We start from the raw sequence: 114,633 nt of genomic DNA on the forward strand, positions 1-114,633 counted from the left end.
TGAGAGAGAGACAGAGAGAAAGGTCTTCCTTTACCATTGGTTCACCCTCCAATGGCTGCTGCGGCTGGCGTGCTGCAGCTGGCGCATCGCGCTGATCTGAAGCCAGGAGCCAGGGGCTTCTCCTGGTCTCCCATGCAGGTGCAGGGCCCAAGGACCTGAGCCATCCTCCACTGCACATCTGGGCCACAGCAGAGAGCTGGCCTGGAAGAGGGGCAACCGGGACAGAATCCAGCGCCCCGACCGGGACTAGAACCTGGTGTGCCGGCGCCGCTTGGCAGAGGATTAGCTTATTGAGCCGCGGCGCCGGTCACCCACAGGTTTTAGAAATAAAATTTTTCAGAAAGGGTGGAAAGAAAAAAAATGTATATATGAAATACTCATATTACTTTGTGTAATATGCGGTTTAAAATGTGAGTAAATTAACAAGTCAGTGCCATGGTTCAATGTAGTTTGTTGTCCACACTCCCCAAAACTTATTGAATAATAATCTCTATTGTGAGGTATTAAAACAATGCTAATTTTGGGGCTGGGGCTGTGGCACAGTGGGCTAAGCCTCCGCCTGCAGTGCTGGCATCCCACATGGGTGCCAGTTCTACTCCCAGCAGCTCCTCTTCCAATCCAGCTCTCTGCTATGGCCTGGGAAAGCAGTAGATGACCCAAGTACTTGGGCCCCTGCACCCACGTGGGAGACCTGGAGGAAGCTCCCAGCTCCTGGCTTCTGATCGGCTCAGCTCTGGTTGTTGTGGCCATTTGGGGAGTGAACCAGCAGATGGAAGACCTCTCTCTCTGTCTCTCTCTCTGACTGTGTCTATGTATCAAGTAAATAAATACAATATTAAAAAAAAACCCCTAAGTTAATTTATGTGCATGCATAAATGGAAGGGAATTGAAAAGGCATACAGAATGTGCAAGGCCATTATTTAAAAGGCACAGTTACAGAGAGGCAGAGGAAATTGTGCAACCGGCTCTCCTTCCAAAGGCCAATGTGGGTGGCATAGAACCATACCAATAACTGTGAAATTGGCAATATAACCATCCTCACAATCTCTCTTCCTTCCTTTTGGATGAGGTTATCCTGCGGTTAACCTGTCTCCGTCCCACCACTGTGTGTTGGAGCTGTAATTTTTCTGTTTAGGTCATAGGTCTCTAGCTCAAGAGGAGTTTGCATCCAGTCCTTGCTCTCCAAATATTCTGGTTCTCTCTTCTTCCAGGCATGGCGAGGAACTCATAGCTAACCCTCCATAGGGCTGAGCTTTCTGAGTGAGGAACAGATTTTTCCTGTGGTAAGCCATTAAGGTGGGGTAGTTTTTGGTGACTGGAGCATAGCTAATCTGTCTTGATATATAAGTTAAACATTAATCATCCACCTTGTTTGTAGGGACGTGATCGATGAACTTTATCCAGATAATCTCTGGGGTCAGAAATTTCTGATTACCGATTGCCCCACTGTTATTGCTGTCTTTTACATTTTTTTTCAAAGATTTATTTTACTTATTTGAAAGACAGAGTTAGAGAGAGAAGTAGAGATAGAGAGGTCTCCTATCCGCTAGTTCACTCCCCAGATGGCCGCAACAGCCGGAGCTGCGCCCATCTGAAGCCAGGAGCTTCTTCCTGGTCTCACATATGTGTGCAGGGGCCCAAGCACTTAGGCCATCTTCCACTGCTATCCCAGGCCATAGCAGAGAGCTGGATTGGAAGTGGAGCAGCTGAGACTAGAACCGGTGCCCACAAAGGATGCCAGAGCTTCAGGCCAGGGCTTTAACCCATTGCACCACAGCGCTGGCCTCCTTTTACATTTTTAAAATAAGTAAATATTTTTTGTTTGCTTGTTTGAAAGGCAGAGTAGCAGAGAGAGAAAGAGGGGGAGGAAAAGAGAAAGACCAATCTTCTACCTACTGGCTCATTCCCTTAAGTGGCCTCAATGGTTGGAACTGGGCCAGGACAAAGCCAGGAGCCAGGAACTCCATGGGGGTCTCACACATGGGTGGCAGGAACCCAAGTGCTTGGGTCATCTTCCACTGCTTCCCTAAGCACCTTAGCAGGGAGCTGGATCCGAAGTGGAGCAGCTGGGACTTGAACTGGTGCTCCTATAGGGAATGTTGGCTTCACAGGCAGTGGCTTAACCTGCTGCACTGCAGCACTGGCCCCTGTCTTTTCCGTTTTGTGCCTGGTGATCATGTGCCCACTGCCTGGCCTCTGCCACCTTCAGATCAGCAGCACGTTGCATTGCATCATCTCCCCCGACACCCCCAGCCAGACAGCGCAGGCCACAGAGCGCAGGCAGAGCTCCGGGGCGTCCCCTCCAAGACCCCGATAGGAGGATGTTCATCCAGGTTTTCACACTGTGGCACCTGCAGCGAAGGGCCGATGCATGGCAAGGCCCTGGCAGCTCTGTTCTGGGGTCCTGAGTCCTGAACACTTTGGTTTCCTTCCTCCACCTTATGCCAGGGGACTTTTTTCTTCTAAATGAACACACGGTTTTATTACATGAGCTAAGACAGGAAGGAGGAGGATTTCTTTGCCTCTCTCTGGGCCTTGAGTTTCTTCGGCTAGGACTCCCGCTCCTTCTCACACACAGCCGCCTGCTCATCTGCACCAGCTCCGTCTTGATGCAGTCAGTGCACACAGGAAATTGTGCCACCGGGTCTCCTCCCAAAGGCTGTGGGTTTGGACGTTCTAGTTCTTTTAATCATGCATGTTCTGAATTTCCCTTGATGATTTTTTTAAAGATTGTATTTATTTATTTGAGAGGTAGAGTTACAGAGAGAGGGAGAGACACCCAGAGAGATCTTCCATCCATTGGTTCTCTCCCCAGCTGGCAGCAATGGCCAGAGCTGGGCCAATCTGAAGCCAGGAGCCAGGAGCTTCCTCTAGGTCTCCTATGCTGGTGCAGGGGCCCAAGCACTTGGGCCATCTTCTGCTGCTTTCCCAGGCCATAGCAGAGAGCTAGATTGGAAGTGGAGCAGCCGGGACACGAACAGGTGCCCATATGGGATGCCAGCACCGTAGGTGGAGGCTTAGCCCCCTATGCTACAGCATCAGCCCCAGTACTCACACATTTTTTAAAGATTAAAATCACACAGTGTATCTTTTCCGATAACAATAGAATGAAATCAATAGTAGAAGGATAACTGAAAAATCCACAACTACGTGAAAGCTAAACAACCTACTCTTTGATTTTTTTTTTTTTTTTGACAGGCAGAGTGGACAGTGAGAGAGAGACAGAGAGAAAGGTCTTCCTTTTTCTGTTGGTTCACCTCCCAATGGCCGCTGCAGCTGGCGCACTGCGCCAATCTGAAGCCAGGAGCCAGGTGCTTCTCCTGGTCTCCCATGAAGTTGCAGGGCCCAAGGACTTGGGCTACAGCAGAGAGCTGGACAGGAAGAGGAGCGACCGAGACAGAATCCGATGCCCCAACTGGGACTAGAACCTGGGGTGCCAGCGCCGCAGGCAGAGGATTAGCCTATTGAGCTGCAGCGCTGGCCACCTACTCTTAAATAACCAATAGTTCAAAGAAGACATCAAAAGGGAAGTTAGACAATACCTTGAGACGAATGAAATAAAAAGGCAGACATCACTCTAGGGGATATAGCAAAAGTACTCCCAAGAGAGAAATTTACTCCTGAAAGTGCTTATATTGAAAAGAAGAAAGATCTCAAGCCAACAACCTAACTTTACAGCTTCAGGAACCAGAAGGAAAGAACAAATTAACCCAAAGCTAGTAGAAGGGAGCAAGCAAGAAAGGTTAGGACAAAGATGAATAAACGGGAGGATGGACACCCTACAGAAAATCAACAAAACCCGAAAGACAAACATTATGTGACTTCACTGATATGGAAAAGATAGAATAGGCAAATTCATAGAAGTAGAAAGTAGCATGGGAGGCCCTGGGGACTGCAGGGAGAGGGAATAAGAAGTTGTTATTTAAAGGACACAAGGTTTCAGTTTTTAGAAGTCCTGGAGATGGATGGGGATGATGGGTGCCTACCACTGGGAATGTACTTAATGCCGCTGATGGTACGCTTACAGTTGGTTATGAAGATGGGAGACTACCAGGCTGTCAAGGAGACCGTCTCTGCTGTTGATGAACTGAGCACAGGGAGTGTCATTGGTGGTGGCACCTGTACAACCCAGCAAGCCAGCAGACCATCAACACAGAACAAAGCTGCAGCCAATTCACCACACCGGGAAACCCGTCTTGACACACTGTGACTGGTGGAAACACGCAGAGGATGGAGCTGGGCTCCACACAGCGAGTTTCTGCTTCTGGGGCAGCCCTAGAGATGGGAGCTGCACCATCTGATAGGAGAACCAAGACGGAAGGCTGTTCACAGGAGGTCATCAGCCTGCCGGGGCCTTTCTCCTCTTGCCTCACAGCTTCTGTCCTGTCTTCTTATCGCTGACCGTGCATTCAGTGAACACCTTTTTGGGTCTCTCTGTGTATTTTGTTGGGACTGGTACTGTGGCATAGTTGCCGCCGTCTGGGATGCCGGCATCCCATATGGGCGCCGTTTCGAGTCCCGACTGCTCCACTTCTGATCCAGCTCTCTGCTGTGGCCTGGGAAAGCAGCAGAAGATGACTGAAGTCCTTGGGCCCTGCACCCACATGGGAGACCCAGAAGAAGCTCCTGGCTCCTGGCTTCGGATCTGCCCAGCTCCGGCCACTGCAGCCATTTGGGGAGTGAACCAGAGGACGAAAGACTTCTCTCTCTCTTTTTTTGTCTGTAACTTTGTTTCTCAAATAAATACATATTTTTTTAAAAAAGTGATATTTTGTGAAATTCTCAAAATGTAGAGAAGTAAAGCAAATGGCTGCTCTGTTACATGAACTGCACCTCGTGAGTCACACGAGGACATCACCCAGGAGCCCAGACAAAAGCCTGCACCGCCACTTGTCTTAACCCTGGACATTTTTTCCAAAGGTGTGAAAAACTAAAATCTGCCGGTCTGAAGCTTTCTCTCCTCTCTGAAATGATTCAAATATACTAATTTTCATCCTTTGTACTTTTGTTAGAATAAATTATCCAAACGTAAAAAAAAAAAAAATTTCTATGAGGCTTTGCTCTTGTTGAAATGCTTCAGAAAGTTCTAGGAGATACTGAAAATTGTCCTCCCACCATTTGGCTGGTTTTGTTCATGTTGTTTTTGCTGTTCTGTTTTGGCCAACTTTAGGAAAAAAGCTATCAGAGGCTGGTGGTGTGGCGCCCTGGGCTAAGCCATCTGTGACACCAGCATCCCAAGTTGGAGCACCGTTTGAGTCCTTGCTGCTCTGCCTCCCATGCAGCTCCCTGCCAACGCGCCTGGGAAAGCAGAGAAAGATGGCCCCAGTGCTTGGGCCCCTGCCATCCACATGGGAGACGTGGGTGCAGTTCTTAGCTCCTGGTTTCTGGTGGCCATTTGGGGAGTGAATCAGTGGATGGAAGATCCCTTTGTCTGTCTCTCCATTTCTTTCTGTCACTCTGACTTTCAAATAAATAAAATAAATCTTTAAAAAAAAACTATTAAATATTTGCTCCAAATTAATATCTGAGATTTTTGGTCAAAGTGAGATCTCTTTCTAAAACGTATCCAAACCGGCCGGCACCGCGGTTCAATAGGCTAATCCTCCGCCTTGCGGCGCCAGCACACCGGGTTCTAGTCCCGGTTGGGGCGCTGGATTCTGTCCTGGTTGCCCCTCTTCCAGGCCAGCTCTCTGCTGTGGCCAGGGAGTGCAGTGGAGGATGGCCCAAGTGCTTGGGCCCTGCACCCCATGGGAGACCAGGAGAAACACCTGGCTCCTGCCTTCAGATCAGCGCGGTGCACCGGCCACAGCGCGCCGGCCGCAGCGGCCATTGGAGGGTGAACCAACGGCAAAGGAAGCCCTTTCTCTCTGTCTCTCTCTCTCACTGTCCCTCTGCCTGTCTAAAAAATAAAATAAAAAATAAATAAATTTAAAATGTATCCAAACCAACTATTTGGATTTTTAAGGACATCACTTACGGACTAATCAATCCTTTCTCCACCATTTAGAAGTGTGTTGCGAGTGCATATTTTACTGCTGTTTGACAAGACATGGGCCTCTCCTTGTTTTTCCTTCACTGTTTCCTTTATTCAATCCCGCGGGTGGCATTCTACAGTCCTTTTCTTGGGTTATGCAAACCTTGCTCTCGCTATGTTCACGCTGCGGTAGGTGTAAGCTGCGGCATGTTTGGATGCTATGGCTAGGGTGCAGGCCCAGGCTCAAGGGAGGTGGAGGAGACAGGACACGGTGCGGGTAGGGAAGGCTTCCCCGCTGCGGCTCAGGAGGCACAGTCATTGCGCCATCCTGCACGGCTCCGGGGCACCTGCCCATGGGTAGCCGGGGACCATCAGACGCCAGGTTGGGGCTCCAGCCAGGGAGGGGCATCTGTCTCACCTTGCAACTGCCAGCAGGCCCCAGGGCTGTCCTTAGCTTGCTGGAGGGTAGGGCTGGGAGGATCCCTGGGACACCGAGCCTAGGTCCACGCGGGGCCATCCTGGCTTACCCGACGCCCCGAAGCCCAGGCACAAGCCCAGTGCCGCCTCTGAGCAGTGGACAGCTGCAGGGCTGCGGGTTGCAGGACGGAGCACCCATCCCACACTGATTTGGAAGGGGCTGGCGGCCTGAGGGGCGCAGGTCTTTGCGTGGGGTAGGGCTTGGGGGACGCGGTCAGTGCCCTGCACGGGGCCTGCAGCTCCAGGATGCAATGGACGCCACTACCCAGACCCTGCGCCCTGGCTCGCCTCCCCACGACACACAACTTTACATCGCCTGTTTCGTAAGAGGCAAGATTTCAACTGAAAGATTTCAGGATCTGGTTTCAGACTGTGTAGTGGGTTAGTTTTAGAACAAGACTTTTTCTTAGACTAACATCACCAGCAAATGTCTCCATCGAAGGCAAGAAAAGAGAACCATGTCAATCAAAGCCAGGAAGCAGACGCAGACACCAAGTGTCACCTTTGGTCCTTAATGCTGCTTTGGGGATTCCAGCTGATGAAATGAGGATGGGCGGGCACTGGGAAGGACCTCCCATAACACGAAGCTAAAGGGAGTTTATCTCTTCATAGCTGGAAAGCCAGAGACACTAGCAAAAGAGGGAAAAAAAAAAAAAACAACCAGGAGGAAGTGAGTTTGGGGACTTTGCTCCTCCAAACTAAACATGCCCAAAGCTCTAGCTCTGGCTTACTCTAGCAATGGAACCTGTATAAATAAACCTCGCAAGAAAGCCACACAACTAACATAGTTCAGACAAACTCTCAGGTCATAATGAAACCTATAAGGAAGCTCTGGGCAAATGGAAAAGCATTAACGGTAACGGGAACCTGTCCAACAGTTCAATTCACTTAAGAGTGGTATTTTCCATTTAAAGCAATTTTGATTAGTAGGCTTTTTTTTTTTTCCTTTTGCTTTGTGGGGAGAGATTGCATGAAACAATTTTAGTTTATCTGGAAGAAAAAAAGGCCCAAGAGCAGCCAGGAGATAAACAAAAAAAAAGAGTCATGAGGCAAAGCAAGATTCAGCTTCCCAGATGCTAGAACATACCGCACAGTCCCTAAAATCAAATCAGTATGGCACTGGCTTAGGGGTAGGTAAAGGGTTCGAGGGGGTGATTCATCACAGAACCCAGAAGTACAGCACAGCATGTGTGAGATTAGCTAACCCGGGTGGCGCTGGCACCAGGGCTTGCGATCTGGAAGAAGACAAATGTGTGTTGTCCACCTCTGCTCGTGGGACCCTCATCTGGTTCCGGTAGGAATGTCTAAGCCAGTGCATGCTGCTGGCCAGGAGGGCTTGCACAATGACTGGTCTCTGCTGGGCCACTGACACGGCGGCCCCACCTTGCATGGGACGTGGGGCAGCATAAGGAGGTTTGTGGAAAATGGAATTCAAAGACTAGTTTGGTGCAAAAAAAAACAAAAACAAAAACACAACACCTTTAAATCTGGGATGGGCATTTGGCCTCGTGGTTAAGACACTGGTTAAGATATTCATACCTGGTACTGTTGGGGGCCTGCATTGTGAGATAGTAGGTTAAGCTTCCACCTGTGGCACCAGCATTCCACCCAGGCACCAGTTCATGTTCCAGCTGCTCCACTACAATCCAGCTCTCTGCTATGGCTTGGGAAAATAGTGGAAGATGACCCAGCTGCTTGGGCCCCTGCACCCATGTGGGAGACCTAGAAGAAGCTCCTGGCTCCTGGCTTCAGATTGGCCTAGCTCCAGCTGTTGAAGCCATCTGGGGAGTGAATCAGTGAATGGAAGACTTCTCTTCTCTGTCTCTCCCTCTCTCTGTCTGCAACTCTACCTCTCAAATAAATAAATAATAAAATCTAAAAAAAAAAAAAAAAAAAAGATGTTCATGTCTGGTATCAGAGTACCTGACCCTGCGCCTGACCCCGGTTTTCTGCTAATGCAAACCCTGGGAGACAGTTTGTGATGGCCCAAGTAACGAGACTCCCGTCACCTGTGTGGGAGACCTGATAATGTTCCTCACTCCCAGCTTCAGCCTTGGTCCTGCACTGGCTGGCCATCCTGGACATTTGGGGAGTGAACAGTGGATGGGAGCCCCTCTGTCTTTCTATCTGTCTATATGTCTCTCACCCTCTCTCAAATAAATTAACTAAAATAAAAAATTTAAAAAATTGAATTCCACACATAGTTTTTTCATAGCATGCATTTGCCATGAACTTTCTGAAGACCCTTCGTATGAAATATACAGAGAGAGTGTGACAGAGTCACCTGGGAAGAGACATGTGATCTGGTTTGGTCTTCACTGCTGTGTCTGTTTTAGGGTGAGTCCATCAGAGCTTCTTGTGGTTGCTCCCAAGGGGCCTTCTCATGTGTGCCCAGTCCAAGGGGCTGTCAGAAGTACCTAGGAGGAGTCTCTGGGAGCCAGCTGGTTATCCAGGGGCTGGCCGGGCAGGACAGGGGACAGAACTGACTACCCATGTCACCCGCAGTCCCCTCCTCGTCGGGAGTCAGAAGGACCTGGTGGCCCTCCAGCCAGGTCTGCTGTCCCCTGGGGCCTGGCTTAGTCTGTGCAGTTGCTGTGTGGGTACTGGAAACTGCCCAGGGTGTGATCTATGCCCCAGGAGGGACCCCCAGCCCTGTAGCCCTGTGGCTAGTGTGGAGTGTTTGGAGTATGTGGCTCTTTCCTCCTCAACTCCGCTTCTGCTGTCAGTCCTGACTTCCAATAGGAAGAATTGAGGCTTGGCGGGGAGTGGGCGTGTGTTAAGGGGTTGGATGGACTCTTCTCCCTTCTTTCTCTTCTCCCTTCTTCCTCCAAGGCAGCCATCTTGGGGTTATGACCCAGCAGTGGTGCACCTGCCCCGCTGCAGACATCCCTGGGCCTGAGCCATCTGCTGCGCTGACTGCAAAGTGGCCATCAGCTCAGTCGGGCCCTCCCTGGTGCTTCCCTCTCTCTGCCTGCCTCACTCTAGCTTCCCTGGGATTCACTCCCCTAAAAAGCGTTAGCAGCCAAGCCCTCGCCTCAGCCTGGTTCCCAGGGCGTCCATTCTTCACACTTTGTGGTCTTACTTAAAAATCTCCCTGTGACATCATTTGGTTCACCAGTTGCTTAGCACCTCTACCTGTTTCTGGGCCTATGGGGTCCTGGCCTCCAGAGTCCTCCAAAGTCAGGGGGAGGCACCCAGGGAGGTGGGCAAATACCCAGGCACCATCCAGGTGGGCAACTATCCTGTTCTCTAAAAAGCAAGGGCAGAGGGCGGCACTGTGGCACAGTGGTAAAGCCTCTGCCTGAGGAGCCAGTATCCCACGTAGGCACCAGTTCATGTCCCAGCTGCTCCACTTCCAATCCAGCTCTCTGCTATGGCCTGGAAAAGCAGTGGAAGATGGCCCAAGTCCTTGGGCCCCTGCACCCGCATGGGAGACCCATAAGAAACTCCTGGCTCCTGGCTTCAGATTGGCTCAGCTGCAGCTGTTGCAACCATCTGGGGAGTGAACTAGCTGATGGAAGACCTCTCTCTCTCTGTCTCTCCCTCTCTTTCTCTGTAACTGTGCCTCTCAAATTAATTAATTAATTAATTAATCTTAAAAAAGATGAAGAAAATGCACAAAGTGAGAACAAGAGTTATTTAAAAGCTGAGAATGCAAACTCATATTCATGTGTGAATGCAGGCTGCCCCGCATGGGGAAACACCCGTCCTGAGCGGACTCAAGGTCACCCAAAGAGAAGGGGAGAGAGAACTCAGAGTGGCACCCCCTACAGTGGTCTGTGGCTAAAAGAGGGCTCTCCCCTGTTCTGCATTTTATGAGGTAGGGGGCGGTGCTGTAGCATATGTCAGGCCATCTGGGGAGGTTATGACACCTCCATAAACCTCACATGGAGCTTAATATCCATATATCCTCATGGCAACCCCGGAGGAGGCACAGGAGCATCTTGGGAGGATTGGCATCTTTGATTGACAGATAAAGAGATAAGAGGCAGGGATGCACGAGGTCCAGCTCACTCAGACCTTGCTGTGTGCTTGCCTATCCACTCCAAAGTGTGCTGACCTCTGACCTTCCTCCCCAGCTTCTCTGGGAGCTCCAGTTGTCTTTTGGGGGAATTGCATGCCAGTTTCGTGCTCCAGGACGCAGGCGCTGTGAGTGCTCAGCTGGGGTTTCGAGCACCCACTGCCTCCGGGTGCCTTCTTCTGAGAGCTGGCAGCAGGGAGCCTGCTAACTCCCTGGTCTCTGGAGGGAGCTGGAGGGGACTGCTTTGTGCACCTGCGATGTGGCCTGTAACCACGATCTGCCTGTGTGGGAGAGCTCAGCTCCCGTGTCTCGAGGCTGAGTCGGCCCCCAGGGGAATCCGCACCCTGGAATTCCCAGCAGCATCAGGCTGGGGCTGGGCCTCTGCCTGGAATAACGCCTTTGGCTGCTTGTCCCTCTCCCTGCTGTCCTTCCCCCCACTCCAAGGTCTGGCTGAGCTCTTTCCGCCCTGACATTTCAGGGCTCTTGAATCTGAACTTCCAGGAATTCTGAATCACAAGCCACAAGAGTGGTGGCTCTCTACTGGCTCGCCAACTGCGCTCAGGCTGACGGGACTCTGAGTCGGTGAGCGGGGCAGGAGGGAGCGGCTGGCAGGGCAGAGGGAGGGTGCGCGGCAGCTCAGCCCCAGCAGGAGCGCCCGCGGGAGCTTTGCCTGGGCCTCTCCCAGGATGGGCAGAGGGTCTGGTCAGCAATAGCTCTGAGTGTGGGACAGCGGCAGCCAGGACTGCGTTTGGTGTAGTGGGTCGACCCGCTGCCTTGATGCCGGCATCCCATATGGGTGTTGGTTCCCAGAAAAGTCCAGCAGTTTCCTGTCCCTTGGGTGCTGCCCAAGTGAAGCCCACGTACTCAGACTCCCCTTGGGGACGGTCACATGCTGGGGTTCCTGGTTTCCCAGAAAGTCCCCGCCCTCACGGAGTGTCAGCCAGCTCCGTGGGCTGCGCGAATGTGTAGTTTATATTAGAAAATGGGAGTGAGTCTCAGGGAGGCATGATGCCTGCTCACTTCCCAGATCCAGGTAGCAGATAGTAGAATGAAAATCAAATGCGGGTGCATGTTGTGGAGCAGGGTACAAAGCTGTTGCCCGGGATACCTGCATCCCATGTGGAGTGCCTGGGTTCAAATCTCACCTCCACCTCTGATCCAGCTCCCTGCTAATGTGTCTGGGAGGCAGCAGACAATGGCCCAAGTGCTTGGGTCCTTGCCACCCATGTGAGAGATCCAGATGCAGTTCCTGACTCCTGGCTTTGTCCTGGCCCTGCCCTGGCTGTTGCCAGTAGTTGAGGAGTGAACCAACAAGTGAAAGATCTCCCTGAATATATTTCTATCCCTGTCTCTCTGTCACGCTGCCTTTCAAATAAATAAAGCTTTTTAATTTTTAAAAGATGTATATATTTATTTGAAAGGCAGAATTACAGAGAGTCAGAGGCAGAGGCAGACAGAGAGAGGTCTTCCATCTGCTGATTCACTCCCCAAATGGCAACAATGTCCGGAGCTGGGCCAGTCCAAAGCCAGGAGCCAGAAGCTTCTTCCAGGTCACCTATGTGGGCACTTGGGCCATCTTTCAGTGCTTTCCCAGGCCATAGCAGAGGACTGGTTCGGAAGTGGAGCAGCCAAGTCTCGAACCGGTGCCCATATGGGATGCTGGCACTTGCAGGCGGCAGCTTTACCGGCTATGCCATGGTACCACAGTACTGGCCCTTGTTTTTTTTTTTTTTTGGACAGGCAGAGAGGACAGTGAGAGAGAGACAGAGAGAAAGGTCTTCCTTTTTGCCGTTGGTTCACCCTCCAATGGCCGCTGCGGCCGGCGTGCTGCGGCCTGCGCACTGCGCTGATCCGATGGCAGGAGCCAGGTACTTATCCTGGTCTCCCATGGGGTGCAGGGCCCAAGCACTGGGCCATCCTCCACTGCACTCCCTGGCCACAGCAGAGAGCTGGCCTGGAAGAGGGGCAACCGGGACAGAATCTGGCGCCCCGACCAGGACTAGAACCCGGTGTGCCGGCGCCGCAAGGCAGAGGATTAGCCTAGTGAGCCGTGGCACCGGCTATTACTGGCCCTTTTTTATAGAAAAGAAATTATTGGCCGGCGCTGTGGCTCACTAGGCTAATCCTCCACCTGTGGTGCCGGTATCCCAGGTTCCAGTCCCGGTTGCTCCTCTTCCAGTCCAGCTCTCTGCTGTGGCCCGGGAAGGCAAGTCCCTGCACCCGCATAGGAGACCAGGGGGAAGCACCTGGCTCCTGGCTTTGGATCGGCGCAGCGCGCCGGCTGTACTAGCCATTTGGGGGGTGAACCAATGGAAGGAAGACCTTTCTCTCTTTCTCTCTGTCTCACTGTCTAACTCTGCCTGTAAAAAAAAAAAAAAAAAAAGGAAAAGAAAGGAAGTTATTGGTCATGGTCATTACTAGCATTTTTTAAAAACAAAGATAAGAAGGAAATCATAGTGAAAACTTTGATGCGGCTTTGCCAGAGCCTTTCCCAGTGACTCGGAGGTCAATAGGAGGCAGAGCTTATCAACCATCCAGCTGCTGCGTGCAACTTGAACTTGGGTCACTTCCACCCTTTGACCACAGGCATCCGGAATGACCTAAGTGACTCAGACAGGTACCCTGTGTGCAGAGGCTCAACACCCACAGCAAGGTTATCAGACTTTTTTTTTTTTTTCTTAATGGACACTCACCTCCTGTTTATTCACCCTTTTCTTGATCCTCTATCAGTCTCACAGCCCTGGTGGCTTCTCAGCGCACAGGATCCCACTTTCCGTACCTTCCGGGGGGCCTTGATTCAGAGCCATCTGAGTCTGTGTCTCCCAAATGGTGATTTCTAAGACCTCAGATGAAGTCCTGACTTTAGGTGGATCAGCAGAGGCAAAGCTGGACCACCAGCCAAGGTGGACCAGACCAGCCTGAGGGGGCGTGGTGTTTACCCTGTTCACAGCTGTGGGTTTTGCCTGCAGAGCTGCCTCGGCTACAGTCACACCCGAAGGTAAACCAAAATAAAACTGGAAGGCAGGGTTTTCCTGCCGAGCCCTTCCAGTGCTACCCAGGCACGGCTCAGAGAAACAAGGGCTGCGGGTGGTCACAGAACAGACTGGAAACACTGTTGTATGTGGGAATGGGTCTTTACCGGGAACATCGCTGGTGTTTGCTGTGGATTTCCTCCCGCCTCTCCGAGCTGTCAGAAATCGAAGTGGGTGGCCTGCTGGCTTCCTCTCTTGCTCAGACAGATCCACTTTGCAGGGACGCCTGGGACACTTGGTTACCGCCACCTAAACACACTGAGGACTAAAACTGCTTCTCCTGCCGTCCCAGCTTGTCACCAAAAGGTCAAAAAAGTACATAGTTGGGACCGGTGCTATGGCGTAGCAGGTAAAGCTGCTGCCTGCATCCCATATGGGCGCCAGTTTGAGACCCGACTGCTTTGCTTTCGATCCAGCTCTCTGCTATGGCCTGGAAAAGCAATAGAAGATGGCCCAAGTCCTTGGGCCCCTGCACCTGCGTGGAAGACCCGGAAGAAGCTCCTGGCTACTGGCTTCCAATCAGCACAGCTGGGGCCATTTTGGCCATTTGGGGAGTGAACCAGTGGGTAGAAGACCTCTCCCTGTCTCTTCCTCTCTGTCATTCTGCCTTTTAAATAAATAATAAATCTAAAAAAAAAAAAGTACACAGTCCCTGGGTATGTGTACTCCAGTCGTAACGATCTGGATGCAAACAAGGAAATGGCACAGGCCCCAAGTAGCCAGCTCCTGCTTTGGACCAGCCGCTGGGTGTGCCAGAGTGAGGTACGGGAAATACAGGACCGCCCCCTGGGTGGGTGTTTTTTATACCCACATGCTTCCGTTGGGTGTGTAGTCAATTTTCAGATCAAAGTTTGTTCTTTGGGCCTTTCTCATGTTCCCCTCTACCCTCTTGTTTCCTAATTCCTTTGTCTTGCCCCTCCCATCTGACCCTGTTAACTAAGCTCAGGAAGGAACAGGCCACCTTCTGGGGCAAGGCTGGGACAGTGTCACCCTCCCGATTATTTACAGCGAGCTTGCTCAGGGCAGCCACGGGGTGGGATGCCAGCCTGGGATGTGGCACTCTGCGGCAGGGGTTTAACAAATGTGTGACACTCAGAGGGAACAATGTTGGAGCTCCCCAGACTGGACTCCCTGGGAGTCCACACGCAGGTCGGCAGCACCAGCACTGGGGACGGCCCTGAGCACCCAGGGTCAGCCCCTAGGTCAGGGATATCAGTGCCACCAGTGAAAAACCAGGAGGTGGAACAGGTGCTCTGGGGGGTGGGGCAGGAAGCAGTCTCACTCTGTGCCACCTTCCACCCCTCCTGGGAGCTGGCACGGACTGCACAGCAGGGAACTCAATGGGAGCATCTTGGAGTGGGAGGTCAGGGTGGCCGGGCACTAGGATCGGAAGGATCTCAGATGCCCTCGGCCATCAGCAGGACCCCTGGGTCACTTGGCTGACTCCCAGTGGGCAGGCTAACACAGGGTGAGGGTAGGGGTGAGGGCGTGTCTCTAGACCTAGGGCTGGGGAAGGGGCAGGGCTGTTTGTTCTACAGCATAGGCAGCAGAAAAAGAAGGATTTGTTGAGTTTCTGTACTTCTAGCTCCTCCTCCCAGCCATGGGGAGGAGGGTCCCAGTGGGACAGAGTTTGCCAGATCCCAGGTGAGCAGCTGGCCAGGTGCCTATAGGACTAAGGTGGTTGAGTCATACAATCCTCTCCCAGCAACAGCTCACAGGAGTTTCCCAGGAGTCTCTGGGTAACCAGATAGCCTGTGCCAGGCTCAGGATGGGGAAGCTGATCCCAGGCTAGCACTGAAGGGCCTGGCACAGGGCAGGCATTCCAGGGCGGCTGGCTAGGCTGGCCAGGGAGACCTGACTCCTGGGTGCTGGGCCAGAAATGAAGAAACACAGGAGCCAAGAGCCTCCTGCCTGCCTGCCTCTGCCATCAGCGTTTCTGGAGAAGGCTCTCAGCAGGACAGGAATCCAGGGGCTCCACAGGCCCATAAGTGAAGTTGGCGTGGGGCTCTGTGGACGCTGAGGTGCCAGCCCCCTAAAGGGAGGACCCCACATCTGCCCCGACCCGGCCCTAAGGGCTCTCAGCTCTCACACTCCCTGTTCTGCTCACCACCAGGCCTCAGGGAGCTGCAAAGCTTTTCCCACCTCCTGCCTCACCAGCAAGGTGTGAAGAGCAGAGCTTCGGGCAGGGGCCCTGGGTCCCCAGTGCTCACTCAGCCCCTCCCTCCACCTCTGTGTGTGTGGGGTGGCTGGGGCAGGGGCAGGGCAGGAAGAATGTGATGGACAGGAGCCTCCCAGGCCAGACTGAGCTCACCTGTGCCCTGGCACCTCAGACGTGGACTAGGCAGAGCCACACCCCTGGGCGCAGGGGACCTCCGTGAGCAGCCAAGGTTGCGGTGGGGGTATCAAGGAGCAAGTGAACTGCAGAAGGGTGGGGGTGGGGGGCGCCATCACCCACTGGCTGCCGAGGGATGGGGAGATGTCACACCGGGGCAGAGCTGCCCCTTTCCCGACTCTGCTTTGTTACTGGGAACGATGTCCAACCAGTTGTCTTAGCTTCCAGGTAGACTTGGCCATGGCAAGGCACCTGCAGAAGACAAGAGCGAGGGAGGACCCATGGCCCTGCTTCAGTCACCGCGGGGTCGGTCCAGCAGCCACAGCCTGGCTCTAGAGAGCCCCCCATCCTCCCCCACCCAGGGACCTGCCTGACAATCTCAACCCTGGATTCATGGCCTCAGCCTTGGGAGTGGCACTGTGTCCTGCTGTCACTCATCTCAGTGTCCAGAAGGTCAGCTGTCTACCACCTGTCACCCACCCTAAAGTCCTTGGAAGAATCCAGATGGATCATCTGTGTGGGCAGGTCTGGGCACCCTGCATGTCAAACAGGCTCCAGGTGACACTGATGGCACCAATCCTTGGGTCACACTTTTGAGAAGCTGGGGGCAGGGAAGGTTTGCATTTCCTGGTATGATGTGCCAGGCGATCTGCTGGATGGTGGGCTGCAGAGGTGAGAGTAACAGCCCTGTCTGTCATTCTGGGCGGGAGACACAGAGAATCAGGCGATGCTCACTGTAAGTGACACCCCATATGTGCTGCAGAGGGTGCCCAGGAGGGTGTGGACATCCCCTTGATGGCTGCGACAAGGTGATATTTGAAATGAAGCCCAGAACACGGGACAGGGAGCCGTGTAGGAGCAGACTGGGTGACCAGAGGGACTGAGTGTCTGTAGTGGTCCCAGGGCAGGCCAGCCTGGTCGCCAAGTCCCAAGCTGGGTAGGTTCCATGGTTGCTGTCCCCTCCTCTAGGCAAGAAGCTACCCCTGAACTTGACCCTACTGTGCGAATCCAGCTTGCAGTCAAGTCCCCAGGTGCTGTCAGCTGGCGCCCTCCCCACCCCCCCGCTGCTGGCAGCCGCACCCAGACTGCCTGGCGCCTGAGCTTAGTGCTCAGCCTGAAAACAAGGCCATGGAGCCGCGTGGGTGCCAGCAGCTACCCCTGCATCCTCCCTAACTAGTGGGTGGGACAGGGGGTGCAGGTGCTTCATGGAGCTGCGCACTGGCCCAGGGTTGCTCCCAGCGCAGAGGCTCCCAAAGTTGAAAGCCATTGTGGGTGTGTCCACTTTCCCATTAAGGACAGCACTGCCAGTCGGGCAGTGTCACCCATGCCAGGGTGAGCCTGCATGAGCCGGAGACCTGCAGGGGAAGGTCCTAGGGTTGGTCAGCACCTGCTGGGAAGGGGAAAACAAATTTTAAAATGTTGAAAGGATGCTATGGGCTCACAAGGACCAGAGAGGGAGGCGAGGCCACTGTGGGAATGGCGGGGCCAAGCTCCACATGTTCACCTGCCCACAAATAGCCCTGGAGGTGCCTGGGACGGCAGAGGCTGATCTTGGTGAGGGAAAGAAGAGGAGTTGTTGGAGAGGAGAGTAAAGTTTTCTGCCCAGTGCCCAGGAGCCAAGCGCAGCAGTGTCCCCTGACATGCGTGTGTGGACACACACACACACACACACGCATACATTCACACCACCATCATCAGACCTCCCTGGACAGACACCCAGGGGTCTGGGTCTGTGGGAGCCTGGGGCTGGGAGCGACTGAGCTTGTGCAGCCCCCAGCACACTACTTAAAGGAGCTGTGAGTCTCTGTGACTGTGACACTGGCTCCTTTGCGCTTCGCTGGCATCGCACGGTCATCAGGCTGGGTCTGCACCAGACACAGGCACAGGCAGACCCAGCAGGGGTGCTGAGGATGGAGGAAGTTGTGAGGCTGGCACAGCGTGTGTCCTGAGCTCCCCATGCCCGTGACTTCTCTGTGGCCTCGAGCAAGGACCACCACACCTAAGGATGAACTCTCCTTGGGGATCCAGAGTCCCTCCCGGACCAGCCCAGGAGCCTAGGAGCACAGCTGCCCCACCCAGCAGGTGGGACGGCTCTGAGAGCAGCATCTCCAGCCCTGGCCAGCTTACGCCCAGCAGCCCCACGGTAAGCCCCGGGGAGCGCGTGCATGCACAGTGCCTTCCTCCCTGCTTCCTGCTGCCCTCCTGCTTTGACAGGGAGAAGGAGGGATCTGGGCTTGGCTGCAGCTCCTCAGGCCTGCTACTGGCCCTCTCTGGACCTGCCCCAGGTGAACCGGCTGAGAGAAGAGGGTGTAGGTGGAGAGAAAGCATTCTCAGGCCAACCCTGAGGACAAGGGCCCTGCCCTGGGCTGCTATCAGAGTCTGGTCTGATGCCCTGTAGAGAAAGGCAGGGCCCTCAGACCCTGAGCCGCTGGATCTGTGCAGCCCAGAGCAGGGCACCAGCCGCTGCTGCCCCAGCCCTGATCAGAGCCCCAAGGCCACACCCCATCAACTCCACCATTACCGGGGCGGGGGGGGGGACCGAGGGCGCCCTTTGAACGCTGGGATGTTGGTCCAGGTCCTGCACAGAATGGGAAGGCCCTGGGGGCTACAGGAACCCCTGGGACATGAAGAAGCCTGGTCCACCTCCCTTCCTTGGCAAGGGGCTGCAATGGCTTCAAAGCCCTTCGTATTGACCTCACGGGGAAAACGCCATGCTCCCCTCTCTGCAGTGATCCCGGGAGGCCTCGGCTCCCTTTCTAAAAGGGATTCTCCTACCCCTGCCCCCTATGCCGGGCATCAAGGTCAGCACCAGCCAGGTGTGCCGGTCGCAGAAGGCAATTTCTCCTTTGAGGCACGGAAGGCGTGGAACTGCCTAGGAGAGGGACTCCGCCCAATGCCACCACCCCGCAGTCTACAGAGACCTTGACTGCCCTTAACCGTCTTAGGCACTTGGGACGGAGTCCACACAGCAGGGAGGGAGACACCTAGGGGTTGGCCCTGCCTTCTCCCTGGAGAAAGCTGGGGTCACCCCAGCCACATCTTTGCTTGCCAGGCACGTGACTGTCCGACCGGCCTCCAGCAGCTGCTCTGAGCCCAGTCCTGGACGCCGTCTGCCTCTGAGCTCTAGCAGAGGAGCTGGACCTGACTGTAGGAAGACCCTTAGTTCAATTCCAGCTCAGCCACTTGCTAGCTGTGTGGACAAGTGCCTTGGCCACTCAGCACCTCACTTTCCCCACCTGCCTGCTGGGGACCCTAGCTCTGCTTTGGGCTACATTTGAAAGTGACAGGAGCTAATGTGATGCTCGTCGCTCTGTCTCTCCACAGGCCCCTGGGGCTCAGGAGGCTGCCTGGGTCCCCTTCCCCACTGTCGATGTTCCAGACCACGCCCACTACACCTTGGGCACCGTGATCCTACTGGTGGGGCTCACGGGGATGCTGGGCAATCTGACAGTCATCTATACCTTCTGCAGGTGCCTGGTTGGTGGGGGCGGGCCCAGGGCACTGAGGCTGGCACAGGGCAGAACATGAGGGTGGGAATGACGGCACCAGCTATGTTCAGGATGATGCTGGGACTTCCAGGGGAGGTCAGATGCAAGCCCTCTGTAGTCTCAGGCCTGGGCTTTGATTCTCAAGCTCGGGGAGGGGGAGAAAAAAAGAAAAAAGAAACAAAAGTTGGCCCAGGGCAGTTTGAATGGCACATGGTACATCCTCTCTGTGGAAGGCAGGTGCCTCCAAGAACCCTTGGATTTTCTATTCTGCCCTGCACTCAGCTCACCTGTCACCTGCCCCAGGGGTGTCTTCCATCTGCCTTGAACAGCAGCCCTGGGGGCGGGGCTCAAACCCATCTGCAGCCACCCCTGGCAATCTGCTGCTTCCCACCCATCTGACCCCTGGCAGGCTGAATGGCTGAGATGGACGGGTAGAGAAGTGGGTACAGATTTAGGATTGCACAGCCCCTGGCTCCACCACCTATGAGCGGAAAGAGTGGGCCAGTCACTTGACTTTTCTGAACTCCCTCTTCTGGTCTGTCAATTGGAGCTGTGATTTACTTTGAGGACTCAAAGGATGACTGTGTAACTCCACACATGTGCACTGCCCTGTAAGGCAGCATTTAAATTCTGACTGTGCCACTAACAGCCTTGTGATCTGGAGCTGGTCACCTTGTGAATGGGGGACTCAGTGTTCTTATCTGGAAATGGGGACAATCATGCCTCTCTCAGGAGTCGTTGCAAAGGCTTGTGAAGGTGCTTAGCCCTTGGTCACAGTCACCAGCTACGCTGAGGGTGAGGGTGGCAGAGACAGCTGTGCCGGCAGGACCAGGCCTGATGGGACGTGGGAAGGAGAATGAGGACGGGCACATGGAGGCAGGTGCCTGGGGAGAAGTCCCTAGGGAGACCTTGGCCTGGAGAGATTTATCCAAGGAGAGAGTGAGTCCTGCAGAGGGAATGCAGGGGGCGAGAGGAGGGTCTGTTGCCCCCGAGCACCACTTCCCCTGGGTGCCTCAGCAGTGGTTGAGAGGCTTTGCTCTGCCACCTGGGTCTGAGGGAGCCGTCCTGGGGGTGCCCGCTCAGCCCCTACTGCCTGGCTCCCAAGGACTTGCTCAGCTGGCCCCTGATGGACTGTGGGATACGTCTGTGGCCCAGCAGCTCGTGCCTGTTTGCACACACACATGTGTGTGTGTGCACGTGTGACTCTGGGACACGTGCATGCCTGCTTGTGCATGCATGTGCACTCCACGTGTAGGTCTGAGACACACATGTGTGTGGATTCCACATGTGTGTGTGCAGGTCTGAGACACACACATGTGTGCATTCCACATGTGCATGTGTGGGTCCGAGACAGGCGTGTGCACTCCGCATGTGTGTGTAGGTCTGAGACACACATGTGTGGGATTCCATATGTGCGTGTGTGGGTCTGAGACATACATGTGTGTGGATTCCACATGTGCATGTGTGGATCTGAGGTACACACGTGTGTGGATTCCACATGTGCGTGTGTGCATGTGGCTCTGGGACACACGCATGGGCATGTGTGCACACGCATAGTGGCGGGGTGAGGGAGGCTCACTTGCACAGGAAGCCCCTCCTGATGGCGCCCGACCCTCACAGGAGCAGAGGCCTGCGCACTCCTGCCAACATGTTCATTATCAACCTCGCGGTCAGCGACTTCCTCATGTCCTTTACCCAGGCTCCCGTCTTCTTCGCCAGCAGCCTCTATAAGCGGTGGCTCTTCGGGGAGACAGGTGGACACTGGGGGCTCCTTTCTGCTGGAGGGGGAGGGAGGTCTTGACAGGGGGGATGCCCACGCTGGGGGGTGGCCCAGAGGAAGAGGGGAGACTTCCTCTTTGCAGGCAGAGAACGGGTCCCATGAATGAACCGGAGGGGCAGATCAGTCCTGAGGCCCCCGCCCTCCTGGCCAAGACGCTTGTCCTGGGGGAGGGAGGAGCTGAGGGCACTCCGGCCCCAGACGCTCCCTCCTGGGCACTCAGGGCAGCGGCTGTGCCCACAGGCTGCGAGTTCTATGCCTTCTGTGGGGCCCTCTTTGGCATCAGCTCCATGATCACACTGACGGCCATCGCCCTGGACCGCTACCTGGTCATCACACGCCCGCTGGCCGCCGTTGGCATGGTGTCCAAGAAGCGGGCAGGGCTGGTCCTGCTCGGGGTCTGGCTCTATGCCCTGGCCTGGAGTCTGCCGCCCCTCTTCGGCTGGAGTAAGTGGGGGCTTGTGGCGTTGGGGAAGGAGCAGATGGGCTGGGAGGGGCAGCTGAAGGGGAGGGAGGTGGAACTGGTCCAGGTGGGGGGGCAGGGAGGTGGGTACAACCCAGGGACCACTTGAACCTGGGGTCAGATGGACATTCGGGGGGCTTGACTAGCAGCAGGGGAAACTGAGGCTGCCCTATCAGGAGCCCGAGGGTCACCAGGACAGCCCATTTCCAAATATGGGGTGGGGTGAAGTGACAGGTGCATCTGCTGCTCAGCGTGCAGTGACAAGTCAGACAAGGCAGGGGCCGGCGAGCGAGGTCTGTGTGGACAGGACAGAGGGGAGAAAGGCCAGACCAGGCCACCAGCTGAAGCTTTGGGGGGCATGCTTTGGGGGCCACAGTGAGGCCTCTTCTCCAACCACAAGCATGCGCTACGGGGGCTTTGCCTGCTGCGTCCCGAACCTGCACCCCCTGCAGAACTGGCTCAGAAAGCTCCCTCTGTGCTCCCCAACTGGCCTGGGCTTCCTCACTGTGCCAGGCGGGGCTGGTGCAGGGGGCCAGGTGTGTGTTCAGGGACCCTGAACCCCACATACAAAACTGCTGCTGGACAGGGAGCTCTGGTGGCACCGCCCAAGGGTCTGAGCTCCTGCCTCGGGCTCCCAGGTGCCTACGTGCCCGAGGGGCTGCTGACGTCCTGCTCCTGGGACTACGTCACCTTCACGCCGTCCGTGCGCTCCTACACCATGCTTCTCTTCTGCTTCGTCTTCTTCCTGCCCCTGCTTGTCATCGTCTACTGCTACATCTTCATCTTCAGGGCCATCCGGGAGACAGGCCGGTGAGTGCTGGGCCTCTTCAGCCAGGGTGGCCCTTGCCCCAGGACTCATTGGCACCCACCCACGGGAGTGCCCCAGCTCCAGGCAGGCCGAGACAAGCTAAGCAGCATGTGCTTATAGGGCTGGAGGGTGCCTCGGGAAGTGGCACCCCTACTTCTGAGCCACCTGCTGTTAGGTACGGGTGAAATGGTGGAGAAGACAGCCCCGGTGCCATCACAGGCGAGGAGCTGAGGCTGGATGTAGTGGGGAACTTCCTGGAAGTCAGGGCTGCTTGCGCTGGGTGATCCCTTCTGAATCTCCCCGAGTCCAGGGGTGGGGGTTCCTCAATGTGAGCAGTGACCCTGGCACTCAGTCTGCCTGACCAGGGTCAGAGCACACTGTGCACCCTTCCTAGGGCCTGCCAGGGCAGCCACGAGTCCCCGCAGCGGCGGCAGTGGCGGCGGCTGCAGAGCGAGTGGAAGATGGCCAAGGTCGCCCTGCTGGTCATCCTTCTCTTCCTGCTCTCCTGGGCTCCGTACTCCACTGTGGCACTGGTGGCCTTTGCTGGGTGGGTAGGGGCTTCAAGGCCAGGGTGGGGGAAAGGTTGCGTGGTGGGTGCAGGGAACCCTGGGCCGCCCCTCCCTCATGGCCTGATGGAGCCAGCAACCCTCAAGCCCAGGTTCTGACCTCACAACCTTCTTCTCTCCTTGTGTGGGACAGTTTATCCAGGGGGTACTGGCCCTGGGGACCCCTGGGCACAGGCCAGGGAGCTCTGGGCTGCACCAGATCTGGTCCGAGGGCTGCCAGCACCTCTGGGAACACGCAGTTCTCCCTGAAGCTTTGGTACCCTCTGCCTGGGGCGGGTAGCAGCCAGGGGTGCTGTCACATCCAGGCATGGCCTCGGTGCTCCATGGCTAGAGTCTGGGGACGTTGGCACCTGCAGCTGAGTGGGTGTAGACAGTGAAAGCTGTTGAAGCTTGCCCCTGTCTGGCTACAGGATCTTCCTGTGTAGGCCCTGCTGGGAGCTTTTTCTGAGAGAGGCAGAGGAGCAGTGGGCAGCAGGGTGGAGTGGGGTGTGGGAAAAGCTGGTCACAGGGCCAGGGTCAAGGTCAAGGGGGGCAGCCCAGGCTGGACTCTGGGACAGGGAACCCCCACGAGCGGGCATGTCTTCCTCCCCGAGCCTCAGTTTCAACTACCTCCAGCTTCCCCCCACTCTCCTGGGTGCAGAATCCTCCCTGGCCCTGCTGGCCCCTCCCTAGGGGCTGACTTGGCTGTGTTGTTTTGGGCCACACTGGGTCTGGGCCAGAGGAAGAAGGCTCATTGGGGGGACGGCTGCGCCTTCTCTGTCCTAGGTACGCACACAGCCTGTCGCCCTACATGAACTCCGTACCGGCTGTCATCGCCAAGGCCTCTGCCATCCACAACCCCATCATCTACGCCATCACGCATCCCAAGTACAGGTGGGCCCTCCTTCCAGCCCCCAGGACCCACCCACAGGCATGGAGGGCCTGGGGCTGCAGGTGGGAGCAAGGGCCGTGGCCTGTCCCGTCTCATATGTGAATTGGGAAGGGGCCGGTGTCATGTTGGTGACCCTGGGTGGGGTCTGGAGTTGGTGTGACCCCTCCCCTGCCCCAGCTTCCTTGGGAGCTTGACTTGGAGTGCAGTCAGGGCTCCCAGGGCAGTGCCCAGTGCTAACTCTGGGGTCTTCAGAGCTGGGTGTCTGGCGGCCAGGATGGCAGTTCTCCCATAGGCCCCTGTTCTTCTGCTGGCCTGGTGGTGTCAGTTGCTCAGTACCCTCTGCAGCTGGCTGCAGGGCCTCAGCCTGTGTAGCCCCAGCTGCTCCTTGAGATGTGGCTGGCACCAAGCCTGCCAGGGCTGGATCCGATGTCCAACAGCTGACCCTGCTACCCTAAGCTTCTCCTCCAGGTCCCCGGCCCCAGTGTGTCTGTCTGTCCATCCCCACCAGCTTGAGAGCCAGTTGGTATCTGCTTTGCGTCTGTCTGTCCATCCTCATCACCTCCCATGACCTGGGTGGCTGTCTTCATGGACCCCACGTCTAAGCCTCCCCTCTTCCCCAGTGGCTCTCTGTCCAACCATCCTAGGCCTGTGTCCATCTGCCCGCCCCACCCCTCCCCTCCCACCCTGTGTCTGTCCACCAATCCCTTCATCCTAACCAGACGTGCGGCCCCTCAGGGCGGCCATCGCCCAGCACCTGCCCTGCCTGGGGGTGCTGCTGGGCGTGTCAGGCCGGCACAGCCGCCCCTCCCTCAGCTACCGTTCCACCCACCGCTCCACCCTGAGCAGCCAGGCCTCCGACCTCAGCTGGATCTCAGGCCGAAGGCGCCAGGAGTCCCTGGGCTCCGAGAGCGAGGTGGTAAGGCTGCTGGGTCCTCGCCATCCCATGCTCAGCCAGGCCCGGGGCTCTGGGAGGGGGACTCAGGACCCTCAGGACCCTGGGGAGCCCCCTACCATGACGTCATCCTCCCTGACCATCAGGAGCCCTGGGACCAGAGAGGGCACCCAGGGGTAGGGCCGGGAGTGAACCTGTCTTCCAAAGTGCAGGCTGTCTCTTGCAGAAGATCAGTGTCCTGGCCCAGATGGGCCCCCAGGAGACGTGGCAGCCGCCAGATCAGGGACCCCGATTCCTCAGTGCTGAGCCCCCGGGCCTGGGAGCCGAGAAGGCTGCAGGGCAAGCAGCACTGGCTGCAGGGCTTGGGCAGGCCATCCACCTCTCTAGATCACACCGGCCAAGGGGTAGGGGCGTGACCATGGTGGATACTGACCCCACAGAGGGTGTTGGCCTGGGAACCGGCCTGTCAAACCTCCTGGGGCCCATAGCTCTGGCACCCGCTGTGTCCCCCTGCACTGTGGGCTCCTGTCCCTGGTGCTTTTGCTTTCCTTTTTTCTGCCATTTATTTATTTTTTAAAAAGATTTATTTTTATTTATTTGAAAGGCAAAGTTACAAAGAGAGAGAGAGGATGAGACAGAAAGAACTCTTCCATCTACTGGTTCACTCCCCAAATGACTGCAACAGCCAGGGCTGGGCCAGGCAGAAGACAGGAGCCAGGAGCTTCATCTGGGTCTCCCACCATGGGTGCAGGGGCCAGAGGAACTTGGGCCATCCTCCGCTGCTTTTCCAGGCACATTAGCAGGGAGCTGGATAGGAAGTGAAGCAGCCGGAATTTGAACCAGTGCCCAGATGGGATGCTGGCATTGCAGGAGGCAGCTTAACATGTTATGCCACAGTGTCAGCCCCTTTTCTTCTGCTTATAGGGCCCTTTGTGGCCTCACCTAGAGCCAGGGCTGCCAGATTGACTGGCCATCTCCTCCCAAGGGCTCCAGGAAGAATGGGCTGGGCTCCCCTCCCTGAACCATTGCAGTGAACAACGGAGAGTGAATCAAATATAGACCCTCATGAAGACCTCTCATCCACCTCATAATAGAAACACCCCCAGGTGCAGGAAGGCAGGCATGCAGGTGCAGACACACACACACACATACTCTGGCACAGGTGCACACAGTTGACAGGGATTTGGGACAAGCAATGCCACGGGTCCCTGTCGGGGAGGGGACAGGAGCAAGGCTGAGGACTGTCCTTCCCCCCTCACAGTCACTCTTCCACCTCCCCAGGGCTGGACAGACACCGAGGCAGCAGCTGCATGGGGGGCTGCCCTGCAACTGAGTGGACGGTACCTCTGTGGTCAGGGCCTGGAGGACGGGGAAATCAAAGCCACTCCCAGGCGCCAGGGACCAGAAGCTGAGACGCCCAGGAAGGTGATTGACTTAGCACCTGCCAATCTGTAAAAGGGGTGGGGGTGAGGGGTAGAGCAGAGGCCAGTTACCAAGACAGTGGCCAGGAAAAAGGGGGTTTGTTCTTAGGGGCAGGCTCCCACTGCTGTCTGGGAGTCACCCCCACCCCCCGCCCCGCCTTTTCTTTGCCCACCCGGGGTCTCTGTGAGTCCGAGCCACTCTGAGCATGGCTTGCGATCTGTGGCCATTCTCGGGTGTGTCTGCGTGTAAATGCACACACAGGTGGCAGGTGCTGCAGTTGAAGGCTGTGTGAGAGAGTGTGCATTCATGAAGGTGTGTAACTTAGGGGTGTGTGTGTGTGACCACGTGCCCAACACACACTCTGGCCCTGTGACATCCCAGGACACGTGACAGAGCAGGCTCTGGCGCGTCTGCTCTGTACCATGTGTGTGACTGAGTGAGGTTGGACTGGCTGGGGTGGGGGCTGCGAGCTGTGTATATGCTCACCACGAATGCCCCGGGATCCGTGTCACCCAGAATGCTTGTGGCTATTAAAAGAAAGCCAGCTGTCAGCCCAAGTGCCTATGGAACGGAATGTCGATGGGGATGAGAGAAGGCCGCATTCCGGAACGCTGGAAATGTGTGTGCACAGGCACCCCGGGCAGCCCCTCCCCTCAGCTGACAGCGCCCCACCCTGCCCTCCTCTCACCCTGCAACACAGGCCCCTGGGTGCTCCCTGGCTCCCACCTTCTTTCCCTAATGCCGAGCCTCTGTGTGTCCATGAGCGGGGAGCCCTGGGCCGCTCTGCACTTGGGTGGTCCCTGCTGCTCCCTGCATTCCCTTTCTGAGAGCCCTAGGCTTGAGGTGCATAGGACACAGGCCTGGCCGTGGCCCCCAGGCTGGCCAGGCAGCAATGACACACGCAGTGCCTGGGGGAGACTGGGCTAGGCTGGGGCACTGGGCAAGCGTGGGCCATCAGCAGTCAGCAAACACGTGATAAGCACCGGTCTGAGCACACAGGGTGCCGGGAACAGTGGCAAGTCCCCAAGGTCCCCAGGGAAGGTGGTTGTGAAGCAGAGATGGTGGGGCCGCCTTGGGGGAGGGGAGGACACTGAGCCATCCAGGTTGAAGAAACAGCCTGTGCAAGGCTGGAGCCCAGAGGCAGCTCAGCTTGTTCTGTGACAGGCACTGGATGCCTCTCAGTGACCCAGGGAACAGCCACAGTGTCCCCGGGGGTGGCAGGGATGGGGGCCATCGATGAAGGGTGGAGGCGCAGGAGGCACAGTGGACAGGCCTGAGCAGCTGCTGGCCTGCGGGGTTTCCAGATCTGCCCCTGTGGGACTGAGAGCCCGGGAGGGCCTGGGTCAGCTGTGCAGGGTGGCCAGGCCCCTCTGCAGTGGCCTGGGCAGGCCCTGGGTGAAAGCAGTCAGCCTGTAGTGTGAGCCTAAAGGAGGCAGTGCTGCAGGGCAGGCAAGGGTGAGTAGCTCGGGGTCTCCCTGGGGGAGGGGCGAGGAGGAGGGGAGAGAGCAGAGGCACTGGAGAGTGGGTGATAAGGAGCCCCGTCCCCAGCCGGGCGCCCCAGAGCTTACACTCTGCCGACCCCTGTACCCAGTTTTGGTCTCCCAGGGGCCCAGCCCCACCCTGGGATGCAACCAAGCCCTTCCGGCAACCTCCCTTGACTCAAACCGCACTCCTGGTGCTAACGGATGTGTGCTGTTTGTTTCAGACCAAGAGGCTGCGCCCCTGCCTGGACCCCAGGACCTAGGACGTCCTTTGGTTCTTCTGGAGCACGTCTAGCGCCCTCCTCACAGCCCCCTGCCGTCCGCCCCCCACCACACACACACACACACACACACACACACACACCCAGGATGACTGCGAGCCTCAAGCTCCGAGAGTGACTCCACGCTGCACCCAGCTGCACTCACAGCCCCTCCCTGCACCCTGCAGCCTGGCCAGCAGCACCCACTCTGGGCCCAGCTGAACAGCCGTCCTGTCCCCCACCTCCCCACCTCCCCTCAAACCACTGTGTGCTGTGATTGTCCCCGCGATGACAATGGTGACAGCTCCAGGAGACATGCCAGCTATTTATGCAGGAGGCATCTCCACCAGTCTGTGCCCCCCGGGGCCGGGCACTTCAGTGGCCCCGGAAGGCCAGCCCTGCATGGTCTCCATTGCCGGGAGGGGAAGCTGAGCACAAGGCTCACTTTGTGACGGGAGCAGTTCCGCCCCTCTGGCTTCTTGCCTGCACACGGTTCCTGCTGTGGTCACCCTCATGTACACAGCTCTGGCAGGCACGCTCTACCCTAGGTGCCTAGGTGCCTAGGTGCACGCGCACTGAGCACACACATACTGCATCTGCCTCTGTTTCCCATCAATGGTCCAAGTTCCTCCCAGGGCTGGGTGGCTGTTACCGGACGTGGGGAAAATAAAAAGCAGACAAAATCTCCTGGACAAATACAGTCTCTACCTACTGGTGCTGCAAGGGGAGAGAGCCAGGGCCTGGCCTTGATGCTTCCAGTAGCTTCTCTTCCTTCTCTCCCCTTGTCCCCTACCGCGGGTCTCTCACTCCCCCGAAGGGCCCACCTCAAACTGCAGGGAGGCAGAGAGGAGGGAGCAAGGCCAGGCACGCCGGGCCCCTCTCCCCAGTGAGCTGTTGAGCTCCGCCCAGTCCACGGGTACCAGCTGCTCTCCGGCTGGCTTCTGGCCTCCCAGGGGAGGCAGAGGAGGGAGGCTGGCTTTCCCCTTTTAAGAGCATCCTCCTGCCACCCCACCCTTTCCCCAGAGGCGAGCGTCAGGCAGGAGCAAGCCAGAGTCCAGGGGAAAAAGAGTCTGCAGCTTCAGGTACAGCCTCACCCACGACTCCCTTTGCACCTTCCTTCCTCCCCTGCGGCCGGTCCTTCCCAACCTCGCAGGATGGACACCCCTAGGCAAGGGGACAAGGCTGGATCTAGGGATGGGTGACATAGCGGGGAGAGATGTGGTGCTGGCCTCCGGGGCCAGGCCAGGGCTCGAAGGACAGGCAGGTCTGTGTGATACAAGGCAGGGGAGGTGCTGAGCTTGGGGAGAGAACACAGGTCCCTCCCTAGCTTCTTCCACCTGATGTTTTTGTGACTTTGGGCAAGTTACCAAACAGCGCTGTAATGTAGGGGCCCCGGCCATGCCCCTTGTGTGTGGCAGGCCTGGGGTGTGAGGCTGGGGGGCTGGCAGCTGGGCAGTGACTGTGTCCTCGGGGCCAGCCCAGGTCAGAATGCTCAGGGGGGCCAGCAAGTAGATGACCCGCTTGTCTCTTTCCCAGCCTCAGTTTCCCCAGCTGGGGGGGGGGGCAGGGTGAGCCTTGTGCTGTCTCCAGACCACACAGGGCCTGGGATCTCTTTGGGGAAGGGCTTCTTAGGGACACTGTGAGCCCAAGACCACACTGGCAGGAGTCCCAGGGGGACCCAGGGCCCCCAACCCAGGACACGCTTTGTCTGGGGTATGCGCTGAACGTACCTTGCTGGCTTCTTCTCCCTGCCCCTCTGGCCCTGTGTCCCAGCAGCTGAGCAAATGACATCTCTCTCTGTCACTGTTGTCCCCCCGCCCAGTCCCTGCCATTCCTGCTGAAAGGGCACGGGGGCCTGGCGTGCAGAACTGGCAGCTGTGGCTTTCCATGCTGCTGTCAAGTTTTCCAGGGCACAAATGAGGCAGGAGAGCCAGGAATAACCAGCTGGGCCCCCAGAGGGCCTGCAGGGGGTGGGTGGGCCTGGCCCGCCCCAGGCCTGCCCCCAGACCCTGGCCAAGGAGTATGGGCAGGAGTATAACCCTTTAGGTCCAGGGTTGTGGGAGGTGCCTGCAGCTGCTAGGAGCCCCATTGTCTGGCGGGAGTCCCATTGGCGTGAGCCCAGGCTCCAGTGTGGCGCGGGTCCACTCCCCGTGTGACCTTGGAGAAGTCACTTAGCCTTCCGAGCCTTGGTTTCCGTGGGCCAAGGTGGCAGCCTCCTGTCACCCAAAGGGATAATGGTGGGAAGGGCCCTGTGCTGAGCGTGGCCAGATCCAGAGCTGCTAACTATGATGACCATTTTCAATGCTGGACAGCCCTGGGCCAGTCACCCATGTCCTGAGCCAAAGCTTTTGCTAGCCCCCAGTGGAGGCTCAGCTCAGTCCTAGGCACCCCCAGGGCCCTCGTGCTACATTAGGCACGAGCTCAGAGACCCCAGCGGAGAGCACAGAGCAGCCAAGACCCCAGTGGAAAAGCCCCTGCCTGTGAGCACTCAGTCCACGGTCTCCCGGGCAGGGAAGGGTCGGGCCGAGTGGAACGTGAGTGGCTGGGCTCTGCACAGGCTGAGGGGGAGCCACAAGGCCCCAGCGTTATCACTAACCTGGCCAGGCCACCCCTCCTGCCCGCTGGGTGCCGGACACCCCTCCCCAGGGGCTATATTAGCCGTGTGAGTCACGGTGGACCAGCTGGGAGGCCACGGGCGGGCGGGCACAGTGTAGGGTTACAGTCCATTTATGGGTGCAGCAGAGGGCAGATATCAGCGGCGATGGCATTCCCTCCCAGCTATTCTTAGGAGCCGCTCAGGAGCTCCCCACTGCCTGGCCGGGCAGCAAGGGACGGAGCAGGCAAGACTGGGGGTCGGGTTCTGGGGCAGAGGTCTGGGCAGGGGAGGTGGGGTACGTGAGTGTCCCCTTACGCGACCGTCTCTCCCCTTTGTCCACAGGGGCATCTGCCGTGGGAACCAGCATGTCTTACAGCGTGACCCTGACCGGGCCAGGGCCCTGGGGCTTCCGCCTGCAGGGGGGCAAAGACTTCAACATGCCCCTGACCATCTCCAGGGTGAGTGTGCACAGCCCACAGATTGGCACCTGGAGGGGTGGGCTGCACTCCAAGAAGGCCGCCTGTCTGTCTGTCTGTCTGTCTTGTCCTCCCTGTTTCCACCCTGAGGGCTGGTCCACTCTGCTGGTTTTGGCCACAGCCAGTGTCAGCTCTCTTGAGACGGCGGGTCTGTTAGCGGCGCGTGACATCATGAGCAGGTGGCGGGTATTTTGAGCGGAGAAGGAAAGGCTGAGTTTACAGGGCAGGCAGGGGACCAGAGTTCAGAGACTTCCCAAGCCTGCTGTGGGGTGGCTCACGGTGCCCCCCCCCGCCCCCTCCAGCCAGGAGACTGCCTGCCCTGGAGGTGGGCAGCTGCCCTGGGAGGCGGGCATTCCTGGCATGGAGAGGGTAGGTGATTGGCGAGTGGATGCACTGCTGACCCTGCTGCCCTGCTCTTGTGGCGTGGGGCTGGGCTGGATGAGTTCCTGGACTCCAGCACCCATCCCATCCCAGACCTGAGACACCGGCCCTCCTGCCTCTGTGGTCCTGGGGCTGCAGGGACCTCGCCCTTCCTTGCGCGCCTGCCTCAGCTCCTCCCTCCTCCCTCAAGGCTGCTTTGCCTGTGCATCTCCTGTCTTGGTCCCCAGTGCTCCCCTGGGGAAATGGCCCCTGTGACTGAGCACAGCACTGCTGGGGGTGGCACAGAGTGTTGGGGGTTGTCTGGGTGACAATGCCCTGATCCCAAAGCCTGGTCAGAAAGGCCAGAAGCCAGATGTCCTGTAGAGGAAGATCTGTCACTGCTCTGGCCCCGGCACCTAGGCCAGGGCCAGGGCCTTGAACGTAGTCGGTGCTCAGTGTGTCTGTGTCCATTAAAGGGACTGACCAGCAAGGCCAGACAGAGCTGAGGCTGGAGGTCCCAAGGCCAGGGTGCAGTGCGAGGCACCCACGAGGGATACGTACAGCCCCCGTCTGGTGGCTGCGGCCTGGCAGGGCTGGTCTGGGCACGAGGGGGCAGGGTGAGGCCACCAGGCTGCACTGGAGGGTGGTGTGTGGGCAGGGGTGTCTGGGGTGCTGCCTATCTAGGGTAACAGGGGAATTGTTTCTTGTTCAGGGTGGCAGAGACTCGCCCTGGGCTGGGGGCAGCCTAGAAGGCTGGGAAGGTGCTTGGCAGAGGGGGCAGAGGGGGCAGAGGGGGCAGAGGGTCAGTCTTGGTTTTAGAACCTGGCATGGGCACTTGGGGTTCCCTAAGAAGCAGCCCCACTCAAGAGCACCCTACAGAGCTATGCTCCTCGGGACGCTGCTGGCCTGGCTGTGACTGGGGAGATGTCTGGCCCTTCCCCCTTCAGCTGGAGCTCTGGCTCTTTCTCACCATAGTCGCCGCCCGCCAGACCTACTGCCCTGGAGACCACAGGGTCCCAGACGTGAAAGATGCCCAGAGCCTTGCACACCTTGCCTAATGAGGTGGTGACATGGGGCTGTTTGAGTCCCGCTGGTTCCCTCCTCCCCAGACCCCCCGCCATGGTGCACGTCTCCTCCTGGAACGTGATGGGGCGTCCCCTGCCCAATTGTGACCCCACATGTCCCCCAAACCCACCACCCTAGAGCCTCCTACGTGTGCTGTCTGCCCCATGCTGTGGGTACAGAATAGCCCCGGGCTCAGTGGCACCCAGGATAGCCAATGACCTCACCCAGGGTCTATGTACCACCTGGCCCTGGCAGCCCAGGGGCTTAAATGGCAGCATGGAGGCAGTAGGCAGGAAAATGTCCTCGCCGCGGGGAGGGGGTGTGTGGGGATGCATTGGAGCCCAGGCCTGGGGCACTTTTAAAAATAGAAGCCACATCTTGGGGAGGGCACGATGGGGGCGGGGGGCGGGGATGGGTATGATGACTTCCTTCAGGGCCATGCTCCAAATCACCGAAGCCACACAGCGGGCTGGACTGGCCGCTGGAGCCCTCCCCTGGATCCACGGCCCTTTGACAAATGCCACTGGTGGGCCGCTGATATGCTGGGTGCTGGCATCCTGGGTTCTGTTGCTCCAGACCAGGCAGGCTCCACGGACACACGGCCCCGCCAGCCTCCCTGGCGGTGGTGTTTCCCTCTGGGGCAAGTTTCTTCTGTCCCCCTGTCACAGGCTGGCAGGGCCAGAGCTCTTCAGGGGAACCGCATCCCATCCCAGCCATGACCTGCTTCCCACCACGGGCCAGTGGACGCTGCTCGGGCATCCTGGCCGGAGCCTTTGCCGCAGGGCACCGGGGTATATGGTGCTGAGGGGAGGAGCTAGCAAAGGCAGACCCTGCTGCTTCCCAGCTGGGGGACTTGTACCCCCGAGCCAGGATTCTCTTCTCACCCAGGTGTCCAAACTCCCTCTCCCTCACAGGCCAGAGACAGCTCTGGGTGGAATCCTGGTGACCCCTAATGCCCATGCCTGCCCTCGCCTCTCTGACTCAGGCTGGGAACTCAGGTTCAGCTGCAGATACAACTGCTTCTCCTCCTCTCAGACACCTGCGGGCAGAACAGGAGAACCCCACCTCTACCCTACTCTGCCCATAGGTGCCACGGCCTCACCCTGGGCCAGGAGGCAGCCTCTGTCCAGTGGGTCTCAGTCTGAGGACCCACAGGGAAGAGGGACTCAGAGGGTGGAGGGGAATGCCTTTATTTAACCCAGACAGGTGCGTGGGCCTGCAACATGAGCTGTGCCGCACCCCCCCACCCTGCACGCCAGTTCTCCAGGAAGTGGGGGAGGGGTGGGAGCAGCCGGGGCGGGAGCAGCTCCCCGAGTCCATGGAAGCAGCACGTGCGTGTGTGCCTCTGTCCCGCTGGCTGTGTCACCTGAGAAAAGGCAGTGCACCTGGCCGTGGGGACAGTTGCTTTCTATGAGCAACTTGGTGGGAAGCCTTTACCCCTGGCTGCTGGGAGAAATGGGGCCTCCATCCCCAGGGTGCCCTGCACTCTGCCCTGCTGGCCCCTCTGCTGGTTTGGGTTTCTGGCTTTAGTGGCTCTCCCAGCTACTGTACACGCAGACCCAGCGTGCAGAGGGTCCCTGAGGAGGGAGAAGAGGAGGGGTACAGGTCGAGACTATTCTGGGGTAGCTGTGCCGGCAATTCCTGGAATTTTGAAGCCGCTGGAGGCCTCGTGCTGTTTCTTGGGCAGCGCCTAGCAGTGCTGACAGGCCGAGCTGTTTATAGCCCCCTGAAGGTCAGGGACGCCTCCCGGGCTCCTCCCAGCCGGCTGGCCATCCAACAGGGCAAGATAAGGGCAGAGAGGCAGCGGGGGATGCCTTCCCAGAGGGCCCCCCACCGGCCCTCCCCACCACTCAGAGAGCTGCCACTGACCCCACCCAGGGCTCTGGAGGGGAAATACGTGAGGCTGCAGGGGTCCCAGAGAGCTGAACCCTGGGAGGTCCCTAAGCAGGACGCAGGCCGGCACAGGGGCTTCCTGGGCTAAGGGAGTTGAGGAGCAACAAGGCTGGGAGGCACCCCCCACCCAGTTCGCTGGTTGCCCCCAGTGCTAACGCCCCCTGCCCGGGCTCCCTCTTCTAAACCCACGTTTTCTGCCCCTTCAGAGCCAAGCTCCATCTCTGGTGGGAACTGCCCTAGGAGGCCTCAGGCAGGCTTTGCCCGCAGGGGTGTCTGACCATAGCCAGGACCCAGAGGCAGGGCAGGGCGTGGTCACTGAGCAGAGGGAGCAGGGACCCCAGGCCTCAGCTGGAGGGCTGGGTGTGAGAAGGCAGCACCATCTGAGGTAGAGAAAGGAGAGAACAGAGCAGAAGCCTCTGGGGGCAAATGAGGCAGAGAGAAGCCTTCTGAGCACAGAAGAGGCTGGTGGGGAGGGGGCCACGGGGAGACAGAAGGTTCCAGTGAGAAGGTGAGGGCTGGGGTCAGGCCCCTGGGGAGGCCAGATGGGAAGGCAGCAACATGGCCTGATGGTGATTCAGTTGCATGGTTCACAGATGCCATGGGGCAGTCCTCGAGGGCTGGGAGGAAGGAGCTGCCGGAGCAGCACCCGTCACCAGATGGGACAGCTCTGAGCGCTGGGAGCCATGGCTTCCAGCCCAGCCTGTCTTCCTGGGGCCGGGGAGCTGGGAGCCAACCTCACAGCTGCGCTGAACCCTGGCAGTGCCTTGGTTCCCCAGGACCCTGGACACCACCTTCCCCCACCCCCTCCCCGGACACCCAGGCCCACCTTGGGACAGCAGGCCGGCTCAGAACTGGGGGTGTGGCTGCCAGCCTCGGGCCTCTGGCAGCCCCTGGGGTCAGGAGCTGTGCTTCCCTGTTCCTGTCACAGCCCTGCGCCTCCTTAGGCAGCACCCTGTTCAACAATGCAACCCTGGAAAGAACCCTGAGAGAAAGGCTCAGTCTCTGGCCTGGAGCTGGGGGGCATGGGGCAGGCTGAGGCTCGGCTCCTCCCACGCCGGCCGCCTCCTTCCTCAGCTCGCCTGGGTGGCCTTGGCATCAGCCATCACCCCTGTGGTCCTGGTGGAGCAGGGGTGGGGGTGCCCTAGACCAACCATGGCCCAGCAAAGCCCGAGTGCCTGTGCTTGGGAGCTCTGGAGCCAGGACCTGGGGTCCCCACCCTGAGGCCTCTCCAGGCTCTGCCTGGGGGTAGGATCCCAGCTGACAGGTGGCTGTTGGGGAGAGAAGATTGGAGAGTGGGGTAGGAATGAAATACTCATTGCAAAGAGGGTTCTAAATGCCCAAAGGGGGATAGAAAGATAACTATAACCCTCCAAGGATTCAGGCGCTTGGGCCCTTTTCTGGGGTGATGTCAACAGAGAGGACAGAGGGTCAGGTGAGCAACCTTACACTTCCTGAGCCCTGGACTCTGGGCAAGCTGCAAGGGTGCCCCCTGCCCTGCCCCCACCTGGGCAGGCTGCTCCTGCAGTGGTGGGGAAGGGGATCCCATGGCCCGTGGCCACCTTAGGATTCCTGCCTCCTTCTCTAAGGACATCTGAGCAGAAGAGAAGAGTGCCCCCACACAGGAGTACCCCACCTCCACCCCCACCCTGAGGGTTCCTGGGCCCTGCTCAGGGCAGCCAAGGGCCAGGCGAGCTGAGCCTTGACGAGCACACGCAGGTGCAGGGAGACAGGCGCCAGGGGCAGGCTGGAGCCAGCTCGGCGGCTCCCTGTGGGTTGCTTGGCTGCCGACCAGGTTCCACGGGGGCTGAGCTCTCCCCCCAGGAGCAAGGATGGCCCCAGCCCACACCTGAGGATGAGGCCTATGCAAGGCAGCTTCGGCGCAAACTGTCTGGTGCCTGGGGGGACAGTCGGACGGCCTGGCTAGCTCTGGCTGACCTGGCCCGGCCTCTCTTGGATATCATTTTGCTCACACCGTCATCCCAATTTTATGGACACACCTGTCCTGCCTGGCACCCTTCTTTCTATATGGGGTCTGCAGCTACCGCCCACCCCAGAGCTTCAGGGTGATGATCTTTGTAGGTCTTTAGAAGCATCTGGGGGTGTCCTGACTAGGGGAGTGCCCTTCTGAGGGGTGAGCTGCAGTCGGGGATCCCTGCAGGAAAGGGAGCACTCTGGTACCTGCCACTCGCTTTGAAATGTCGCAGAGCTAAGCTGGGCCAATGGAGGGGGAGAGGGACCACCGTGTGATGAAGTTAAGAGGAATGTTAAGATGGGGCCGTGGCGGTGGGTGAATATTCAGGTGTTCCCTGTAGGATTTTTTCCACTTTTTCTGTTTGATAATGTGATAAAGAGCCAGGGATTGTCACATAGCCTTGCAGGGGAAGCCAGAGGCGTCTGCAACACAGCCCGGCTTCTCGGCTTAGCTTGGAGACTCCACTTATACAGCAGAGCATCTTGCTTTTCTTCGCTGTTGTATTTTTTTTAACCTTTTTCATCTCCTACATTTGAAGGCAGTGACCCACTCTTGTTGCTAACGATACATTTGGGGACAAGGGCTGTAAGCATAAGGGTACTTCAAAAGTTCATGCAGGTAGAATTAAAAGAGAAGTTTCTTGTGGTGCAAACACTTTTGAAACCCACGCATAGCCTTTTCATCATGCGCATTTCCCATGCACCTTCTGAAGGCCTCTCCTGCATTCAGAAATCCCCAGTCATCCTCAAAACGCTCCGCTGGACCCTGGGAGTCAGCTGGGTTTGGCAAACCAGATGCAACAGTGCTTTCCTGGCAAGCTGGGCCTTGGTTTCTACTGCCCCTGCCTTGAGCCAGCACATTTGGGGGTGGGGGAAAGGCACGCTAGGCATGCGGTGGTCAAGATTCTCAAAGGCACCCAGGCCCTGAGGGCTACAATGCTGGTCAACAGCAGTTGGCAAGGGCTCTCCCGGCCTCGCTGCCATGACTTGTGATTTTGGACCAGTGATGTGGTGACTCAGACACCACTCAGGGCCCACCCTGCAAAGCCCATCTGGGAGTGGAGTGGAGGCTGCGGATTGCAGGGTGCCCTGGTTTGGATGGGATTTCCCCGCGAGGGGCTGGGGCAGGCTTCCATCCAAGTCTGCAAAGCCAGGGCCTGGCCAGAGGCCCACCCAGGCTTGGCGCGTGGGGCATGGGACTGTCCCCAGCTCCTCTCTGGGCTCCTTCAAGGATGGTCCCCGGGACTTGCCTTGAATCCAGCTTCTGCCAGTGTTAGGAGCTGGCCTTGTCCCTGGGTTATAGCCAGGAAGGTGCCAGGAGGACTGGTTGGTGGGCGTGCTGGGCAGGTAGAGCCAAGGGACTCCCTGCAGCCACACCTTGGGGAGGCCGGGTGCTCCAGAGCCTCCTCCTTCCCGTGATGTCCCGGGAAAAGGCGTGCACAGCATTCCATGTGATGTCATGGGTGGAGCACAGGCTCCTTGACATGCCATGGTTTACCCTTAGGGGTGGGGCTGCTAATGTCACTGGGGAGGGGGGGCTGCTAATGTCACTGGGGAGGGGGGGTCCTCCATGCCTTCTTAGGTGATGTCACCAGGTTCTCTGGAATTTCGGGTTGCCTATGCTATCACTGTGGATGGGCCGCATGGCATTCAGCGTGCTGTTCCCCGGCGGCTGGGTGTGCAGAAGCTGGCCTTGTGCATAATGTCCTTGGGGATGCAGCCCTCCTGATACGCCTCCACTCCAGGTAGAGGCGCATTGCCCTTTTGTGTGGTCACACTGGGGATGGGGGCCTCCAGTTTTCAAGATGTTGTGATGTCATTGGGGTGCAGGATTTTTCTGGCCCACACACCTGCACTCCCTCTCCTGGATGAGCGAAGCTGGCCACAGAGCCCTAAGCCCGGCCCTGTTTCCCAGCCGACCTAGCTCCCTCGCAGCCATAGTAGCACCTGCACTAGGATGCTTTTGTGCGGGTGCATTTATCCCACCTGCTGGCTTCACAGTGTCTCTGGGTGCTGTTGAGTCTTAGCTCCTGCATCGCCCTTCCCTCCTGGGTCCTGGAAGGTGCTCTTTTTTGGGTTTGCAAGGTGCGCGTTGAAAATATGCTAAGCCCTACAACACACAGCCTTCAAGTTGCAATCACCTTGTTCATGAAAGCTTATCTGTCACTCATGCAATATCCCACAGGGTGCTCCTTAATCATCTCTCTGCCAGGCAGGGACTCCAAGATCCAGGCCCTGCAGTCAGTGGCTTGGCTGTCCTCCTCTTCTCCCAGACAGCCACCGAGCAAACTGGAGGGGGCATGCATTACTTCCACCCTTACCCCGCTGGCCGCAGCTGGTCCCCCTGGCTGCAGTCGGATACAGAGTGCCAGCCAGGGGAGCCTGGCTTGTGAGCAGCTGGTGCGGTCCACAGTGAACAGAAGACTTCATGACTTGATGCTGCCTGGTGGCTCTTGGCTGAGAGACCACTCTCCTTATACCCACTCTCCCCGCTTCTGCTGTCTCCAACCAGATCACGCCAGGCAGCAAGGCAGCCCAGTCCCAGCTCAGCCAGGGTGACCTCGTGGTGGCCATTGACGGCGTCAACACAGACACCATGACCCACCTGGAGGCCCAAAACAAGATCAAGTCTGCCAGCTACAACCTGAGCCTCACTCTGCAGAAGTAGGTGGTCACTCTCTGGGGGCGGGGACGGGGTTGGGGTGGAGGGGAGCTGGCTGTGTGGGGCCAACAGTGAGGCTTGGGGTGCAGCCATTGCATGCGTCCAGTCCTGTGCTTTGAAACTGAGCAGGGGGGTTAGGAAGACCCTCCTGGAACAGAGGAAGGATAAGGACCAAGTTGCTGCTGAGCACTAGAGGCCGATGTCCCTGTCCCTCTTTGCACGTCAGCTTGAGGGTGGGATGGTGCTGCTTCCTGCGCATGGGCAGCTGGGTCCAGGCAGCCTCGCAAGGACACGGCAGAGGTCCCTGGGTGCTCATCAAAGTGCCCAAGAGTCATGACTTCTCCAGCCTGCTCAGGCCCTCTGACCTGGCTGCCCGATACCCCCTTGCCTCCCCTCACCCACCCAACCCAGGCTGGAGCTCCCCCGGCCCCAGGGGTGTCTGTCTTCATTGGTCCCATTTCTGGTTTCTCCAGGTCGAAGCGCCCCATTCCCATCTCCACGGCTGCGCCCCCGGTCCAGTCTCCTCTGCCGGTGATCCCGCACCAAAAGGTAGGTGCTGACTGTTGGCGGTGGGGTCCACACTCGGCTGTGGTTCCTGGAGTGTAGCCCTGGCCTGCTTGTCCCCGGGTGCCTGACCCTGGAGAGGGGGACAGGCCACCAGGGGAGGTGTGCAAACTCCCTTTGAAACACTAGGTATGGGGGTGCCTTCCTGGGGACTAGATACCACCCCAAGTCTCGTGCCCGAGCTGAAAGGAAACCAGCTAGGGCTGCAGTAGTCTTGGGAGAGGGGACAGCCTCCTCTCCTAACAGGGCAACATGCATCCAGAAGCCCTGGGCCCTTTTTTTGTCTGGGGGGATGGGGCTGGGGTGACCACAGCAGAGGTCCAGCGTGAGCCAGTCACCCCAGGAGGAGCTCCCAGGCGTGCAGGGGGTGCTGGCCTCGGGATTTCTCCCGCGCTCAAGGTCTCTCCCTCCAATTTCTACTTATCCAGCTGTACACCCCTGCCACCTTAGAGGCAAGCCTGGGGCACAGCACAGCTCTGACACCAGACTTCTCCCACTGTGCCCTGGGCTCTTCCCAAACCCCCTCTAAGCAGCTGCAGCCCCTGGACCCAAGGGCTCGCCCCATCTCCCTCCCAGCCTGTGCTCCTGGTCTGACTGCATGCCGGTCCCCATCTACCCAGTGGGACAGACTGGATGGGGCAGGGGGAGAAGAAGAGGCTGCCAGGGCGTTGGGATGGTCACAGGCTGGGAGAAGCGCTGGGTCCGACTGAGAGGACCAAATGCCAGCCCACCTACCTCCTCAGCTTCCCCTCCCACCCCTGTACCCTGCCTGCTTTGCCCCAGCCCAGGGACCACATAGGGGGCTTCTCTTCCTAGGAGAAGGGGAAACAGAGCATGGAGGGGCTCCTGCTATACCCTGAGCCCTAGAGCCTCTTTTCTGGGCCGCCCTGGGGGCAGCACTAGTGGCTTGGCTTTCCGCCCAGGCTTCGCCTTCTGTCCAACTGGATGCCAGCCTGTGGGCTATGGGCAGCCCCAGCTCCTCCAGATACATCCCTTCCCTCGCAGCTCCCTGTAGGCGCTCTGGGCAGCGGGCTGCAGGTGGCGGGTGGTGGGCTGCGGGGCGCTCGCACTAACATGTCTGTTCCAGGTCCACACAGAAGCTCAGGATGCGTGTGGCCTCTAACCGCTCTCTTCTCTCTCCCCTGCATGGCGCTGTCCTGGGCCAGGACCCTGCTCTGGACACGAACGGCAGCCCCGAGGCGAGGGCCAGCCCGGGCACCCCAGAGCTCAGGGGCGCCTTCAGCCCCTCCTACTCCCAGGCCTCCACCTTCTCCCCGCACACGGAGGTCTTGGACTCCGGCCTTTCACAGGGCAGCCCGAGCACCAAGATCAGCTCGGAGGGGGCCCGGGCTGCGCAGGGCTCGCACCGGCCGAGGCAGTACAACAACCCCATTGGCCTGTACTCGGCAGAGACCCTGAGGGAGATGGCTCAGCTGTATCACATGAGCCTCCGAGGGAAGGCCTCGGGTGCTGGACTCCCAGGAGGGTAGGTAATGGGCACGCGGCTCTCCACGCGTGGTCTGGGGCCACCTGGGGCTTTGATGCTCAGTGGAATCCTGGTCAGGATGGTCAGAGCGAGGCACTGGTCTCTGTCCCGCCAGCCCCAAACTCACCAGGCAGTGCAGGCTGACAGCAGCACCATCACCAGGCCATCTGCCAGGAGCCAGCTGTGGCATTGCTTCATGCAGCCACCTGGGTGACCTGTCAGACTTGGCACAGGGGGAAGCTCAGGGACACTGCGGTCATGGTGCAGTTGTTCAGCTACCAAGTGGCTGAGCCAGGCCTGCAGGCGGCACGCTCTGGCTTCCCAAACTTTCACACCAGGTCCCTCCCACCCCCCTAGAATGGGCCAGCACCACCGACTGCCTTTAGGAGCTACGGGGCAAGGAGACAGCTTGCTGGGCTGGCACCCCTTGGGGAGCCCTGATGCAGGAGCAAGGAAGAGTTAGAGAGGTGGAGGGGCGGGTTCCTCTGGAGCCGAAAGTAGTCTGGGAAGGCTTCCTGGAGGAGGGAGTGCTTGAGCTGTGCAGGACGGACCCTGGCCAAGGTGGGGAAGCAAGGAAGCAGCAGCCAGAGGAGAAAGGGGCTGTGGAGGAAAATATCTCCCAGGGGTCTCACTGATGGGAGACAGGAGTTCAACGAACACGGAGCTGGGACTCGCGGTGAGGGCTGGGGCAGGGAGCCCCACGCCAGCATGTATGAGCTCCAAGCCCTTCACGCTTACTATCTCCTCTTGATGCCCACAGCTGCCCCAAGTGCTTGGTGGCAGAATCTGGGGGTGCTAGACGCAGGGCAGCCTGGGTGAAGGCAGCACAGCCTGGTGCTCAGACGTCCCTGGCATGCAGGGGGAGGCGTGACTCAGTCAGTGTCCTGGGATTAGCAGACAGCACGAGTCTGGGCTGCCACACACGCTCCACGTGGGGCCCCCATGTTGTCACCGCCTGGGCTCACTCAGCTGGTGCATGTGGGAGTCCAACCAGGAGCCCAGTGCCCTTCCCTCTGCCCTTGCTGCAGGGAGGCGCCTGGGCCCTACCAGCTTGCTGCTGCCTGTGGGCCTTGTTGCTTGCCTGGATCGCCCGTGCTTTCCTCTGGGACCCTGAATGAAGCTGGCCCCTGGCACTGGGCAGCTTCCCTGACCCAGGGTGGCAGCGCCATGTCTGTGCCCTGCGGGGTTTCCTCCCCGAGCGCCTTTGGCCAGAAAGTTCAGGGACTAGCAGAACAGAGGTGGTCTCCTTGTCCTGCCTTTGGTGGGCTGGTAGGACAGCCTGCTTGGGGAGGTGGCCTCTGATGACTGGGACACCCTCCCTCCTGCGGAGGCCCACCTGCAGTGACGCTGAGCTCTCTCTGCAGATGGGAGACAGCCAATCACCCACATGCGTTGTCTCTTAGCGAATTCAAAGGAGCACATCATTGCCTCCATCTTCCAGGCGGAAAACAGAAGCTGGCACCTGGGTACAACTAACTCCGCCTTGCATTGAGACGAGGACCTACCCACCTGCTTGGGGAAGTCAGGGGCCAGCCCCCCTCCTCCACGTCCTGTGATTCTGCAGTGCCCTCTCGCTGGGCCAGGAGCTGCCCGGGGCCTGATGAATGTATGAATTATTATTGATGAGCAGAGCAGCAGGTCCAATAGTGTCCTCCAAGGGAAGACAGGCCAGCATGCTTAAGCCAAAAGCAAAAGTTCCTGCTGCTATCCCGGGCAATGCAGGCAGGAAGGGGCAGCATCTCTGAGCTGGAAGAGCCTGGGGCAGCCTCCGCCAGGCCAAGGGCCACCACCCGGGCCATGTCCAGCAACAGAGTCAGCCAGGGCTAAGCCGCATGTGCATCCATGCTGAGGGCTGCATGCTCAGGGTCCCGTTCTTTGTACTCTGCTCATCGGGGCAGTGGGCGTCACCATCTCGATTTTATGAATGAGGAAACAGGCCGAGGCTGACGGCGACTTGCCCAGTCACCGTGCTAGGGAGAGGCAGGGTCAGGATTGAGCTCTGTCCTGTCTGGCTCCTTCCCTGCCTCCCTGAGCAGCTTGAATCCCCTGGGAGACGTGCAGAGGAGCAGACTGGGGTGCAAAGGCATCCTCTCTGGGGTAGGCATGGGAGGGCATCATCTCTCAGGCCACTTGGGCAAGTCTTAGAGCTGGCACTGGCTCCTCTCTGAGCTGCGTCTGCTGTAGGCACCCCAGCCTTGGGTTCTCAGGCAGAAGCTGAGCAGAGGACAAAGAACCAAGGCCAAAGAGGGAGCCCTCACCCTACCAGGCCAACACTGCCCTCTGCAGGGGGCACTGGGCTGGTTGGGGGTGGGAGGGTGGAGGCAGGAGCTGACTGTGCAGCTGTCAGCACTGGCCAAAAATGGAGAAGAAATGGAAGCTCTGTGCTGGCCCGTTCCGAATATAGCTCCGCTTGTGGCTATTTTGAGCCTGGAAGGACAGAGGGAATTTTATCAGCTCGGAGACGGTGGTGGACTTGGGGCTAAACAGGGCGACGGTGAAGCTCCCTGCAGCAGGGAGCCCCTTGGTTTTGGCCTGACTCCCCAGGCACCTGGCAGGGACTTGTCCAGGACTAAGTCAACTGGGACCCAGGCTCCCCCAGCCACAGCTCCTGATGGACAGACCCGGAAAGGCGGCAGGGTCTGTGGACAGAAAATTCTCTCCCTCTCAGTTTTGGACAAGGCCACTGGCAACTCACAGGGGATTTGCATGTACAGAGATCTGATGCAGACCATGTGGCCCCCAGAGAGACCCTGCTCCAGGAGGCTGCAGGAGTGGGGCCGGGTCCCCTTATGGGCTGCCTTGGCAAGTCTCAAACCCACACTTCTCCCCGAGATGCCTCACTCCTCCTCACTGGGGGGGGGTCCACAGTGCTGTTAGGAGTGAGGACTGCGCCACCCCCACCCTGACCCCCGTGCTTAGGAGGAAGAGCAGGTCCGGAACCACAGGTAACCCTGTTGTACATACATCCCATAACTCTGACAACCCCTCCCCCGCCAGCACCACTGTGACACCTGCTGGGGAGCAGAGCTCTGGAGCTGGCCCCGTGGGACAGGGCTGAGTCCAGAGTTGCTGTCACCTGCCAGTGGTGGCCACAGCAGATCCTGCCTCACTCCCCAGCTTCTTCTCGGGGGTCTACAGTCAAGCTGTGTCTACACGGCGTGAGTGCCAGGAAGATGGGTGTGAAAACCCTTTTCTCCGGCGATGCCGAGGGCGTGGGATTCCTGATCAGCCCTGCCTTGCTCGTTCCTTTCTCTTTGCCCAGTGAACTTCGAGTGGTTCTGCCTCTGAAACGGCCAGCCCAAGGAGGGGCCCGGTGCTCAGACCCCCACCCCTAACATGGGAACCCCCCTCTCACGGCCCTGTCTTTGCCCTTTCTCTCTTCCCCAGGTGGTAGCCAACTCGCCGGCCAAGTTAGTATCCAGGACAGCATGTGTGTGCGCCGTGTGCTCGCCCGGCATGCGTGTCTGTCTGGCGTGGACAGTGTGTGCATGTGTGAGTGCTGGTGCCTGTGTGCTCCTGGGTGAGCCTGCATGTACGTGAAGCTCAAGGAGGGGGCGGAGGCGGTTTTTTGGGGTGGGGGGCTGGGAGGTTCCGTCTGATGGTCTCATTTGTGCTGCAGCTGCTTAAGCCCCGCCGGCTGGCTGGGGGCGGGGTGCAGAGAGGGATGGGGATGGAGAGTGTCAAGCTGCGCCCTGGGGACCTTGCAAGCCTGAAGAATTGGCTGTCCTGCAGGGAACCCCTGCGAAGGCTGTGCCTGATCTTGTCTATGTGCTCCCCCCATGAGACTGGCTGGTGGGCCACACAGCCATCTGGACTTCAGGGGGCCCGGGAGGCCTGAGCCCTGCTCTGAAGAAGAAGTGAATGTGGCGTAGCATCTGCAAGAGTTGGCCAGAGGGACCTCGCTCAGCTGCTGGGCCTGGAGGGGTGGGGGGTGCAGGGGCTGCTGCTTTCCGCCTTTGGGGCGCTCTGGACTTAGCTTGAGCTGTCGCTGCCTCTCACGTGGTCCGGCTCCTTCCCCTGTCCCCAAGTCCCCATTCTCCTGGCCCTGTTTGTCTCTGCTGCCCCTGCTGTGTGTTGTGGGGAGATCTCGCCATGCCTGGAGCACCTGCTGACCCTGGAGGTGGCTGAGGCTGAGCCAGGTGTGCAGGGGCTGGGAAAGTGGAGCTGGGCCAGAAAGACCTCAGGCATGAAGCCTTATGGAGGGGCTGAGGACTCTCCTGATCAGATCGGGCCGGCCCACCACGGGCATGAGAGGGACTTGGGTCACCTGCTTGGAACCAGAGCTTTGGCTTTGGGAGATCTCTCTCCACACCCCCACCGTCTGCCCTGGCCTTGACCTCCCGTGTAACCACCACCTGTTCCCTCTTCTCCCCCTCCCCCAACCCTCTCCCACCCTGCTCCTCACGTGCCCCTCCCCCAGCGCCGACTACCAGGAACGCTTCAACCCAGGTGCCCTGAAGGACTCAGCCCTGTCCACCCACAAACCCATCGAGGTCAAGGGGCTGGGCGGCAAGGCCACCATCATCCACGCCCAGTACAACACTCCCATCAGCATGTACTCCCAGGATGCCATCATGGATGCCATCGCCGGCCAGGCCCAGGCCCAGGGCAGTGACTTCAGCGGGTAAGCGCCTCCCCTCCTGCACGCGCCCGCAGAGGCCGCTGCGTGCCATCGGGACCAGCGCTCCTCCCTTGGCTCGGGCATCCTGGGGGCACAGGCCCGAGTCAGGGCCTTGCAGAACCTGGGTCCTGTTTTCAGAACCTACCAGCTCCCGGTCAGCTGTAGGAGAAGCTGGATACTACAGTACCTCCTGCAAAGTGCTTTTCGCGGCTGCTGTATATCTCAGGCTCCCCGAGGGGCCGGTATAGAAGGAGACACATGCAACCCTCTTTTTTTTTATTTTTATTTTTAAGAGAAATTTATTTGTTTGTTTGAAAGGCAGAGTTATAGAGAGGGAGGCAGAGACAGAGGCAGAGAGAGAGAGAGAGAGAGAGGTCTTCCATCTGCTGGTTCACTCCCCAGATGGTTGCAACGGCTAGATCTGGGCTGATCTGTAGCCAGGAGTTTCTTCCAGGTCTCCCACATTGGTGCAGGAGCCCAAGGACTTGGACCATCTTCCACTGCTTTCCCAGGCCATTACAGAGAGCTGGATCAGAAGTGGAGCAGCCGGGACTTAAACCAGCGCCCATATGGGATGCCGGCACTACAGGCCTCCCTCTTAACAAGAGAACGTTCTAGACACCCCCAGGCCTCTCATAACCAAGCCATTCTTGGTGTGCAGAATGGGGCGGGGCTGAGCTCTCCCAACCAGGAGAGTGGAAGATGTGATAGGTTTCTTGGTTGGGGCAGTGCCTCAGATCGGTCATCGCTGGAACTGTTGTAATTGGCCCAGCCGATGGCCACCTGGCCTCTGGTTTCTGACTTCGCCTGTGAACTGTGGCCGGGGTCTTCTTGTGTATGGACTAGGAAAAGAGTTGGTTGAAAATCACTGGCGAATGGAATGGCTAACAGTGCTGATATCAATGGGACCACTCTCTGTCTTCTCTCTCTCTGGCTTCTCTATGTATCTCTGCTCCCTGTCTCTCTGTCGTCTCTTACACACACACACATCTCTTGGTTTTTGGCTTGGGACTGTCATAATGGTGACTTACAGAACTGTCTGATTATCTCCTTGGTTAACATCTTATCTCTGGATCAGAATCACCAGCAACTCATGGCAGAAAAAAAAAATCTTAAAATGACAGCTATACTTTTTTCTCCAAAGCTAGGAATACAGATGTTATGAGGAGGATGGGGATTATATACATATCCCAGAGCCTGAGGATAATTTGCTGGGCTCTCCCAGTCCGGGGCTGCCCAGCCCGCCCTGTTGGGAAAGCAGTACTTCTTCTGGGCCACCAGGAGGCGGGAGCCACCCGCCCTGGAGCCGCACATCTCAACGTGCCAGGCTCAGAGCTTTGCAGAGCTGTGGGCGATGCTGATGAATTGAATCCCATCCTTCGAAGTATAAAATACGACCATGTGAGTTTAAAAACAACTATTAGCTCATGTGGACTGGGAACAATACGGCAGGCTGACTAAGCCCCGGAGCGCGCAGGGATTTCCTGCTAACATCTGTGTGCCACCCGTGCGTGCCCTTGGCGTGTTCTTAAACGCGTAGCAGCCACCAAAGGCAGGTGCACCGGGGAGTGTTGGGAAGACTGCTCTTCACTAACTCGGCTGGCGTTTGGTTTCACCACGAGGTCACCCATGGTTTTTGCAACATGATGCGCTCTTAAACGAACTGATTCATCTATGGCTTCTCGTCTCCCTCGTGCGCTCTCCCTTCCCCGCCTGTGAAAGCAGCGGCGCGGAGCTGCAGCGGTGCAGCTGAGCGACCCTCCCGGCCGGCCGGACTCGTTCCCGGGGGCTGCCGTTCATTGCCCTGGTTCCTTCCTCACTAACCGTTTTTCTTTTTCTCTCTCTCTTCCTCCTGCGCCCGCCCCACTCCCGTAACTCATTTCTGATCCTAACCCCGCTCTCTGTGCGCGCCGCCTCTGCCATCCCATGATGGACGCGCACTCACGGCTGGGTGTCGCTCTGCTTGGGCAGGGCGTCGCCGCTGGCGTAAGTAGCCCCCGCGGTGTCTGTCCCGGCGTCGTCGGCGTCTGTCTGGTCGCGCGGGACGGTGTGCGGGATTGGTGGGATGCGCGTGAGGACCGGTGGTCAGGCGCGCGGACTCTGAGCACGGGTATTCCTCACACGCACACGACACCCCCTTAGCCTAGGCGGGCACGAACTTGGCTTTTGGGGTGTGTCCGGGATAATGTCACGATGGCCTCAGGAATCAGAGTAATGACACTCAGGCTGCTGGGCCTCAGCCTGGGGGCGCTTCTCTGTGTTCTCCTAGCTATGCTGGAGAAGGGTGCTCCTCCCCTCTGGTGTACACTGGGACAGGGTAGTTGGAAGCCACATTGGGCCACTATTCAGGGTTCCAGGGAGGCAAGGGGGCCTCCTGGAGGCCACAGCCCTTGGCAGTTGGGTCTGTGGGAGCCAGACCTGCCGCAGCTCCTGTGGGAAGTGGAAGAGGGAGACAGATTAAGAGGCAGCGAACACAGTGGAGGAAGCAGCAGACATGACCTGGATTTTGTGGGGGACCCTGAGTGGTTTCTGTGGCAACAAGCGCAAGCTGGGAGTTGCAGCCGAGAGCAGCCTTGGTCCAGGGCCCCAGGACAACAGCACCTGGTCCATCCTCACTGCGTCTCTTCTCCCTCAGCCTCTGTGCCTAAACAGGCACAACCATTCCCTCAGCTCACAAGTCCCCCTTGGCACGGTTGGGCGGGAAGCACGGCCAGGAATGTGGAGTCCCAGGAACCGGGATCCCCTGGAACCGGGAAAGGAGCAGGAGACCCAAATGCCTTCCATCTGCCTGTGTAGATGGGCCCAAGAACAGGGCCCCGGCTTGCATCCACGCTGTCTCTCTCCACGGCTAGATCCACAAATCTTCCTTGCCTCTCCTCTTAGCGGACCAGGAGCCGGAACCAGGAGACATGGTTGTGCTTCTCTGTCGCCCGTTTCACCCAAACACCTCGGCGCTCCTTCCGACGCTGGAAATGGCTCCGCCTTCCCTCCCACTCCCTGGGCAACTGCACACTCCCATCCCGGCCAGCCCCTAGTGGGATCTACTGGCCTTCCCAGTTATCCCAGCCCAGGGTTGCTGGCACCTGTAGCTCTGTGGGGGGACCAGAGCCCTGACAGAGAAGGAGGGAGCAGCTCAGCCCCACCTCCATCACCTTTCTCCACCTCTGTTCTAGCCCACCCCTTGCCAGACCCAGGCCACCAGCCTTGGCTCTGCCCAGCTCCCAGCAGGGAGAGTGGAAGACACAGACATCGGGGAGGACCTGGGTGGGGACACAGTAGGGGGAGGTGGCAGGAGGGCTCTGGCCAGGGCACATCTGGGCTGGGCCGTCTCTCTAGCATGAGGTAGCCAGTCTGTGTGTAAGCCCCATGGGCACAGTGGTCTTTCTGAGCACCGGTGACTGGGGGGAGGGCTGAGAGAAGGGACCCTGAGTTCCAGTGCAGTAGACCCCTTACCTGCCGTAAGCTGGAGCGTGTCACCTGTCCTGTCTGGACCTCAGCTTGCCCGTGTATAAGAGCGGCTCCTAGTGCTGTGGCTTCCCCGTCTCTGAGAGGGTGGGGTGGGTGGCCTGCATCGTCTGGGCCCTTGCTGCGGCTCCCTGCCTGCCCTGCAGGTGCCCTCAGCTGGGAGGCACTGATCCTGAGGGGCCCTGGGCCCCTTCGGGCTCTGCTGTACAATTCACTTATCCAGCTGGGAGTTTCCAGCACCCACCTTGTGCCAAGACCGGGAGTCTAGGAGAAGATTACCAGGTCATCCCAGGAGGCGGTGCTGCCCTGGGCAGAGAGCAATGGCCTCCCCATGGTCCCATTTCGGATCCCCACCCTCCCAGGCCAGGGGCTTGGAGCACTGCTGCCTTGATTCTCACGCCACTCTTGTGGCTGAGCCTGGAGCTCCCACCCCTCCGCCTCCGCCTCTTCCAGGCAGCACAACCCTGGCGACTTCCAGTCTGGGTGCAGAGGAGCAAGGAGGGCAGTGGACCGGCCCTGAGGACGCCTCTGTCCTTGCCAAGCTGCTACCTCCTCCCTTAAAAGGGGTCCAGAAGCAAGGGGCTTCTTGCGGCCTGGACTTAGCAATGGAGAGGGGGAGGGGGGGACAGACAGGAGAGATCCAAGACCCCCCCCCCCCCCGTGTGGGTGACAGGAGCCACTGCCTCGCTGTGACCACCCTGAGCACCAGGACCCAGGCCACACTCGGGCCTCAGTGTCTCGGCTAGCAGGGGTTGAAGGCGTGATGGGTGCTAGGGAGGGGGAGGGACACGGGGCGGCAAGAGCCGGGTGCCCGCCCAGTCCCCCGCCCACACCCACACCGCTTTCTGCATCGCAGGAGCCTTCCTGTGAAAGACCTGGCGGTGGACAGCGCCTCGCCCGTGTACCAGGCTGTGATCAAGAACCAGAACAAGCCTGAGGATGAGGCTGACGAGTGGGCCCGCCGCTCCTCCAACCTGCAGTCACGCTCCTTCCGGATCCTGGCCCAGATGACGGGGACGGAATTCAGTGAGTGAGGGCCTGTGCAGGGGCAGGGGGCAGGGAAGGGAGAGGCCGGGGGACCTGGAGCGTCCCGGGCCTGACTCCACAGTCGGGGGGCCAGCAGAAGCCCAGGAGTGAAACCATAGCCCTGGATAAGCTGGCCTGCGTGGGTGGTTGGCAGCTGGGGCGGGAAGGGGAGAAACCTCTCCAGGGAGGCAGCCTTTGCTGCAATCCCGGCCTCCAACCAGGGGTGGCGCACTAACCTTGCAGTGTGACTGCCCAGGGCTGGGATAAGAGGACCTGCAGGCTGCAGCTCTGACCTCCCTCCCAGTTCCCTGCACTACCTCCTCTCGCCTCTGCCCGCCCAGCCCCGTGCCCAGCAGACAGGTTTTCCTTCCTGTAGTAGACAGGCTGGGGGGCAGTGACCGCGCAGGGCCTGGCCGAATCCTGGAGACTCGGTGCACACAGGGCCCCCCTGCGGCTTTTCTTCCCCAAGCTCCCTGGGAGTCCTCCTGACCAGGTCCTTTCTTCCCACAGTGCAAGACCCCGATGAGGAAGCTCTGCGAAGGTCAAGGTAGGTGCCTGGACGTGGGCTCCATAGCCTTGCCCTGTAACCCCATCCCTCCCTGGGCAGCCCCTGAGGCCACACAGCTCAGAAAAGAACCTCTCAGGTGCATGCATTTGGAAAGCCCGGCCCGCAAAGGGCTGCGCGGGCAGCCGCTGGCTGGGGGCAGCTGTCCCGGGTCAGCAAGGTGGATGCCGGGAGCTGAGGGTGTCCCCCAGGCCCAGGCTGCAGAAATGAGGCTCTCCTAGCTCCGTTCCTGGGCAGGGGGCAGGGCTGCTTTGGCCTTCTCAAGGCTGTTGAGAACAGGGACACCTCTGTGTGTGAGGGCAGCGGGCCAGCGCCTTGCCTGCCACTCGTCTCAGGGCCTGTCCCCCCTGGAAGTCTGAAGGCTGGGCACCTGGAAGCAGGCACGTGGAGGGCCACGCTGGCCGTGAACACCTGACCCCTGACTCCCCTGTCCACACCCGCACTGAGGCACCAAGTCTGTGACTTGCTCGAAGCACAACACAGCTGCTGCAGGCAGGACGCGCTCTGGGCCTGGTGGAGGGCATGCGCTCCTTATCCTTGGCAGGCTGAGGTCACAGCGCTCGCCTGCCGGCTGCTGGTAGCCCTGGCATGGGGGGTGGCGGCTCGTGCTGCCCCACTGGAACCCGGGAGGCCCTTCCGTGGCCAGGCATGGGGCTCAGTGTGATGGTTCGTTTGCTTCCAGTAGCCGATCAGTGGTGTGCCTGCTTTTCCTGGGATGGTCTTGGGGCAGGTGCACGTTGTGGCAGCCACTGTGTGAGGGGCTGGGGCTCAGAGGCGTGGTCCCACACTGGGCCAAAGTTTAGAAACTTGCTACTGAGCCTGCAGTGACCGCAGACTGCAGAGAAGCAGGGGGCCTCTTGGGCCAGCTTTGGACTTGATGAGGATTCTATTTTTGGACCTGTATGTGTTCCAATCCCACTCTTTGGCTGGGCATCCAAACCTAAAGCTAGGATCCTCCAAGGCCTGCTTGGCCTCTGCAGTCCTGGAGATGGTGCTTAACCCCCAGGTGCCTGCGTGCGTCTAAGCAGAGTGCACAGAGACGTTTGATTCAGCCCAAAAGCTGCTCTCTTGCTTTTGTGAGTCTGGCTGAGCTCTTACGCCCGTGGCGTCTTCCAGGTCTTCCACGTGCGCCACACACACCCACCCCCAGCCAGCAGCTCAAACATCCCGACGGTTCCTTCCATCCAGAGGCCAGCAGGGGGTCTCCTTCTTCTCCCAAGGCTTCTAGGCCCTGGCACCTTGTGGACTCTCCTTCCCTCTAAAGGGCCAGGTGTGATCAGAAGGGGGGTGGGGAACCGGTGGCGATCACAGTCACAGACAAGGCACTCTCTCAGAATGGGCATCAGCTGAAAGTCATCATGCGGGGGAGAGCACAGGGCGGAAGGGTCAGGGGTGGGCACCAGCCTTGTCCTTGGCCAGCCCTTCCGTCCTCTGCTCCTGGGCCTGTAGATAAGCAAGGAGCAGCTCAGTCCTTCTGTTGGGGATCCCGACGCCTCTCCCCAGCTGCCTTGGGCTTTCCCTATTGGGATGTCTAGAAAGAGGCCCCAGAGGAAACCCATCCTGCTTCCTCCGTCAGCCCCAGGCAGCTTCCCTCCGCAGGTGTCCACCCTCCTGCGGGGTTTGTGCTGAGGGTTAGCGGGCAGAAGCCCCTTGCTCCCATGCATGCTCCTTGCTTGTATTCTGGAGGGTGTCTTCCCAGGCAGCCTGTGCCCTGGGGTGGGTGTGCAGCAGTCCAGTTCTGCTCATGGTTAAAGCCTGAAGTGCTGACTGTGGCCATGGTCGTGGCGGCTCACCCACAGGGACACCGAGTAGGAGCATGCTGTCCCCTTGCTGGGCCCCAGCTGGTCAGGAATGCTGCCCTGTGGAGGGCTGAGCCACACCTCTGGCCACGCCCACTGCCAGTTGGAAGCAGCATTCCCAGACCCTGCTGAGCCAGGGTTGGCTGAGGGTGGCTGCGGCTTCCTCTTTCTCTTCCCAGCTTAGCGAGGTGGCAGAGGGTCTCTTGGGCAGGCTCAGTTTCCCCAGGATGGAGTCTCTGGGAAGCTGCTTCTTCCTCCGTGTGGCTGCGTGGCCGGGCAGTTGGTGGGGTTGTGGAATGAGTAGCGTCAGGCGATCTGCACCAGGCAGGGGCACAGGTGACCTCCAAGGCAGATGTCCTTTCACACGTCAGGCCAACCCTGCAAATTCTGCCTCACCTCTGAGCAGACTCCTCCCCACGGCCCAGAGTCCCAGGGCGGCTCCCAGCCCTCCCCTCCTCTTGGGTCCCGCTTCCTGCTGGTGAACCTGCTGCCCGGCAGCACCAAGCTTCCCTCTGAGCCTCTGGTGTCCACTGCTGGCCAGCCGCAGGCAGCTTCTCCTCTGTAGGGACCCAGCCTTTACAGGTGAGGTGGGGGCGGGGCTGACCAGTGCAGGCATCAGCCGTGGGCTTGGCTGCCTTCCCAAGAAAGACCCCTGCACCTGAGGCTGGTTTGAACTCTCCGACTCGCTGTCTAGCAAGCTGTAGGTGAAGCTGTGGTTCCCAGCTTCCCTCTGGGGTAGCAGGTTGCAAATGGGGCCTCCATCCCCAGAGCTGAGCTTCCAGTCTTGGAGTGTCCAGCACAACTTCTTTCTGGTGTTTAGAAGGCATCCGGGGTCCTAATGGCTTTGAAGGTCAGGTTCACACTGGGCAGCCCTGATGGTGGTGAGTCTGGCTCCATCCCAGGCTGGGTGCGAGTTGATCCCACTGCTTGGGGGTAGCCATCCTCGAGATCCCAGTGGGCAGCCCAGACATCCACTACCCTCTCGCTGTGGCTCAGCTGCCTGCAAGTGTGGCCTGTGCAGCAACACAAAGACCCTCCCAAGCCCCTCTTCTGTGGGGCAACCCCCGCCTCTGCTGTGCCGCCAGGAGCCTAGACTCACTGACTCTGCCTGCTTCCTCCTGCAGCCCCCTGGGTGCCTCCAGTGCCCTCTGCCCTCCCTTGTGCAGGCACTCGGCTCTGTGCCTGCTCCAGCTGCCGAGCTTATGTGGCTGACTGTCGTGGTGCCGGCACAGTGCAGAGAGGGATGCTCAGAAGGAGGCGGGAGCAGAGGTTACTGTGCGCTCTCAGTCCCTGGGGTGGGGTTTGGCCACCCTTGCAATTTTGGAAACCACAGATGGTGAGAACAGGACCCCCCACCCCACCCAGAGGGCCAGAGTACCAGGAGTGCTCTTGCCTTTTCTCTCTCTTTCTTTGTCTCTCTCTCTTCTGCCTTCCTCTGGCTAGCTGGGAACTGCTAAACGGCTCCAAGCACAGCAGGCTAACTAGACTCACTGATTCCTCAGTGCTGTCCTAACCCTGTCCCTGAGCTGTCACACAGCCATAGTGGGGCTTGCTAGGACTGAAGGGCAGCCGCTGTGACTGATTCTATACCTGTGTCCTGGGTGGTCTCTGTGGGGTGGTTGTGGTTATTTGGTAGTAAGGCTGTGTGGACCCTGCCCCAGGGCCTTTGCTCATGCTGTGCCCACCCCTTCACCCTGACCCCAGCGAGGCGGATGTGTGGCAGGGGAAGAAGATGCCTGGCATTCATGGTTCTGCCGCTGAGGTTCTCTGTGGCTTTTGACTATTCGGGCGACATCTCTTGGTGTAAGGAAAGGTTGAACCAGACCCACGTTTCCCACATATGTTAGCAGTGGGTGCCTTTTGTCAGTCCTGCATGAGGCCCAGTGGTAAAGGAGTCTGCCATCGGGGGAAAGATGGGGACAGGGGTGGGGGTGGGGGTAGACCGATCCCTGCTGGCCGTTACTGTGCAGAGATAGGAAGACCAACACTGCCTCATCTCCCCATCTTTAAAGACCTAACGCTGGTGTTCCAAGTCCCTTTTTACATTTAACATTGAATTTTGAGATCACTGCCAGCTCACATGCCATTGTAAGAAATAACACAGAGGGCTCCCCAAGGCCAGTACCCGCTTTGCCCCCGTGTTGTGGTTTCTCAGACCACAGCCCAGCACCATAGTGAGAAGGTGCCCTGGGAGCAATCAAGACACAGAATATTCCATTAGCAGGCCCAAGGACTTGGGCCATCTTCTACTGCTTTCCCAGGCCATAGAAGAGAGCTGGACCGGAAATGGAGCAGCCGGGACTCGAACCGGCACCCGTATGGGATGCCAGCACTGCAGGCAGTGGCTTTACCTGCTACGCCACAGTGCCGGCCCCACAGAATTGGTTTTTAATCATTGAGTGCAATTCCCTGGGAATTCATCCGAGGTCGAGCATTCTTAATCCAAAAAAAAAAAAAAAAAAAAAAAATCCAAAATCTTAAATGCTCCAAAATGCAAAACCTTTGGAGTGCTGTCATAATGTTACAAATGGAAAGCCCTCATGTGACAAGTCACAGTCAAAATGTGGGTGGCACTAAACACAGTTACACAGTTACAGTACGTTCCAAGGTTGTGTGCATCTGGTGCCTGTGAAACATAAAGGAGCTTCATGCTTGCACTTGGGTGCCATCCCTGGACAGCTGCTTATGAATATGCATGTATTCCAAAGTCCAGGAGTCTGACACCCGAGACACCTCTGAGCGTTTTGGATGAGGGATGCTCAGCCTGTGGTTCATTCACAGTTCTTTGTTGTTCAGCATCCGCTGTGTGGATATAGCGAGTAATTTTTAAGCCAAGTTTTAAACTCTGTATGGGTTCAAGGCCCTGTGTTTGTGGCTGGATGTGGCCCCTGACTGCCCTTCTGCACTGGGGTCTAGGGACTGTTAGGGTTCCCTGCAGCCTGCAGGGCCTAGGATTGTGGCATCTGTGGCACTAGCCTTTCCCCGCCGCACTCTCTCCTCCATGTCCATGTTTTGGCCTACTGCTTGCTGCTTCACATTGGGCCATCTCTGAGCAGGTATGCATTGAACTCCGAGAGCCCCCACGCCCCGCTCCGAGGGAGGTGGTGGGAAGTCCTCTGTATCTGTGACAGTGGCCTTGAGAGTATGTGTGTACACGCGTGCGCACGTGTGTGCCAAGGCAGTGCTCAGGCCTGGGTGAGCAGGGGGCAACCGGTGCTGTGTGACTGAGGGACTGTGTGCTGGGGACTGAGAAGGCCCGGCCAAGGTCAGGGCAGCACAGGGAGGTGACAGGTCCTGCCCAGTAGGCCTCCCCCTAGGGGATGGGTGCTCCTTCTTCTTGATGCCCAGCTGGGGACAGAGACCACGCTAGAGAACCCACAGCCAAAGCAGCCCTGCCCAGCCCCAACCTCACAGGCCAGGGAGCCTCGTCTGGGCCCAGCCTGCCCCAGGCACCACATCCCCTTGGCATCCCAGTACAGGGGCTTCGTCCCCTCCATCCCAGTCCCTGGGTCTCTGGTCTTCCCCCAGCTCAGACCTGCCCACCTGGAAGGCAAAGCTTCTCCGAGCCAGGTCTCCTCCCTCCCGTGCCCCTGCCCCAGCTCTCACTCAGGGGAACAGTGGACACATCCCCTAACCCCTCTCTTTCTTCCTCTCTTCTCTCTTGCTTTCTGTCTTTCTGTCTCTGTCTCTGTCTGTGCCACAGGGAGAGGTTTGAAACGGAACGTAACAGCCCACGTTTTGCCAAATTGCGCAACTGGCATCACGGCCTTTCAGCCCAAATCCTTAACGTTAAGAGCTAAAAGGCTGCCCGGACCCCTTGGCCCTGACGGGCTGGGCCCCTTCCTCCCCCCACACAGATCTGGCATGTGAGCCCCGCGGTGATGCCTGACCATGTGTGCCCGTGCTGGGGCCCCTCGGGGAGCCAGCTTCCCTGCTCTCTGCCCACCCTGGAGCTGACGGCTGAGGCCCAGTCCCCCGCAGCTCTGCACCCGCCCCACCCACACCCCCACTAGTCAAGCCTCCGCCCCCCCTGCACAGGCCTTAGCTATAGACCAGAGAGGACATGGTGGGGTTTGCTGGCGTGGCGCCCCAGAATCGAGGGGAACGGGCTGTACTGAGGTCTTGTACCCTCAGCTCCTGGCCTCGTGCCATGCTGCAGAGAGCTGCCTACCGATCAGGTCTTGGGAAGAGGCCCACTCCCTAGCCCTGTGGGCTTCCTCCCTGCCCTGCAGAGCCCCGGGCAACCCAGCACTGGGCTCTCTGCAGAGGAAATGGCAGCCCAGGGTAGTTGAGGCAGAGACCCCTCCCAGCTGCGGTGAGATGGGGCGGGCGCCCTCCTCTCTGTGCTGTGTGTGCAGCTCCCTAGCGCTCTCTCCTGTACATATAAAGCATGCTTGTTCTGAAATAAAGAGGATTTGAAACGAACCGCACCGAGCCCCAGTCATGCCGTGCCTGTGTCCGTCCCGCCCGAGAGGGGCCGTGAGGTCAGTGTCTGGGTTGGAGGTCAAGTGTCTGGGTTGGAGAGAGGAAGGCTCTGCCAGAGGAGGGGCAGGGGCACGGCTTACCCCTGCCCTCACCCAGGGCTCCCCGCCTGGGCCGTGAACCCAGGGAGAGGGTGGAGGGTCAGAATCCATGCCGGAGTCTCGTGGGCAGTGTGGCTGGGGGTACCCAAGTGCCCTGATTCTGCTTCCCACACCAGCTGTCAGCAGCAGGCCAAGCCGCCCTCCTCCCAGGCAAGGCCCTGTACCAGGAAGGGGCTCCTGACACTCAACCAGGGCCCCAAGGTGAGGGAAGGGCTCAAGCTAGCACACCTGGATGACTTGGCAGTTCCCAGGGGGACCCTAGGGGGCCAGCCTGGGGCACAGGGGCTGGATGGAGTCCTGGCTGGGTCCTGCTCGGGGTCTGGGAGGGTGGGGGAGGCCTCCCTCTGGGTCTGGCTCTTGGCCCCCACCCACCTGTGGCCTTGCATTTGTCCTGAGCACTGGTCAGGTGGGCTGGTCAGGGCAACAGCAGCCCCAGAGCTCCCAGCTGGGCCAACAGGTTCACATCCTCCCACGCTGTGAGCTTTGGCTCCCCCCTCCATTAGGCTGCTCCCTGATGGTGTGGAGTCCCAGGCTGAGAACATGAGAACCACTCCACTGAGCCACTGAAGGCAGACACAGGCGCAACCCTCGGGACCTCCCTGCCTCCTCTGAGGCCAGGTGGCCGGAGCCCTTCTCCCACTCCTGCTGCCTGGGTGTTGGTTTTCTCTCTGCCTCCAGGCACCTGGAAGGGCCGGCTAGCAAGACTCCCTCCTGTCCCCCTGCCCTGAGGTTCCCAGGACCCCTTCCAGCCTGGTCCATCTTGATCTTCTACCTCTTGCTGCCCCTAGAAGTCTGATGCCAGGCCCACGTTGGGGACCCCACGACCTTCCTCCAGGCATCCTGCAGCACACTCATGTTTGGCTGACCTGTTTCTGAGGACCCATAAGGCCCAAGCATGGGTTATGGGGCAGAGAGAGGTCCCAGGCAGTGTTCAGCCTGAGGCTGGCAGAGAACCCAAGCCAATCACTCAGGAGCTAATGGGCACTCTGACCCCTGTCCCCTGTTGGAGCCCCCTTGGAACCACCCCTGCAAAGACTCTTTATTTGATTTCTGATTGCCTGGTGCCTTCCCAGTTCCCCCAGGCCCGTGTGGGCAGTGGCTTGGGCGGCCCCAGGCTGGGGATCAGTGCAAGCAGGATGGATGTCCTCATTCAGCACCGCACACCTGTGGACATTTGTTGCACTTGGGAGCTGTGGGTGCTGCAGCAATCAGCGAGGGCGAGTGTGGCTGTGGCCACATGCAGGGTTGATCATGTCGGGTCCAGAGACAGGAAGGCCTTGAGTGGAGGATCAGAGATGTCTTCCTGGAAGAAGAGGTCAGTGTGTTTGGTCTTCAGGAGTGGTTTGGATTGGGGGTGTGTGCAGACAGAGAAGGCTGGCCAGGTGCTCTCAGCAGAAGGTGCAGAGACGCTGACGAGAAGAAGGAATGTTCCAGAACCCTGAGTTAATCATTTTGGCCAGAACAAAGGGAATGCAGAGGAGGTCGTGGTCTGGAGATGGGATTTTGAGTGCATTCTAGAGGCAAAGTGCAGCTTGCAAAGGTGACGGGGTGACCTTCACACTACAGCCGCCAAGGTGTCCCCTGCATCGGCCACAGCATCATCAAGCCCCTGCAGTTGTGCCGGGCAGCAGCCTTCCTGCCACGTGGGGTGGCCAGGGCTCCCAGGAGCAGCCAGTTCCAGGCTGCAAGATGGAATGAGACCAGTGGGAGGCAGTGAGAAGCTTCACGGCCAGCTTCTGCCTGGCCCTGGGTCATCGCCCAATCAAGGGAGCTTTTTCACACTCTGTAACTTTCACTGACACAAGCGGCATCATCACCCCCACAATGGCAACCACTCCCCCTCAGTGGCAATCACAACACCCCAACAGTTCCTACCTGAGCCCTGTGATTACAAACCCGGAGCCCCGGAACCACCAGCCATGTCATCCCTATCTGCTCCAGACACAATGCCATTGTGACCAATAATAGCGTCCACCAAATCAAGGGCCACCATTGGCAGAGCAAGGACAGGAGGTGAGCTGAACAGGGCTTGGTAGCCTGGCTGTGTCTTTCCTGTGGCCACACCCCCTCGCCCATGCAGCTGTGAGTATGTGAGTCTAGTTTTGGTTTGGCTTTTGCTTACATGTTCTACGTGAGTTGTGATCAAGGCAGGAAGCAGCTGGAGAATCCTAGACCAGCCTGGTGTTGGTGTCACAAGCATTGTCTTTGAGACTGAAGCCAGGGCCACAGCAGTTCACTGCAGGGCTTGCTCTCGGGGCGCCCCCTTTGGGGGTTTCTGGGAGCTCATGGAACTTCAGGCAAGAACCCAAGATTCTTCGGGATGCCTTTCAACACTTCTCCGGCCTTCCCTAACACCCTGGCGGCTTGGTGTCGGTGGGACAGTGGTCCTTGCTAGGCTGCGGCTCAGCAAGAACCCCAGGCTGCAGACTCCTGCGTGCATGCCCTTGAACTCGTGGTGGTAACTTTTGTCCCAGCCCTGTGGTTCGTGATGATTTTTCCTAGAGGTCACATCCAGCTCCACCTTCAGCCCCTGGAACCCAGGTCCATTTGGAGCTCTGGCTGGGGAGAGCTGCAGGTAAGCTGGGTGACAGCAGAGGGACGAGCAAGAGGGGCAGGCAAGGCCAGTGTCCTGTTTGTCCTACAAAACACTGGCACCAGCACACTTCCAGCATCACCCCTGTCCTGTGCCATGTCCTCAGTTCCTCCCCACTACCCCACCCCACCCCCAGCCCAGAGTGAGATAGAGCCAGGGAGAGCTGGGGCAAGGAGACCCCATGTCCTGTGTAGCCTGGGTCTTCCTGGATCTGACGACGCCACGAGCCAGCTCTGCAGCACGGCTTTGAGAGCTGCATTGACTTTTCACAGAAGGGCCAGTGACAGCTGCAGGTCTGCGGGCCAGGCTGCCGGAGGCTCCCCCTCCGACCCTTAGGCTGCAAAAGGCCTTGGTAGGATGTGGCCACTGCCCATGCCCATTGTTGAAGCCTCCCACAAACTCCAGGGGGACAGTGGTGCTGTCTCCCACAGGGATGTCAACCCACACCCTTGCCACTTCTCCAGCTCTGTCTTTCCCCGCCCTCTTGATCTGTTTCCTGCCTTCTCCTTCCATACACTGGCTGGCATAGAAAAGGGAGGCTGGACATGCTTTGGCAAACAGCTCCTGGCCAGCATGCATTCCCCTGGCTGTAGGACAGACCTTGGGAGCAGCCTTGCTGCTCCAGTGTGGTCCCTGGGCCAGCAGCACCTGAGCGCTTGTTGGAAAATGCAGATTCTCAGCCCATCCCAGACCTCCTCACCCAGAAGCTGCATTGGCAAGAGATCCCTGGGTGATCTGCGGGCACCTGGAAGTTTGGGCCATGTCGTGCTGAGGGCTCCAACCCTTCCGGACCACCTGACAGCTGTGTGGTGTTTTGCCAGAGCAACCTCCCTGGACCCCAGAGTTCTCGTGCATGACGCGAGGCCCCTGGGATTACCGTGGTGGTCCGGGCAGACGGAAGGGACCAGATTCAGGAGGGGGGTGATGCTTATTCTCGGGTCAGCACTCAGCATAGGGAAGTATTGTTGCTCTAGTGACTGCACATCAGGATCACAGCTTCCGGTGGCGGGATGAGGGGTGGCGGGGAGCAGCTCCTTGGCTGATCACAAGAAGGGATTTCTTTCTTTCAAGGCTTTAAATCAAAACGACCCTCAGTCAGTTCCTGCTGCCCCTATGGAGATCTGGGACATAGAAACATCACTGAGCAATTGAATTCTCTCAGTTTCTGTTCCCTCATCTGTTAAGTGGAGTCCTTACTCCTCACATCTGAGGGCTGGTGTGAGAAATTCACAGGGCAGTGTCAGGCTTAGCGAGGGCAGTAAATGGATGACGTAAGAGACCCCCAGGGGAAGGCAGCTCCTACCTCGGGGAGGTCCATTTCTCCCCTTGCTATTGTTGCAAATGATACAAATCCAAGGACAGAGAATGTACACTTCCTTTTAAAAATGTGTTCATTTATTTATTTGAAAGACAGTAAGATAGACAGAGCTCCTGTGTGCTGGTCCCCTCCCCAGATGCCCACAAAGGCTGGGGCTGGCCTGGGGTGAGAGCTGGGTGTCTCCCTTATGGGTGGTAGGAACCCAGTAACTTGAGCCATCACCACTGCTTCTCACAGTCTGCACTAGCAGGAAGCTGGAGTCAGGAGTAGGAGCTGGGACTCAAAGCCAGGGACTCCAGTGTGGGACAGCGAGGCTCAGCACCTGCTCCCAGTATCTGTATTTCTTTCCTGTCCTGTAATTTAATTTTTGTTCTCTGCCCCCCCACTTCACAGGTAGCAAATCTAACCCCATCAGCCCAGGCTCTGGCTGCTCTTGTCTTCCTGGAGTGGTTCAGGGGATTCTACGTGCACAGAGTGCCAAGGCATTGGGGGTGGGGGTGTGTGGGCGTCTGGTTCTCGGTCACGGTCTATCGGTACCACATCCGAACATGCTGGTCTACACTGGCAGAGCACTCACCTCTCTTGTGCTCAATGATAAGGCCTTTCAGGTCTGCAAGGGTTCTTTGCCATGTCCATGTTGCCCTTGAATGTGTGGGAAACCCCGCACAGTGCCCAGGCCACATGGCGGCGTGGGATCCTTGGGCTATGTGAAGACTGGCCCCTCACCAGGGGGCATGGAGAACGCTTGGGTCCTGCTGCTTCCCCATGGTTTATCCCAGAACAACACAGGTGCCTCTCTCTTGAATCCCATGCCCCTCACTGTCCCCTTCCAGCTCTGATAACCTTGATCTGCCTGGTGTGGCAGCCCTCATCCATCTTGCACATACAGTGTCAGTGCCCTGAGTCTTTCTGAGCCTCAAGTTCAGGTTCTCAGAGCTCCAGAGCCTAAGCCCTAGACACTCAAATGCTCGCCTCTGCTCTGTTTGCTATTTCATCCCTCCCCAGAGGCAATGGATGCCCCTGGCTGAGCTGAGGGGGATGAAAGGAAGAGGAAAACAGAACCAGGAGGCACCTGGCTGATGATCCAACCTACTTTCTCCGTTGCGCTGTGTTTTGCTGGAAAAGAAGCATGAGCAAGCTCAGAAACTCCGGGAGAGGAAAACACCTCCTGGAAGGAGAATGCTCTTCTGTGGTCTGAGCTTGCCCTCCTGGGCTGCTGGATGAGCTCCGGACTGGACCCTGGAGGACACCCCCTCTCCGGAGGCTCCTGCACTATGCAGCACCCACGGCACTTCCTGCCCAGCCTGCCTCTGCTAAGTTCAGCCGCCTCCATGCAGAGGGGGTTCCTCGCAGGGTTTTGGGACCCCGTGGGGGTCTCAAGGGCCCGCTTGACCTGTTGTCTTTTTCGGTCCGCCTCATCAGCACCCCCATTGAGCATGCTCCAGTGTGCACCAGCCAGGCCGCCACCCCGCTGTTGCCTGCTTCTGCCCAGCCGCCTGCTGCCGCCTCTCCCAGCACAGCCTCGCCGCCCCTGGCTGCAGCCGCGGCCCATGCAGCCCCTGCCTCAAGCCCTGCGGACAGTCCAAGGTAACTGGCCCACAGGTGCCAGCCATGACTGCGAGGACGGGGGACAGGAGAGGCCCTGTCCTGGGATCTTGCCCTGCCTACCAGGGGCATACACTGCAGTGAGAGAGGTAAAAGCCCCCCCCCCCCATACACACAAACACACACACACACATACACACACATGCACACACACACACACTGAGTTAGATTTAAAAAGGGGAATGTATGCAAAGTTCCTGTTGCTGGATCTGATGAAAGAAAATCAAAGTCATCCCTGGGGGAATCATGGGTGGCTCCGTGGAAGAGGGTGCCTTGATCTGGACACAGAAGGCAGGTCAGGTTTGGTCCGCTGGAGTTCAGCCACTAACTTGCCCACCTCCTCTATACTTTCTTCTCTCAATGAAGAAGCGTGTTAGCGCCAAAGGCACCTGCTGTAGTGGAATTCAGTTTCTGCTCCACCCCTCACTGTCTGTGACCTCCTTATGACAGGGACCTTACCTCCCTGAAGCCTGGGTCCTCATCTGTTAGGATGTTTAACACAACACCTATCACGCAGGCTCATGATAGAGAAGACACGCATAAGCACCTAGCCCAGGCAAAGGGCAAAAGGACCTGGAGGGGCTGCATCCCAACTGCCCTCCCGGATACCTGGCAAGGTAGGGTACCTGCTGAAGGTGGGGAGCAGGTGCAGGGTAGTCCGAGGCAGACTGGACAGGTCACAGGTCACTCTGGAGCAGCTAGGTGGTGGCACCGCTAGGGCTGCCTGCCCAGCTCTCTTTCTGGGCTTCCCGGGAGAACCATCTAGTTGGTGTTCAGGGTCAGAGGCCAGCTTCCCCTGCCTGCAGGCATGGCCTGGGGAGGAGTGTGTCTCTGGGTCAGGGTGCATGGGTCCGTGGTGCAGCCTGAGGCAGGACTGAGCTGAGCGGTGGCCTGCAGGTCTCCCTGCGGCCCTTCCATTCCCAGGCTTCACAATGACCCATGGAGTGCCCAGCCCAGTCTTTCCCCAGTGCAACTAAAGCCTCAGAGGTGAGCTTAGCCTTAGGCCTCCAGGTTTTATGCCAGTTTCCTGGGGGCATTTAGCAAGTTGCTTCACATAGGGGCCTTGCTATCCTGCACAGAGAAGAAACATCGGAGAGGCTGAGAAATGCGGCTGTTGTTGGGTGGAAAGAAACCACCCAATTTGAATAGAGGTGCAGCAGATGCTAGGGCCACAACCTTTGCTTGTGGCAGGCTCCAGCACCAGCTCCAGGCCTCCATGTCCTGGCCTGCCTGCAACATAGCCCTTGGAACACCCTCAACAGGTCAAGTCCTTCTCCCGCTTTGCCTTGGCATGAGGGCTGCGACCTGTGTAGAACTTGAGGACACTGGACTGGAGCGAAGGGGCCAAGGAGCCCTATCCCGAACCCAGCTACCTCCCTCCCTTTGCACCTCTCTACCTCCCTCCCTCCTCTAGCTGGAGCTGGAGGGAGCCCACTAGAGGCAACTGGCCACCCAGTCTTTCACCAGGGGATGGTTTCTGGATTCTTGCTGGATGTCTGCAGTCTCTGCCTCCTCTCCCAGAACCAGTCCCTGACACAGAACCATTAGCTCAGACCCTTCTGACCCCAGGCCTTCCCACTGGGCACCTCTAGGGACACCCTTCTGTTGAGGCCCCCTACTCCACTGGTCTGTCCACAAAACAGCAGGAGGCCCAGGGAGGTGGGACAATGCCCCACTGCAACAGAAACTTGGCAGATTGACAAGGCGAGTGTGTTTGGCCCCCGGGTGTGGGACACGGGCTCCCTGGGGCTTATGTTACCTTTGCTTTGTCTAGGGCAGCCCCGCAGGCCCCTCTGTGTCCACTCAGGAGCTTGGTGGTAGGTTCCTATCCTGGAGCCACCCAACTCTCAGAGTCCCTGACAGGAAGGCACACCCTCATCTTACGACTCTGCCCCCCAGGGCCCATGGGGAATGAACACAAAGAAGGCGGGAAGCTGGAAACCGTGGGCTGGGAAGGAGGGCGGTATATGGGGGGTCTTCAAAAAGTTGGTGGAAAATGTATATTATGACAAAAAGTTACGTATGCATTTAGCAATTGTTTGTACTGAAACAAACTTATCCTTTAATTCCACTTTTTTTCCACCAACTTTTGGAAATTCCCTCCTTTTTGCAGGTCTGCCTTTCTCCTGTGCTCCCACCAATGACCCATTGGTCCTGGGTGTGGGTGGTCACGTGGCCCCAGTGGCATCTGAAGGAAGCAGGGCCCCACAGGTCCCACACCCAGAAGGGTTTGAGTTCTGTAAGGTGTGCATTCATTTTACACCAAGGAAGGAGTTTCAGAAACAAAAGAAATTGGGAAACACTGGGTCAGCCAAAGTTAACTGAACTCCAGGGGTTCTCAGAGCTGTCTGCTCTCTGAGAGGTCAAGTACAACATTTTCTGAGGCCAATGAACTAGACACTTAAAAACATTTAGGTTTATTGGAGACGCAGATGCAGACAGACACACACAGGGTAAAGGGATAGAGTGCTCTCATCTGCTGGGCCACTCCCCAAATTCCTGGGGGGTACAGGAACTCAACCCAGATCTCCCATGCTCCCATGTGGACAGCAGGGAGCCAACTACTTGAGCCATCACCACTGCCTCCCAGGGTGTACATTAGCAGGAAGCTGGTGTCTGGGGCCAGAGCTGGGTATGGAACACATGCAGTTGGATTAAGGTGTGGGTGTCTTACCTGCTAGGGCAAATGCCCACCCCTAGGACACCACTTCCCCCCATTTCTGTGTTTCCATAGTCCCCGGATCACAATGGGGAGGGGCTGCTTTATGCCCCCTCGACAGTTATCGGTGGGAGGAGGGTGGCGGGAATTTGGTATGGAAGAGGGCGCCAGACCTCCTGGCTTTCCGTGAGCCTCCCTGGAGCATTCTTGCCTAGAAACCTGAGACTTGGTGGGGTTACTATAGAAAGAGGCTGTCAGAGGAGGCTGGAGGGTCTGAAGCCCTAGTGTGGCTGTGAGCGCCTCCCTCCCTCTCTGTCCTGCCCTGGGCCCTTCCACAGCCCCACCTGGGCAGTGTCTCCCATGGGGGTGCTGGGCTCTCTGTGTGTTCTCGCATCTGCCTTGTTGCATGCCTCCTTCTCTCCAAGGGCAGGTGCACGAGCCACTTAAAGAGAACCTCCTCCCCTCCAAGACTCCAGGCCTTTCCTCCCCAGGGACACCTGGGTCAGCTTTCTCCCTCACAGCGGCTCCTGAAGATCAGGGAGCCAACCTGTCATGGCTGCTGGCCCAGGGCCCCCTGGGGCCATCCTTCTTGCTGTAACTCTCCCTCCTCCCCTTGGTTCCAGGCCCCAGGCCTCTGCCTATGGCCACACAGCAGCTGCCTCTCCAGCACCTGCCACCCATACCAGCTACAGCGAGGGCCCAGCTGCCCCTGCACCCAAGCCCCGGGTCGTCACCACTGCCAGCATCCGGCCATCTGTCTACCAGCCAGGTGAGATGCCGGGCGGGAGGGAGCGCGGATCCCTAGAGGATGGTGGTCCGTGAGGTCCTTAGAGCGAGGCTCAGCAGCCCTCCTTCCCCCAGCTGAGAGCCAGAACCCAGGGAGCCCGCATCTACCCTTGGGGAGACAGGCGGGCAGTGCCAGGTGGGGCTGCAGCCTCCTGGCTGTTAGGAAGAGGATGCTCCTGGCTGGAGACTTCCAGACTCCGGGTGAGACAAGAGAGGGTTTAGAGGGAAATCGCTGCTGTCCCCAGTCGGTCTTGCTCAAGCCAGAGTTACAGGCAGCTATGATAAACAGGCTGTGGGTTTTGGACACCCTCTGACGTCACAGCAAGACCCTGGGCAAGCTGCTAAGCTGTCTGATCTGTGGCTTCTTTGCCTGAGATGGGATAACCCAAGACAGGTGTCATAAAGCTCAAGCAGGCCAGCCCTGGCACCACGGGCAGAGCTCACTGGCTGGCTGTTCTGTCTCTCTGGGCCACCCTCTCTCTCACAGGGACAAGGACTCATACCCATGTCGCCTGCTTGGTAGGCCAAGTTGGGCCTGCTTTGCAGAGCCCAGGGGTAATTCCAAGGCTGGCATGCAGAACACCCTGCCCTCCCAGCTGGTATTCAAGGCAGCTGAGGGTCTTCAGCAGGTGTTTTCCCAGGTTGGGGGAAGGTGGCAGGCCCTGGTCTGCAGCTGGGGCCCACAGCAGGGCTCCCAGCACCCAGGCCCTGAGTTCGCTCTGCAGCCCCCCCAGCCCCTCCTTTACACTGGACGGACACCAGGAGGGCATAGGGCTGTGGTGCAGTTCCTCTGTTGTGTGCCTTTGACTCAGGCCTGGTACAGAGGAGACTGCTCAGCACCAGCGCGGAGAATGAGGGAGCAAACTGCCAGCGAAGAACACACAGTTGCAGAGGGGACAACTGCAAACGGGCTGTGAGCTGTGCATACTTGTGTATACTTGGAGCCAAAGTGTCACAGGGACCCAGAGTGCTCCCCTGGTTCTCGTTCCACTGATGGGTGAGCCATTATACTTCAGTATACGAGGGGCCTTCTACAAATTGATGGAAAATCAGTATCCTGAAAACACTAGCACAAATTTCTTAAAAAAAAAAAAAAATGTAGGGGCCGGCGCTGCGGCTCAGTAGGCTAATCCTCCGCCTTGCGGCACTGGCACACCGGGTTCTAGTCCCGGTCGGGGCACCAGATTCTGTCCCGGTTGCCCCTCTTCCAGGCCAGCTCTCTGCTGTGGCCAGGGAGTGCAGTGGAGGATGGCCCAAGTCCTTGGGCCCTGCACCCATGGGAGACCAGGATAAGTACCTGGCTCCTGCCATCGGATCAGCGTGGTGCGCCGGCCACAGCGTGCCAGCTGCGGCGGCCATTGGAGGGTGAACCAACGGCAAAGGAAGACCTTTCTCTCTGTCTCTCTCACTGTCCACTCTGCCTGTCAAAAAAAAAAAAAAAAATGTAGGGGCTGGTGCTGTGGCGTAGTGGGTAAAGCTATTGCCTGCAGTGCCAACATCCCATATGGGGACCAGTTCAAGTCCCAGCTGCTCCGTTTCCCATCCAGCTCTCTGCTATGGCCTGGGAAAGCAGTAGAAGATGGCCCAAGTCCTTGCGCCCCTGCACCTGTGTGGGAGATCCAAAGGAAGCTCCTGGCTCCTGGCTTCAGATTGGCTCAGCTCCAGCTGTTGCAGCCCTCTGGGGAGTGAACCAATGGATGGAAAACCTCTTGCACGCCCTCTCTCTCTCTCTCTGCTCCTGCCTCTCTGTAATTCTGCCTTTCAAATAAAATAATTAAATCTTTTAAAAAAATTTATTTTATTTGAAAGGCACAGTTAGAGAGAGAGAGTGAGAGACAGAAAGGGAGACTTTCTGTCTGCTGGTTCACACACCAGATGACCCCAGTGGCTGGCTCTGGGCCAGGCTGAAGCCAGGAGCCAGGAGCTTCATCCGGGTCTCCCACATGTGTGCAGTCTTGGGCCACCTTCTGCTGATTTTCCCAGGCCATTAGCTGGGTGCCGGACTGGAAGTGGAGCAGCTGGGACTCAAACTGGCACCACTTGGGATGCCGGTGTCACAGGCAGGAGTGTCACAGTCTACACCACCATGCTGGCTCCTAGGCATTAATTTCAAAAGTTTTTTGCACCCAAATAAACTTATCTTTTAGTTTCATTTTTCAGCAAACTTTCACAAGTACCCTCCTATCTATTTTTACAGCCATCTTGAATTTCTAGAAAGCAGCAGATTTTCCACTTAGCTGTGAGACAGGTATTTCATTCCCTTCCAAAGGGTCCTGCATCTAATTTCTAACTAACTGCTCCAGTCTATCCCTGAGCAGTTTTAGGTTTAGCCCGACTGAGGACACACATTTCCCGAATGTTCCCCGCCCTAACCACCCGCGTGGCCTCTCCACCAGACCTACACGAGGTAAAGGCCATGCTATCGGAGGTCAGCCAGGGCAGGGGGAGAGGGAGGGCCTCTGCTTGTCTCTCTGAGCCTGAGAGCTGGCCCAGCAGCCGTGGGCTGGACTGAGGAGCACTCCTGCCGAGGCGCAGGGGGAGGCCGCGGGAGCGCGTCCCAGTGGCTGGAGCAGGGGACACACCAGGGACACCCGCCTGGGGGTTCACACCTGCTTTCTGCGAATGCGCAGTCTCCAAGCACCGTGCCTGGCCCACAGGAGGTACCCTCCTGTCCCTTCAAGGGCAAGGACAGGGAGGCTGCACCTCCGCGGCAGGGGGTGGCATTGTGGACTGGGGGCTGCAAGGGCAAAACCTCCACGGGTGCCAGCGGGCGCCAAGGGCAGACCGCGCGCACGGCAGGGAGGGTGGAAAGCGGTGTGGATTCGTCGCCTCGGAAGCCATTCATTTCCGTTGGGCCTGGCCCGGGGTAGGCCCTTCCGGGGCGCGTCCGCCCGTGCCGCCGGGCTGTGCTCGGCAGGCCCGCCAGGGGGCGGCACTGCTCCGGGGTGCGCGGCCGGGCCCGCCCTGCGCCTTTGGCCTCCTCCTCCCCAGGCGGGCGAGACGTGCCGGAGCCGCGGGCCTCCGCGCCGTTCCCAGGCCGCGCAGACGTTAACTCATTCCTGCCTGCAGGGAAGGGGGCGGCCTGCCTCCACCTCCCTCGCCCGGGGAGGCCCGAGCGCCGGCTCTGCGCCCGGCGCCTTCCCCTCCGCCGCCCTTGGAGGCCACACGGTCCCCTCAGCGCGGCCCGGAGCGCCCGGCCGCCGCTCCCCGCGGGGCCTCCTCCGGGCTGAGGGTGGCGTGCGCGGCACGGGTCTTATCGCTGGCGCCGGGCCGGGGCGGCCGCTCCCCGCGACACCTGGGGCCCGGGAGGGATGGGCGGGCGGCGGCGGCGCGGGGGCCGGGCCAGCCTCGCCGCGGGTGGCGGGGCCTCTGCGCGCGGGGCGGCCACGTCGGCCCGCGGGCCGGGCCCGGGAGTGAGTCAGAAATCACCTTGTTTAATTACACATTGCCGAGCCCGCCGAGTGCGATAGGGGCCTTTTGAACTTGCTAATTAGAGATGAAATATCGCCTTCTAATTTGGACGGGCTTCATTCCGTCACGCAGAAATAGCAACAGCCCCGGGGCTCCGCGAGAGGGGCTCGCACGACCCATGCTGGGGGCCTAGGGGGCCGGGCCTCACAAGGTGGGGAAGGCCCAGCTCGGGTGGGTACAGCGCCGGGCCAGGAAGCAGCCAATCCGGGATTCCGGCCTGTCCCTGGCAGACCTTGGTGTTAGGACAGGGGAGTGGACCTGGGAGGCGAGGTGGGCAGGGCCAGCAATTTGCAAGGGGCCACCTCAAGTCTGTCCTGCTGGCCCGGGGAGTGGTTAGGCAGAGACTTGGACGGGCGCCGCTGCCTGGACTCCCGTTCCAGCTACAGATCCCTGTGGACGGCTCTGAGGCGGTCACTTCGCCTCTGCTGGCCCTAGCTCCACATCTGTGAAATGCGCTTGCAAATAGTAGGTGTGGTGAAGCCCACAGAGGGGCTGAAGTGTGTGGGCTGTCGCTGCTCAGTAGCCACCGTGTTGATTAGAAAGAAATGGTCCAGAGGCCATATTTTTAAAATTCTTTATTTTTTAAAAAAGATTATTTATTTGAAAGGCAGAGTGACAGAGACACAGAGAGTCAGATCTGTTTCACTCCTCAAATGGCAGCAACGGCTGAAGCCGGGCCCATCCAGAGCCAGGAGCTTCTTCTGGGTCTCCCAACTGGGTGCAAGGCCCCAAGCACTTGGGCCATCCTCTGCTGCTTTTCCAGGCCGTTGGCAGGGAGCGGGACTGGAAGTGGAGCAGCCTGGACTCGAACCTGCGTGCATATGAGATACCGGTGCCTTTATCCGCTTCGCCACGGCGCCAGCCCTGCCATATTTATTTTATTTTATTTATTTATTTTTGACAGGCAGAGTGGACAGTGAGAGAGAGAGACAGAGAGAGAGAAAGGTCTTCCTTTGCCGTTGGTTCACCCTCCAATGGCCACCGCGGCCGGCGCGCTGCAGCCAGCGCACCGCGCTGATCCGATGGCAGGAGCCAGGTACTTATCCTGGTCTCCCATGGGGTGCAGGGCCCAAGTACTTGGGCCATCCTCCACTGCACTCCCTGGCCACAGCAGAGAGCTGGCCTGGAAGAGGGGCAACTGGGACAGAATCCGGTGCCCCGACCGGGACTAGAACCCGGTGTGCCAGCGCCACAGGCGGAGGATTAGCCAAGTGAGCTGCGGCGCCGGCCGCCCTGCCATATTTCTTAAAAGCAAAAGAAAGCTCAGACCATGAACTTTTCATGTGTTTTTATTTAACCCAATATATTCAAAATATCACTTCCACGTCTGATCAGTGTAAAATCATTACTAATGAGATGTTTTATATTCCTGTCTGGTGCTGAGTCTTCACTGTGCGGTATGCATTTCACACTTCATAGCACTAACCGCATTTCAAGAGCTCAGCAGCCACAAAGGGCTGTGGATTAGACAGCGCAGGATTAGGGTGTTTGTTCTTAATCCTTTTTTTGCGGAGAACTGCGCCTCACTGAGAAACGTCAAAAGTCCCCTTGATCTGTAGCAAGGAGGGGGAAGCTGTTCTGGGCCACCTCCCACTATCCCCAGTCCTTTCAGTTCCCAGAATTACCCCTGCCCCAGCAGTTTAAGACCCTCTGCTTCTGCTGTGAGCACTAGGGAGCTGTGCCAGGTTCTTAGTGAGGGCGAAACCGTTGACACTTCAAAATGGGGTTTCACAGCTTTACAAAATGCATGCACTATGTCACTCCAGTCAGTCCCCACCACACCCTGTGGGCGGGCAGGGGTGTCATACATTCCATCAGTGTTGAGTTATCTGACTTGAGGGTGTCACATCCCACCCCTCTCCCACAGTCTACCTGGTGACCACCAGGCCCTGGGGTGAGCTGGCAGCTTTACCAACCCCACTCACATTTAGCGACACATTATGCCAGGTACTAGGATCGGCACTTTATATATTATATGTATATATTATATACACATATATGTATATATATTAATTTAAAAATGTTTTTATTTGAAAGGAAGAATGACAGAGGAGAGAGAGAGAGAGAGATCTTCCATCCACTGGTTCACTCCCCCAAATGCTTATAAGAGTCAGGGCTGAATCAGGCCAAAGCTAGGAACCAGGAACTCCATCTGGATCTCTGGAATGGCTGGCAGGGACTCAAGTACTTGGGCCATCATCTGCTTGCCGCCTGCCAGGGTGTGCATTAGCAGGAAGTTGGGTGGGAAGCCAGGGAAGTTGGGACAGAAGCCAGGCACTCCTGTATGGGCTGCAGGGGTCGCAAGCGATGGCTTCAATTGCTGTGCCACAACATTCACCCCAGCACTGTGTTTCTCATTTCCCCTTCATCCTCATAATAACCCTGCGAGGTCCTAAGAATTATTGTTGCCTCAGGGAACTGAGGCCTGGAGAGGCTGCAGTACTTGCCTGAGTGTATACAGCCGGTACGACTGTGCTGCATGCCTGGGAATGGGGGCTCCTGTTGATGGTGACCCCTTGATGACATGGTGCATGGGGGTTTCTTTACAGGGGCAGCTGGGAGCTGGAGAGAATGCTTGGAGAGTCCCAGGCTGCCCCTTCCTGGCTCTGAGCCCCAGTGACCTCACAGGTGAAGGGGATAATGTGAGGACTGACTCAGACGATCCATTATGTGCCTAGCCCACCCATTAGTAAGTGCGAGGAAGATTCCTTAGGGAGAAGGTTTCACCTCTGGCCTAGGGTGGCTCCGGGGCAGGGCTGGGGAGGGTTTTTCCCCTTCACACCCCCAGACCCGTGATTCCCAGCTCTGAAGCGTGAGTCAACTAGGAACAGAAAGTACAGAGTTGGAGCAGCAGGCCAAGGGTCACCCAGAGGGAGACGACAGGTAGGGCCGCGGTCTTGAGCCCTGCAGAAGGGCTTTCCTCCTCAGGAAGGCCCAGTAGGGGCTGCCTTGGCACAGTCCACATGCCCAGGCCAGGCTAAGGGGCAGGGGTGGGAAGCTGCCCCCGTGCTTCCCCAGGGAGGGAGAAGGAGGGCTCCTTTGGAAGCTGTGGGCTGGGGCGGGGCTGCTGGCACCTGCTGCGATGGAGGAGGAGGCCGGCTGGGTGATGAGCGGGGTGGGGGGAGCAGCGGGGTCTGCCCAGCTGGCCTCACACTGGGAGGCGGCAGAGTGTTCAGAAAGTTGGGTTTTGAGGACCCAGATCTGAGAGGGCTCTGGTTAGCGGCTGCAGCACCCGTTCTGTCCTGGGATCCCCAAAAGAGCTTCCTCTCTCAAGTAGCAGGAGGGACCCAGCCCTGGCTTCCACAGCAGCCTCAGGCGGTCGCTCAGATACACTGTCGGTGTCTACCAAGGGGATATGGGGAAGCAGGGTTCCCCCAGACGCAGTGTCTCCACCCAGGCTAGCTCCCTGATCAAACCAAGATGGAACCTGCACCACTACCACCACAACCCCCCCCCACCCTCAACCCCATGCAAATCGAGTCAACCTGTATGATTCAAGAAAGTGATGGTAGCTAAACCTGAACCTGAAACCCCAGTTGTGGGGGGCCAGCTGCTTGGTCCCCACATCTGGCCTAGATCCAGGCCCAGCAAATGCATTTCTGGGACAAATCACTGGTCAGAGAGCGACTGCAGAGCATCCTCCAGTCAAGGCCGAACTGACCCACTCCCACTCCCACCCACTCCCCTCTCCTGCAGGCCGGGGGCAGGCAGCCCTGCCCACATGGATGTGTATAGCTGCGTCGCCCAGCCTCCCCTCCCTTCCTCCAAGCCCGCTTCCTCCCTGGGCAGGCCTGCACCTGATCTTCCCCATCCCTGGACACCCAGAAGTTCAGGGACGTGTCTCCCTGAAACACTGGAATCCTACTGCTCTTTGCAGCTCTATCTGGGGGAAGAAGAAGTGGGGGGTATGGATTCCTGATGCATTTTTCTTCTGGTCTTTTTGGTTTGCAGTGCCTGCACCTACCTACAGCCCGTCGCCAGGAGCCAGTTACAGTCCAGCCCCCTACACTCCTTCACCTGCCCCTTCCTATACCCCCTCCCCTGCCCCCACCTACTCCCCTTCCCCAGCACCCACCTACACCCCCTCACCTGCCCCCAACTATAACCCTTCACCCTCAGCGGCCTACAGTGGGGGTCCCACGGAAGCTACCAGCCGGCCCCCCTGGGTGACAGATGACAGCTTCTCTCAGAAGTTCGCCCCTGGCAAGACCACTACCACTGTCAGCAAGCAGACCCTGCCACGGGGGGCCCCAGCCTACACCCCGGCAGGGCCCCAGGTGTCCCCTCTCGCCAGGGGCACCGTCCAGAGGGCTGAGCGCTTCCCAGCCAGCAGCCGAACTCCACTCTGTGGCCACTGCAACAGCATCATCCGGTATGTCCTGCTGTGTCCTGGGTGACGTGGGGAAGGCAGGGGTGTGGATGCTCGCCCATGGCAGAGAGGGAGGGGAGGTACAGGATTCAGGAGGGAGCTGCAGGCATGTCCCTCCTGCACTGTCTGGGCTGACCTCTCTGAGCTTAAGGGGTCAGGCCACCCACGTGAGGCCCATGTCCCTGCGGGGTTGGGAGGGCCCCATGAGGTCAGTTGGGAAAACTCCAGTATGGTACCTATGCCAGGAGCTACCCCTTGGGCTAAGGCCGGGTGCTGGGAATCTGGAGGCTTATGGGACATGTTGCAAGCTGGCTGACACCATGGGTTTTGACCCAGCTTTCCTTTAGAGTGGCTACTGGGTCTTTCTTGGAGATAGGCCTGTGTGGCCCCAGAGCCTTGGTGGGTATCAGCCACACTGGAATGAAAGCAAGTCACTTCATGCTTAGAAGCCAGCAGTCGTGGACAGTGCTTGTTTGCATACTGTGTGTGTGTGTGTATGTGATGAGCTCATAGGTACACGGAAAATATGTTTATTTAAAATGAAAGTAGCACATCCTCATTAAAGAAGAAATAGACAATGCAGAAAAGTAAAAGCGAGGATACAAAAAATTTGCTCACCATCCCTACAACTACATGACCTACAACTAGACTCTGGTTTGTGTCCGGGTCCCCCACTTACCAGCCCTGTGGCCTCGGATGAGCTACTTAACCATGCAGAGTCTCAGTTTCCTTGCCTGAAAATGGGCACCATCATAGCACCCACTTCTTAGGGTTGTTGGGAGGGTGAAACACGTTAACAAATGCACAGTTCTTGCATTGTGCCTGGCACAGATAAACATGTAATCAGTGTTAGCTGTCAGCATCATTCTTTTTAAGATTTATTCATTTGAAAGGCAGAGTTATATATAGACAGATCTTCCATCTGCTGGTTTACTCCCCAAATGGCTTCAGTGGCTAGGGCTGAGCCACTGAAACCAGGAGCCTGGATCTCCATCCGGGTCTCCCACATGGGTGGCAAGGCCCCAAGTGCTTGGGCCATCATCCACTGCTTTCCCAGGCACATTAGTGGGATTGGAACTGGTGCTCATAAAGGATGCCAGCGTTGGCAGGGGGTGACTTAATCCTCTGCATGTTCATGCGTCACCTGCCATGGACAGGTGGGACTTGTTTCCTCGTTCTCTTTCCTATGATGCAACAGGGAACGCTTTTCTGCAGGGAGCTTTCTCGGACCCTCACAGCACTGCACTGAACAGTCACGATGTCAGAGTTACTCGGTGTTACGCGTGAACACTGCTGGGGTTCTTGAAATACCTGCTCCCAGGGTTTGGAGCTGCCTTGTTCACGGCTGCCCTCTGCTTCTCTAGGGGCCCTTTCCTCGTAGCCATGGGCCGCTCCTGGCACCCGGAGGAGTTCAACTGTGCCTACTGCAAGACCTCCCTGGCAGACGTGTGCTTTGTGGAGGAGCAGAACAACGTTTACTGTGAGCGGTGTTATGAGCAGTTCTTTGCCCCACTCTGCGCCAAGTGCAATGCCAAGATCATGGGGGTAAGCGACTCTGACCCTCATCTTTGCCCATCTCCCCCAACCAGCTTCTCCTCCTCCCCCAGGATTGTGAGTTCCCATTAGGAGGCCAAGAACAGAGAGAAAGCAACTCGGGCTCTGTCCTTAGAAGGGAGTCGTTCTGCCTCCAAAGAGCCAGGGATCAAATGAACTTGAAGCAAGAGATGATTATATGCCTGCACCACATGGCTTGTGAGATGTCTGCAGAGCGAGTTATTGCTTCATGGGCCTGACCTCACCACTCACCTGAATGCGGCCTTGCCCCTCCGTGCCCCTTTGGTCAAATGGCAGGAGTAAGCTGGACCTCTCGCCTGAGGTTTATGGGAGGACCAGGGATGACAGCTTTTGTGAGAAGGCATGGAACCTGGCACGTGGCCAGTCCTCTGCTGCCCCTGGGCCTTTTCTCAGCATGCCCAGGTCCTCTCCCTCGTGGGAGACTCAGGTGGTGGCCAGGGCCTGGAGGGGGAGGCCCTCCTTTCTGTCCTGAGCGCAGGCTCTTTCCCCAGGAAGTGATGCACGCCCTGCGGCAAACATGGCACACCACCTGCTTTGTGTGTGCGGCATGCAAGAAGCCTTTTGGGAACAGCCTCTTCCACATGGAAGACGGGGAGCCCTACTGCGAGAAAGGTAGGAACAGGGAGAAGCCCTGTAGTGACGGGGGTGGGGGTGGAGTTGGTGAGGGGGGACCCCCGCCTGGATCCAGCCGCACCCATTCGGCCCAGAAGCCCTTTGTTTCCGGAAGAGGGGTTTATTCTTGTTTTTGTTACATGCTGTAAGTTAACTAGGTCCCCTGCTCCCTTGAGTCCCTTTCCTGGGATGGGGGGCAGAGTCTCTGGCTTAGGGCTTACATGGATCACAAGTTGGCATCTTACAATGGCTCCGGGAACCTTTTGCAACATTTTGATCAGAGACCACCGGGTCTACTCGGAAAAGCCACGGTCCTAGGTCCTATTCTGAGCTCCTCTTCTGGCTGGCTTTGCAGCCCTGCATGAGTTACTGAACGTCTCTGAACCTCATGCTCCTCCCTGGTGAGCACCTGCCTTACAGAGCCGTGGCAAGCACGTGTGTAAAGCAGCCTGTGCCTGAAAGTCCCCCAACCCTGCTCCTGCTGTATTGGTCAGAATGCATGGTTCTGTAGGTTAGATTCCTGTCACTCCCTGAATTGAGGGTTTCTCTGGACCCTTCCATGCTGGCTGGTGTCTGATACTGCGGGGTAAATCACTGTCAATTCAGAGAGTTGGGGGTGCTGAGCATCGGCCTCTCACGCAGCCCTGTGTTCACAGCCTCCCTCTTTCAGAAGGGGCCCAGGCAACTCCAACACAGGGGAAATCAGCAGAGGGAAAGTGAGCAGCTGAGTATGAAGACTGACAGTTTGCAGTGTCTGGGGAACGAAGTTGAGGTCAGAAAGAGAAACACAGTTTACTTTAAATTCAGAACGGAGGAGTGAGTGTTGTGGAGCAGTGGGTTAAGCCACTGCCTGGGACGCCTGCATCCTAGGTCCACACCAGAATGCCTGGGATTGGGTGCCACCTCCAGTGCAGATCCAACTTCCTACTAATGCACCTTGGAGGCAGAGATGATGGCACAAGTACTTGGCTTCTGCCACCCACGTTGGAGACCTGGATGGCATGTCTAGATCCTGGCTTCAGCCTGGTTCAGCCCTGGCTATTTTGGCCATTTGTGCAGTGACCCAGTAGATGCAATATCTATTCTTCTTTTCTCTTTCTCCCTGACATTTTGCCTTTCAAATAAACAAATCTGCTGGTTCACTCCCCAAATGGTCACAACAGCCAATGCTGGGTCAGTCTGAAGCCAGAAGTTGGGAACTCCATTCTGATCTCCCACGTGGGTGCCAGGGACCCAACCACTTGGATCTTCATCCTCTGCCTTCCCAGGCACGTTAGCAAGGAGCTGGATTGGAAGCAGAGCAGCTGGAACTCAAACCTGTGTTCCAATATGAGATGCTGGTGTCGCAAGTGGTGGCTTAACCAGCTGTGCCGCAATGCCAGCCCCAATAAATAAACCTCAAATAAATCAGAAAGGAGGAGCCATTCCATTTCCTCAAGGGAAAAAGCAAGACAAAATAAAACTTTCTCCTCCTTATATATAGTAAACTACAACAGAAATTTCTTGGGTTCTTGTACTGGTGAATTTTCTCTTTAGCTCCAAAGTTAATTGAATGACTTGAAACAAGTCACTTAGTCACTCTGTGCCTCAGTTTACATATCTGTAAAAGGGAGAAGGTAACACTGTCTTATGAGTATATTGTGTTGATTGCAATTAACGAAAGTGCTAGTCTGTCAACACAGGTTGCTGTTAGTCATTTGCTAAAAGCACTGTGGAATTCCCATCGCTTGCCATGAGCCACAGTTGGTGTCTGAAGCTTAATGAAAGAATAACAGATGTCCAACATCGCCACCTCCTCTCTCTCGAGCACCCCCTAAAAACAATCAAGCTTCTCAGAAATGACATTTTGAGTAAGAAAGCGCAGGCAGGGGATGGCCTAGTGATACCCTGCCCTAGCCTACCTTCTGTCGCTCTAACAGAACTGCCGAGATTGGGTAATTTATACAGAAGAAAGGCTTATTTTATTTTTTATTTTTTATTTTTGACAGGCAGAGTGGACAGTGAGAGAGAGAGACAGAGAGAAAGGTCTTCCTTTGCCGTTGGTCCACCCTCCAATGGCCACCGCGGCCGGCGCGCTGCGGCCGGCGCACCGCGCTGATCCGATGGCAGGAGCCAGGAGCCAGGTGCTTTTCCTGGTCTCCCATGGGGTGCAGGGCCCAAGCACCTGGGCCATCCTCCACTGCACTCCCTGGCCACAGCAGAGAGCTGGCCTGGAAGAGGGGCAACCGGGACAGAATCCGGCGCCCCGACCGGGACTAGAACCCGGTGTGCCGGCGCCGCTAGGCGGAGGATTAGCCTAGTGAGCCGCGGCGCCGGCGAAAGGCTTATTTTTTAAAAAAGATTTATCTATTCACTTGAAAGTCAGAGTTACACACAGAGAGAAGGAGAGGCAGAGAGAGAGAGAGAAAGAGAGAGAGAGGGGTCTTCCATTCGCTGGTTCACTCCCCAATTGGCCACAATGGCCAGAGCTGCGCCAATCTGAAGCCAGGAGCCAGGAGCTTCTTCCAGGTCTCCTACGCGGGTGCAAGGGCCCAAGCACTTGGGTCATCTTCCACTGCTTTTCCAGGCCATAGCAGAGAGCTGGATTGGAAGTGGAGCAGCCAGGACTTGAACCAGAGCCCATATGGGATGCCAGCACTGCAGGTGGTGGCTTTACCCACTACACCACAGCGCCGGCCCCCCAAATATCTCTTTAAGACCCTACTTTCAGTTCTTATGGGTACATATCCAGAATAGGATTTCTAGCTCTTCTTGCAGCTCTGTTTTTTTGACTTTTCAAGATAACTGAACCATTTTCCATAGTGGTTGCATCATTTCATTTCAACAAGACACAAGAGTTCCAATTTCTCCACACCTTGCCAACATTTGTTACTGGTTCCTGTATCATATCATTTTTATCACTAATATGAAAGGTGCAGAAGGGAGTCCTTTTAAATCTGCAGACTGAGCCAGAGTGATAGCATCTAGGCTCAGAAGGACTTAAGTTGGCTGCAAGAAATGAGCTGACATTTTAATCTAAGATCTTCATGCAAATAAGAGAGGTGGGAGGGTCAGGCTCTCACATCTGGACCTGCACCCAGCAGTTCCCAAGCCTGCCAGGGCATCTCAATTACCCAGGGAGCTTTGAAAGTGAGAGAGGAGATAAATTCCCAGACCTATTCTCGATCTATAGAAGCAGAATTTTGTAGGGGCATCTTGCCCTGCCCGGGTGACTTTGATACCCAGTTAGGTTTGCGATGAGAAACGTTTCTGAAAGTGTGGACAGGACAAGCAGCATCCACATCACCTGAGAACTGGTTAGAAATGCAACTCTTTAGGCCCCACCCCAGAACTAGGGAATCAGAAACTCAGGGTGTGGAGGTCAGCAGCTGGGTCTTGAGAAACCCTCCACGGGATTCCAAGGTTTGAGAACCATTGCTCTAGAAAAACACCGAGCGCTCTTTCAGACAGAGCGTCTGTGACCTGATAGATGGAAAATCTTTTACAATAGCAATAAAATCCATTAAATACAAGGGTATTAATTCAATGTGGGACATAAGAGAGTTAGTCAAAGAAAATTATAAAGACCTACAGGGAGAAATAAAGGAAGAAATAAATAAACAAGGAGCTAGATTATGTTCCTGGTGGGAAAAGCCCACGCACTGGCTTAACGCAACACCAGATGCATTCTCCTTTTGTAGAATAAATGGAGTAAAAATAGCAACTTTAAAAACATATATCAGGGTCAGGCTTGTGCTAACAGTTTTTTTTTTAACATTTGCTTGTTTATTTATTTGAAAGGCAGAGTGTGAGAGAGACAGAGAGAAAAATCTTTCATCTGCTGATTTACTCCCCACCAAGTTCCTACAATAGCCAGGGCTGAGCCAGACAGAAGCCGGGAGCCAGAAATTCATCTGTGTCTTCCACGTGGGTGGCAGGTTGTGCTACCAACTTTTAAACAAAGTGACAATTGTCCAGATCATACAGAATCAAGTTTAAACAGAAAGATCAACCAGAGGATGAGACTAAACATTCCAGAAAAATATTCAAGCCATTATAAAGTTTTAATCTGTGGAAAACCAGCAGGAGAAGGAATCACTATTTACTAAGATTGTTTTAAACATTTCTTTGTTCTCATTCATCTTGTACCTGTCAAATATGTGTTGAACGTGTGCCAGTCATGACAGGGCCTCTACCCTCAATATCCTTGAGCAAATCTCTCATGTAGCATGTACATGAACAGTCAAGAGATGGTGGGTGGCGGAGTGGATATTGACAAATGGGTGGCTGGGTGGATAGAGGAAAGGAAGAAGGAAGCAAGCAAGCGAGACAGGGTGGTAGGTGGGTGGATGAATGAGTGAGTGGAAGGAAGGAAAGATGGATGGGTGGATGGTGGATGGTGGATGGATGGATGGGTGGGTAGGTAGATGGGTGGGTGGATGGATGGATGGGTGGGTAGGTAGATGGGTGGGTGGATGGATGGGTGGATGGGTGGATGGATGGATGGGTGCATGGATGGGTGCATGGATGGGTGGATGGATGGGTGGATGGATGGATAGATGGATGGGTGGATGGGTGGATGGGTGGATGGATAGATGGATGGGTGGATGGGTGGATGGGTGGATGGGTGGGTGGATGGATGGATGGACGGATGGGTGGATGGATGGGTGGGTAGATGGATGGATGGATGGATGGGTGGATGGTGGATTGGTGGATGGATGGGTGGATGGGTAGATGGATGGGTGGATGGATGGGTGGGTAGATGGATGGATGGATGGATGGGTGGATGGTGGATGGGTGGATGGATGGGAGGATGGGTAGATGGATGGGTGAGTGGGTGGATGGATGGGTGGATGGATGGATGGGTGGGTGGATGGGTGGGTGGGTGGATGGATGGGTAGGTGGATGGATGGTGGATGGATGGATGGGTGGGTGGATGGATGGATGGGTGGGTGGATGGATGGGTGGGTGGATGGATGGATGATGGATGGGTGGATGGGTGGATGGATGGGTGGGTAGATGGGTGGATGGGTGGATAGGTGGATGATGGGTAGATCAATGGATGGATGAGTGTGTGGGTGAATGGATGGAAGAAAAGAAGGAAGGAAGGAGGTATGAATGGACGGAAGGAAGGATGGGCGGAAGGAAGAGAGGAAGGAAGGAAAGGGAAGCCCTCAGGAAGGCCATCTCTTCTCTCCTGGTTGAGGTGGGGGGATGAGTATTCCCCAGAAAGAAGCCAGGCCCAAAACCCAAAAGACTGCAGAGATCCTGGTAGAAAAAGTGGGGAGAGTTTTCCAAGCCCAAAAGGTGGTTTATACAGAGGCGTGGAAGTGTAAGAGAGAGCACAGGTGTGAGAGGGACTGCTCAGGAGCAATGACAGAGAAGTGAGTGGGGGTGCATTGCACTCTAGTACACTTGGACAGACCGAGCCGGACCCCCGCAGCGACTTCCTGAAGGAGTCAACCCTGTTTTCTCAGCTCCGGGGAGGTGATGCACTTGTGCCTGGTGAAGAACTTAGGTACTCTGTCATGATACAGTATAAGCTAAGAGGAGAAGCCGTACATTGGAAAAAGTAAGCAAGATGCAAGTGCAGCTTTTCAAAGCCCAGTGGCAAGTAGATGAGGAGCTGGAGACAGCATACAGTCCTGCGCGGAAGATGAACTCCGGAGTCCCCCAGGCCTGCCGCTGCTCCTGCTATCTAGAGTGATGGAGCCTCCCCAGCGAGTTTTCTCGTCTTTCCGGTGGGCCGGTCCTCTCTCCACAGAGCTGCTGTGAGGATTAACCAAGAAGCAGTAGGCACTCGAATCCCAGCTCCCCGCCGTCCTTTCATTCCTTGGGAAGACTTTCAGAGAGGAACCAACGGGCTTGCTGGTGTGCGCCGAGCACTTCAGGCACATTATCCGATTCCACCTGCTCCGCGGGTCTGGTTCTGTAGTTATTCTCATGATAAGACGGGCACATCGAGGCCCTGAGAAGTTAGATGACGTGGCCTGGTTTTGAACAATTCCTTCACCGAGCCGGGGTTGAGCCCAGCCCTTCTTTCTGCACCAGCACAAGGGGGTGACTAACTCCAGGGCAGATGATTGGGAACAGGGGAGAGAAATCAGTCCTATAACAGAGTTTTTTGTCTGTGAGATGCCAAACCACTCATTGGGCTTCACTCACTGGGCCCCAGCCTTTGACTGGGGGGTGTCCTGGCCTTGGGTCCGTGTGGCTGGGCTGCTCCTCCCTGCCTGCCTGGGAGCCTGCTCCTCACTCTGCCTTTCTTTGCAGACTATATCAATCTGTTCAGCACCAAGTGTCATGGCTGCGATTTCCCTGTGGAGGCTGGTGACAAGTTCATCGAAGCGCTGGGGCATACCTGGCATGACACCTGCTTCATCTGTGCGGTATGAGAAGCGAGCAGGAGGGAGTAAGGGGGTGGGGGTGCGAGTGGGGGTGGGGAGGGAGGAGATGACCAACTCTTGACATCTCTTGCAACTCCTGCACTCTGTTAGGGATTTTTAATGTGTCTGCTTCTTTAAAAATTTTTATTTATCTATTTTATTTGAAAGGAGGAAAGGGAGAGGCAGAGACAAGAAAGACAGAGATCTCCCATCTGCTGGTTTACTCCCCAAGTGCCCATAACTGATGGGGCTGGACCAGGCCATAGCCAGGTGTTGGGGATTCAATTCAGATCTCCCATGTGGGACCCGAGCACTTGGGCCATCACCTGCTGCTTCCAAGGGCGCACATTAGCAGGAAGCATGCATGGGAAGCAGAGCTAGGACTTGAACCCAGGCACTCGAATATGGAATGTGGGCCTCCCATGTGGCGTCTTAACCACTGTGCCAAATGCCCACCCCTCTGATCATTTTTAAGGGCTGGCAAATATTATGATGCCTTGATATGTCCGTGAAACAAAGTTTCACTACTAATCACTATTTATAAACCAGTGTTGCCTTGTTACTTTCCATTTCATTGTGGACAACAGAACGTTCTAGGATTTGGCAAACCAAGAAGCTTGTCTCAGCAGCAAAGCTCCTGATAGGGCAGCAAATGGTGCCTGGTTTGCAAGGAGGGCAGGTGGCTTCCTATGGTTACACATTGCTTCAGGTACAAATGATTTAAAGATTTCCCTCCCAATTTTCACCATGAACACTAACTGGTATAAGGTCTCTCTCTCTCTTTTGATGTTTTATTTATATATTTGAAAGGCAGAGTGACAGAAAGAGCAAGAGACAGAGAATCTTCCATCCACTGGTTCACTCCCCAAATGGCTACAATGGCTGGGCCTGGGCCAGACTGAAACCAAGAGCCAGAAACTCCATCTGGGTCTCCCACGTTGGGTGGCAGGGGCTCAAGCTCTCGGGCTGTCTTTTCCCAGGCACATTAACAGGGAGCTGAATCAGAAGCAGAGCAGCTGGGACTCCAGCCTATGCTCTGATATGAGACACTGGCATCGCAAGCAGCAGCTTAACCCCCTGCACCACAATGCCAGCCCCCAAAGGTTTCTCTTGATAGAACCTTTAGAAAGTAAGACCGAGTATCAGTTTATTTTCCTCACTTGTCCTGCTGCTGATATACAGCTGTCAGGAAATGAGCCCTGGGTTAACTATTAACTGCGTGCGAATTATTTCTGCTGAACAGCTGGGTCATTCTCACCATGAGATTGGCATTTTCCTTCTGAGGACTTTGGGCTGGGGTGTGGGGAGAACCCAACAGTGAGCCTACTGACACGTAGACTCTGGGTTGGAGGGGGATCGTCATTCCCGATAAAGCCCATCTCTAAATCGTATTTGGGAAAATTCATGTGCTACTACGGGCTTTTAAGTTAGTTAACTTCTTTATTTGAGACAGAGACAGCCCTCATCCATTGTTAATTCCCCAAATGCCTGCACCAGTTAGGACTGGGCTAGACTGAAGCTGGGAGCTAGGAAGTCAATCCAAGTCTCCCACATGGGTGGCAGGGACCCAAGTACTTGAGTCATCATCTGACACTTCCCAAGGTGCACATGGGCTGGAGGTGGGCATTGGAAACAGGGCTGGGACATGAACCCAGGCACTCATATATGGGATACAGATGCCCCAACCAGGGCCTTAGCAGCTAGGCCAGATGCCTGGCCCCTACTATTTTATTTTTGACCAGAGTTGCCCATGATAATTTTCAGGAATGTACAAAATATTTTTAATTAAATTAATCAATTGATTTAAGAGGAAGAGAGGGAGCTCCTCGATCTACTGGTTCAATCCCCAAATGCCTGCGACAGCTGGGGCTGGACTGAGGCTGGAGCCGGGAACTGGGAGCTCATCAAGTTTCCCATATGAGTGGCAAGAACCCAGTTACTTGAGCCATCACTGCTGCCTCCCAGGATCTCCACTAGCAGGAAGCTGGAGTCAGGAGTCAGAGCTGGGACTCAAACTCTATGTTGGACACCAGCATCTGAACCACCTGGCTAAGCACTGACTCCACCTGTGCAGTTTAAACTTGAATAATCCATGGAAGACTTAGGACATAAGACAACCCCAGTCACAGAGTCTGCCGCCGCTTACCTTTGGTCCCACACTTCCCTCTGCCCCCACCATTCATGAGATGCGTGGTAATCACTCTCTGCATTGTTTTGTGAAGGCCGCCATGACGACCTAAGGCTTAAGCCACAGTTCAGAAGCCCTGGAACCCTAAACCGGGGTGCTGACCAGGGCACTGCGCGCTCTCCTGGCTTCTGGTGGTCTCCTTGGCCTGCAGCTGCATAATTCCCGTTTCTGCCTGTCATCATGTGCTGGCTCCTGCTTTGTGTCTTTGGCCTTCTCTGCATGCGTGTCTGTCTCTGTGTGCTGCTCTTAGGAGGCCACTGGTCCTAACAAGTGAGGGAGCCATCACGTTCCATCTCAATTCACATCTTACTTACATCTACAAAGACTCTGTTTCCAAGTAGGTCACTGCTATGTCCCCGTGCTGGGAAAGCTACAGATACTGGGGGTTAGGGCTTCAACATATGCATTTTGAGGGACACATTCAACCCCTTAACACTCCAATTTTCTAGCTCTTTGAACAGATTTCCGGTTGCCTTTTAGGGTCCTTGAAGTATCTCTCCTCCAGCATGGTGGAGAGATAAATACTCTGGCTTTGGGGTTGTTCCCTGCAGAGCTACAGCCCAGCCAGGCAGAGCATAGGATTCTCTGGCCCTTACATTCAAGCCATGGCTTGTCTGATCCTGAGACACTGCCTGCAAGTCTGGTCTCCCACCTTCTAGAAGGATCCAAGAGACTTGGCAGAGATCCAGGAAGACAAAGGCATCGATGAGCTGTTGTCCAAGGGCAGATGGATGAGAAGGCTGTGCTGCGTGGAGAGGGAGCTGTGGCAAAGATGAGCCTGGGCCTGCTCCCTGGAGCCAGCTCTGTTGGGCTGAGAGTGCCAACAGCATCCGTCCTAGAGAGAGACCACAGAGGCAGGCACTACAGCTGGGGTGGTTCCGGCTGATTTCATAAGTAAGCTCCAGAGACCTGGAGCCAGTCAGGGGAGGGAGGCCTATAGCACTGCCCAGCAGACCCACCCACCTGGCCGTAGAGCCTGAGGGATTGCGTCATGCCTGCTATCTATCTGCATCAGGTAGGCTGGCGTCTCCTCCGCCTGGAACCACCTTGCCCCTTGGGGCACCATGCTGCGCACGAATCCCTGGGGGTCCCTGCTCTCAGCCTGATCCTACCCATTCGTTAGCCACCTCTGAGGCTCTTCTCTCTCCTCCTTCAGTCCCCCATCACCCTCCCCAGTCTGAATCATCAGGAAGTTCTCACAAGCAGCCAGCTCTGTCCCAGACCAGGGCAGCTCTTTGCCGACTCTCTCCAGGGCTTCCTTTCTGTCTTCCTGGAGTTAGATCTGGGGCATCCACCTTCTCAGACTTGTCTCCCCGTTGTCACCGGCAGTCAGATGCCGCCGTGAGAGCCTGGTGTGTCACTCAGCTTTTCGTTGCTATAATGAAATGCCCAAGACAGGCTGGCTTTGCAAAGCAAAGAGGTTTATCTGACACAGTTCTGGAGGTTCAAAGGCATGGCCCTGGCATCAGGGGTCCTTCCTTGGCTGCATCACGTCAAGAGAGATGGCAGTCGAGGGAGCCCATGTGTGGGGAGTGAGGGAACTGAAACCAGACAGGGAGCAAGAGAGGGACCCGGGAGGACGAGGCTGAGGCTTTTCTAACAGGCTCTTTCAGGAAGTAGCCAGACCGAGCAAGAACCAGCCTAATCCCTTTAGAGGTCAGGCTGCTAATTGACCTGACTTCCATCAGGCTCCACCTCTTCAAGGTCCCGTCACCTTCCAATGTCACCATGCTGGGGACCAGGCATCAAGGGTATGGACCCTTGAGGGACAAACCACATGCACCCATAGCACCTGGTCATACTCAGCGTCACGGCATGCACCTGCGGTGTTTTCAGACCCTTTCCAGCTGTTTGGCTCCCAGGTGCTGCTGGCAGCCCTGTGTGAGCCCGGATACGACCTCCCCAGCTGTACCAGCAGGGACTTGCACCTGGGGCCTTCAGTGCCCCTCTCCTTTCCAGTTCTCTTGGGCTGAACCTGTGCTCACTGACACCTGCTCAGCTCAGCTCAGAAGGATGATTTCCCTGTCACCGCTGCTGCCCCAAAGTGGGGACTCCACCTGCACCACTCCTTCTGATGGCAGCACAGCGCATATGCCCTCATGGTGGTCTAACACACTCAGAGGGCTCCCTCTGTGCAAACCGTTAAGTCAGAGTGGTTTCATATAAACACGGCCCCCGTCTGCTCGGAGCTCTGAGAAAAATCAGCATAGGCCTGAAGTCTTATAGACCTGGACAGAGTCAGTCTTTCTTTCTTTCTTTCTTTCTTTCTTTCTTTCTTTCTTTCTTTCTTTCTTTCTTTCTTTCTCTCTCTCTCTCTCTCTCTCTCTCTCTCTTTCTTTCTTTCTTTCCCTCTCTCTCTCTCTCTCTCTTTCTCTTTCTCTCTCTCTTTCTTTAATTAATTTATTTATTCAAAAGACAGAGTTACAGAGAGGCAGAGAGAGGTCTTCCATCTGCTGGTTCACTCCCCAGATGGCCGCAACGACCATCTGAAGCCAGGAGCCAGAAGATTCTTCTGGGTCTCCCACGTGGGTGCAAGGGCCCAAGGACTTGGGCCATCTTCCTCTGCTTTCCCAGGCCATAGCAGAGAGCTGGATTGGAAGTGGAGCAGCCAGGATTTGAACCGGCGCCCATATGGGATGCCAGCGCTGCAGGCGGCAGCTTTACCTGCTATGCCACAGTGCTGGCCCCTGGACAGGGAATCTTACCTCTGCATGTTATTACATCTGTGATATAAGCAAGACATTTGGACTGAGTCCAGCTTTTCCACTGTGAAATGTGGTAAAGGCACATCTTACCCTCTAAGGTCTTTAAGATTGTGAATAGAGAGTATCTAGCATTCTGCTTGTGCCACGGTGGCCTCAGAAGATCCCTGGGCCAGCATTGTGGTGCAGTGGGTTAATCTGTCACCTGCTATACTAGCATCATGTGGGCACCAGTTTGTGCCCTGGCTGCTCTACTTCCAATCCAGCTTCCTGCTAATGCATCTGGAAAGGCAGTGGAAGATGGCCCAAGTCCTTGGGTCCCTGCCACCATTGTAGGAGACCTGGATGGAGTTCCAGGCTCCTGGCTTCAGCCTGACCCAGCCTTGGCTGTTGTGGCCATTTGGGGAGTGAACTAGAGGACGGAAAATCTCTTTCCTTCCTTGTTTCTCTATAAGTCTGCCTTTCAAATGAATAAAATAAATCCTTAAAAAAAGAGAAATATTAGTTTCCTTCTCTTGAGATGTTTCCAGCCTCAAACTGCATTCTTAGGTTGTCATCAGGGGGTATATAATTTTGTCTCTTTTTTTCATATAATGTTTTCCTGCACAGATTTTTCCATATTTGATTTATCCTTTTTCATGGTGACATTCTATTGGGAAAATGCTCCATAAAAACTTAATCATCTCCCTTTTAAGAGAAATTTGAGATAACTTTCTTTCCTTTTAAAATTTTATTTTATTTTATTTTATTTATTTATTTTGACAGGCAGAGTGGACAGTGAGAGAGAGAGACAGAGAGAAAGGTCTTCCTTTGCCGTTGGTTCACCCTCCAATGGCCGGCGCGCTGTGGCCGGCGCACCGCGCTGATCCGATGGCAGGAGCCAGGTGCTTATCCTGGTCTCCCATGGGGCGCAGGGCCCAAGCACTTGGGTCATCCTCCACTGCACTCCCTGGCCACAGCAGAGAGCTGGCCTGGAAGAGGGGCAACCGGGACAGAATCCGGTGCCCCGACCGGGACTAGAACCCGGTGTGCTGGCGCCGCAAGGCAGAGGATTAGCCTAGTGAGCCGCGGTGCCAGCTCCTTTTAAAATTTTTTAAAAGATTTATTTATTTATTTGAAAGTCAGAGTTACACACACAGAGAAGGAGAGGCAGAGAGAGGGAGAGAGAGAGAGGTCTTCCATCCATTGGTTCACCCCCCAGTTGGCCACAATGGCTGGAGCTGCACCGATCCAAAGCCAGGAACCAGGAGCTTCTTTCAGGTCTCCCACACAGGTTCAGGGGCCCAAGGACTTGGGCCATACTGCTTTCCTAGGCCATACCAGAGAGTTGCATTGGAAGTGGAGCAGCCGGGATGTGAACCAGCGCCCATATGGGATTGCTGGCACTGCAGGCGGCGGCTTTACCTGCTAGCCACAGTGCTGGCCCCTCCTTTTAAATTTTTTGAAGTTTAGTAATTTTTTTTTGAAAAGGAGAGAGAACAAGAGAGACTGAGAAAGATTTATCACCCACTGATTCACTCCCCAAATGCCTTCAATAGCCAATGCTGGGCCAGACCAAAGCCAGGAGCCTGGAACTCAGTCCAGGTCCCCATGTGAATGGCAGAGACCCAAGAACTTGAGCATCATCTGCTGTCCCCCGAGGTGTGCATTAGCAGGGAGCTAAAATCAGAAGTGGATCCAGGACTTGAACCCAGGCACTCCGATATCGGGTACAGGTGCCTGCCCCAATTTTCATATGTTGAACACACATTGCTTTCTCCTTCTATGGAGTAGTTTCTGCAAGATAAAATTTTCCAGGGTGGCATTACAAGGTTATAGGATGGGCATATCTGATGACCCTTGTTCAGTGTGGCCACATCCCCTACAGAACACCCGATTCACCTGACCCTAGCAGTGCACATACAGGCTCATTCCCTTTTGTCATTGCTGAATTTTGATAGATGTCTTTTTTTTTCTTCCACTTTTTACTTGAATTGTGGCAGGTTAAAGGTGACAAGCCATTGAAGTTTTTTGTCTTACTCATTTTGCTAGATTTATAAGTATCTAGTGGTATCTCAGGGACGTTTTATTTTATTTTTTAATTATTAGTGAGGATAATTTTTTCTGATCTATTTGCTAGCTTACTGAAGAGACTTTCTTTAGATGTTAATCTGCCTGTGGGTGCTGACTTGTGAATTTGCACTGTTTCTTAGACATTTTAGATGGCATGGATCAATCATCTTCAACATATACCACCAAGTGTAATTCATTCATTTGAGTTTTATTCTGTGTTCTTCTTTGGAAGTATTCACTTTTAAATAGTCTGACCACATACTCTGCTTTAGTCATTAAGAATTTATAATGGGGAGGGGGTGGCAGGCATTTGACTTAGCAGTTAAGACACTGTTTAAGACATTCACATCCCATATTGGAGTTTCTAGGTTTGAGTCCCGACTTCCTTCCTGGTTTTAGTTTCCTGCTAATGTGGACCCTGGGAGGCAGCAGGGGATGGTTCATTGAGTTCCTGCCACTCATGTGGGAGATCTGGATGGAGTTCCCAGCTCCTGGCTTTGACCTGGTCTAAGTCCAGCCATTGCGGGCATTGGGGGAGTAAACCAGGAGATGGGTATATATATATTATACACACACACACACCTTTCTCTGAAATTGAAAGAACAAGAATTTGTCGTGGGAGCACAGGCCGCTGCCCTTTCTCTGGGCTGGCTGTGAGTGACAGTGCATTTCCTTAAAGGGGTGACTGAAATCCTCCGCTCACGTCCCCCACCCCCGCACCGTGCACCCTCAAGGCCCCTCTCACGCCGCTCTGTTCTCTGTCCCAGGTCTGCCACGTGAACCTGGAGGGGCAGCCGTTCTACTCCAAGAAGGACAAGCCGCTGTGCAAGAAGCATGCTCACGCCATCAACGTGTAGGAGCCGAGGGTGTCCCATGCGGGCGAGGCTCGCAGCTGCTCCTGCTGCTGGCAACCGTGGATTCGGAGGCTGATGTTTCTTTTTGGGGGAAAGGGAAGGAGGAAGCGATTGAGCCCTTTTGAAGTATAATTTTAGTCCTCTCTTCTGTACACAGATCGTGTATTTGCATAGTTCAGACTAGAAGCCAAATGAACATTCTCCACCAAACTAGCAATTAATCCAAGACGGGGGTTGTACTTCAAACGTGTAGGACAGAATTCCAAGAACTCAAAAGTGAAAAACTAAAAGCGACTTTCCCAGAGCGATGCCGCAGTTCCCTGCATCCCCTGCCTGGGGACCCAGCTCAGTGCGTGTGGGAGACTCCTAGCGTTCTGCGGAGTTTCTCTCTCTCTCTCTCTCTCTCTCTCTCTCTCTCTCGGAGGTCCTCTGGCAAACAGGACCCAGTGCCAAACCCTGGCTGCAGGGTATTTTTAGAGCCATAGCTGAGAGCTTGCTAGCTAAGCCCCATCGGGCTTTCCTCGCCAAAAAAGGAAGTGTTATTCCCCGACTGGCGTCATGGAACGACCTCTGCGCATTGGACCTCAGACCCCGCACGGACTGGAGAAGTTGGAAAGGGAGCCCAGGCATCCGCAGAGCTGTCCTCGGGGGTCCGCTGGGCAGCTGACCGGAGCTCTCACTCCCTGGGCGTGAGATACCCACGGTCCCCCGCTCCGTGAGGCTTTGCACCCATTTGAATTGTGCTGGGGAGGGTGAAATTGGCTTTCTCCAGTCTGGCTTTGCAGTGGGTGAGAGGACATTTGCCAAAGGCTCGGGGTTCTGTTTGGCCTTTGTTGTGCTTTGAGAGGTTCCTGAGCGGGAGTGTCCCCTGCATGCATTTCACACACCCCCAGTCTGACTGCTCCCCCGTAACATCCACCTCAGCACCCCACGCCCACTCCGCGACAGGCTGAGTGGCCTGTGGATAAGCAGAGCGAGACAGTGTCCCGGACAGGGATGATGCCAGAAGAGGCCAAACCGTGCCAGACCCTGGGTCGGGAAAGAGCTCCCTGACTTCCTGCCAACTTGAGCGAGAACAAAGGAGCGGGCAGAACCTGCAGGGCCGCGCCGGCCTCTGCACAGGTCTATGTGTGACCGTGGCAGCTGCTGGAAGGAAAGGAGGGACTGACAGCCCCCACGGTGACCATTTTGGCCTGTGTGTTGGAAGCGTGCGCGGTGATTTTGGTCTGTGTTGGAGCACACAGGGGGGCCGGCGTGAGCTCCTTGCCTGTAGGGGTGCCCATCTGAGGTGGGTAAGTGTCTCCCCGCGGCCCGAGCTGCCATCCTGGTTGGGAAGCGCTGTTAGCACCCCTGCAGCAGGCCGAGTACGTGGATACGTGGAGGTGTCTCATTGGAGCACAGCACTTGGCCGCGCTGCCCACTCACTGCTGCTCTCTCCTCGCTCCAGTTTTGGACTTTTTTTTTTTTTTTGTCTTTGCACGTTTGAAATGTTTTACCGGAATGCATTAGAACTCTGTGTTTCATTTCTGAGAACTGTGGCTTCCAGGAGACTGCCAGCCTACCTAGGTGGGCTGTGTCCCTAGTGGAAGCCTGCCTTTTTTTTTTTTTTTTTTTTTTTTTTTGACAAATGTGAAGCCACCAGCCTCCCCCAGGAAGCCCCTGAAAGCTCTTGGTGGACATAAACAGTTCCCACCCCAGGGCCCTTCCTTACATTTGAGGAAGTGAAAGCTAAGCACGGGGCACTGCCTTGGGATTTGTCGGGAGAGGCACACAAACACCTTGAAGCAGCCTCTGATTTTTGGAAAGGTCAAAGACACGGGCATGAGGAGGTTGCAGACTGTGCAAGGGCTCTAGGTGGGTTTTCTCCAAAAATAATCTGTTAAATGCTCAGAGCCTACTCTTGAGTCAAGAAGAAAACCATCCCCTAGAGTTTCCAACATCTCTTTTTAAAGGTCATGCAACCCACACGCCCCAACACACACACACACACACACACACACCCCTCCACACCATCATTTAAAAAAAAAATACACGCTCCTTAAAAAGCAAGCCGAGCTATCTCACAGGGTAGCTTCACCCAAGTCCTTTCTCGCATCAGTGTTTCCAGTGTCTGAGAGCTGAAGTGGATTCCGCCGAACCCTTGTTTACTAAAGAAACAAACAAAGCATTTGAAAGGTAGCAGGAACAGGAAGTAGTTCTGAGTGTGGTTCGCTCGGTGTCTGAGTCTGTTGTGTCGTCGGGATGAAGGTGGTCTTCAAGTTGACATCACGGAAGTCCCGCAGCACCAAACGCCCGTTCTTAGTGGTCGGAGGTGGGGAGAGTGCTTGGGATCTGCAAGTCTCCTCACTGTTGACATGAATTTAGCATTTATAAACATTAACTTTTTGCAACTGAGTGACTTGTTGCTGCACTGTGTTAGGAATCTAGCTTTTATAATGTTAACTTTTCAACCCATGCACTCTTGTTTTGGAATTTTTTTTGGATTTTTTTTTTTGGCCAAGATTTCAGAAGTGGAATGTAGCACATTAGAGGTGTATGCTAAAAGATTTTTGCATGTTTTTTTTTCCTTTTGCTCGTGTGAATTCTACTTTTTAGCAAAATAAAACCCCAAAAAGGATGTGCAAGTGCGGAGTTTGCTGTGTCAAGTTTTTTTCACGTGACATGGGAAGCAGCTTACTTCTACATGGCCACAGATAAAAGTTGGAGACAAAACAAAGCATCCCAGTAGAAGATGACTTTTCTGGTGCTCAACAGAGGTTGAATCTCCTTTATAAAACAAGGAGGCATGTGGGAATAGTGCAGGTGTTTGGCGTGCAAAGGGGATTTACCAGATGAATAATGAACTGAAGACCAGGCCTTGCCTCACAGGGGTGTACTTTAAAGTATAAGGAACATGGAATTGAAAGATAAATTTATTTGGGGGCAAAAAAAATGTCTTGGAAATCCATGCATCCTCTTATGTTTGGAAAGTTTTGTTTGGTGACCTACTTGGTGGGCAAATATTTCAGATTGATTTATTTTCATTGTGCTCTAAATGGCTTCATTTCTTTAAAAGCTGCTGCATTTCCTTCCATATCATTAGTTTTCAAGCAAGCTGAGAATGAAATCCTTTGGTGGCATTTTTTTTTTTTTTAGTAAATAATGAAGATCCTTAGGAAAACCAATTCATTCTTTTTCAAGGCATTCTGTTTCTAGGCCTTACTTCCAAATAAAGAGCAAAATATCTTAATGTTTAATTTTTAGCACCTGACTCAGATTTTGAACGTGCAGTGGAATTACCAATAGAAATAAAACCTTGTTGTGTTAGTGCTTCTTAAAGCTTACAGCAATTTTTTAAACAGCTCATGATGAAAAAACCCTCCTTGAGTTGGAGCATTTAAAGTTGGAAGGGGTCTAAACAGGTGTCTAGGTCTTTTCCAGATGTGGGAACAAAGCCTGGAAAGGGACAGTGGATTCCACCAAACACACAAACCTCTTGGGAGGCAGCAGGTGCCAGGAATCAACGTGGGCTTTGCCTTGATAAGGCCGGGCCTCAGTTGGAGGCTATTTAATACCACCTGAGTGGTGCTGGGAGCGTCTCTCTAAGCCTGTTTATCTACCTGAAAATGGAGGTAATAGCATCTGCCTATAGATCCCTCTTTTTTGAGAGCCAAATGCAAGAAGTTCTGGAAGAAAATTTGCAGTACCAGTGCTGGTTATTATTGCCAAGCGTAGAGTGGAGTGGGAACACAAAGCTCTCGTTCCTACTTCATTTTCCCAACTCCTCCGCCGAAGAGTCGCTGGGAAAATCAGCAGAGATAATCAGTAATACAGGTGGCCCAGAAAGATGAACCAGAGGAATCAGAATTTGCACCAGAGTTTCTGCACTCTTCACTGAGGACCAGAGGGCAGCATGGAAGTGGCTCATTTACTCTTTCAACAAATGCTCACTGAGCACCTACTAGGTGCCATCCGGCGCTCTGGATACTGAGAATACGACGTGAGTATAATACATCAAACAAAACAAAAACCCCTCTGCTCTCGCGGCATTTAGGAGGGCTGGTATCCACAAATCAAGAGGGATAACTGACGTGTCAGATTGGTTCTAAGGAGAAATATTTTGACTATTTCATACTGCACTAGGGGCAGGCATTTGGCTTAGCAGTTAAGATGCTGGTTGAGGCATTCGTGTCCCACATTGGAGCGCCTGGGCTCGATGCCTGGCTCCAGCTCCTGACTCCAGGAGCGTACCCTGCGAGCCAACAGGTGATGGTTCAAGTACTTGGGTGCCCTGGTTTCTAACTTTAGCCTCAACCCAGTCTCAGCCATTGAAGATGGGCGTGAACAAATAGATGGGAGTGCTCTCTTGCTCGCTCGCCCTCTGGACTTGGACTCATTAATGATAATGGCATGCACAGAGAACGGGTTCTGAATGCAGTACACTCGGGGCCATAACTGCATAAGCTGTTCACCCTAAAGATCTGCAATGCACAAAAGCAAGCTGTATGAGTCCTCGGTCCCTCAACAAAGCTGTTTAATTTATGTGAGCACAGAATATGGAGCTCGAGTTTGGAAACACTGCCTGAAGTATCAGTTTAGGCTTTCCTGGGACAATCCCAATGTCCAATAATCTCTCCCTGGGTTCCACTCATATACACTGAAGCCATTCAGACAACCCGGGCAGCACCGATGCTCCTCAGTGTGCAATGGGGTCACACCCTGACAAACCCATCCTAAGTTGAAAATGTACGGAATGCACCTAAGCTACCAAGCTGGCCCTTGTGACTTCAGGAGAGAGGACTGCATTGTGTGTGGCCGGCCCGGGGAAGATCCCAAATTCAAAATCCAAAGTATGGTCTCTACTGAACACACATCCCTCTTGCACCATCGTAAAGGGGCAAGAGGGAAAAGTCGTAAATCAAACCGTCTGGCCAGCACCGCGGCTCACTAGGCTAATCCTCCGCCTTGCGGCACCAATACACCGGGTTCTAGCCCCGGTCAGGGCACCAGATTCTGTCCCGGTTGCCCCTCTTCCAGGCCAGCTCTCTGCTGTGGCCAGGGAGTGCAGTGGAGGATGGCCCAAGTGCTTGGGCCCTGCATCCCATGGGAGACCAGGAGAAGCACCTGGCTCCTGGCTCCTGCCATCGGATCAGCGCAGTGCGCCTGCTGCAGCACGCTGGCCATGGCAGACATTGGAGGGTGAACCAACGGCAAAGGAAGACCTTTCTCTCTGTCTCTCTCTCATTGTCCACTCTGCCTGTCAAAAAATAAAAATAAATAAATAAATAAAATCAAACCATCTACGTTGGGGGACCCTCTGCAGGGCTTTCCATGCCATCGGCATTCCCTGAGGGGCTTGGCTCTGCTGCAGTGTGGAAGATGACTACACGGACGAGGTCCCTGGATTTGGTAGAGCTTACACTTTACAGGGAAGAGTTGGGCAATGAACAGTAATGCATAAGCAATAGAATTTGAGATAGCAAGGGCTATGGGAACATAAAACAGGACAATGTGCTGGCAAGGGATAAGCTACTTAAAAAAATTACTTATTTGAAAGAGCAACAGAGAGAGGGAAAGGGAGAACAAGATTTTCCATCCACGGGTTCACTCCCCAAATGACCTGAAGCCAGGAGCCAGGAACTCCCATCTTGGTCTTCCACATGAACGGCAGGGGGCCAGGTGCTTGGGCCATTTTCTGCTGCCTTCCCAGGCGCATGAGCAGGAAGCTGGATTGGAAGTGGAGTAGCTAGGACTCAAACTGACACTCCAATACGGGATGCCAGCATTGCAAGCCCTAGCTTAACCCATGGCACCACATCACCGATCCTGATGAGTTCCTTTCGATCTGGTGGTCAGAGAAGACTCTGTGAAGCAGCGACCTGTGAGCTGAGGCCTGAAAGAAAGGAGACTGACCACACCAAGGTTTGGGGTAGAGTGTTCCAGATGATAAAGGGAACTCTCTCGCCACAGCAAGGGCATGGGGCTTGAGAGCAGAGGCCGCGGCAGGGGCTCAGAGGGCTCGGGGCCAGGGTAAGAGATGCTGCAGACATCTGCAAACACCTGCTGTGAAGGGAGGAATCAGGGGCCGGTGCTGTGGTGCAGTGGGCTAAGCCCCTGCCTGCAGCCACTGCACGCCCTATGGGCGCCTGCTGGAGTCCCAGCTGCTCCATTGCTGATCCAGCTCCCTGTTAATGGCCTGGGAAAGCAGTGGAGGATGGCCCAGGTGCATGGGCCCCTGCACCTGTGTGGGAGACCCGGAAGAAGCTCCTGGCTCCTGGCTTCGGCGTGGGCCAGTTCTGGCTGTTATGGCCATTAGAAAGTGAACCGTTTAGGGAGTGGATAGAAGACCTCTCTCTCTCTGTCTCTCTATCTCTCTGTCTCTCCTGCTCTCTCTGTAACTCTGCCTTTCAAACAAATAAATAACTCTTTAAAAGAAAAAAAGAGAGGAAATCAGTAGATGACTAAGTAAAACTTGATAATGTGACTTTTGATAGAAGCATGGATTTTAATTTTCCTGTCATACTTTTCACTTAAAAACAATGTAAGCTGCTCATAGCAGGTGGATGAATATGGCAAAAATTGAAGGTTGTATGCAGTTGGCTCAAGTGTTTTGCATGGATGTTTTCCACGATCCGGGAAGCACGCCCCCATGCTTGTCTGCATACTCACACAAATTGCAAATTGCACTTGTTATGTCCTGGGATTTGCTTTCTTTTGTAAACCATTTTGTAACTAGGAACTTCATCATTGGATCCCAGAGAAATCTCTGGAACATCATGTGACGGGTTCTCTGAGAATAATGGTCACGAGTTTGTCTGTTGCCTGAGCTGATGGAACACACTCTGCCGTTACTTTGTCAAGGCGATCAGCTACTTTGCTGATCTGTGGGACATCTACATCTCCAGTGTCATGCACAGCTCTGAACCTCAGGCTCACCTGTCAGGGTTTTGCCCGACTGCCCCACATAGAGGCCCCACTCCACGCCACTTGGTCACTTTTTTTAAAAGATTTATTTATTTATTTGAAAGTCAGAGTTACACAGAGAGAGAGAGAGAGAGAGAGAGAGAGGTCTTCCATCCACTGGTTCACTCCTCAGATGGCTGCAACTGCTGGAACTGTGCTGATCTGAAGCCAGGAGCCAGGAGCTTCTTCCGGGTCTCCCATGCAGGTGCAGGGGCCCAAGGACTTGGGCCATCTTCTACTGCTTTCTTAGGCCATAGCAGAGAGCTGGATGGGAAGTGGAGAAGCCAGGACTCGAACTGGCACCCATATGGGATACCGGCACCGCAGGCGGCGGCTTTACTCTCTATGCCACAGCGCCAGCCCCTCTCAGATTGTTTTAAAACCTGGAGCTTGGAGAGAGATGTTCTCTTCTCTCACTGAAGGCTGAGCTGGAGAAATGAGGCCGACAGACTGTCCATCCCATTTTGTGTGGAGAGCATCTGCAGCCAGGAGACGACAAAGCCAACCTCCTAGATCTAGCCATTCTCAAGGTCCTCTGCCTATCTTTTCCTATAACCTGGAATTTGTTTAAATTGGGTTTCTGTCACTTGCGATAAAAGGAATCTCAACTGGCATGGGGGGGGGCGCCTTCAAAAAATTCATGGCAAAAACTATGCTTGGATTTCAAATTGTTTTTGCACAGAATAATATTATCTTTCAATTCAATTTTCTCATGAACATTGTGAAGTACCCTCATACACTGTCCAGTGCTGAATTCAGGATGGTAGGGGGCCTTGAAGCCCTTTTGATCTGCTACCCTTCTTTTTTTAAAAAAAGATTTATTTTTATTTACTTGAAAGACAGAGTTACAGAGAGAGGTAGAGACAGAGAGAGAGAGAGAGAGAGAGAGAGAGAGAGAGGTCTTCCATCTGCTGGTTCACTCCCCAGATGACTGCAATGGCCGGAGCTGTGCCGATCGGAAGCCAGGAGCCAGGAGCTTCTTCTGGATCTCCAAAGTGGGTGCAGGGGCCCAAGGACTTGGGCCATCTTCTACTGCTATCCCAGGTCATAGCAGAGAGCTGGATTGGAAGTGGAGCAGCGGGGACTAGAACCGGTGGCCATATGGGATGCCAGCACTTCAGGCCAGGGCGTTAACCCTCTGTGCCACAGCGCCGGCCCCTGCTACCCTTCTCACCCATGCCATTCTAGCTAAGCATGGAATACAGAAAAAGCAGGTTGTTTACCATCAGAAGCACAGTTCCAAGACAAGTCGCACAGTCTTGCTGTCCCAAATCCCATCTACATAGGGAGCTGGCACTGTGAGAGTTCTCCACCCTGTGTCTCCTCCTATATTCTTCCAGATATTTCTTCTTAAAATGTTTTTGAAAGGCAGAGAGAGACTGAGAGATCCTCCATCTGCTGGCTCACCCCCTAAATGCCCACAACAGCCAGGGCTGGGCCAGACCGAAGTCAAGGTTCTGAAACTCAGTCTGGGTCTTCCATGTGGGTGGCAGGGACCTACGTGCTTGGACCAGCACCTGCTGCCTCCCAGGGTGTACCAGAGTAAGAAGCTGCCATTAGAAGCCTAGCCAGGATTTGAACCAGGCACTAGGATACGGGAAGCTGACACAGCAACCGGCCCCTCCCTCCCGTATTCTTTCCTTCTGTGAATTGCAGGTACCCTCCAGGTATCCTATTGTCTGTCTCCTCCTCCAACTGCTCCTGACAACCAACAGTTAGCACAGGTCACCAGGTTTACTTCCTGAGTCTGTCTCGGGTCTGCTTCCTCCTCTCCATCCTCGGGGCTCCTGCCTTCAAACATCTCTGCGTGGGGTCGCCCTTCTGGGTAATCTCACCAGCTTCCTAACCCATAGCCTCGTCTCCATATTGCTCCCCCCTCTCCCCCACCCCCACTCCCATCCCTACCCCCACCCCAGACATGGGAAGCCATCTTCCATTCAGGATCTCTCCAAAACCAATCTGCCTGTTTAGTGGTCCTGTGTCATATACAAACGGCTTATGTCTTCTCTCCACAGGGCCTGCAGTCACCCCCTTGTGGGAGGCCCAGTCAGCCTGTCTGGCCTCCCTTCTCAAGGCCCTCCCCGCCTTCTTCTAACAGGCCACCGTCCCTGCCGCTCTGTGGGTCAGCGACCCTCTTGGCATTTCCACAGCACGCCCGCATTTTTTTCTTTATTTTTTTTAAAGATTTATTTATTTATTTGAGAGGCAGAGTTACAGACTGGCCACAACGGTTGGAGCTGGGCCGATCTGATGCCAAGAGCCAGGAGTCAGGAGCTTCCTCTGGGTCTCCCACACGGGTACAGGGGCCTAAGGACTTGGGCCACCTTCTACTGCTTTCCCAGGCCATAGCAGAGAGCTGGATCGGAAATGGAGCAGCCGGGTCTCGAACTGGCGCCCACATGGGATGCACTGCAGGTTTCTGTGCCCCTGGCACTGTGCCACAGCGCCACCCCCAGCACGCCTGCATTTTCACATTACTCCACAATTGTCCGGCTATGGCTCTGTCTCCCTCACCTGTTCGCCCAAGCAGCAGCTATGAGGATTGACAATTCAGAGCACGTTGACGCATCCAGCAAACAGGGGAAAACTCTGAATTCCTTTTCCAGAGCAGTGTGCACGCTGGAGTCTGCTTTTGTTTTTCTGGTTTCCCCCCTCCCCCGCCTACAATTAGGCAATCCACTGGAGAGACTTGGGACTAAGATGCCGCAAGAATGCCATCGTTGCGATCACTTCGTGGAGAACTGAGGTCCCTTCTCACAACAAACTCTACCCAAAACATCTTCTAAGCAAATTCTTCCTTGTTAAGGGTTTATTTATTTATTTGAAAGTCAGTTACAGAGAGAGAGAGAGAGAGAGAGAGAGAGAGAGAGAGAGAGAACTTCCATCCGTCCACTGGTTCATTCCCCAGATACCCTCATTGGCCAGGGCTAGGCCAAATTGAAGCCAGGAGCCAGAAACTCCATCTGGGTTTCCTACATGGGGTCCAAATACTTGAGATATCTTCTGCTGCCTTACCAGGCTCATTAGCAGGGAGTTGGATTGGAATGGAGCAGCCAGGATTCAAACTGGGCACCCCAATACAGTATGCCAGCATAGCAGGTGGCAGCTTAACCTACTGCACTGGCCCCACTCCAGCAAATTCTATAGACTATCTTTCCATTGGCACATTTGTTATTTGTTTGTCTGAATCTATCTCAAAGCCTATTTGATGCATAACAATAGATATAAAGAGACTATTTAAAACTTGTTTTATGTACAGGGGAGGAGCCAGCTACTGGAGAGCTTATGTTTTCCTTCTAATGGAGTATTTGGGAATGCCAGAGGGTCCTAGCATTTGTGGCAGGATTGGTACAGGGCATCCAGCATGCCCAGGGTGGAAGAAGGAATGCAAGTGGTGGTAGGAACCCTACACTGCATGTGTTCACTGTGACAGACACCCCTTCTGCTGCGTCTGCAAGAGAGGGAGGCACTGGAGAAAAGCAGGAGTCGATGGGAGGAGGGCCTCCTGACTGATGTGGGAGCCAAGTTTCACAGTGCCACGTTTAAGAAATGAACTGTATGTCCTCACTTAGAATCAGAAAAATGCATCATCACAGGGGCCGGCGCTGTGGTGCAGTGGATAAAGCCGGTGCCTGCAGTGCCAGCATCCCACATGGACGCCAGTTCAAGTCCCGGCTGCTCCACTTCTGATCCAGGTCTCTGCTATGGCCTAGAAAAGCAGTGGAAGATGGCTCAATTCCTTGGGCACCTGCACCCTCATGGGACACTCAGAAGAAGCTCCTGGCTCCTGGCTTCGGATCAGTGCAGCTTCAGCTGTTGTGGCCAACTGGAGAGTGAACCAGCAGATGGAAGCCCTCTCTCTCTTTCTCTGTCTGTCTCTCTCTCTCTCTCTGTCTCTCCTTCTCTCTGTGTGTAACTCTGACTTTCAAATAAATAAATCAATCTTTAAAAATGCATCATCACAAATGCTTGCAGTCACGGGTCTCTGGGTCTCTTTCTTCTGAAATCTCTTTAAGCAGGCTATCCCGAAAGCTTGCTTACATAGAAATGTTCCCTAATTGCAACCGCTCAACTGAGACTACTATTCAAGTCATTCCTCGTACTCACAAGGGGCTTGGAAAGTCAGCAGCCTTGATGTTCAGGCTCCATCTGTTTCCCGGCAAAGCTACTCTGGACTCAGGCCAGAGGAGTGAAAGACACAGTCACTGTAGGCTCATGCTCCATGCTAGGATTTGGTGCCACATGCCCAGGGCCATCCCAGGAACCAGGACCGAGTCAGGCTCTGAAGTTGGGAGGGCAAATCAGATTCCTGAGTGACACGAGGTTTGAAGTGGGCTGGCAGCTCTGACCTGCTAACGAGAGGTTACCTTTCCCCATCTCCCGGTTGACTTATCTCTGTCTTGCAAGCCCAGGCCTAACGTGAGCAGGCTACTACATGGTGTGTGGTAATACTAGGTTGCAGGTTCAGGAGGAGGGAAATGCTGTTGCCGAGGCCCCAGGCAGTGGCTGAGACCTGACCATGGATGCCAGATGTTTCTCCAGTTGTTTGGAATGATAGAATCTCATGGCTTGTTGTTTAGGAATCAGAATGTGACCTTAGAGGAAAGGAGATGAGTCGGGGGCAGGGACTTCCAGTGCTGATGCACGGTGCTCAGCACTTCACCTCTCTCTCTCTCTCTGCTTTCAATCTTCATGACGCCTAGGGAAGCCAAGGTGGAGACAGATTAAATACTCTAACAGGCACCCAGAGAAACAGCTCAGGGGCTCTCCAAAGTTGGTGGAAGGCAGTAGAAGATGGCCCACGCACCTGTCCCCCTGCCATTCACATCGGAGACTCGGATGTGTTGCCATCTGGGGAGTGACCCAGTGGGTGAAGGTCTCTCCCAATTCCCTGCTTTCCAAATAAATAAAATAAATTAAAAAAACAAACCATGCTGCTTTATTATTTAAGAATTCTGGGGGAAAAAAAACCCTGCATGAATCTTTTTCCCCCCAAAGAAAACTTTTATTTAAGGAATACAAACTTAATGCATTTCATAAGTACAACTTTAGGAATGTAGTGATCCTTCCCACCATATCCACCCTCCTACCCCTCCTCCTCCTCTATCTCCCATTCCCAGTCCCATTCTCCACTAAGATCCATTTTCTATTAACTTTATACACAGAAAACCAACTTTATACTAAGTAAAGAGTTCAACAATTTGCACATACATACACACACACAAAAAAAACAACAAAAATAAAAATCTTCCTCAACAGTCGAGACAAAGGCTGTTCAAAGTCATTGCATCTGAAGTTAACTTCACTTCTTTAATTTTTTTAGAAACTTAATTTTTTAAGATTTATTTATTTATTTGACAGGCAGAGTTAGACAGTGAGAGAGAGAGACAGAGAGAAAGGTCTTCCTTTGCCGTTGGTTCACCCCACAAAGGGCAGCCATGGTCGGCCTGCTGTGCCGATCCAAGCCAGGAGCCAGGTGCTTCCTCCTGGTCTCCCATGCGGGTGCAGGGCCCAAGCACTTGGGCCATCCGCCACTGCACTCCTGGGCCACAGTAGAGAGCTGGCCTGGAAGATGAGCAACCGGGACAGAATCCGGCACCCCAACTGGGACTAGAACCCGGGGTGCCGGCGCCGCAGGTGGAGGATTAGCCAAGGGAGCTGCGGCGCCGGCCAAGATTTATTTTTATTTATTTAAAAGTCAGAGTTACACAGAGAGAGGAGAGGAAGAGGGAGAGGTCTTCCATCTGCTGTTTCACTCTCCAATTAGCAGCAATGGTCAGAGCTAAGCTGATCCAAAGCCAGGAGCCGGGAACTTCTGCCAGGTCTTCTCACACAGGTGCAGGGGCCCAAGGACTTGGGCCATCTTTTACTGCTTTCCCAGGCTATAGCAGAGAGCTGGATCAGAAATGGAGCAGCCGGGACTCGAACTAGCGCCCATATGGAATGCTGGCACTGCAGGTGGTGGCTTTACCCGCTACCTCACAGTGCCAGCCCCTTAATTAACTTTAAAAAAGCACCCAAGAATGATACATCTTTTGCAGGCACTTACACATAATTATAATACAACTCATTCAGGACAGAGGTCTGCATGGGAAGTTAGCACACAGTGACTCCTGTTGTTGACTTAACAATTAACACTCTTATGAATGACGTCAGTGATCACCCAAGGCTCTTAAGATGAGCTGCTTAGGCTATGGAAGGCTTTTGAGTCCACAAAATCCATCAGTATTTAGACAAGGCCATAAGCAAGGTGGAAGTTCTCTCCTCCCTTTAGAGAAATGTACCTCCATATTTGATGGCCACTTCTTTCCACTGGGGTCTCACCCACTGAGGTCTTTCATGTAGGACATTTTTTGCCAGTGTCTTGGCTTTCCACTGCACGAATCTTAAAGTGTTTACCCTCCCCCCCAATAAACTTATGTTTTCATTGCATTTTCCCCACTAATGTTTATTCACCAGCAGTACTGGGATTAAGACAGAGCTGAGCCAGGCCCAGGCTAAGGAGCACTCAGAGGTGAATGAAACACAGCTTGCTTCACACAGCTCACAGAACGGTGCAGCAAAGAGCTGCATGGCTGTGCAATTTCACGATCACATGGCAAGAACTGTTTGTCCAACTTTGCCACAAAGCAGAGCTAAAGGCAAAGTAAATTCGTGTTCCCCAGAGATCTCTGACAATTGTGCCATTTCTTTTACAACCTAACATTTTAGCAAGATGGGGGAAAAATCAGGGGCCAGTGTTGCGGTACAGGGCTTAAACAACTGCTTGCTGTGCAGGCATCCCACATCTGAGCACTGGTTCGAGTCCCAGCTGCAGAGCTTCTGATCCAGCTCCCTGCTAATGTGTCTGGAAAGGCAGTGGAAGAGGGCCCAAGTGCTTGGGTCCCTATCACCCATGTGAGAAGCCTGGATGGAATTCCTGGCTCCTGGCTTTGTGTGGCCATTTCGGATGTGAACCAGCAAATGGAAGATTTCTCTCTTAAAATAAACTAAAAATAAAACCACCATGCCCTTTGTTGTTACTCATTTAAACAAACTTGATGCCCTGGAGAAGGCCCCCATAACAGCGCTGCAGTCTACGCTCAGCCCAGGGCTAAGAGGCAGAGGGCCAGGGAGATGCTATAGGACAGCTCCGGAGAGCTCTACCCTGGGCTGGCAGTGGGCAGCCACAGTTTGCAGAGGGAAAGTCGAGGGCAGAGGCTGGCATGAAGAACAGAGCCCAGCTCAAGCTGAAGCGCAGCTCACATTCTATTTGCTGAACTGCATTGGCCTGTTTGCTGTTTTAAGGACTGATTTATTTATTTGAAAGGCAGAGTCACAGAAAGAGAGGGAGAGATAAGGTTCACTCCCCAGATGGCTGCGACAGTGGAGGCTGAGCCAGGCTCAAGCCAGGAGGGCCTGGAACTCCATCCGGGTCTCCCATGTCGCTGGTGGGGCCCAAGTGTTTAGGCCATCTTAGGCTGCTTTCCTAGATGCATTATCAGGGAGCTGGATGGGAAGAGGAGCAGCCTGGACTCAAACCAGCACTCATATGGGACGCCTGTGTCTCAGGCAGCTTGACCTGCTGCTCCATAATACCAGCTCCTGCACTGGGCTGTACTTGAAGTAATTAATTGAGATTTACGATTTGTTTTCTCCCCTCTTTAATGTTAACACTGGACCGCCGACTTTCTAGAAGGAAAAAGAGGGGCTGGCGCTGTGGCACAGTGGGTTAAAGCCCTAGCCTGAAGCTCCGCATCCCATATGGGCGCCGGTTCTAGTCCCGGCTACTCCTCTTCCGATCCAGCTCTCTGCTGTGGCCTGGGAAAACAGTAGAAGATGGCCTAAGTCCTTGGGTCCCTGCACCCATGTGGGAGACCCGGATGGAATTCCAGGCCCGCCTGGCTCAGCCTCAACTGTCGCAGCCATCTGAGGAGTGAACCTTATCTGGCTCCTGGGTTTGGATGGGCGCAGCTGCAGCCATTGCAGCCATCTGGGGAGTGACCCAGTGGATGGAAGACCTCTCTCTCTGTCTCTACCTCTCTCTGTAACTCTTTCGAATAAATAAAATAAATCTTTAAAAAAAAAGAAAAGGAAAGGTGACTAAAATCGAGTGCTAACTTGATGCTGATACGAGAGGTCTTCTTAATGCTCACAGAAAGCTGAAGAAACTACATATGGCTTTAAAAATATTTTGCACTGACACAAACATCTTTAAAAAATTCTTATATTATTCTTTATTTATTTGAAAGGCAGAGAAGAGAGACAGAAACACACAGAGAGAGATTTTTTATCTGCAGGGGCTCAATTACTTGATTCATCACCACTGCTTCCCAGCGTGCACATCAGAAGGAAGCTGGATTGGAAGTGGAGCCAGGACTTGAACAAGCCCCTCCAACCTGGGATGTGGTGTCCCAAGAACAGTCTTCACCATTGCACCAAATACATGTCCCTAAATTTATCTTTTCAGTCTGTTTTCCAATGAATTTTGGAGCACCCTCTTGTAGCTGAGTTAATTCTCACTTTCCCCTCAGTGGATCGATGTTTTGTTTCCTCTTGGAGTCTGCGAGGTTGACAAACTTTGCCCAAGATCAAAAGCCAGGAAGTACACCTGGGGTTTGGCTCCAGCGTTTGTTCTTCCCAGTATAACACGCTGCTGGGCTGGGCCTGAAGAGCTGCTCCAGGGGGTGGGTGCATAAGCAGCCAGGAACACAGTAGGGTGGGCTGCAGGTTCCACGAAGAAAGGAAGCAGAAGCAGAGACTTGCCGTGAGGTTGTGGGCCACAGAAAGCTCTGGAAAGGGATTTCTGCGGCTGGCATTGCAAATCTGCTGCATGTGGACTTTGGAGACGGAAGGGCTCGTGGGACCTCCTGTGGGAGTGTCCACTGAGATGTGTTCTCCACAGTTTATAATTTGCTGTAAACAGCGTGCTACTCCTAATTAAACCTGTAGGATCATGTCTGAACTTTTAGGATTCGAGGATTTCTTTTTATGGTTCTCTTCTCAGTGGTAAAATCAGAGCCCTCCTCAATCTCGGAGCCACCTTAACCTGTTGGGCCTTGACTCTGAGCCCTTGGACTGTGGTACAGAATCCCAGGCCCTGGCAGCATGCCTGGCAAGTGCCTGGGTGAGAGGATCTCTCCTAGAAGGGGGCTCCAGGGTACCCCAAATGCAGCTCTCTTAGCTAGGAGGAGTCAACTAACAGGTAGAGTATTTTTTTGAAGTCACAGTACTCCAAGTGACTACTTCCTCTCTTGGGGACAAGGGCTGGTTTGAAATTGGCAATAAAAGAAATGAATGGAAGCCGGCGCCGTGGCTCAATAGGCTAATCCTCCACCTTGCGGCGCCGGCACACCGGGTTCTAGTCCCGGTTGGGGCGCCGGATTCTGTCCCGGTTGCCCCTCTTCCAGGCCAGCTCTCTGCTATGGCCAGGGAGTGCAGTGGAGGATGGCCCAGGTGCTTGGGCCCTGCACCCCATGGGAGACCAGGAAAAAGCACCTGGCTCCTGGCTCCTGCCAGGATCAGCGCGGTGCGCCGGCTGCAGCGGCGGCCATTGGAGGGTGAACCAACGGCAAAGGAAGACCTTTCTCTCTCTGTCTCTCTCTCTCACTGTCCACTCTGCCTGTCAAAAAAAAAAAAAAAAAAAAAAAAGAAAGAAATGAATGGGTTTAGGTATCTTTAATTTTTACTAAATAAGAGAGGAATATGTGCTTATTAAATAAAATGTGAAAAACACTACCAGACAAAACAACCCCTATTCAGCATTTTGATTAAATTCCTACCATGTAAAGAAAGTGGTGGGGTGGGCGTTTGGCCTAGTGATAAGGCTGTTGGTTGGGATGCCTCTGTCCCCCATCAGAGCGCCTGGGCTGGACACCTGCCTCTGGCTCCTGACTCCAGCTTCCTGTTCATGCACACCCGGGGAGGCAGCTCTGATGGTTCTAGTGATTGGGCTCCTGCAACCCATGTGGGGAGCTGGACTGAGTTCCTCGTTCCCACATTTGACCTTGGCCCAGCTCCAGTCATTGTAGGCATTTGGTGAGTGAACCAGCAGGTAGGAGTGCTCTCTCTAATAAAATAAATAATTTAAAATAAATTTATTTGTTATTTTCATTTACTTGAGCAGGGCAACACACACACACATACACAGAAAGAGACACACACACACACACACAAACACAGACACAGGGTGGGGGGCGGGGAGCAGGAGAGATTTGTCCTCCGTTCACTGGTTCCCTCCTCAACAGCCCACAACAGCCTTGGTGGGGCCAGGCCAAAGCCAGGAGCCTGAAATTACATCTGGGTCTCCCACGTTGGTAACAGGAGCTCAAGCACTTGTGGCATTACCTGCTGCATTAGCAGGAAGACGGATGGGAAGCAGAAGAGTTGGAACTCAGAACTACACTCTGGGCTTAACCCACTGCACCACAATGCCCGTCCCAAGAAATAATTTTTTTAACTTTTTTTTTAATTTTAAGCTTTATTTAATTATTTATTTAAAGCAGAGTGACAGAGAGAGAGAGAGAGAGAATCTTCCACTCTCTAGTTCACTTCCCATATGCCTGCATAGTCAGGACTGGGCCAGGCTGAAGCCAGGAGCCTGGAGCTCTATCTGGGCTCCAATGTGGGTGGCAGGGACCCAAGTGCTTGAGCCATCGCCAGCTGCATTACACGGTGCACATTAACAGGAAGCTGGAATTGGGAGTGGAACCCAGGCAGTCTGGTGTGGGATGCGGTATCCCAAGTGGTGGCTTAACTGCTGGGCCACAATGCCTGCCCCCTCCTCTTTGAAAAATTGGGGTAAGAACTCTTCTAGGATTTTATTGCAGTGAGCAAACTTCATGCGAATTGAAATTTTCTATTTAGTGAACAGCAATCCCCTTTCCCAATGTGCTACAGGCTCAGAGAAACAAACCATCCCGAAGATCCCTGAAGGCGAAGTCTTCTGAGCATCTGTTTTGAACGATGAGAACAGAAACGTGAATTCAATGGATGGTTTCAAATACTGTTCATAAGGCCTGAGCTGAGCTGGTCAGAATCCAGCACTTTCAAAGTGACAACGCCCTAGATTAGCCCTGTCCTAACAGGGTAGCCACTAACCACATGTGGTTATTGAGCAGTTAACGTGGCTAGACTGAAAAATAAAAATGTTTTTAAAGATTTATTTATTTGAAAGGTACAATGATACACACATACACACACACACATCTTCCATTTACTGGTTCACTTCCCAGATGACCACAATGGCTTGGGCAGGGTCAGGCTAAAGCCAGGAGTCTGAAACTTCATCCGGGTCTCCCATGTGGGTAGCAGGGATCCAAGTACTTGGGCCATCTCCTGCTGCTTTCCTAGGCACATTAGCAGAGAGCTGGATCGGAAGATGAGTAGCCAGGACTCAAACTGGTGTTCATATGAAATGCCAACATCACAGTGGTCCAGAGAATACAATTTTAATTTTTATTTACCTTGAACAAATTTCTAATTCCAGTGTAGCACTACAGAGAGCATTTACAAACCCTGCTGGTCTCAAAGTGTACAGCGGGCAGGGATTGGAAATTGGCACGGAAAACACAGCGTCAGATAATCACAGGACCCAGAATATTTCTCTGCAGCGAGAAGGGCCACTCGGAGAAAAAAGTCCAGATGCCCTCACAATTAGTCTCTGAGAAGGAAGTCACTCATTAGCCACCTTCTGACATCCCAGCAATTAGCCAGTCCTGGGAGAAGAGCAGGTATCTCCAGAGAGGTGCCAAATAAATAGGAGATAAGAGACTATAAAAATGAAAAGGCTTTTGGTCTTTCATCACAGGATAATCCAATGCTCGAGAATTAATGGCGAAAGGCTTGGTAATAGCCTCTGTGAGGAAATCAGAGCCGTGTAGCAGGATATCCTTTTTCCGCAATCCAGCACCCAATTCTTTCAATTTTATATACAGCGGAAGCAATTAATTGGACTAGAAAGAAACCCACAGCTGGCTTTTCCTGATGGCCCCATAAGCAACAAGCACTATTGTTCAGCTTCCGGGAGAGATCTAAGGCCATGCCCCTGCCTGGCTGAGGCTCTTCTGACAGCTTCGTGGGGCTTCTCCAAGTTCAGCTCTTGTCTTCCCACACTGCCAGCGTTAAGTGGCTGTCAAAAGGTAATTTTTTTTTATTTGTAACATAATACCAGCACGTGACTTGGCGCTCGTGTTTCTTCTACACTTTATGAGACTGAATCATAAGTTACTCCCTTTTGTTTATGTGTTTACGTGCAGTGGAACCGGACTGCCTCTGCGTTTGTGGTTAGCGTTCACGGTGTGCCTGTTCAGGGGCTGTGCAGAACTAATTGAGATTCTATGTCAGAAGCCTGGAAACTTCACATTTCAAACCATTAGCCTGCACGGCCTTATTTTGTCTTCTAGACGCAATCAAACACGCTGAATGGCATCAAATCTTAGAGGGACATTTTTGATATTTCAATCTCTGAAATTGAGATGTCTTAAAACTGATGATGTGTCATAGTTTAACTGGCAACGCTTTTCTTAGTTGTACTTAAAATAATGATAATATTGATTTATATAGTGATTTATAGCAATGGTACCTTAGTTTTGATGAAAGATGGTATACTTAAGTCTGATTACTATGATGCATCATTGCCAAGTGTAACAACAGAGTAACTTTTGTTATTATGAAAAATATTCACATTAACCAGATAAATGAAAACTTTAGGGGTGAGTATGGTGACCCAGTGAGTTAAGCAACCATCTGGGAAGCCCACGTCCTATATTGGAGTGCTGGTTCGAGTCCCAGCCACTTTACCTCCTATCCAGCTTCTTGCTAATGCATCCTGGGACACAGCACAAGATGGCTCAGGTGCTGAGTGCCTGTCAACCATGAAAGAGCTGGATGGAGTTCCAGGCTCCTGGCTTTGGCCTTGCTCAGCCCTGGCTGTTATAAACATTTGGAGAGTGAACCAGCAGAGGAAGGATCTCTGCATCTCTCTGTCTCTTTCTGTCACTCAGCCTTTCAAGTAGATGGAAATAAGTAATTTTTTTTAAAGTAAGTAATTTTTTAAAAATAAACTATATAAAAATTGAAGACTTTAAATATATACCCTATAGAGGATTATGACCCACTTTGTGCTCAGAAATATGCATGTGATCACTTCCATTTTTCTCTGTCGTTTTATCAATTATCCTAAATACTATTTATTTTTCTGATTACAAAAGTAATACTGTTCACTGTGGATACATAAAGCTTACTGAGGAAAGCACTAGTTGGGGCCAGCATTGTGGCTCAGCAGGTAAAGCCACTGCCTGTGATGCTGGCATCCCACACGAGTGCCAGTTCAAGGGTTCGAGTCCTGGCTGCTCCACTTTCGAACCAGCTCCCTGCTAATGCACCAGGGAAGGCAATGGAGGGTGACCCAAGTGCTTGGACCCCTGCCACCCATGTGGAGACCTGGATGGATTTCCAGGTTCCTGGTTGCAGCCATTTGGGGAGTGAATGAGAGGACGGAAGATCTGTTTCTGTCTATCCTTCTCTCTCTCTAACTCTGCCATTCAAATATAATAAAATGAATCTTAAAAAAAAAGAGCACTAGTTATTCACTACACAGCCACTCAGAATACTGCCAACATTTTGTCTCTATTTCCTTTTAATCTGTTTATGTGCATCCATATGCTTATGTATATCTTCCCAAATGCCCTGCCTGAAACCTATATAATGTTAAACAACAGAAGAGCCAGTTCTTTGAGCAAGCCAGGGACTGGGCTCCCTGCCTGTAAGGGAGTAGCACTTTCTGGAGCAGGAGCAGGTGCAGGTGTGCCCTGGTGCAGAGATGACACACAGCCACAGAGTTCCACTCCCACTTCAGCACGTGAGCAGAGCTGTAACCCAGCAGCCCTAGTGCTCAGCACAGTGGCTGCAGTGACAGGGGTCACAGGGGCAGGACAGGAGGAGGGACACAGGCATGAACAGTTCATGTGCCTAGGAGTCTGCGACCACCTCCCACCTCTAGTGGGACCTTGAAAACCACGGATTGGCAGAGGGAAGGATTTCAATAACCACGTGGCTTGGAGACTCTCTTTTGATGCCTTAATACCACCCATCCTGTCCTAACCCCGGCTGGGAGGCTGAGGGACCCCTGCTCCCCTCTAAGTGAATCGAGCTACGAAATCTCATTTGGGAAAAAGACACAGGAGCAGCTAAGCTATGCAAAAACATCAATGAGAGGGGTTGTATAGAGAAAAAAGCCTGAGGAGTGTAGGACTGAGCCTCTGAGGATGATTTCCTGGGAGCAGGTGGGAGAGAGGTGCGTTAACGGGAGAATGCATGTGGCCGGTTGTTAAGGAAGCCGGGAGACCAGCCCAGCAGAGAACACTGCCATGCAGCAGTGTTTCCAGACTCGGTGGGAGTGGTGTTTCATTACGACAAGTCTGGAAAAACTGGGCAAGATTAGTCAAAGGAGGAAATAACCAATTAGGAGGAAAGGTAGTGTAATTTAGTTAAATAGCAAGGAAGGCATGCTTTCAGGTGGGTAGCAAAGTAAATGGAAAATAATCCACATTTTAAAAGAAACTCTGACAAGTATTGGCTACTGGTTCAAAATAGATTATCTCCATGAATGAGCTGAGGGAGGTTGTTTTGTTTAACTTACCTGAAAGGCAGAGAGAGAGAGAGAGAGAGAGAGCGAGCGAACGAGCGAGTGAGCTTCCATTTACTGACTCACTCCTCTGATGCCTGTAGCTGCTGGAGCTCAGCCAGGGCTGAAGCCAAGGGCTGGGAACTCCGTCCAGGTCTCCCAAGAGGGTGGCACGAACCCAATTATTTGTGCCATCACTGCTGCCTCCCAGGCTCTGCACTGGAGGGAAGCTGGAGCAGGGAGCCAGAGCTGAAAAATCAAACCCAGATATTCCAGTATGGGACACAAGTGTCTTGACTGCTAGGCTAAATGCCGGCTCCAAGGAATTTGTTTTAAAGGGCAAATGGAACCTCAAGCATGACTTGTTGAAAACAAGTTGTGGGAACGCCGTCAGATATTTCTGCCATTGCCACGCATGGCAGGTTAGTAGACTCGTTCCATTAAGGTTCAGTGCTTTATCACCAATAATCAAAAATCCTGAAACCCAACCGAAACAAACCCCAGACCTTCCTTTGGTTGATAGAAATAAAAAGAAGTGAAGAGGGGCTGGTGCTGTGGCACAGTAGGCTAAGCCTCTGCCTGCAGTGCTGGCATCCCATATGGGCGCCAGTTCGAGTCCTGGCTGCTCCTCTTCTGATCCAGCTCTCTGCTTATGGCTGGGAAGGTATCGGAGGACAGCCCAAGAGCTTGAGCCCCTGCACCCACATGGGAGACTGGGAGGAAGCTTCTGGCTCCTGGCTTTGGATCAGCACAGCCCTGGCTGTTGCAGCCGTTTGGGGACTGAACCAGCAGATAAAAGACCTTTCTCTCTGCCTCTCAAATAAATAATAAAAAAAGAAATGAGGACAAACTATCAGCAGAGATAAAAATGAAGTACTGTATCAACTGCTTGAAGATTTATTTCTTTATTTGAAAGGCAGAGTGACAGAGACAGGGGGAGACAGAGATCTTCCATCTGCTGGTTCACTCCTGAGATGGCTGCCACAGCCAGGAGCCAGGAACTCCATCTGAGTCTCCCATGAGGGTAGCAGGAACCTAAGGGCTTGCACCATGACTCATTGCCTTTCAGGTGCATTATCAGGGAGCTGCTCTGCAAGTGCCAAGTAGCCTCAACTTGAACCAGGTACTTAGATATGGGATGCAGGTGTCCCAGTCAGTGGTGTAACCTCCTGTGGCACAATGACTACTGTTGCACCAACTAGCTTAAGGTCAGTGAATCCTCACTCAGAAATGAGTATCTAACACAGGAACTGTGTCTTAACTAGCTTTGAAGCTTTTCAAGGATAGATGCCCACTCTGATGCCCAGTGCATGATCCTTGGGTCCGTGTTTGCTGACTCCCCATTGCTGTGCCAGGCAACATGCTAGGTTCTAGGGACACCACGGAGCGAGAGTGGGCAGTTCCTATCCCCAGGAACTGAGTCCAGCTCTGGGACAGGTCCTTCTAGCCCACTATGTGGACAAACTCGTATTCCTGGTCCCACTGGCGACACCACCCACACCTAGGGATACGGCCCCGCCACTGTGAGGCAACGGATGGTAGGCACAGTGTGGTTGCTGATGGCTCTGCACTCCGGACCCAGGACTTTTATCTCTCCAGGTATCTCAGCCTGAATCTTTATCATGGCACCTGGCTTTCCTGACTGGTCATTCACAAAGTGACCACACTCAGCTCCAGACGCCAGGATTTCTGGACTACTAGCTCCAAAGGAATTCTTAAGTGGAATCCGTGTTTAGGAGGAATAAGTAGAATCAGATAGGGATCTTTCATTCTGAATGTATATGTATTTTCCGAATAGATACTAAGCACCTATTAGAACAGGTAACATTTATGATATATAATCAGTACACATGTGTTAACATTTAAAAAAATTTCTTTATTTATTTTGAAAGTCAGAGTTACAGAGAGAGAGGGAGAAACACAGAGAAAGAGATTTTCCATCCATTGGTTCACTGCTCATATGGCTCTAAGCCAAAGCTAGGAGCATGGAACTTCATTTGGTCTCCCACATGGGTGGCAGTGTCCCAAGCACTTGAATCATCTTCTGCTGTTTTTCCTAGGCCATCAGCAGGGACCTAGATAGGAAGTGGAGCAGCCAGGATACAAACTGGTGCCCGCATGGGATGCTGGCATCTCAGGTGGCAGCCACAATGTCAGCACCTAATTTTTTTTTTAAAGATTTTACTTATTTATTTGAAAGTCACAGAGAGGAGACAGAGACAGAGAGATCTTCCATCTGCTGGTTCACTCCCCAAATAGCTGCAACAGTTGGGGTTCGACCAAGCTGAGGCCTGGAGCCAGGAATTCCATCTGGATCTCCCTCGTGAGTGGCAGGGGCACAAGCACTTGAGCCACCTTCTGCTGCTTTCCCAGACATATAAGCAGAGAGCTGGATAGGAAGTGGAACAGCTAGGACTCAAACCAGTACTCTTATGGGATTCCAGTGTCACAGGTGGCAGCTTAACCCACTGCACCACAATGCTGGACCCTATTTTCTTTAAAAACTTGTATTTACTTATATTTGAGAGGCATTAGTGTGCTCCCAGTTGCTGGTTTACTCCCCAGATGCTCACAACAGAGGGGGCTGGGCCAGGCAGAAGTGAGGATTCTCTGGCAGGGACCCAGGTGCTTGAGCCATCACTTGCTGCCTCCCAGGGTCTGCACTGGAGCCAGAATCGGAAGTGGGACTTGAATTCAGGCCCTCCAGTAGGGGCTACAGGTATCCCTCAGGCATCTTAGCTGCTGGATCCAATGCTTGCCCCTCTTTTAACTATTAGTTTTAAAATTCCTACTCCTAGAATTTCTTTTTTTTTTTTTTTACATTTTTTTTTATTTTTTTTATTTTTGATAGGCAGAGTGGACAGTGAGAGAGAGAAACAGAGAGAGAAAGGTCTTCCATTGCCGTTGGTTCACCCTCCAATGGCCGCCGCTGCAGCCGGCG

General features: G+C 55.2%; 2 protein-coding genes and 1 long non-coding RNA gene across 11 annotated transcripts; 2 read left to right on the top strand and 1 right to left on the bottom strand.

The window, feature by feature from the left end:
- The first annotated feature begins 17,517 nt into the window (after positions 1-17,517).
- Positions 17,518-28,560, top strand: OPN4 (opsin 4). Its single transcript, XM_070057995.1, has 10 exons — positions 17,518-17,979; positions 19,161-19,306; positions 20,945-21,078; positions 21,345-21,548; positions 22,203-22,374; positions 22,767-22,919; positions 23,704-23,811; positions 24,545-24,725; positions 25,983-26,126; positions 27,829-28,560. Exons 1-10 carry the CDS (start codon positions 17,842-17,844, stop codon positions 27,865-27,867), a joined length of 1,419 nt encoding a protein of 472 aa, XP_069914096.1. The 5' UTR covers positions 17,518-17,841; the 3' UTR covers positions 27,868-28,560.
- LOC138845409 (uncharacterized) lies at positions 25,263-29,769 on the bottom strand. Its single transcript, XR_011382505.1, has 2 exons — positions 29,595-29,769; positions 25,263-25,508 (listed from the first exon to the last, which is right to left on the bottom strand). It is a non-coding gene; the product is annotated as an uncharacterized lncRNA (long non-coding RNA).
- Positions 29,770-30,543: 774 nt separating this feature from the next.
- LDB3 (LIM domain binding 3) lies at positions 30,544-92,769 on the top strand. 9 transcript variants are annotated; one of them, XM_002718349.5, is made up of 16 exons: positions 30,544-30,704; positions 30,803-30,918; positions 38,738-38,889; positions 39,361-39,436; positions 44,325-44,347; positions 45,358-45,561; positions 47,530-47,544; positions 49,880-50,049; positions 50,560-50,596; positions 62,330-62,494; positions 65,795-65,940; positions 73,380-73,800; positions 75,162-75,342; positions 75,864-75,984; positions 82,237-82,352; positions 90,059-92,769. In XM_002718349.5, exons 2-16 carry the CDS (start codon positions 30,826-30,828, stop codon positions 90,146-90,148), a joined length of 2,010 nt encoding a protein of 669 aa, XP_002718395.1. In that variant the 5' UTR covers positions 30,544-30,704; positions 30,803-30,825; the 3' UTR covers positions 90,149-92,769. The 9 variants fall into 9 exon arrangements, with proteins under 9 accessions (XP_002718395.1, XP_002718397.1, XP_002718396.1 ...); XM_002718351.5 differs by lacking the exon at positions 62,330-62,494; XM_002718350.5 differs by lacking the exon at positions 47,530-47,544.
- Positions 92,770-114,633: the final 21,864 nt, after the last annotated feature.

This window comes from Oryctolagus cuniculus, chromosome 15, assembly GCF_964237555.1.
Source record: "Oryctolagus cuniculus chromosome 15, mOryCun1.1, whole genome shotgun sequence".
NCBI lineage: Eukaryota > Metazoa > Chordata > Mammalia > Lagomorpha > Leporidae > Oryctolagus > Oryctolagus cuniculus.

Coding starts and splice junctions, on each gene's coding strand:
- LDB3 (XM_002718353.5), top strand. CDS start 30,826: ATGTCTTACAGCGTGACCCTGACCGGGCCAGGGCCCTGGGGCTTCCGC. Junction 39,437..40,617: donor CGGTGATCCCGCACCAAAAG/GTAGGTGCTGAC, acceptor GTCCTGGGCCAG/GACCCTGCTCTGGACACGAA. Junction 75,343..75,863: donor GCAATGCCAAGATCATGGGG/GTAAGCGACTCT, acceptor CTCTTTCCCCAG/GAAGTGATGCACGCCCTGCG.
- OPN4 (XM_070057995.1), top strand. CDS start 17,842: ATGAACTCTCCTTGGGGATCCAGAGTCCCTCCCGGACCAGCCCAGGAG. Junction 17,980..19,160: donor TTACGCCCAGCAGCCCCACG/GTAAGCCCCGGG, acceptor GTCTCTCCACAG/GCCCCTGGGGCTCAGGAGGC. Junction 22,375..22,766: donor GCCATCCGGGAGACAGGCCG/GTGAGTGCTGGG, acceptor CACCCTTCCTAG/GGCCTGCCAGGGCAGCCACG.